Source organism: Balaenoptera ricei, chromosome 20, assembly GCF_028023285.1.
Source record: "Balaenoptera ricei isolate mBalRic1 chromosome 20, mBalRic1.hap2, whole genome shotgun sequence".
NCBI classification, from domain to species: Eukaryota; Metazoa; Chordata; class Mammalia; order Artiodactyla; family Balaenopteridae; genus Balaenoptera; species Balaenoptera ricei.
Window position 1 is genome coordinate 43,409,554 of NC_082658.1, and position 141,546 is coordinate 43,551,099.

At 45.0% G+C, this 141,546-nt stretch overlaps 4 protein-coding genes and 2 non-coding genes across 11 annotated transcripts; 3 read left to right on the plus strand and 3 right to left on the minus strand.

Moving 5' to 3' along the window:
- Positions 1 to 1,774: 1,774 nt before the first annotated feature.
- On the plus strand, positions 1,775 to 69,235 carry RFFL (ring finger and FYVE like domain containing E3 ubiquitin protein ligase). 3 transcript variants are annotated; one of them, XM_059908790.1, is made up of 7 exons: positions 1,775 to 1,968; positions 50,511 to 50,698; positions 58,037 to 58,426; positions 61,480 to 61,563; positions 62,543 to 62,753; positions 63,979 to 64,002; positions 66,666 to 69,235. In XM_059908790.1, exons 2-7 carry the CDS (start codon positions 50,519 to 50,521, stop codon positions 66,845 to 66,847), a joined length of 1,071 nt encoding a protein of 356 aa, XP_059764773.1. In that variant the 5' UTR covers positions 1,775 to 1,968; positions 50,511 to 50,518; the 3' UTR covers positions 66,848 to 69,235. The 3 variants fall into 3 exon arrangements, with proteins under 3 accessions (XP_059764773.1, XP_059764775.1, XP_059764774.1); XM_059908792.1 differs by lacking the exon at positions 1,775 to 1,968 and adding an exon at positions 2,092 to 2,181; XM_059908791.1 differs by lacking the exon at positions 1,775 to 1,968 and adding an exon at positions 22,442 to 22,560.
- Positions 15,349 to 15,421, minus strand: TRNAG-ACC (transfer RNA glycine (anticodon ACC)). Its single transcript has one exon. It is a non-coding gene; the product is annotated as a tRNA-Gly (tRNA).
- A 933-nt stretch (positions 69,236 to 70,168) lies between the features above and the next one.
- On the minus strand, positions 70,169 to 93,473 carry LIG3 (DNA ligase 3). 4 transcript variants are annotated; one of them, XM_059908788.1, is made up of 21 exons: positions 93,369 to 93,473; positions 92,406 to 92,463; positions 90,487 to 91,034; positions 88,310 to 88,453; positions 85,991 to 86,188; positions 85,171 to 85,322; positions 84,315 to 84,481; positions 84,140 to 84,217; positions 83,155 to 83,323; positions 81,442 to 81,597; positions 79,545 to 79,676; positions 79,084 to 79,163; positions 78,036 to 78,123; positions 76,958 to 77,035; positions 76,547 to 76,670; positions 75,797 to 75,939; positions 75,385 to 75,459; positions 74,779 to 74,925; positions 74,048 to 74,255; positions 73,558 to 73,646; positions 70,169 to 72,438 (listed from the first exon to the last, which is right to left on the minus strand). In XM_059908788.1, exons 3-21 carry the CDS (start codon positions 91,028 to 91,030, stop codon positions 72,205 to 72,207), a joined length of 3,006 nt encoding a protein of 1,001 aa, XP_059764771.1. In that variant the 5' UTR covers positions 91,031 to 91,034; positions 92,406 to 92,463; positions 93,369 to 93,473; the 3' UTR covers positions 70,169 to 72,204. The 4 variants fall into 4 exon arrangements, with proteins under 4 accessions (XP_059764771.1, XP_059764772.1, XP_059764769.1 ...); XM_059908789.1 differs by lacking the exon at positions 92,406 to 92,463; XM_059908786.1 differs by lacking the exon at positions 93,369 to 93,473 and having other exon boundaries at positions 92,406 to 92,673.
- Positions 93,474 to 94,674: 1,201 nt separating this feature from the next.
- Positions 94,675 to 94,778, plus strand: LOC132356322 (U6 spliceosomal RNA). The gene has a single exon (XR_009499838.1). It is a non-coding gene; the product is annotated as a U6 spliceosomal RNA (small nuclear RNA).
- An 8,814-nt stretch (positions 94,779 to 103,592) lies between these two features.
- On the minus strand, positions 103,593 to 108,310 carry ZNF830 (zinc finger protein 830). Its single transcript, XM_059907799.1, has one exon. It carries the CDS (start codon positions 108,280 to 108,282, stop codon positions 107,143 to 107,145), a length of 1,140 nt encoding a protein of 379 aa, XP_059763782.1. The 5' UTR covers positions 108,283 to 108,310; the 3' UTR covers positions 103,593 to 107,142.
- Positions 107,818 to 122,723, plus strand: CCT6B (chaperonin containing TCP1 subunit 6B). Its single transcript, XM_059907800.1, has 5 exons — positions 107,818 to 108,604; positions 110,218 to 110,278; positions 120,125 to 120,227; positions 121,904 to 121,976; positions 122,495 to 122,723. The coding sequence occupies exons 1-5, from the start codon at positions 108,468 to 108,470 to the stop codon at positions 122,565 to 122,567; spliced, it is 447 nt and encodes a 148-aa protein (XP_059763783.1). The 5' UTR covers positions 107,818 to 108,467; the 3' UTR covers positions 122,568 to 122,723.
- The last annotated feature ends 18,823 nt before the right edge of the window (positions 122,724 to 141,546 follow it).

Here is a 141,546-nt window from a genome sequence, read left to right on the forward strand (position 1 = left end):
AAGGTCCTGAGATCTCAAGAGAAAAGGAGTCAGAGAGGGGAAAAGAAGAGATAATAAATGCCTTCGTGGGGGAAAATAAACCCCTGGAGAGAAGCAGAGAGGACAGGGCATTGCATCAAGGAAAGTTACCAAAGTAGCCTGATAGGAAAAAGATGGGCACAGTTAATTCAGGTACAGGAGGCATCTAGCAGGTCAGTCCTTTCATGCATTCCTGGTGGTGGAAAGACCTAGTTTAAAGTTTGTTTTTTTTAAAAATTTATTTATTTATTTTATTTTATTTTTGGCTGTGTTGGGTCTTCGTTTCTGTGCGAGGGCTTTCTCTAGTTGCGGCGAGCGGGGGCCACTCTTCATCGCGGTGCGCGGGCCTCTCACTATCGCGGCCTCTCTCGTTGCGGAGCACAGGCTCCAGACACGCAGGCTCAGTAGTTGTGGCTCACGGGCCCAATTGCTCCGCGGCATGTGGGATCTTCCCAGATCAGGGCTCGAACCCGTGTCCCCTGCATTGGCAGGCAGATTCTCAACCATTGCGCCACCAGGGAAGCCCCAAGACCTAGTTTAAAATTCCGGTTCGGCCTTTTCCTAACTGTGGCTCTGGGTAAATTTCTGAATAGGCAGCTCTTCATCAATAACGTGGGAATAATAGTACTCAGTTTGCTGGGTTGTGAAGACTAGAAATAATACTTGTTAAGTGACGAAGTCTGCATGTATAAATGATATTTTTACTTCACTTTTCCTTGTGATATTCCTTATATTAAAATACAAATTGCTTGAGCAACTCTGGGAGGTCTCAATAGGAACCTAAGGCATAAGAAAATTAGGTGTCACTAGACGCCATCAGAAGAAGGATTTGAATTTACTATTTTCGTGACTAAGCATTTTCTTAGTCCACGCTGGCTAATGATCCCCCATGCAACCCTAGTGCTTTATAATTTACTAAGCACTTCTATACGTATTAGCTTATTTAATCCTCATACCAACCTGCCTCACACCAACCATACCAATTTCTTCAGGGATGAGGAAACCGGAGTTCAGAAATGTTAATTACCTGCTGAAAGGTACACAGCTAGCTGATGAATGGCTGGGTGGGCTCCTCCACACAGCCATCTTCATTCTACCAGGGCCTTCCTCTTAGCAGTTTCCTCACTTTCTTAAGGTGAAACTAGCTAACTCTGGGGGCTTAGACTGGGAAATGCTGGAGAGAGAGGTGCCATTGAGTGAATGGGACAAACGTGGGTTTTGATGTCCTCCAGATCTGGCTTCTAATACTTTCCAACTATGGGACCTTGAATAAGCTAGTGAACTCTAGTGGGCCTGGGCTTCTTTCATGGTAATTTTGGGGACCATCACCTGCTGATAGCCATTGTTGTGAGGAACAATGGAATATGAAAGTGAGGCAACTTTGAAACTTTTATTTTGAAACGAGTTCTGAGATGTTATGGGACTCGCTCAGTGTCACCAATCTGCACCACGGATCTGGACCCTTCAGCTCCTCGTGCAGAGTTCGGTAACCAAGGCAACGAGGAGCAGCGGACGCCCTCACACCGGGGTACCGACGCCTAGCCCGGTCTCAGGCTCGGCGGGCTCCGCCTCCCGCGGCCTGGGCTCCGCCAGGGGGCGCGCGCGGTGGCCGCGCTCTAGCCCGCCGCGCGGCTCGCCCGTCTCTATGGTGGCTCGGGAGCGGCAGGAGCGGAGGCGCGCTCCCGAGGGGGGCGGGGCCGCGCTGGGAGCGGGGCCGCGCGAGGGGCGGGAGCGACCGGGCCGGGAGGCCGGGGATGGGTGGGTGGGGGGGGGGCCAACTTCCTGGGGCCGGCTGTGAGGATGTCGCGACCGTCCCCGGGTGCCCCTCAGCCCCGGAGACGCCGCCGCGGCTCAGCCCGCAGCCCCCCTGCCTGAACCGTCCGCGGCCCGGATCCGGCCCCTCCCCACCCCTCCCTTCCCAGGTGCGGGCCGGGCAGGCGGCCGCGGCAGGTGAGGAGGCGGCGGCGGCGGCGCTGGGTTCCGCAGGGCGCCGGGCCTGGGGTGGGGTCCCGGGGGAGCCCGGAGTCGGAGGCGCTGCTCGGCCTCGGGTCTCGCCACGCTGTGGTCCGGGGGCGCCTCCTCGGTGCGGGGCGCGGCCTGAGACTCTCCCTGCCGACAGGGGATGGGGGACGCCCTGCCTCGCTGGAAGTCTGCGCATCCAAGGTAGCCCGCACCTGTCCCATTAAAAGTCCCCTCAAAGGAAGCATTTCACCTGTGGGGGCAGTAACGGGAGACGTGTGTTCTCAAATATTTCCAAACGCCCTACAGATCGGCACGTTCAGTTGGCTCGTGGGGGAAAGATGCCGCTTTACAGCATAGGAAACCGAGTCAGGTTCGCGGCGGCCTGCGTCTGCATTTTAAGGAACTAGCCTGACCCAGCTTCCTAGTGCAGGAGCCCTGCGGGCGTGTTGGAGGAAGGTGGAGGCTGGAGTTTGGAGGCTCGATGGAGAAGTTTGGGGATGTGGTTCTCCTCCCCCCCCCCCCCGCCGCCCCGCCCAGGGTCCACTGTTCTCTCTTTTGGGAGTTGTCCTCTGTTCATTTGAGGTGATGTGTGTGAGGTCGCCAGTGGCTAAGACGGAGAGGGACATGGGGCCTCTGTGCAGCTGGCTGCCCATGAAACATTTGACCAGGCTTGGGGAAGTATGCTAGACCTGGGGAACCAGAGCGTCGCAGACATCTGCTCAGAGCTTGATTTCAGGCTGGCAGAAGATAGAAACAGCAGCATATTTTCTCCTTTTTTGTTGGTCTGTCATTTGTTCTAGGAGAAAAAGCTGCTTGTGTAATCAAGGAAGAGTGTACCTTGCTCCTCCCAGTCTACCCCAGGGAAGAATTATTGTTAGCTTGGAAATAGGGCTTTACCCACAACTGCCACTTTGCACCCTGGCTAAAGGCCACTGTTAACGTAATGAACAACATCCCCAGGTGCATGTGGCCTTCTAAGAAAGTAAGTTCCTTGCCCATCCCTGTTACAGGTGGTTTGGAGGACAGAGACTTCCTGTCACCTCTGTTGGTGCAACTGTTTGGGGAGCAGTTGTGGTTTTCCCGGTGACAGTTCAACTTACTGAAGTGTGGCCAAGGCTGTCACTTATTGGAACCTTTTTCTAGGAATGGGAGTAGGCAGGGGACATGGTGCTGGGCTGAGTTTGTGTACAGAATTCTAGGGTTGGGAGCTAGTTCACGGGATTTCAGGTTTGACAACGTCTTTATCGTTTTTTCCTGATTGCATTCTTTTTCACGTTCAAGGAAATAGATGATGGAAAGCATTTCTGAAACGTCCTGGCATATTTCCTAATAATTCTGGACTTCAGAGTACAAGTCATAAACTACAGTTTATTTAGAAGTGTTATTTTCTTAGGTTTGAAAATTGTATATGACAGTTGCAGCTTGATGTGGCAGGGCTAACTAATAACTTGATTGTGCATGAAGCAAATTTCCATGTAATCTAGGACACACACACATTTTAATGTCTATTTAGTTTGGAAGATCAGCCCACTAAAAACTTTCATATTGATCAGGAAGACAGCTGTTATCCCAACTGTGTACATTGGGATCGGGGATTGTAAATCTTCTAAATTGACTTAATTTAACCAGTTGCTAAAATAACCTGCAGAAAAAGAGAGCTGTTCTCAAAGAGGTTAGAAATTAATTTGTTTTCAAAACTTTCTCACGGCCAAGCCAGTTGATAATAACTCTGCTTAGCACAGTCTAATAGGAATGCCTCTTTAAGGCCTCTTAAAATAGCAGTGGGAAAAGCATTTTCAGTAACCAGCATTTAAAAAGACAAAACAAAAGGCAACAATAACAAAAAAGGGCACAGTTTCTTCCCTAATTACATGTCCATTGTGATGTTTAATACAGTCACACCCATCTGTAAGAGTGTTGTGCCTAGAACTTTCTGAAAACACCTACATAAACCTAAGGAGTGTTAACGGGACTAATTCCACCTTAATTTTTTATTCTTAAAATAGTTTTTTATTCTTTACTACTGCTGTTGTTTTAAAGGTAGATTAGAGACTTTTATATTAAACTTGTACTAGCTATAGTGTTTATGTTTTGGGAGGAAAGATTTAACGTCTGCACCTTGAATCTCATAACCCCTGCAATACAGAGCTGAGTTATAATGTAGAGTTTAATGAGAATGCATAGTTTAAATTGCTGTTGCTGAAGTCTCACGGGGCGAGCTGCCTCATCATTACTGTTTGGTAATGTTACTGGTTATTATTTTTGTTTGGTTCCTGTTTATTGGTAGTAGTGACTTGTGTTTATGTAAGAAAGATTCTGGCTATTTGAAGGGCAGTCTTTTCATATCCAAACACACAAATTCCCATTGCTTCAATAGGGAGGTGGTGCGGTCATTTCTTGTTTTGTGACTATATTATTTGGAGTTTTAAAATCCTAAAACTAGTTGGGCTCTTAATAGGATATCCTGTTATATCTCACATGAAAGCCATCCTAGATAGGTAGGAATCATCGGCCTTATGTGTTGAAAGACCTCAGCTCTCCCAGTTTCCAGGATTTATCAGTTGCCATGGTCAGGACAGTGGTTTTATCTAATCCTATGATGCCATTCTTAGCTTAAACCCATTATCCTCATTTATCTTTGTTAAGACTGTCATGAAGTTTCTCTGCTTTCTGTAGTTCAGGTTGAATATTCCACATTTTTGATGCATTTGGGCCTGTTAACGTTCTGAATTGGAGCAGTTAAGAGAATCTGCCTGTCTTTAAACATTTTCCTTTTTCGAGGCAAGCATAAAGTCTGAGTTTCCTCTGGGGGAAACTAGCTCTTTAAAAATCTGATAGGAAAACAAAAGCTGGTTTTTCCAGCTTTTTACCAGTATGAAGTCTTCCTAACCTTTCCTTCCTTTCTGGTTTTGCCAGTACAGTGATTAGTGACTAGTAGTGAATGATGGACCAGAGGCATTGGGAGATCCTGAAGTCTCCTGAATCATAAAAAGAAGGTCACATTGTATTCAGTGCAGCTTTAGTCTTTTTAGTGAGTTTTACTGCAAGGAGTTCTCCAAAGCCAGCCACTCCTTAAAAGATTCGGTACCTAGCAGTTTCCAACTGAGTCACTGAGGGGCTCTTTAAAAATACAGATTTCCCAGTTCCACCTCCTGGAGATTTTTTTTTTTTTTTTTTTGAGTGGATAAGTGATGACTGAGAATCCACATTTTATTTTATTTTAATTAATTAATTTATTTTTGGCTGCATTGGGTCTTCATTGCTGCGTGCGGGCTTTCTCTAGTTGCGGAGAGCAGGGGCTACTCTTCGTTGCGGTGCGTGGGCTTCTCATTGCGGTGGCTTCTCTTGTTGCCGAGCACGGGCTCTAGGCGTGCGGGCGCAGTAGTTGTGGCTTGCGGGCTGTAGAGCGCAGGCTCAGTAGTTGTGGCGCATGGGCTTAGTTGCTCCATGGCATGTGGTATCTTCCCGGACCAGGGATCGAACCCACGTCCCCTGCATCGGCAGGCGGATTCTTAACCACTTGGCCACCAGGGAAGTGCCGAGAATCTACATTTTAAAAACCACTCTGGGCATCTGCTTCCAAAAAGCTCCCCAAGTGATTCTGATCTGCAGCTGGGTTTAGGAGCCACTGTTGCATTGCTTTGAAATTCTTTATAAATTGGTAGTCCCTTTAAAAGCATCATTATGTTATTCAGGATGTTTGATTTGCTAGAATAGCCCATTTCCTAGTCATGACAGATAACAAAGAGCTTTTATAACTTTTATGTAAATTACTTTACTGAGAGGCCCCCTCTGCTGTATTATCTGTCAGGAGTCATGAGGGAGGGTTGGCGAAAGTAGCTTCCTTTATTTCCTGAGTGGACAAATGAATGATAATGTGGAAACCACTGGAGGTCTGAATGGGTAGTCAAGTCTAGTTCTGATCAGTGTTGGATAGGAGAGCTGCCTGGGAATTCTCTGTATGTAGGATTTTAAAATAAAGCCAACTTGCCAGATGTTTCATTTCTACATAGCTGAAACGCTTATTGGAAATAATGGATGCTTAATAGGCAATAAAATTTAGTTGCAGGTCTTTTGCTGAGTTCATGGATGGAAGAAAAATTGCTGAAATACAGAACCCTCTGACTTAAAGCAGAATCAGGGCATTAAATATGTTAGTTAAGGATTTAAACTTGGGAAAAGTGTAACAATTTAGGAAATAGACAAACCTGTTTTGAGTCCCAGCTCCTCCACCTCCTGGCTGTGCTACTTTAGACAGGTTACTTAACCTCTGTGGGCTTCATTTTCTTCATCTGCAAGATGAAAATCATACCTGGTAGCATTGTTCTGTGGACGAAAAGAGAGGAAATCTCTTCTTTGTACATTGTACGGAACTCAGTGAATGTTCTCTTCTCCCACTTTCTCATAGGATTTTTATTCCGTAGGCTTAAGATGTCTTTTGAAATCTGGCCTTCTCTCTATCTCTTTCCAGGAATATCTACTCGGTCAGCTCTTTTAGAAAATGTATGAAAGAGTGAGGACTGAAGTTAAGAACTAGAGAATATGGGAAAGAGGAATGAGTCATAGACACTTGAAAAAAATTTTTTTAGAACAAGTGGAGTGTAGGCATATATCCAGAATTACTGTCTGCGGGAATGATGACATTATCCAAATTCTGCCTCAAGTATCTGGGCGGTAGTCTGGGAGCTCAGCTCAGGCTACCGGGCTTGGAGGGTGGCCCCACTAAGTAGCACCTGACGGCCCTTTCTTTCCTCATCTTCCTTTCCCCCCTCTCGGGCTCTTTTGTTTCTCTCTCCCTCTCTCCTCCCTTTCCCTCTTTTAAACTGCCCTTCCTCTCGACTTGCCAATCATGGCCATAGTAATCACAGACCAGGCCCCTGGAACTCGAGGCTAAAAGAGGTTGCTGGTTGCTAACACCTGTCTCCCAGCTAAATGAATAGGCTCTTTTGTGGGCAGGATGCTAAAAAAGCTGATTAGTACAATACTGGCTTAAAGGACCTATTAATGATCCAACATATGTAAATCATGGAGTGATTTAAAACCATTTTAGAGATTTGTTTCTTATACTCTACGTTAATTTTTTACATTGAATTAGGATGTTGGCTGAATTTTTCCATGTCAACCATGAATCTGTTTATTGCCCAAACGGACTAATTTTTGTCGTATTGATTTGGAATCATTTATATTCTAAAGAAGTTTCTACCCTTAAGGGCCTTTGTATTCTGCAAATGTCTAACTAGTGTGTAATACAATTAAAGTTTTGTTCACTGTGCTGCTGACATAATTAGTTTAATTTCTGCTCCTTATATATTTCTCTTGGAAGCTGGGAAATTAAAATACTAGATTTTGCACAAAACTGCTTTTTTGAGGGGGTGATTTTACTGTCAGTTGAACAGACTTAGGCCCGAGGGTACATTTTTTAACGTCTTACTTAACTTTCCTGTAATAGTCTCTTTCTCTCTATAGAATTAATGTATAATTGGCTATTTAAGCATTCAGAAGAGACAATGTTTGGCCTTTACCCCGTGATTATATTTTTTCCTATATGTCTTTTGAGGAAATGTGTGTAACTTTTGGAAACTCCTAAGTATATTACCATTATGTGAACATGAGAACTTTTGCAAAGGCTAGAGAATGGAGTGGTTTTCTGAGATAAGCTGTATTATTTAATTCCCTCCCCAAATCACTGCTGTGTTCTTTTTTAGATCATAGTGCTTGCAGACCTTGATATGAAAGTGGAAAGGCTGTGATGCCTGGCAAATCCTCTTCACAATTTTTCTGTGATGCGTTTCACAGAAATGGCTCTAGTCATAAGGAACAGAAATCACTCTCAAGGAGACTTCACATTTAATTACTCTAATCCGCACTTAATTTCCTACAGGATTCTTGGAGAGATTCTCACCAGGCTGCTGATTTCCTGGAGTTACGACCTATGAAGGTTTTTTTTATCGCAGTTAAGCCTGCTAACCTTTTTTTTTTTTTTTTAAGGGAAGGTGACCTTGGTCTGGTAATTTCTCCATTGTCCTCTCCTGTAAAAAGATAAGCAAAACCTTCTGGCTCTCTCAGCAGCCTTTTTCAGCAGCTACCACCCATGTGCTGAATTTGAACTTTACACAATTTTTGTTGAGCTAGTGTCACTTGACTTTTGAAAGCTGCCCCCTCCAATGCTATAGGTTTAGCCGGCATCTCCTAGTTTAACATTCACATGCCTTTTCTAGAATTGCATATAATTATTATATGCATTTGTAATTATTATATGCAATTTTAATGTTTCATTATCTCTGGGTTGTGGAGTGGTCAGGTCTCCTAGGGACAGCCGATCCAATCAGACTACTTGGAGCCAGTCTGATTTGCTGAAACATTTTAACTGTCTTGATCCACTTTGAAGAAATGCTGCCTAGTCATCCTGAAATTTACAGGAAGTTAGGCCAACTGGAGGCTCTGCTGGCCTCTGAATGGTTAAATGTAATTCGTTAGTAATCAGCACCATTGTTTATTTGCAACTGCTGGGTTATGTTAAAAGACTTGGAAAAAAAGCTTTTCTTAAGTAAATGGAGCGGCCTCCTCTCCCACCCCGCCCCTTCTTGTTTTACCCTTTTCATTTACTTTGAAAAATCTTTCCACTCTTCGTTCTGATCACATGCATGGAATGTGATGGAATCAATATATTTTATGCTATAGGAAAGCTTGTTTTCCCTCCAGCAATTTCTGTGAATTCCCCCCACCCCCTTTCAACTTTCATAATGATTAAGATATCTGCTTGAGAAATAACCATGCCTCATCTTCTGTTGACTTACAACCTTTTCCAGGGTCTTGAGTCAGTGGGTCCATAGCCAATGAATTATACCCCCTCTTAACCATGCTCAATTATTATCTTCATGGTGTGGAAGAAGATCCACTAGAGCATGAGCCTTTATTCCCAAATCCTGGACAAAAGGAGCGTTCTGATTTGGGGAAAGAGGGTGGAGTGTTTTCCAGGACTTTAGAGGGAGTGGGTCAGCCGAAGTTCAGCCAGTTTGAGGAATCCTTAGTCAAGGATGGTTCTCAGGAAGAGGGCGGAATTGTCTTGGAATTGATTTTGCAGACCAGTAGCCATGGTTTGGGCAATTTGGATTTTATGGAGGTGAAGAGGAACAGTTCGGTGTTAAAGTTTTGTGCCAGGGTGTGGGGTGGGAAGGAATAGCTGCAGGGCCTAGGACTTGCCCAGTCCGCAGTGGAAAATTCTTAGGCCTTCCGGTCCTCTCACTTCTATCTACCTCTCTTTTTACCTTTTGGGCATGACTAGATTCAGGTGCCATTCTTGGTCATTTGTCATATGCTGATGGAAGTACCTGCATAGTCATTCTGTGTCAGAGCTGAAGTTTACCTTAGCCAGTGTTTGCTGCAGAGCTGGTGGGGGAAGGGGTCAAATGTTCCCAGAGAGCTTGACAGAGGGCACTCCACCTTCCCTACCACCCTCACCATATGGTTGGACCCAGCACTCCGGGTGATTCTGAGTCATCACCCCCACGCCCATTGTTCTAGTTCAGTGTTTCCCAACTGTTTGGGCTGTTGACATATTTGCAGACCGGCTGCTTGAGGAATAGTGACAGTGAACCAGCCAATTAATGGGGGACATAAATATGATAGTTTTGCAGCTTCACCTCCAGATGATCTTCATCAGATTCGTAAATTTTATTTATTTGATTAAACTTTTTTATACAGCTTATCACCATGTCTCTTGTACTACCAAAACTAATATTAAAAGTGAAAATATGTTGACAGTTACATCTAATTTGGTTTTTGAGGTACTGGCTATCCACACCTGCACTGTTATTTGTGGAAACGCTCACAAATAGCCGCCTGAAATCTTTCTGCTCAGCTCATCTTTTCAGAAACAGCACAAACGTAAAAATAAGCCACTAGTTTTGTTTGGGAGGGACTGGTACAAAATTCAAGAGTTCTGAATATCGTGTCAAGAAAGCAGTTCTTGGACTTCCCCTGGTGGCGCAGTAGTTAAGAATCCGCCTGCCAATGCAGGGGACACGGGTTCAAGCCCTGGTCCAGGAAGATCCCACATGCCGCGGAGCAACAAAGCCCGTCACCACAACTACTGAGCCTGCGATCTAGAGCCCACGAGCCACAACTACTGAGCCTGTGTGCCACAACTACTGAAGCCCACGTGCCTAGAGCCGGTGCTCCGCAACAAGAGAAGCCACCGCAATGAGAAGCCTGCGCACTGCAACGAAGAGTAGCCCCCTCTGGCCGCAACTAGAGAAAGCCCATGCGCAGCAACAAAAACCCAATGCAGCCAAAAATAAATAAATAAATAAATTTAAAAAAAAAGCAGTTCTTGATGCCATAGCATGTAAATGTTTACACGCATTTTAATACACATTTGGTCTTCCCAACGAAACATCATTTTTTTATTTTTATTTTTTATTTTATTTATTTATTTTTTTTTTAATAAATTTATTTATTTATTTATTTATTTATTTATTTATAGCTGTGTTGGGTCTTCGTTTCTGTGAGAGGGCTTTCTCTAGTTGCGGCAAGCGGGGGCCACTCTTCATCGCGGTGCGCGGGCCTCTCACTATCGCGGCCTCTCTTGTTGCGGAGCACAGGCTCCAGACGCGCAGGCTCAGTAGTTGTGGCTCACGGGCCTAGTTGCTCCGCGGCATGTGGGATCTTCCCAGACCAGGGCTCGAACCTGTGTCCCCTGCATTGGCAGGCAGATTCTCAACCACTGCGCCACCAGGGAAGTCCCGAAACATCATTTTTTTTTAAATGGGGAAAAATTGAAATTTTTTGTTACATATTACTGATATTATAAAAGTGTATTAAAGTGTTTTCCGTAAGTTTTAATATACTGATTTAAAAATACTTTTTACCTAAAATAATTTCTTTATTGGGGTTTACACACAAATTGTGACCTTTTTTTTTTAATCCCTAGAGGCATTACTAAGATTATTGCAGTAGATCTCAAATTTTCATGTGTATCAGAGTCTCCCGGGTGCTTGTAAGAACTGCAGTTTCCTGGTTGCTAGCCCAGACCTATAGAATCTGGGTGTTTGGGAATGAAGCTGGGGATTCTAATGTAGCTTATCTGCAGACCACACTTGGAGAAAGTAATACTGTCAGAAGGAACCACACATTAAAAAAAAATGATAATGTTGAGAAATGCTGATGTTAGGGGGATGCTTTTATTCTGCAGAGGAGGAATTCAAGGCTCAGGGAAGTAAAAAGTCTCCAATTCACCCAGCGTCTCCAAGTTAGTTGGATCTTGAAGACCAGCAGTGAGGTCTTTTGAGTCTAATTGGGTACTCTTTCCATGAGGTTACACCGTGGTGTACCTCCTTATTGGTTTCTTTAATTGCCCTCAAATCAGAAGCTGTAGGATAGGGCAAGGGTGCTTTGATTACTTCAGAACAATAAGTGACACAATTGGCATTCAACTGTGTGAAAAGTTAGTGCTTCTGAAACTGGTGAAGGACCAGCTTTGTAAAGTGCTTTTTCAGTCTGTTGCCAACTAATATTTTTGTAAAGTACAAGAAAAATGAATTACCAGGAAGTCATGCACTTGGATACACAGCAGTTCATACCTACTATGAATTGTTTTGTGTTTACCTTGACACGGATGTCCATGGAGGGTGTGCGTCTGCACACTGTGAATAGCTTTGTTCTATTATAGGTGGTTCTGAGGACGTCTTAGGAACTTGGTATCAGAGGTCCTTGATTTTCTTCCTTAGGCTACCTGTAATTGAGGCAACCAACTGAGAACTCCCTACCTGGAGAGAGAAGTTCTATCACTTGGTGATTTGCTAGATCAGAACCACGATTTTAATACTTGAGGATGAGGTGAGGATACTTGCCTTTAATATATTTAAGAATATATTGATAGACCTTGCATTTTGTGCCTGTATTAGGAGGGTATTTACCTCCTTTGACTAAATATTAGAAGGGAGTTTCCAACTTATTGGCCTGTAACTTTACTTACAGTTAATAAAGATGCTTAAAGGTGGGAGACAAAATAAAATTTGACGGTGTGCCGTTTCTTTGAGGCACTTCAGTGTGTTTGGTGTTTAGAAACCTTTTGTAAGTAGTCTAGGAACAAGCATTACTAGTTTGTGTGGCTATAATGTCAAAATGAGTGTTGATTTGGAGCAGGGGAAAAAAATCTCTCCATGCATGCGTTGTGTCCTGGTTTAATTGCTTGGTTGGATGAAATGTCAAACTTGATAGATTATTGGAGCTGTTATTTTTATTTTGGTGGTTAAACAATCATGAAACTGTTTGGATGTTTGTGGGGAACACTGCTCCCTGTGTCTGGACTTTGCTCTGGAGAAAGTTTCAATTGTTCAGAAGCAATACTAGTTAGAAAATGCAGCTTCTGTGGCTCCTAGCACAGCTGTCTAAACTATTAGCTGTATTGGGGCCTTTGGACAAGCATTGTTTAACACTTTTGGACACAATTTGTGTTTCTGATTCCAAAATGTCTGGTTGTTGCTGAATAGTTGGGAAACCTAGAAATGGGAGAGAGGTGTCTAGCTTAAGTCAAGCCTTTTTTCTTTAAGCATCTCTAGAACAAACTCCATCTTTCTAACTGGGGTGGGGAGGCTGTGTGATGAGGCTGGGCCTTGCTTTCCTAGTTACTGTTCAGTAGAATAGCATGTGTGCCAGCCTACAGAGAACTTTGGTCATTATAACCTTATGGTACTTCTCTTTATACCCTATTTTACCTGTATAAAAATTATCGGTAGCTATTGTGTGCTTTTTGTGTGCCAAGGACTTTGCTATATGAACTCATTTAACCCCTCCCAACAATTCTCCAAAGTGTAGGCACCAATATCTGTGTTCCGCAGATCAGGAAATGCGGCACAGAGAAGTTGAAAATGTGCCTAAGACCACACAGTGTTTGAACCCAAGTAGTCTGGCTGGAAAGGTCCGCTCCCAACCACCAGGCCCCAGCTGCCTCTCACTCCATCAGCTCATCTAATTATGATTACTTATCAGAATAAGTCTTCAGAAATAGGTTCTATTTCATAGAATGTGGGCTTAAAATTATCCTTTTATACATGGGCCTCCTTGTGTGGAAAGTGATTTTAGAATGTTATTAGCAGTATTTGTTATTCCTTTACTAGTTTTAATTCCATTAGCACTGAAGGATTTTTTTTTTTTGGTCTTTTTTTTTTTAATTTTTGGCTGCGTTGGGTCTTTCTTGCTGCGTGTGGGCTTTCTCTAGTTGTGGCCAGCGGGGGCTACTCTTCGTTGCGGTTCGCGGGCTTCTCATTGCGGTGGCTTCTCTTGTTGCAGAGCACAGGCTCTAGGTGCGTGGGCTCAGTAGTTGCAGCACACGGGCTTAGTTGCTTTGCAGCATATGGGATCTTCCCGGACCAGGGATGGAACCTGTGTCCCCTGCCTTGGCAGGTGGATTCTTAACCACTGCACCACCAGCGAAGTCCTGAGGATTGTTTTATAGTTTATTCTTTGTTCTAAAATTGTAATTGTATTTGATATATCAGCCAGTCACCCTCAAAAGCACATTTGGCTAAACAGCTGAAGCATTGGGTTAGAGGAGAATTTATTGGTGGGTTTTCTTTAAAAAAAAAATTTTTTTTTTTGCAGTGTCTTTCTGTTTTTCAATAGGCCTTCCCAATAAATTGACCCCTGTATAGGATACTGTAGATGTTGGTGGCGCAAGGGTCCTCGTGTTGTAAGTGATAGTGGAATAAACAGTGGTAGACCACTTTCAGTAAGAAGCCCGGATGAGTATAGAAACTAAAACTTTGTGCCTGAGACATGTGACCTGCTTTCAGTACATGTGAGCCCTGGCTGGGAGAATCACAGAGGAAGCATCATTTAAATTTTTTCCACTAACCTTTCCCTCACATTTGGAGACTGCTACTGAGACTTTTGTAGGAAAAACTGTTTGTAGTAGGAAGCCTGTCACATGTGAGGTGCCCCACCCCGGTAACCACGTCTTTCACAATTTATGTGTCTGATCGCTGCAGTTTTCAGATGCTTTTGATTTCAAGCGGGACACTTTGGGCTGAATGCTGAGCTTAAATTGCAGTGAGAGTTCACTCTGCATGGGTTACTTCCGCTGCCTCCTGGCTCATCGCTCATGGCCCTGGGGAAGCTCAGATAAAAACACCGGTAGAGATGGGGCACAGGTAATGCCTGAAATGTATTTTAGGTGGTTGAGCCAGCAACGGAGTCATGCTTAAACAATCTTTTTTTTTTTTTTTTCTGGCATAGTAGGGACGGCAGAATAATATGAAATGTGCTTTGCCTTACAAACAATTCACCTTCCTTAATTCTCCATAGTGGTTGGACAGTTGAATGAGTAATTGTAATTGCACATTGATTGTCACGTACATCCCTTTTCCCCCAACCAATCCTTGGCAACCAGTAATCTGTTCTCTATCTCTATAATTTTGTCCTTTTTGAAATGTTATGGAAATAGAATCATAACAACATGTGGCCTTCTGAGGTTGGCATTTTTCACTTAGCATGATGCCCTCCATCCAAGTTGTATTTAGTAATGTATTTAATAATGCTTTTTATTGCTAAATAGCATGAATAGTATGGATGGATGTATCACAGTTGTTTTTTTTAATTGAAGTATAGTTGATTTACAATGTTGTGTTAGTTCCTAGTGTACAGCAAAGTGATTCGTATGTATACTTTTTCATAGTCTTTTCCGTTATTGTTCATGAGAAGATATTGAATATAGTTTCTTTTTTAAAAAATTAATTAATTAATTTATTTTTGACTGCATTGGGTCTTCATTGCTGCGGGCAGGCTTTCTCTAGTTGCAGCGAGCGGGGGCTACTCTTCGTTGCGGTGCTCAGGCTTCTCATTGCAGTGGCTTCTCTTGTTGCAGAGCACGGGCTCTAGGTGCGCGGGCTTCAGTAGTTGTGACACGCAGGCTCAGTAGTTGTGGCTCGAGGACTCTAGAGCACAGGCTCAGTACTTGTGGTGCACACGCTTAGTTGCTCCACGGCCTGTGGGATCTTCCCGGACCAGGACTTGAACCTGTGTCCCTTGCATTGGCAGGCGGATTCTTAACCACTGCACCACCAGGGAAATCTTGAATATAGTTTCTTGTACTATACAGTAGGACCTGTTGTTTATCTGTTTTATATATTGTAGTTTGTATCTGCTAGTCCCAAACTCCTAATTTATCTCTCACCTATCGCCTTTCCCCTTTGGTAACTATAAGTTTGTTTTCTATGCCTTGGATGTATCACAGGTTTTTTAAAATTTAATTAATTAATTAGGTTGTGCTGGGTCTTCGTTGCGGTAGGCAGGCTCCTTAGTTGCAGCTCACGGGCTCCTTAGTTGTGGCATGTGAACTCTTAGTTGTGGCATGCATGTGGGATCTAGTTTCCTGACCAGGGATCGAACCCAGGCCCCCTGCATTGGTAGTGCAGAGTCTTAACCACTGTGCCACCAGGAAAGTCCCTGTATCACAGTTTTTTAACCATTTACCTATTGTAGGGCATTTTGGTTGTTTCCAGTTTGGGGCTGTTACAGATAAAGCCATTATGAACATTTATGTACAGGTATTTGTGTAGATACAAGTTTTAATTTCTCTGGGTTAAATGCCCAGGAATGCAATTGCTCAGTCTTACAGTAAGTGTATCTTTGGTCTCTTAAAGAAGCTACCAAACTATTTTCCTAAGCCCTGTACCATTTTACAGTCTGATCCACCAGCAGTGTATGAGATCCAGTTTCTCTGCATCCTCATCAGCATTTCATATTGTCCCCCTTTTTTAACTTTTCTAATAAGTAGCATATCTGTTTTTTAAGTTCGTCAGACTATTTGTAAAACTGACTTGACAAAGAGCAAAGATTTTTGAGTCGTGGTTAGCCCTTCATGTGGCTCTTTCTCTATACAGTGTTCAGTGGTCTGTTGACCTGCTTTTTAATCCCCTGCCCTGGTGTCCCTGAGAGGAGAAGACTAACCGGGACTAACCTGGGGGAAGTGAGGACATGAGCACGAGACTCAGTCTCCCCCTAACCTGGCAGGACATAGCACAGTACTGCTTCTGGCTCAGAATGACGACAAATGAACCAACAATGCTGTCCCAACACTATGAATTCTGGTTGATTCTTATGTTTGCCTCAGTGAATATAGCCTTAAATATGCTGAAAATTTGGCTCAGAATGGCCCTAAGAACTTGTTCAAATTGTTCTGTTTCATTTTCTTCGTCAAGTGATCTTAGGTACTTTATTTCTGGTAATGTTAATTAGCTTATACTCCTCATTTAAATACTAAAATAGCACAAAAGTATATGTATAAAGCAGAAAGTAAACCTCCACCCGTACCAAAAGTAACACTGTTAAGTGGTTCTAGACTTTCTGACTATATGTTTTGTATCTCTCTCTCTGTATATATACATATGTATGTATACTGTGTGTGCTGTGTGTGTGTGTGTGTGTGTGTGTGTGTGTGTTCTCCACCTGCTGTTCTGTACTGCTTTTTTTTTTTTTTAATGGATAATATATTGTGGACATTTTCCCCTGTGATTCTTTTTTAAGTGTTTAATGCCTGTGACAAAACTTTGGGTTCTATTGTAAAAGGGATGAGAGAGATACCATTGAAAGACCCAAACAATATGTACTTTATTCCTTGTTACATGGGTTTGGGTTGAAATAAGGTTATGGTTTTATTTGTAGGTAAATCCTTAGAATTCTGGGTGTTGGCATCTCTCTGTCCACTCTATTATGAATAATGCAAGTCTAACTTTTTGATGTGATCTCTTGCAGAACCGTGAGGGAAGCAAGAACTGTGAGCACGGTAGTCCTTAGAGAATGTATAGTCCTGTGGGTATTTGTCTACTCATTGGCTGCTTAGTCAGATGGAGTGTTTTCTTAAGTGCTCCTGAAATGCACAGCGCAGTTTTTATTTTGAAATCTCTCCTTCTGTCTTCTCTGCCTCTTCCTTTACTTTGATTACCTTGATGGGACATTCGAGCTGTGCAGTCTTATTACCCTTTTATTTCCATAGCCTACAAAAGCCAGTTTGAAGATTAACTGTAGGTGAACAGGTAATTTATCTGCATGGCTAGAAATCACCCATCAAGATGAAACGCATGTCAACAAAGACCCCCTAGACTTGGGGACCTGAAGGAAGGTAACTTAATCTTGTGGCATTTGGAAACCAGGGTGAAAATTTAGGAAGTTTGACTTATTGGAGGCAGAGCATGAGTATGAGGGTGGAGAGACAGAGAAAGAGAAGGGGGCGGGGAGGGGGGAGGGAGAGAGAGAGAATGTGTGTGTATATTTGGGGAAGAGAAAAATCCAGAGCTCTAGAGTAAATAAGAATTATGAATTAAGGTAATCTTCAAAGTTGAATTACAGAATCTTTGTTCTGAGAGGGTGGCTACTGGGGAATAGAACATGAGCTTACCAATTACTTCATTATGAAGCTCTTGGAGTTGTTTAGGTGATGGAGTTTGATGACAAGGGCCTTTTCCCTGCCCTTCTTCTGTATTAGCAGCACAGGGGAAAAAATGAAGACATAGCTTTGTATAGAAAATTACACCCGTCGAATGGTTCCAAGATTTCCGTTACCAGGTTTCTAAAGTGAACTGCCCAAGATAGCAGTTTAGTCACGTCGCTGACTTCCTTTTTACCAATCTTGTCATCAGGTCATCAGGCTGTGTCCTGTCAGCTTTGGAGTCTTCCTTTTCCTTCAAAGTGGGCTTGCTACTTTTTCAGTTCCTGACATTTACTAATCTAGTATTTCATTGTGCCTGAGGTAGGCAGTTGCTGTACCCTTGATGTTGGCTACCTTTCTTCTTTTTTTTTTGTTTTTGTTTTTGTTTTTAATTAATTTTACTTTTTATTTTTTGGCTGCTTTGGGTCTTTGTTGCTGCGCGTGGGCTTTCTCTACTTGCGGCAAGTGGGGGCTACTCTTCGTTGCAGTACGCGGGCTTCTCACTGCGATGGCTTCTCTTGTTGCGGAGCACGCGCTCTAGGCACGCGGGCTTCAGCAGTTGTGGCTCACGGGCTCAGTAGTTGTGGCTCGCGGGCTCTAGAGTGCAGGCTCAGTAGTTGTGGCGCATGGGCTTAGTTGCTCCGCGGCATGTGGGATCTTCCTGGACCAGGGTTCAAACCCTTGTCTCCTGCATTGGCAGGCGGATTCTTAACCATCTGCGCCACCAGGGAAGTCCGATATTGGATACCCTTTAGCACTATGAAGTATTATGCCACAGTGGATAATAAAGTGCCCAAATTACATTATAGAACAGATTCTGGTAACTGCAGCCCCGGGGACCGGCGTGGCTGGCGTGCCCTCCTGCAGCTCGGGGGTGGTTTTGCCACAAAGTGCTGTGAAGCAGGTTGAGCCTCATTCAGTGCCGGTTCCTATATCTGAACACTAAAGTGGCTCGTTAAAGATTAAAGGGACTGCCCGGTTCTTCTGGCCCCAAGACGGAATGATCCCCGCCATGGCGACAGCCGCTGTCTCCCAGGAGAGGCCATCTTATCCAGCAGGGCTGTGCTTCCAAATGTTACAGTAAGCCTGCGGTGGACGATGCTGGGGTGATAAGTTGCCATTTAGGTGCTCTCGACACATGAGCTATATAGCATCCCATGGTTTGAATGTCTGGGCAAAGCTGCCTCATCAGGAAGTCAGAAGCCTCCACTTGCAAGCCGTGCCTTTGGGGAGGTTTTTCTCCTTTGTTCTATTTGACTGTTCTGTTGAGTCAAATGAACTTTAATTTTCACAGTCATAAAAATTCCATTAAGCCCCTTGTACTGCATCCCAGGTGTGAAAATGTCTCAGTCTAACAGGACTGTGGGTGACAGCGAAAATCCTTAAGATAAGTAGTTAGGATAATTGCCTCTGGAGGCTTGAAGAAAATAATGGTCCAGTCAACAAAATAAATACAGTTCAATTGTTATGTTCTTGATGGTTCTTGTGGGTGAGGGGACTAATGTCTAAGACCTGCTCTGTGAGACTACTGTTCAGTTTGGTGGTCTTTGGGGGAAAAAAAACCCCAGCTTTTCATTTTGGACTTCCCTGATGGCGCAGTGGTTAAGAATCCACCTACCAATGCAGGGGACACGGGTTTGATCCCTGGTCTGGGAAGCTCCCACATGCCACGGAGCAACTAAGCCCGCGCCACAACTACTGAGCCTGCCCTCTAGGGCCTGCGAGCCACAACTACTGAGCCCATGCGCTACAACTACTGAAGCCCGCGTGCCTAGAGCCCGTGCTCTGCAACAAGAGAAGCCACCGCAGTGAGAAGCCCGCGCACCACAACGAAGAGTAGCCCCCACTCGACGCAACTAGAGAAACTCCGCGTGCAGCAACGAAGACCCAACGCAGCCAAAAAACAAACAAACAAACAAAAACTTCATTTTACAGTGCCTAGGGAACAGAGCTATGACCTGTCTCCCAAAACACGATCCAAGGCCTCTCTGTGTCAGAATCACTTGGGAGAGGGAGATGCTTATTAAAAATTCCAATTCTAGGGGCTCCTTCCACTTCTGCTAATTCAGAGTGTCTTAGAGACTGGGTTGGGAAGTGATCCTTTTCAATAAGCACCACTGTTGATTCTTAAGTACCTCTAGAGTTGATTCTCGAGTATCCTAAAGTTTACTTCATTTTTCATGCCTAATTTCTGTGATTTATTAGATGATAGCTAGTTGGTTGACATTCATTGTCTTTTTTGAAGAGTAGGTACTCTAGTTTAAAAAAAAAAAAAAAGGTTATAAGATCCCTGAACATCCAAGATTAGAATTTAGCAGTGTCTCTAATTATCAACAAAGTGAGAAAGCCACTGGTTCTTGGAAATTTGGGTTTATCAATTCACTGTCTTCTCAATCAGAAAAAGGACTTGGGGGGAAAGAAAAAGGATATGGACATAAGTAAGATTAATTTTGTTAAGAGGAAATGTACAGTATTATTTAAGATGCTAGGAATGGGGAAGCAGGTAAAAGGAGGCTGTTGAGAGGAAAGAGTGAGAAGGGGAAAAGATTAAAGTAGGTATAAACAGTAGAACATTTAAAACTTTAACTGAATTTTAAATTACTAAGTAATATTTGAATATATGCTTGTTGTAAAATGTATTCAAATACTGGTAAAGCTAAAATACCTCCTTGATCTGCTCCCATTGCACTTCCCTCCCATATCTCTTTCTATGTATTTGGTAATTTTCTATGGATTTGGAAGACTACAGAATCCTAAGAAATGACTATTTTAATTTCTTTTGACACCTGCTTGTTGTTTAAAATGTTAAGAAGTATCAGAAAACGAACCAAATGTAGGCTATAAACGGCATTACATATTTCTGTTGAAGTAAAACAGTGGGTATGGTGTTTGCAAGGTGTGTGTGTATATATACATACATACATACTCGTACACAAAAGCCTACATGCACACATACCCGTGTTAAATATCGCTTGTGACCACACATAAAAAGTAAGTCTGTATAGCTTTGGGTGTGAATTAACTTTGTCTGAGTTTTAAAATAATATATTAAAAATATATATATATATATATTGAAGGAACTTAAGCACAAAGCCACAATTATTTTGTTTATTTCTCATACAGTCTCATATTCTTGGAGTTTTCACATAACCTTATAAAAGCTCAAGTGCCTGAAGCCATTAGGTCAAGTTTAGCATCTTTTTAGAGCTCTACATGTGTAATCCTCAGCCTTTCCCGGCTAAAAGAAGGAACTCAGGTGGAGTATGGTTATATTCGGGGGAAACTGATGGAAACTGTACAGAAGCCCACAGAGGGAAGCGATAATCTGAGACAGCCGCCCTCACCTGCTGAGTGGTGCTTATCTCAGCAGAATTAGGAAGTTCTGATGCTTCTGTTGCTCTTCGCATCATTTACATTTACTTCCTGGGCACAGAACCATCTGGATTTTCTCTTCCTCATTTAAAGTCTACTAATATAGAATGAGTCAGAAGCTTTTAACAGTATTCTATTTTTGTTTCCGTATTTGTCTCTACTGTATGTACCTTGAGAGTTGCTCCATATTAGGATGTTTGTGACTTATCATCAACTACAGAAATATTTTTTAAAGTGTGGTCTGTGAGATAATGGTTGTCAACTGCTCTAAAGATGCTTTTATCATTTGAAAAAGACTAATTAACACATACTGTAGGAAAACTTCTTTAAACACAGCTATTTTCTGGAAAGGAAAACACTGAATGGGAGGAAGTAAACGAGGGAACATTTTTAAAACCTTCTAAAAGGCCAGTGTGGTTATCCTGTTGGAATAATGTAATTAAGGGGCATTGAGTTGGTTAAATAACATTTTTTTTTTTAAACTAGCCCCGTGAAAAGGAATAGAATTAAATAGCATAGTTTTTAAACCCGAATTCTGACACTCTGCATGTACATTTTAACGAATCCTAACATTTATTGAATTACAGGCTGGATTGGCAGCTACATCCAGAGGTGATGCCTTGAAAGACCTACCTGACAGGATGAACAAGGCTAGGTGTGGTGGCCTTGAATGCCCGTGCTAAGGAATACCTGATGACCGTGGGAAATTTTGAGCAGGGAACAGAAGGATCTGATATGAACTTTAGTTTCGTTCTTGTCGAATGAAAACACGGAGGAAGCAAGGACTTAATCTTTTGTTTTCTTTGTCTAGCACCATTGTCAGTTCTAGCCTGTCAGGGCAACTTCAATGATAATTAATAGCTGTTGATGAGCCAGTCATTCTAGAATCGATTTTTTAATAAGCTGGCCAATAAATGAGAATTGACATAAGTTTAAGGATTTTTCTTTTAAAAGTAAGTGTTAATGTGTTTTTCACAGACTCCTGTGTTCCTTAAACATCTAGTAGGTGTGATGGTGGATAACTTAGCTGTAGCATAGAGAATGTGGCAGCTGATTAAACAAACGAAGAAAACCCTCCTGTGTATCTGTGTTAATTAGAGAACATGAGTTGTCTAAGGAAACAGAAAGGTCGGAGAAAGCCTGGTGGGGAGAAAGAACAGTGAGCCTTGTCAGAGCTGACAGAATTCACCCTAATGATTTGACCAGCTAGCCATGACTGGGCACCTCCCCCCATGACTGGGCATCCTCTCACCCAGATGTTCTAGTTTGTAAATGCGAAGTGACTTCTTTATCAGCCTCTTGGGGAAATCTCCAGAGCTCGTGGACCTGCTACCTTCAGTAATCGTGCTGTCCTGAGCCCCAGGCTGTTTTCAGGTGATATTTCAGAAGGTGACTGACCACTGGAGCTTTTCTGGGAGACCAGCAGCCGGGGAATGAGGTTCACCTCCCCCTAGTAATCAGCTTTCGATTTAAAAGAAAAATCAGTGGGGCGCCTCTTCTTTTCTAGGTTGCAGTTGATTGCGGTTGGCTCAGGCTGAGTTGTTTGGGAAATGAGTTTTGCCTGGCATGAGTCAGCACTGCCCTGGGTAAACCGCCTGCTCTGTTGCAATCTTGCTTACCAAAGATACGTCCCCAGGCAGCACCATTCACTGCCTGAAAGCCGCTGCTGTTGGTTCCTGAGATGATCTCATCTGAACCCGGCTCCAAGGACCTCAGCAGCGGCAGCAACGAGAGGCAGCTTGCTTTCTGCCCTGGCCATGTTTTGAAACAGGCAAAATCAGGTAACCCCAGACTGTTTTCTTTTAGTGTCTTGAGCTAGACTGAGCTGATGCAGAAACTGGGAAGAGCCTTAGTCTTTAGAAGTGAGTCAACACGTTATCAATTTGGATATCTGAAAGTCCTTCAGCTCTTTGGAGGGGATGTTATGGGAAAAGTTTCATTTCCTTTGGGATCTGGATGTGGTTTTGGACCTAATAAGACCGTTTATTATATAAACCTTAGAGAAATCAAACAGGTTTACGGCTTTATCCATCTTTTGCTGTTGTAGTCTCTATTCTTTCTGTGTCTTGTGAGAAATAGTTTAGTCAAACTAAACCATTGTTAAAGGAAGAGAGAGGGGCAAACATATTTGCTTTTCTGCTTAATAATTGTGACTCCTGAATTGTAGAAAGCACTGTCTTACCAGTGAGTTTCTGAGGTGTTAGGAAGACCCTCCCCTCATCCCTCATTCTGTTCAGACTGCTGCCCTATCTCCTTCCTGCTCTTCACCTCTAAACTTCTGAAATCTTCAGCCTCAGCACCAGGCAGTAACCCTCCTTAAAGTTTGCTCCTGTTCCTTACAATTACCCCCAGATGGTCCATGTTCACTCTCTACTTCAGGCCTTTGCACAGGCAAGCCTTCTCTGAGACACCCTGCCCCAGCTTAAGCTGGCCAACTGGCTTAACTGGCTGGAGCCTGAAAATCACTTCTTCCATGAAATCTCTTCTTACTCACCAAGACTGGATGAGTACTCTGGAGCATCCTGTGTCTCCTCGATCGTAGACTGTATTGAGAAGCAGCACCTGTTTTGTTAGAATTATATCCGTGGTACTTGGCACATAGTAGGTCCTTAGTAAGGGTAGAATGAGCTCGAGCCTCCATTGTACTTCCTCAATTCTGATCCTCTTAGCAGCTCTTTGTTATTTTGTTATTTTGGCTTCTACCCCCATTACCCTATTCCTGTTTTCCTGAAGATTACAAGTAAACTCCTAATTTCCAGACCCAGTGTTCTGGTCCTGATTTCAGCCTCCATCTTACTTAATCTCTGCCTAGCATTTGGCACTATTGAACCATTCTCTTTTTTTCCCCAGCAGCCTTCTTCCTGTGGCTTTGTGGCTACCTTGTCTCTTCTGAGTTTCCAGAGTATCCTTCCATTATTTATTCTTATTTTCTTTTGATTATCCCATAAGTGTCGAGATGCTCCAGGGCTTTGTCTTGGGTTTCTTTTCACTCTTTTCCCACCCCCTTCCTCTAAGGATCTCAAATATGTCCATGAATTCAGCCATCCTCAGTATGTCTTACCAGCCCAGCTGTCTCTCCCAAACTTCACATCCTTATTTCCAACTTGACAAATCTTGACAAGCTTTGTCCAACTTGACAAACCTACCAGGTTTGTCTTAAGTTCAACACATACATAACAAGTCATTATCTCCCCTACCCAGTATCTGTTATCTGCTTGTATTGCTGTATGTTTGAACTCTGTTAATTATATCTACCAAATCTTCCTCTTCATTCTTTTTATGCCTCACATCTCTAAATATGATAAATCTATGGTTGCTAAACCCTCTTGATTATATTGGCGTACTGTTTGATGTGTGTCTTTTCTTCATTCCCACTGTATTGCTTTAATTTATCATAGGTTAAAAACTAGATATTTTGTTTAACCAGCCCAATGGCTTAAAATTTTATGTGTGAAGACTTTTAGGCGGGGCCTGCATTCTTCCAAGATCACAGATAATCACCATTCTCCCAGATGTTACACAACGAAGATGTCACATTTGACCTACTTTGCCTCCAGGAATTTGAGTTTGTAACTTCTTCTTTTTTTTTTTTTTTCTGTTTTATAGCTACTTTATTTATTTATTTATTTATTTTTGGCTGTGTTGGGTCTTCGGTTCGTGCGAGGGCTTTCTCTAGTTACGGCAAGTGGGGGCCACTCTTCATCGCGGTGCGCGGGCCTTTCACTATCGCGGCCCCTCCCGTTGCGGGGCACAGGCTCCAGACGCGCAGGCTCAGTAGTTGTGGCTCACGGGCCCAGCTGCTCCGTGGCATGTGGGATCTTCCCAGACCAGGGCTCGAACCCGTGTCCCCTGCATTAGCAGGCAGATTCTCAACCACTGCGCCACCAGGGAAGCCCCTTGAGTTTGTAACTTCTTATTCAAAGCCTTATCAAATCTTGACTGTGCTTTTGTCACTGCACCATAGATCCTTCTCTGCTCCAATCTTTCATTCTTGTTGCCAAAGTTATGTTCCTAAAGGCCAAATCTAATCTTTTCATTCATGCCTTTCAGAGTGCCATTTGTTCTCTGTTTCCCACTTAGCTGGATTGGGAAAGTCCTTCACAATTTGACCCTATCCTACCTGTTACTCATTTTATCTCCCTCTCCTTTTCCCAGCCATTTCTCTCCTCTCCAACCTCACTGAACTCTTCATTTTTCCAGTCCCTGGTTATACCACATCCTTTTAGGACACTGTGCCGTTTCCTGGTGGTTCCGCCTCCTCTCTGACAGGCAAAGTGCTCATCCCCAGGAGACTTAGTTCATATGTGAATCCTTCCCTGACTTCCTCCGGTAGTTATTCTTCCTTATTTGGACTTCCACAGCAGTGTCTGTCTCTTCCACTAGACTGTTGAATTCCTTCACTGAACCTGGTCCTTGACCTAGAGCTCAGCACCATTAGACAGTGGCTGAAGTGGGTCCCCAGGATGAAACCACTAGTCTAAACATCTTTATTAGTCTTGGCAGTATTAGAAAATCCATAAGCTTTCTAGTTAGATGGCATGTTCTTTGTTCTTGTTTGATGAACTTGAGCCCATGGTGCCTATTCCATATATGTCACCTGAAACCATCAGGTAACATCCAAAGTTAATTTGAAGATTTATAGGACTTTCTGAAACCTAGTTCTAGACCATCACCTAACGTAGTATAATACCTTGCAAAATTATCCCCTTGTATCATTGTTTTTAAAAAATTAATTAATTAATTTTTTAAATTTATGGCTGTGTTGGGTCTTCATTTCTGTGCGAGGGCTTTCTCTAGTTGCGGCAAGCGGGGGCCGCTCTTCATCGTGGTGCGCGGGCCTCTCACTATCGCGGCCTCTCTTGTTGCGGAGCACAGGCTCCAGACGCGCAGGCTCAGTAGTTGTGGCTCATGGGCCCAGTTGCTCCGCGGCATGTGGGATCTTCCCAGACCAGGGCTCGAACCCATGTCCTCTGCATTGGCAGGTGGATTCTCAACCACTGCGCCACCAGGGAGGTCCCAAGGAAGAGTTTCTTGATGATCAAAGTTGGGAAACATTTGAATGACTGCTAAAAGAGTGTTGCATTTCTGACTGTGTCAGTTATCTGTTACTGTGTAACAGATCACCCTAAAACTTTTAGTGTCTTCAAATGATAGTCATTTTATTGCTGTGATTCAGTGGATTAGTAATTCAGGGGTGAGGGCCATATTGCTTTGTTCCACGTGATGTGGATTGGATTGGAGGATCCAACATGGCTTAACTCACGTATCTGGGGGCTTGGTGCTAACTGTTGGCTGGGACATTTTGGTTCTCCTCCATGAGGTCCAGCTCTCTCATGGAGAGGTGGCCTCTCATCACTCATTAATCTAGACTGGGCTTCTTTACATGGTGGTTGGCTTCCAAGGGGGCCACAAAGCAGCTGCAGGGCCTCTTAAAGCCTAGGCCTGGGAGTCATATATACACTTCTGCCCCATTCTTTTGATTAAAGTAAGTCATGTGTGTAGCCCATATCCAAGAGGAGGGGATATGGACTCCACCTCTTACAGGGTAGAGTGTCAAAGTCACACTGCAAAAGGACATGCAGCATGGTTGGGATTATCGTGGCCAATTTTGAAAACAATTTACCACACACATTTAGAGATTTTAAATGAGATAATAATCAATATATATTTATTGAGCAGGTAGTTTGGGCATATAGTTTACAAACTTGGCTGCATATCAGAGTCATCTGGGAGCTTTTTACAGGCATAGACTCCTTAGGTACTAGACCTGTGAATCAGTATCTCCTGGGGATGTTGACACATTCTGTGTCCTTTCAGGTAACTATCAGTAAAATGAGGCTGTGGTGAGAGGCAGAACAAGACAGATCCAGCTGGTATATATGAGGCAGAATGGTAGGTGCCTTAAGATAGGCCTGCTGGGGGGACTTCCCTGGTGGTCCAGTGGTTAACACTGCACTCCCAATGCAGAGGGCATGGGTTCGATCCCTGGTGGGGGAATTAAGATCCCACGTGCCACATGGCATGGCCCAAAAAAAAAAAAAAAAAAGATAGGCCTGCTGGTCTCCTCCTGCTTCCAGGACTTGGCGAAGCCTCTGCCTGGCATGTTGCACCTTCCAGGCTGCCTCGTGTAAGTTACATCTCATCCAGTCAGCACATCACCAAAGGGGTGTTTCTTGATTCCTCGCTTATGTTTTCTCAAAGTTTCTAGCACTTATTCCTTCATAGCAATTTTTAGTTTATAATTAAATATTTGTGTGATCATTTGACTGATATATAATAGACAGAAATACGTCTGCTTTGCTTTCCAGTATCTTAACATAGTGCCTGCCTCATAAAAGGTACTCAGTAACTGTTGAATGAATAAGTGGTTGACTGAAAGCATGAATGAATGAAGTGATATTTGAATTCGGGTTGTTTTTAAACATATTTTAAAAATTAGTTAATTTATTTTTGGCTGCGTTGGGTCTTCGTTGCTGCGCACGGGCTTTCTCTAGTTGCGGCGAGCAGGGGCTACTCTTTGTTGCGGTGCGCGGGCTTCTCATTGTGGTGGCTTCTCTTGGTGCGGAGCATGGGCTCTAGGTGCGTAGGCTTCCGTAGTTGTGGCACGCGGGCTTAGTTGCTCCGTGGTATGTGAGATGTTCCCGGACCAGGGCTCGAACCCGTGTCCCCTGCATTGGCAGGTGGATTCTTAACCACTGTGCCACCAGGGAAGTCCTGAATTCGGTTTTAATGGATGATTAGAATTTTGGGCAGGTGGAGCAAACGAATGGGAAATTCATACTTCTGAAGCAGGAAGTGTGGGTTATATTGCTCATATAATTTCAGAAGATTGGAGGAAACTACTTTGGGGAAAGATGAAGGGTTTGGTTTTGAGTGTCTTTGGTATGCTAGATTTGAAGTCTGGATATCTAGCAGGAATTTGGAAATGACTACTAAAACTGAAGCCTGAGATTGATTCCAAAGACTGAGGAATCTATTCATTCAATGGATACTTACCAAGCTTCCACTGTGTGCCAGACAGCTGCACTGTAGGAAAGGTGGGCTGCAGTCTGATGGGTAGGGAGCTGGCTTTGTGAGAGCTGTGGAGGATGTTCCTGGCAGGAAAGGAGCCACAAGTGTGCAGGCCTTGGGGGCAATAGATGATTTTTATTTTTGAGGAAGTCAAAATAAAAGGAGACCACCAAGGGCCTCGAGTGAGGTGAATGGGGGGTGGAGGGTGATGGGGGGGGTGGCATGAGGTAAAGTAGGAGAGGTGGGCAGGGCCCACATCACATGGGGCCTTTGTGGGCCATGTAGTGAGTCTCGGCTTTACAAAAGGGCATGGTGGGAAACCACTGAAGGCTTTAAAGCAGGAGAGTAACAGGCATGCGTGTGTGTGTGTGTGTGTGTGTGTGTGTGTGTGTATTTCTTTTTTTTTTGGGGCCATGCTACATGGCTTGCGTGATCTCAGTTCTCCCACCAAGTATTGAACCCAGGCCACAGCAGTGAAAGCCTGGAATCCTAACCACTGGACCGCCAGGGAACTCAGGCAGAGTATAGTTTTTAAAAGAGAAGTTTACCCTGACTACGGTGTGGAGAAAAGAGTGGCAAAGAGGGGGCCAGTGAGGAGGTGTTTGCTCTAGTTTTTGAGAAAGATAATGGCGTATAAGTCAGGGTGTGGCCGTGGACATAGGAGGGATGTTTGCAGGATATATTTTAAAAGTAAAACCAATAGAATTCACTAGAGAAGGAAAGGAAGAATGGTTAGTCCAGTGCCCTAGGAGATATTTAAGGGGCAAAAGGAGGAGCCAGGGAAGGACAGGGAGGAAAATATGTCTTTAAAGGAGAGTCAAGCTATTGCACTTTCAGTGGGAACCAAAGGGAAGAAGATAGGTAGGTCATCGGTATATGGGAGGTCGTCAAGGTTTGATTTGGGAGGTCGTCAAGGTTTGATGTAGGAAAAAGCCATGCATTTAGCCATCACAGGATCATTGGTGACCTTGGAGAAAGGGCTTTCAGTAGATAGGAGCACAGTTCATGAACAAGTGTGTGACATGGAAGTGAAGCAGAGCTCCAGCTATTCTATGGGGGGATTGAAGAGAAAGGGAGACTGAGCTGAGAGCTCACTTTGTGCAAACTTGTACAGAGACGTATGTGTGTAGAGGCAGGTTTTCTAAAAACTGTAATGGACCAGTATTCACTGAGCATGTCCTCTGTGCCAATCACTGTGCTAGGAGCTATACCAACTCTATTCTATTTATCTTTGTCTTGAAATAATTTCCATAAAAGTGTAGTGACCTCCAAAATGAATTTCCAAATTCTAGGGACATATGGGACCTTTCTTTGGGGTATGGGAAGGAATTATTAGAGCTAAGTTTTTCTATATTTTTATCTTACCCTTTGAAATTTCTTTTTAGTGTTCTGCTTTAGATAGAACACAGTATATTTGTGTAGTAGTACTTGTCTAATTTGCTGTTAAATATAGATACATTGGAGATGTACTAATTTTTTTTTTAACTAATGGTCAAAAATGGTGGATTCTACTGGTCCTGTGAATAAAGGGGAGGTTTTGAGATGGAAAGAAAAGAAGAGGTAGAGAGAAGGGTGGGAAATTAACATGCCAATTAGTCTGCACATTGTTTTAAACCTCTTAAGAACCCTGTGAAGTTATTTTCCCCCATTTTACAGATAAACTGAGGTCTGGAGAAATTAACTTGTCTGAGGTCACACAACCAGTTAAGTGATGGAACTGGAATTTGAAACTGGGTCTGTTTTACTTGAAAGCCTTATCACCTCGCTTATTCTTCCCCCTCTTCTGCTTACTGCTCTTTCATATTTTTCCATTTAATTCTCACTGTGATTCTACAAGGAACAGATTAAAATACCTGTTTTGCAGTTGAGGACTCTGAGGCACAAATGAACAATCAGCGCATGGTCACATATCTGGTCTGTGGCACCAGCTGGACTCCTGACCCCAGTGTTCCCCACTGTACCACCATTGCCTCTCAAGTGGACAGGACCCAGTTGAATTGTTTTGGTAAAGTAGGAGAGGAGGTTTCTAATTATCTGACAAAGAAGGAGTGGAAGAGGGGATAGGGTTTGGAAGATTACTTAAGAGTAACAGTTCCCATTTTTTTGAGCTCTTACTCTGTTGTTAATTACCTCATTTAGGTACTGCATTTTACAGATTTGGAAGATGAAGTTTAAGGAAGTTAAGTACCTCAAGTACCTCGACTGAGGTCACACAGGAAGACTTTGAGTTCTGTCTAACTCCAGGCCCTATGTCCTAAATCCTGCACAACACTGCTCCTTGGAAAGTTGCTATGAGACATCAACTAGAGATGAATAAAAGATTTCTTTTTATTTTTTTAAATTAATTTATTTTTTGGCTGTGTTGGGTCTTCGTTTCTGTGCGAGGGCTTTCTCTAGTTGCGGCAAGCGAGGGCCACTCTTCTTCGCGGTGTGCGGGCCTCTCACTGTCGCGGCCTCTCTTGTTGCGGAGCACAGGCTCCAGACACGCAGGCTCAGTAGTTGTGGCTCACGGGCCTAGTTGCTCTGCGGCATGTGGGATCTTCCCAGACCAGGGCTCAAACCCGTGTCCCCTGCCTTGGCAGGCAGATTCTCAACCACTGCGCCACCAGGGAAGCCCGAATAAAAGATTTCTGAGCCCATTGATGGCTTGGTCCCAGTTGTATGAATTTGTTGGGAACCCAGTAAATAAAGACTTCTGACTTTTCTGTAATACTTGGTAGCTCAGGTATGGAGAGGTTGAGGAAAGGAGGGGAAGAAAAGTGTAGAATAAGAATTCAGTAAATCAGAAGAGGGCCTCAGGGTGCAGCAATGGCAGATCGCAATGGATTGTGTTATAAGAAAAGTCGTGTTTGAAATTCATTCTTATGATAAATATTTATTGTGGTTCTGTTTGATGAAAGGCATTTTGGGATGTGGCAAAAAAAGAATGCAAAGATGGACAAGATGGGCTCTTTGAACTCTAGAAGATTAGAGAGGGAGATAAAGTGTTTCACCACAGTGCATGATTGGAGGGTATGAGAGAGGTGGAAGGTAAGGAGAAGTATGGAAAAGTATCATCCAGGTTGGCTTATTGTAGATTGAGGGTGGCATCAGGTAGGACTGGTCTGCTGGGTGCCATCTAGCTTCTCCGGAAGACCTCTGACGATTTTGGTCACTATGTTTCAGGTCTGGTTCTTCTAAATGGATTTTGTTTTGTACCTGGAAATGATCAGTCTTTTGGAGACAGGATTGTGTTCAGACTTGAATGACTGTGCTCAGAATGGAACGCCAATTTTTATTTTAGAGTGGATTTCTTTCCTGTTGACTGGATCCTGGATTTTGCTAGGACATTGCTGTTAAATATCCAGAGATCTGAAAAATGAAATTTAATAATATCAAGCTTGCTTTCGTGAGCATGGAATAATGTGACAGGATAGTTGGTAGGAGAGAACACGGTTACAAAAAGGCTAAGATTATTGATTGCTCGCTGTATGCCAGGTATTGCACTAAGTGCTTTGCATACAGTAGGACATTTAATTCTCCCAGTGGTCCTCCTGCAAAGTAGGCACAATTATCCTCAATTTTCAAATGAGGAAACCAAGGCTCTGTCCAAGCTGGTAGGAGGCTGAACTGAGATTGGAACCAAGTCCCTCTGACTCCAAGAACCCATATACCCCTAACTGCTACTATATGCTGTTCCCATTTAAACTTCATGAAGGAACCTTGTCCCATCACAGAGAAGATGGTGTGTCACCTCGCTGCAGTGTTTCTCTGCCTTGGGTGATTCTGGAGTCGATGTGGCCCCCTCTATTTTTTCTACATTTTTCTAAGTTTCTTTGTTGACAACACTTTGATGTGGTCATATTCTTTGTTTAAATATATTAATGCCATCATCCAAGCCTTTTTGTCCTCTTCTCTTCTTGCTTTTGGTTTGGAAGACATTGTATCTCTTTGGAGGGACTCTGTGTATCTTCACACATTGATTTTGTGTTGATTTTATTACTTTAATTTTATGGGTTAAGTTATGAGATTCCTCCAGCTCCTAACTTGTCAACCTCCCTCCCCACTGCCCCGCTCCCCTTCCTTCCCCACTGGATTTAAGTTCAAATTCTGAGTCTGATTTTGGAATACTCAGTCTGGCTCCAATCCAGCTATCCAATTTAGCCATGGCTCTCTGGATCGTTAGCTATTATTATTACCATCTCTCCCTTCATGCTCACTTATGTCTCAAATTAAATCTAGTTACTTACTGAAACGGTATGTCCTTGATTTCCTACTTGTGTGCCCTTGTTTCTGTTGTGTTTTTGGCTTGAAATGTCATTCTTCCTATGAAGCCTTCTCTGATCCCTTACTGGGAGTAATCATTTCCTCCTCTGAGTCTCACAGTGGAGGATTCTTTTATGTCTCCTTTATGGCACAGCACACTTTCTGCCATATATTTCAACTGTTTGTGTACATGACTTTATCTCTCCTTCTAGACCATAAACTCATTGAGCAGAGCTATCTGCTTGACCTTTGTATCTCCTCTAGAGTCTAGTTCTGTTCCCTGCACATAGTAGACATTGGATAGCTGTTGGATGAATGGATAAGAGAATTTCAGATTTAAGTTTCTACTCACTGGTTTAGATATTTTTCCCTCTTGTTTGCTTCTCTTCTTCCTTTTCCATTTCCTTTTCTTTTCTTATTTCTTTTTTTGCACTGACTCATCGAACTTGTCTTCGACACTCCCTTTTCTTACCCAGATTTGCCTCATTCTTTTCCCCTTAGCAGTCACTGTGTGGGAGGGAGTGCCACATGTTGCTGGTCAATTTTCTCCATCCTTTGTGGCTCTGTTCTCTCCAGGAATCATATGACCAGCATGGGAACCAAGTGGTGGATTACATTACGATCTTAATAAAAAGACCATGTGTAAAGAAGAGTCTTCAAGGTTTGTTAGTATATTGCTTTCAAGTGGGAAACTTTCTGATCCACATTTCAAGGGAAAGGGAAAAAAAATCCTTGGGTGCTTGGGAAGTAGATCAAGGTAGATTCACACTGCGGGATGTGGGATGTTAGAGGCATCTTATTTGAGCGAAGGATACAGGAAGCCATAGCACCTTCTGCTAACTGTTACTGTTGGATCCCTGCATTTCTTCTACAGCTGGAAGAAACATTAGTGATTAGGGTAGTGCAGTCCTTCTGTTTTCCAGATGAGAAAGCAGACCCAAAGAGGCTAAACAACTTGTCCATAAAAACTGGGATATTCGTTGCCCAGCGTTTATTCCCAACACTGAATGTGGCTTGGAAGAACCACTAGCTCTTTGAAAACAATGGAAGTTTGGCTTGAAGTGGAGGCTTCAGGTCTCTAAACTGAAGGCTTTTGCAGTGCTGAAAAGTAGACTGAGGTTGGTAGCAGGTTGGATTGGGGGCAGTGCTCACCAGAAGGGCCCTGTTAGCTGCTGTGACCGCTCTGCGTGGTTCCCTTCTGGGGATCTGCTCACTGGGGACTGGCTGACAGAGATCTGTTCCTTCTACATTTGAAAGGAGGCCAACATTTAATAATAAAAACATTTCCAATTTTTCTTGCTCTTTTTCCCAGCCCTCATATTCCAAATTTTGTTCCAGGCTTAATTTTCTTATCTCAGCACTATTTGTGTTAAGTTTTTATTGTTTACTCTAGGTCAGATGTCAGTATGAAGCATGGGAAATCCAGAAAGTGTCTTAGAGGCTCATGATTGGTTTTTGGTCCTTTTTAGGTGCATCTTTTTACCTGACTCGTGGAACTGTGTATTTTGTTGTCACTGAAATACTGTCCAGTGAACCAGTGGTTGGCAGATGTGAAAGGTTACCTATTTGTGGCTAGGGAGCAGCCCTCTAAAGAGATCAGACAGCCCAGAACAGGCAGTCAAGTGCAAACAGGATGTGCTTGTCTTTACTGTAACTTGTATGCCTGTGTTTTGAAACTTGGTGTGCTTAATAAGTCAAGACTTCTAATACTTGAGCTTGGCTGAAGACGTGTCTGCTTCTGGTTTGAAAAGGAGATAAGGCAACAAGACCTTTACTGCCCTTGCCTTTATACAGGTGCAGACCTTTCTTCTGGGGATCAGGTCATTCTTTCTTCCTGGTGCATGGTGGTTTTCCTAGTTTACACCATATTGCATCTAGTATATTTTATAAAATGAGACCCCTGAATTGACTGCTAATCTGTTCTCTTCGGTAGATGCGGGATTCAAGCTGTGCTTGTTTATTTATTTTTTAATAATGATAGGAAATTTTAGCCTCTAATTCACTAGCCTTTTAAATTACGGTTTCCTTTTATTGAATTCCAGGATTTCTAGCCCACCTTTTGAGTGTTTCCTGAGCAAGGTAGTTCACAAGTGACCACGGGGTCTTTTTAGCCTTTGAAAGTTTCCTCTGGTGTGGAGGCTGGATCTAATGGCAACTACTGAACTGTTTTGTACCTAGGCGAGTTTCTGGAGAAGAGATTAAGTAATTTGCTTGGGGTGGGGGGGTCACCCAGCGGGTAAACGATCTTCGGAACCCCTGTTTTCTGAACCCCACCCCTACCCCCCGCCATTCCTTCTTGCTTGCCACTGTGAAATCTGCTTTATTATGTCTATTAGGGAGTAATCTTGGGGTCTTTGTGGATTATTATAACTGCCTGAGTTATTTCATAACAATGATGGTCTCAAACCATAAACTAATGAGTACGGGGCTGGTAAAGGTTTGGGTAATGTTTTTTTGTGCATCTCGTATCCCTGCCCCATTGCAAAGAAGACTCTCCTGCCACTTTATAGTTCCAGGAGCAAATGGGTGAAGTAGCAGCACATCACAACATCCCTGAAAACAGCAGTTCTTCTGGGTATCAGCACAGGTGGCTTTTTTCTTGGATCTGTCAAGGAGTGGTGAATACGAGGCAGTTTGCACTGTGTTGTGGGATATATAGGCAAAGAATAAAACCTGAAGACCTGGTAAGCATAGGTGTTCTTCACGAGGAGATAATATGGTGCGAATACAAAGGTTTTCTTTGTGGTACTGGGTGAACTAGAAATTTCCATTTCTGCTTCTTGGGATAGATACTGGGCATATCATATCCTGGCAGGAGCAGAAAACATTTCAGAAAGTCAGCATAATTTTCAGATTGAGGTCAAACATCAAACCAAGCCCAAAGGTCTTGGGGAGGAAGGGGTTAGTCTGGATTCATCCTGGATTTATCCCCAAATCCCATCTGACTTCAGTACAGTGCAAATAGTTACGGAGCACCAGGTAGGGCCTAGAATGTTCCATTCTCTGAATTTGGTGAACAAGAGGGGTTGAGGAGCTAAGGGACAGTCTAAGCTGTCTGGGCTGCAGGAAAAGTGACAAATTTATTAGCAATGGAGTAGAATTGGAAAGAAACAGCCTAGGGCTGCATTGTGGAGAAACCACTTCTGACCACCTCAGAGAAAAGTTCTTCAGGCATTATAAAATTAAGAGCTGGTGGGAGGGGCCTGGAGTCTTTTAGTTCTTGGAGGATCTTTGGAAAACTAGATGGAGCCTGGTTAAAGGTATCAGGTTAAAGGTTTTTTGTTTGTTTATTTTTTGTTTTGTTTTTTAAAGTAGAGGATAGAGCAGATAAATTGTCACATTAAAGAACCTTGAAAAAGATTTTCTTAAAATTATTTCTAGCCAACTTTTATTGAGCACCTATTATGTGCTAAGCTCTAGAAATGCTTGTTATTTTAATTCTTTCAGTTACCAGTTTCAGTGAAGCAGGCAGGTTCTATTGTTTTTGAGGAAATTACGGTTTAAAGGGATTAAATAGCACCAAAATCTAGAGTCTTTGTTCCTTCCACACCCAGTACATTTGCCTACGTAAAGAACATCATTTAGATCCTGGGCAGAATTCCCGTCCTGAAGCACTGCCTTTTCCTAGGGCAAGGAGTACCACAAACCCTCTTACCTAGTTCCTGTCTCCTTGAAGTTTTTTTTTTTTATCATGGTTACCCATTAGTCAGTCACTGTCATAGTATCTAGTGAAAGCAGCTTCTTCAATCAGAAGGTCCAGACAAGCTTATCTGGTAAATCCTGTTCCCTGCAGAAGAGTACAAGGAGGATCAGAGTCTTTTTATTCTTGATGGGCTTTGTCATCAGTTTTGATGGAAGAAGGATCCCGGGGTAATTAAACTGCAGGTCCGTTTATTCTGTTTTCAGCGTTGTTAGAAGACTTCACTCTGCACTGCTTTCTTCCCTGATTGACTCGCCCTTTGGGGCAGAATGCCTGGGCTGCAATTAAATGTGTAGGTTTCTCTGCTGCACTGTTCAATCTGTCAGCTCTCCTAAACGCCACACAAAGAAGCAGCCATTTAATTGGTCAGACCCCGAGGGTGATACTTTGGCACACCCCCATTGGTTAGAATTACTTTCCCCTGAACTTCAGAGCAGATGCTGAGGTTCCTCTGCAGATATTTGTCATGGACTAGTTGGAACCAGGGAATTTCCAGGAACATTTATAATTTGTGATTATTAAGTATGTTTTTCAGTTGTTTACAGCAGTTACCACTGCAGGAAAAAAGAGCTCATTTGTTACTGGGGCAAAGTAGAAATCTCTCTCCTTTTCCCCTTCTTCATGTTGTCTTTGTAACACTCTTATGCCCTGAGACCCTCTGCTGTTCTGGTTCTCACAGCCTTTGTCCTGTTTCTCTCCCACCTGGCTTGGGGCTGTGCCCTCAGTAGCCACAGGCAAAGCTCTGCTTGGACCTGGCTGTCTGGTCGAGGTCTGTCTCTTTGATTTCCAGCATTTCTTTTCTCTGTTCTCTTGCTTCTCCATTTGCTGTTTTCATCTTTATTTGTATTCTTTGCAGTTTCGTCGCAGCACCATTTCAAACCACAGCCTCCAGGAGGGCCCTGATGCCTTCTGTGCCTTTTGATGCAGGGGAGGGATGGAAGTGACTGACGATCTTGTACATCTTTGAGGCTCTCCCTTTCTGGCTTTCTAATGCTGTAAGAACCGACAATCGTAACATTTTTCTATTACTTTTAGAAGGTCGGTCTGTTCCTGTTCTTTCCTTCTTTTTCAAGCAATCTTAGCAGACGTTTAAATTATCTTCAGCATGTGTGAGGTAGGCAGCGTTACTATGACATCTTTCCTTAAAAGGATTGCTGTGGTTCTGTGGGTTTAAAACCCATAATTTGCTCATCACCCTGGAATCACGGTTGTGGAGTTTTCAAGAATGAATGTCTGTCCCTCCCCCCAGTTTTTAAAGCTCTAATGCCGTTATCATTAGTAAGATTTCAACAAATACCTGGTGATCACATTTGCCTGGCACTGAGGTTGGAAATAAAGCTGTAAAGTGACTTGCTTTTGTTTTCTGTTTCACCTTCTGCTCCCTAATCACTGGAGAAGAATACTTTAGAAAGAATCATACAGGTTGTTAAATGGTTGCTTAAATGCGGTGCTGCCAGAGCGCTCATCCCCTTAGAATGCACTCGCCGTGCCACGCCGCGCGGGGACCTTGCCTGGTTTTGTTCCTTTTGCAATCGCCAGTGGCTGGAAGAGGGCTGAGCAGATGAATGAATGACGGTTGTCCGGAGGTGTTCAAGATGCTATGAGAGCACAGACGGGGCCCAGAAGGTTTCGCTGAGGAAGTAAGTGCCACATGAGGGAGGTGGGGTGGGAGCAGGGGTCGAGGCTGAGAGAGGAACTGGAGGGAGGTTCCTGAGGCCACAGTAAGCTTGGCATTTGGGGACTGAAAGCACAGCAGGGTAGCTGGAGCCGAGAGCAAGGAGGGTGGGGCTCTGAGATCTGATGATTGACTGTCATTATTATTATTATTATTATTTTTATATCTTTATTGGAGTATAATTGCTTTACGGTGGTGTGTTAGTTTCTGTGTACAACAAAGTGAATCAGCTATATGTATACATATATCCCCATATCCCCTCCCTCTTGAGCCTCCCTCCCACCCTCCCTATCCCACCCCTCTAGGTGGTCACAAAGCACCGAGCTGATCTCCCTGTGCTATGCAGCTGCTTCCCACTAGCCATCCATTTTACATTTGGTAGTGTATATATGTCCATGCCACTCTCTCACTTCGTCGCAGCTTCCCCTTCCCCCCGTGTGTCCTCAAGTCCCTTCTCTACATTTGCGTCTTTATTCTTGTCCTGCCACTAGGTTCATCAGTACCATTTTTTTAGATTCCATATATGTGTGTTAGCATACAGTATTTGTTTTTCTGACTTACTTCACTCTGTATGACAGACTCTAGGGCCATCCACCTCATTACAAATAACTCAATTTCATTCCTTTTTATGGCTGAGTAACAGTCCATTGTATATATGTGCCACATCTTCTTTATCCATTTATCTGTCGATGGACATTTAGGACTTTCATTATTACTTAATGGTTACCAGTGAAAACACTTCTTAAAAGGGGGCTAATAGAGCATTAGTTGTACTTGAGACAGTTAAGTCAGAAACCCCCTCTCTCCTCCACTGGACCAACACAGGTGGGCAAGAATAGAAACTGAAACGGATCCCAAATATCGAGGAAGGGCTTTACCCTTTAGGAAGTGGGCATCTGTCTGGAGCACTGGTGCCCTGAGGTTGTAGGAAGTAGGAAATGCAGATGCCTTTCTGGATGTGTAAACTAAACTTCTGGATTCCCAGGAATGGCTTTTCTGTCTATGGTGCCTTTCACAAGGTCCTCAAGTGTTGAAGGTTGGCTTGGCGGGTAGGTACCCCTTTGGGTGTCCCTAGAATGGAGCAGGAACTGGTGCGAAGCACTCCCCCCGCCGCTGGCCACTTCAGGCGCTTTCCCTGGTCTTCTCCCAGTCGGTCTGTTAACCTCGCTCTCCCAGCGCACAGGCCCTTGAAGCACTGGTGCTGACGGTGGGGCATGTGGATGCTGAAAGCAGCCGCCTCTTTCTGGAGGACCACAAATGACTCCAAGAACCTGGACTTACATCCCATCGCCCTCTAGTTGTGTGACCCTGCTCCAGTTACCCAACCCTCTTGAGGTCCAGCCTCTTCATTTACAAAATAACCATTTAAATTCTGAGTTTTGGGGCAGCATCACTGTATTAAACGAGACAGTAGATGGACATGTAACAACTCACTTGGCACATGTTAGGTGTTTTGTAGTGTTTTTGCTTTTTCCTTAAAAAATAAAAATTTCTAGGATCATCTGAGAAAGGGCTTCAGGACCCCAGAGTCTGAATAACTCCCCCAGTTTTCCCCTTGCCTGCGCCTGAAATACCAGCACAGGAGATCCTCTCTCTCACTCGAAGCTTTGATCATTTGTACAGAAGTGTAACGCGGGGATGGGAGGAGAGAGGAGCCAGGCCCCAGTGTCTCTGAAGTCTTCCCACACGTCTCTGTGAATGGGGCTCTGGAGAGAGGCAAACACTCGATCCTCATTGGTCCCATGCCTTAGTCTAGTGCCTACTGTTTACTGAACGTCTAGTACTGCCTTCCACCCCTTATGTAAAACTGGAAAGCCCAGTAAGGCCTGCTCCCTCCATACTGAGCACCTACTCTGTGTCCAGCCCGGGGGACGCAGGTAAGTGTCTTCCTGTTACAGTGAAGCTCAGAGAGGCAACTTTCTCAAGCTCCTTCAGTGACTCACTGTTAGGGCCAGGCTTTAAGGTCAAGTCTGACTGAATCGAAAACCAAAGTATAACATATTTGGGAACTTTATTTTTTTAATATATATATTTTTACTGTTCTGTTTTCTAAAAATTTAGCCCTAAAAGAAAATTCTTATCTAGGAACGATACATTATCCATTACCCACATCTAAAGGACTGCCTTGGAGGATGGAAAACATCCATTAGGCTTTAAAGCCTTTGGGAATGCTCCAGCCTTGAGAAAGCTCCCCTGTTTATGTCCAGCCTATACACTACCCCAGCAGGGCTGTTGTTCTAATTCAGGCCTTGGGGTTCTAAAGTTTTCTAAAGTTCCACAATATACTTGTCTCCTCTGTGACTTAGGTGTTCTGAGTTCTTCATTCTAAAATAAATATCTCAGAAATAATCTCAGTACCACAGAGAACATGCTTCCTTGTCCCACACCTGGCAAGGGAGACCCGTCTGTAGTATGGTTGACTCTGCCAGTTGCCTTACTTAGAAATGCCACAGTCACCCTATTTTATGCTCATTGTGTTGTCACCGGCATTTTAAATCTTCCCCCTCTGAGGTAGACCCCTCAGGCAGGTTTCTTGGAAGATTCCAGTTGCGACTCTGAGATTCTGTTTTACATTAAAGAGTTTTGAGGGAGTTCGAGTTTCTTTCCAGACTAACTTCTTTTAAAAAATAAGCAACCTTCCAAGTTGAAAGATGATTTTAAACTTCAGGTGAGTTCTTCAGATAATGATTGTGTCTTTATTGCGTGGGTGATGTGACCGGCTGTGTCATAGGCCCCATCCAGCCCGGTCCCTCGGGCGGTGGGAAACTCGGGCTTTGCGCGACCAGAGGGAGAGAGGGACGTTGGGCTTGCCAGTCAGTAGTTGCTATTGAACAGCTGAGCTGTTGCCAGTTTAGACTTGTAACGTATAGTTTAACGATCATTGATTTTGATTTGCTGTTTATGGAGCACTTACTGTAGGTTAGGCACTTTGTTATTTCTCATCCCTACAGTTAGTTACCTTCCAACAGGGGAGGTGTTACCCTCTTATACAGGTGAGGAAACGGACTCAGAAAGCTTAAGTAGCCTGCCCAAGGTTAGCTACCTTTTTTTAAAAAAATAAATTTATTTATTTATGGCTGCGTTGGGTCTTTGTTGCTGCGCGCGGGCTTTCACTAGTTGCCGCGAGCGGGGGCTACTCTTCGTTGTGGTGCGCGGGCTTCTCATTGCGGTGGCTTCTCTTGTTGCGGAACATGGGCTCTAGGTGCGCTGGCTTCAGTAGTTGTGGCTCACAGGCTTAGTTGCTCCGCGGCATGTGGGATCTTCCCAGACCAGAGCTTGAACCTGTGTCCCCTGCATTGGCAGGCAGATTCTTAACCACTGGACCACCAGGGAAGTCCCGCTACCTTTGTTTTAGATAAAGAACTTTTTCGTAGTCACTTTATGTCACTGTAAATATTGGCAAAATGCTTTGGGCCCTAAGCAGAGATAACTAGTACTTGCCTCATGGGCTGTATTGATACAATATGGACTGTTTCTCTGATCTCGGCTTGTTCATTCCACAAGTTATTTGGGTGCCTGCTATGAAGCGGCCCTGTGCTAGATGATGCGGATAGAAAAGTGAAGACAGATGAGATTCCTGCCCTTAGAGTTTATGCTGTAAACAGACAGATATAATTACAGATTATGATCGTTTTCCCAAAGGAAACTGAAAGGGCAGTGAGCGAGTGTGTGACTGGGGAGGACTCCTCTAAACAGGTGACACGTGAGCAGAGACCTGAGGATGAGAGGAGCAGTAGCAGCAGGGGAGCAAGTGCAGGGACCCCGCTGCGGCAGGGAGCCTGGCGTCCTCGAAGAACTGAAAGGTCACAAGGCGTGAAGCTTAGTAAGCTATCAGGAAAGTAGCAGGATGTGAATTGGGGAAGTGGGCCGGCGCTGGCGGCATACGTGGGGTCTTTTAACCGTGTAAGGAGTGGGAATTTTTTTTTTTTAACATCTTTATTGGAATATAATTGCTTTACAATGGTGTGTTAGTTTCTGCTTTATAACAAAGTGAATCAGCTATACATATACATATATCCCCGTATCTCCTCCCTCTTGCGTCTCCCTTCCACCCTCCCTTATCCCACCCCTCTAGGTGGTCACAAAGCACCCAGCTGATCTCCCTGTGCCATGCGGCTGCTTCCCACTAGCTATCTATTATACATTTGGTGGTATATATAAGTCCATGCCACTCTCTCACTTCGGCCCAGCTTACCCTTCCTCCTCCCCAAGGAGTGGGAATTTTTAATTCTCAAATGTAATGGGAGTCCATGAAAGAGCTTTAAGTGTTTTTGTCCGGGAAGGAAGAAAGAATTGTGGAGAAAGAACTGGAGAGAGGCAAGAACTGAAGCTGGGAAACTAGTTAGGAAGCCGTTCTCTTGTCCAAGAAGCTATGATAGACCCTGGAAATGCAATAGTACACAAAGTCCCTGCCCTTATGGATTTTAAAATTCTAGTTAGGGAAGGCAGTTAACAAGTAAGCAAGTAACACCAGCTAGTACTAAGTGTTAGGCATGAGATTAGAAAGTGACATTTAAACTGAAGGTGAATGACGAGAAGGAGCCAAGCATGTGATATTCTGGGGAGAAGAGTGCAGGCGGAAGGAACAAACAGCAAATTCAAAGGGCCTAAGGAGGGAAATGTGAGTAATAGATGAGAGATGCGATCTAGACCACTGTCCGGGGCAAGGGAGATGGAGATGGGCACTGACGAATCTTCAGCTTGAGAATGGTGTTTAAAGCCATCTGACTGGGGTCTCCTCGGGAGAGAGAGTGTGGATGGAGAGGACATGGAAGACAACCTAGGCACTGGCAAAACTTAAGAACAGAGGGAGGGGGGCAGCACGGAGGCTTTGAGGCAGGAGGAAAACCAAGGGTGCAGAGTTCTGGAAGCTAAGAGATGCCTAGAGAGGAGAGCTTTTCCAGGAGGAAGGATGGGTTGCCTGTGTCCAGCCCTGCTGGGAGTTTGAGGGAAGATGAAGCTAGAGAGTGTCACTCGGACCTGGCCACTTGGAAGTCCCGGTGACCTTACAAAGAAGAGATTAGGCGGAGTGATTGAGTCAGGCTAGACTGGAGAAGGTTGAAGAGTGAATTAGAGGTTGAGGAAGTGCAGTCGAATATTTGGAGAAATTTTGATGTAGAGAGCAGAGAAAAGGACCTTTACTGAGGAGTGGTGGGTGTGGAGTCAACATGTTGTGGGTTTTTTTGTTATTTGTTATTTTTATTTTTTTTTTTACAAATTACAAATATTAGATGCTTTAAAAACTCTTTCTATAAACTTTAAAATATAACTAGAGAGGGACTTCCCTGGTGGTGCAGTGGTTAAGAATCCGCCTGCCAATGCAGGGGACACAGGTTCAAGCCCTGGTCTGGGAAGATCCCACATGCCTTGGAGCAACTAAGCCCGTGAGCCACAACTACTGAAGCCCACGTGCCTAGAGCCCGTGCTCCACAACAAGAGAAGCCACCGCAATGAGAAGCCCGTGCACTGCAACGAAGTGTAGTCCCCGCTCTCCACAACTAGAGAAAGGCCGCGCGTGGCAACAAAGACCAATGCAGCCAAAAAAAAAAAAAAATATATATATATATATAACTAGAGAAGTGTACAAATTCTAAGTGTACAGTTTGATGAATTTTCACAAAGTAAACATCTATATAGCCAGCACTCAGATTAAGCAACAGAACATTACCAGAAGCCCCCTTGTGCCCCCTTCCATCTACTGTCGGAGGATAACCCCTGTGCGATTTCTAGCACCATATAGTAATCTGCCTGTGTTGGAATTTTATATAAATGGAATCATTTAATATGTATTCTTTTGTGCCTATCTTCTTTCACTCAGCATTATAAGATTCATCTTTACCGTTGCATGGAGCAGTAGTTTGTTTATTCTCATTGCTGTATGAATATACCTTTATTTCTCCATTCTACTGTGGATCGACATTTGGATCTTTTCCACCTTGAGGCTATTACAATAGAACTGCTGCAAACATTCTTGTATACTTCTTTTGGTAGACATGTTTCTGTTGGGTATGTACCTGGAAGTGGAATTGCAAAGCCCTGGGGTGTGTGTGTGTGTGTGTGTGTTTACAAAGTGGTTGTGCCAGTTCATATTTTTGGCCAGCAAAAAATCCTTGTCAATACTTGCTAGTATCTGTCTTTTCCATTTTAGCCATTCCAGTGGGTGTTTGGTGGCAATACATTGTGATTGTAATTCGTACTTGCATTATGACAAGGAAGAGTTTTCTAAGTCTGGGAGGTCCTGGAAAGTGTCTGTGTGCTGATGGGAAAGCTCCAGTAGAGGTGGAAAGCAGACGCTCAGAGGGTAATAGGCTGCAAGGCAGACAGACTGATTTTTTTTTTTTTTTGGTGGAATCGGGAACACTTCTGTTGTGGCCTACGGAGTGTAGGCTTCAGGGTCTAAGCGACTTAGGTTCAAATTCTGGCTTCACTGCCCTCTAGCTATGACCTTTAGCGAGTTACTTAACTTCTCTGAACTTTGGTTTTCTTACCTGAAAATGGGAAGAACTAATCTGCCTTGCCAGATCGTTGTGAGAATCACATGAGATAACATTAGGTAGTACCTAGCTCAGTGCCTGGCAGATAAGAAGCATTCTTCCAGCAGAGTATGGCTACTTTCTTCTCTACTTCTCAGAATATGTCATTACTTGTACAATTATTTCAAAGAGACATGGCTAAGCCATATTGATAGGTTTTTCATAGCATTTCCTTTCAAAGCCATTGCATTGCAGTTCCTTTCAAAGTCATCCTTTAATTGCTTTTTAAGGATGATATACAAGATGAAGCAAAGCCCATTCTGTATTAATGATCCAGAACGTGGAACACTTTCCTTTCTGCACTTACCAGCATAGATGCTTTTGATAATTCCAGCAATACAGTGGTGACAGTAGGCAAACCACCCTCAATAAACTGGAGATGATTCTGCAAGGCTTGCAACTAGCCATTTTCTGATTTGTCATGTCATAAAGGTACTTCTTTGAGGATTGCGGGCATTTTAATGAGGTATTTTCCAAAGGATTTTTGTAATGTCTTATACGGTGGGTTCCCCATAGTATGTTAATTCCAAGATGTTGCTGTCTCTGCATCCGGGTAAAGCCTGTAGCTTGGCACACAGGGCAGTTAACTAAAATCAGAACAGTTTGGATGAGAATCTTGGGGGCCTCAACTTTAGTGCCTTAGATTTTGGTGGTTAGCAAGGTGGTTTTGGAGTTGCATTGCAAACTCAGAGATTTTACTAAGATGCTGACATTCTGACGTTTTTACTCTGTGAGTCCATTCTGACCCTTCTTCTCTCTTCCATGGGAAAGTCTGTGACAACCACTGATGCACTTAAAATCATTTGTCTTGAGCAGGCAGACAAGTAGAGAAGTGATTGTTTTAAAATTACTTAGTATTCTAGGACTTAATAGGGAGAAATCACAGCATCTGCCCTCTTGCCTCTAACTATGGCTGTACTCAGCCTACCTGGAATAGGTCACTTATCTTGTCCTGTTCTTAGCACTATAATTTTCCTGTTCAACAGGGTTCAGTTTCCCAAGAAATACCAGCTTACTTATCAAGCTGACAAAACCCCACGTGCAAGCTAGCCGTTCTTGCCTCATACCACTGGGTCCTTCCACAGGGAATAGTACATTTTCTTGTTCACCCCAGCCCTACATCTCCCATCTTCTTTACCCTTTAGGCAAATTGGAAGAGGAGAGCCTGGCAGGTTTCAAACAAACGCAGTAGGAGAGCAGTCAGATTGTATTTGAAAATTAGATCACCAAGTCCCATCTTCTCTGAAGAGGGTGAGGGAAATTGGCGAAGGAATTTTCAAGCCCTCGGGGAAGATTTGGTGATAATTTTCTTTGCAGATCAGAAAGAGGTTTGCAGATCAGAGAGGGAAGTTTTTCAAAGTTGTCAACCTAGGGAGAATTCTTCATACATCCCACAGTTGGTTGCACTTTCAGTCCTTAAGTAATAGATGCCGCACGTGTGTCTCTGTTTAGGGCTGATGGATGCAGTATCCTCCCCAAAGAAGAGTGTTATTTGTACGGCAGCGTTAAAATGACGAACTCTTTGCTTTCACTCCCTGAAATAACCCTGAATATAGTTCTCATTTAGGCTTAGGGCTTTCCAGTTTGGCAAGACCACATTAAGAAATGTGTCTTTTGGTAGTTAAATACATGTCACAAAGAGTAGAAGCCTAGTCTGCTGACTTCGGTGGGCCTGTTCTGTTAGGGTGGGCAGGTCTAAGGTATTTTTAGCACTGGAGACTCTTCCCCAGTGACCCCTGGCCACACACCCACATCCCCAGGAGGAGGCTGCATTCTCCACCCATACATGGGGCCGGTGGAATAACGAAGGGGCACATTTCAAGTCTTTCCACACAGCCAGGTCCTTGTAAGAGTAGCCAAATACTCCCAACAGGCTGACGGTGTTTCTTTCAGAGCTGTTCAGAGGAGGCAGGCAATTAAGTTTAGAGCCAAAGTTAGAAGTTGAAAATAGTGCTGAGGAAGACAGGTCCTCTTGATTCCCAGCTAAGGAAAAGCTTTCTTAGCTTCTGTACCAGGAGGGCCGAGTTGAGCTGTATATATCGTGCCTGACTGGGCCCAGAGTCCCCGGGGGCAAGGACCTTGTGGAATTCACTTTTGGTCTCCCCGGTGCCCAGCACATCTGGTGCTTCCCAAGTGCTTGTAAAAGCACATGAAATGAAACAAGGTGCAGGTGGCCGGCTTTCCAGAGTTCCCGACTGATGGTGCCTTACCGAGTGGGTCTGCCCATTCCGTGACAAAGTCCTTACCTCTTAGGGAAAAGAATTGCAACACGTGGATTCCCCTTGTGGGAAGAAAAGTCTGTTTTCTTCTTGTGGTTAAATATTCCATTCTTCCATCTCTCTCTGCTAATGCCGTCAGGCTGTCTTTGGTTCCATCTGTCTTCACCTCTGTTCCACCCTCTGGTGAAGGAGGTCTTAGTCCATCCCCATGTCTCGTCACCTGGTCACTTTTCTTCCCACTCCTGGTCGTCGCTCCCATCATTCATTGCCAGCTTCCCTTCTTTCAGCTCTTAGTCTTGGGGGGTTTCCTCTGCGGTCTATGAATACGTCTACATTTCTCTTATCTCATGACCTCTGTTGCCTTCTCTCTTCCCTTCGCTGTCAAAAGTTTCTAGAAGGAATAATTTATCCTTAAAGTCTGGCAGGTCCTCACTTCTCATTCACTTCCCAACCTGTGGTTACCGGTCAGCTTGTCTCTTGCTAAACTGCTCGGGCATGGAGCACACAGTTTCCTAAAACTAGGTCCATCTCATTCTTCCGCGTGTTCTCCTCTCTGGGTCATTAGACAATGTTGAAAATTTCTTTTTGAAATTCAAGACGCTGTTCCTGTTCTCCCACCTCTGAGCATGCTTCGTTCCTTCCCCTGTGCTGGTTGGTTCCCCTCTGCTTGCTCTTCAGATCACACGTTCCCGAGGGCTCTCCCAGGCTGGCTTCTCTTCTGCCCCAGAGTGTCTAACCAGCCTTCTGGCTCTCTCTGGCTGTACATACTTTCCAGTAGGCGAGGATCCGCAAACCTTTATCTTCAGCCGACACGGTGCTGAAGGTCAGGAGGTCCCACAGGTACAAAACTCAACTCAGAATCTTAACCTGCCCCCGCTCCCCATTTCACACACAGACACATGCTCTTCCCGAGGGCTTTATCCCAGTCAGCCATTCCACTCTCTCCTGTTGTGTAACTCAGAGAGCCAGCGTCTTCTCTCCCCTCCCCCCCGCCTCTTCAGTTCATTGCCACATCGTGCTAAATTTGTCGCAGATCTAGCTGTCCCTTTCTCTTTTGCCTATATCCTCATATCTTTCTTCCAACCTGCCCCTCTCGGATTTGTCCTCCATACCGCTTACTGCTGTAAGTGGCCACTCTAAAATGCAAATAAGATAACAAAACCTGCTTGCCTGAACCCTTCATTGTGTCCCACTACCTACAGGATAAAGTCCAGACCCCTTACCATGGAATACAAGTTTTTTTTGTTTTTAAATGGCTGCTTGTTTACTTGCTGTGCTCTCCGCCACCCCTACCCTTACCTTTGACCCAACCAAGCATTTTGTAGTTTCTTTAATGCCCTGGTGCATGCTCTTGGTTTGTTCTTGAAAAGTCTTTTTGCTCTTGACTTTCTGGTCCGTAATAGTGTTACCGACCAGGGTTCTCGGCCTCCTTTATCAATAGAAATCGATAAGAGGCCAGATGGGAAATTCAGGCAAGGCTTGACTGGGGCCCCTGCTGCAGCAGGGGGGAGTGAGAACAAGCCGCAGGTGCCCTTGCTTGCTCGCTTGCTGAGCAGGGGTGCGAGCTGTCTCCTTATATGGGGTGAGGGTAGGAGCAGGTCCAGGGGTCGGACTGGAGGGGTGGCTGAGGTGGTCTGCCCAGCCCTCTGGTGGTGGTGTGTGCAGGGGGCATGTGCAGTGCCCTGCTTGTGCTCCCTGCCTTTGCTCCGGGCTCTTTAGAAGTGGCAGTTGGGTTTTTGGTCTTTTTGTATCTCGTTGTCCATAATTTGCCCCAGTGCATGCACATAGTTATTTTTAGTACCTTATAGTTTATTTGTATTTTGTTGCTCCAGGAGACGTTTGTCCAGGTGAAGCATGGCAGCAAAGGGTCCCCGGGGTCCCAGCCTGTCTCAATAGGATATGTCTTCCCTGGTCACTCCTCCACCCCGAGGAGCTGATCATTGTTCCCATCTTTGTAACCCCCCTTACACTGCACAAACCTCCGTTAAAGCACTGATCACCCTGAAATTTCAATTTTTGGTTTTACATTTCTAGTTCTCCTACTAGACCATGAACTTAGGTAATCGACCATACTCACCTAGCACTGGAGACAGCAAGGCATTGGCTCCTCTAAGGGCTGCACGCATGAATGAGTGGAGGATTTGACAAGTTAGTGAACCACCCACAGCTTTGTCTCAAGGCTGCTCTGCTATTCCCCTTCCCCTGACCTCACTTAGTTAATTGACACATCCTGCTGATTCTGTCAAAGATTTGTCCACGTTCGGGACAAGCCCAGAAAGGCAAATGGTAATTGTGAAATCTCTAGGTTTACTTTTTACCTGTGCTGTCTCAGAGAAATTGCAGTGAAAGCATTGTTATAATGCTAGTAGCAACAACTCAGGTTTATTTAGTGCTTTACAGCTTGGAGAATGTCAGATGAGAAAAATGAAGTACAGAAAGGCTGTGACTTGTTAGAGGTAGGTAACAGCCCAGGTCTTCAGATTCCAGATCCTCTGATCTTTGTATTATTACACACTGTTTCAGATGCTTCCATCAACAGGTGATTTAAAGAGTTACAAACTTCCTCTTTCGGAGGGTTACTACTCTGCTGTTGCCTGCAGTCTCTTGCCAGCAAATAACTCAGTTCTTTAACTGCTCTGGGCTTCATTATTCCGTGTGAATTCGTAAGGCAGATTAAGTCCCTGTTTTCTGGGAATTGAGAGTCTTCAGACAAGTCATAGTGAGTCAGAGAGACATGTTTTTTTTTTTGTTTTTTTTTTTTTTTTTAAGAGACATGTTTTTGATGTGAAGGAAATGGAACGAATGTGTGGTTAGTTAATCTTTAAATATTGTATGTGATTCATTCATTCAGTAGTACTTGTTGAGCCACCCTTCTGCTGGGCACTGTATGACTGTCATGGTCCCTGCTCTCATGGGGGTCATAGGCCACCGGGTGAGACAGGTATTAATCAGACATGCCTGCAAAAGTGAATGCATGTATTATTGGAGGCAGTGTTGGGAAGCTGGAAAGGCCCTGGAGTAATCACGAGGCCAAAGGTTGTAGCTGGGTGAACCAGGAAGTTCTTTCCTCCTGCTGGGCCTCTTTCTTTTCCTCTAAAAAATAACCAAGGTGGAACCCATTGACGTCTTAGTTCCTTCCAGCTTACCTCGTCTTTGAACTCTGATCTAACAAAGGCACTTTCAGCGAGTCAGGAGGCAGAGCAGAAAGTACCATTCTTTTGTGTGAACTGATTGTTAATACACAACATGTTTCATTCGTTATCTCTGTAAGCAGAGTTCAGGCTCACAGTGTCCATCCTGACTACCTTAGTCTACTGAGAAAAGCACATTTTACTTTATTACAGCAGCGACTGGCATTTTAGTGGACCCCCTTGCAATGTTTAGTTTATTCTGACATTTGAGAGATTGGATCCTCTTTGTTCTGTGATCTCAAAAAATCATCAACCCCCCAGCCCCTAATTCCTGTATTTGATATGTAAAATGGAAGTAATAACCCAAAACTTCTTCATAAGCCCGCAGAGGCACTGATTCAGCAAGGAAGCAAACATTGTGGAGCATCTGCTGTGTGCACGGCACTGCTGAGTACAGAACAGACATGAATACGAAGTGGTCCCTGCCCTCAAGGAGCGTATGGTTTAGTGGTAGAAAAAAAGCATAACTATTACAGGTGCCGTGGTAGACGTTGACGTAGGGCCGGACGTACAAATGTGAGAGCTGTACGTAAGTTCTGCTGGCTGGTGGGAGGGGAAACCAGGGGGCAACGTAGTATAGGGAAGAGAACGTTAGGTTTAGAGTCCGAAGAGCTGGGTTTTCAGAATCTCCGTTCTCTATATATTAGTTGTGTGACCTTGATTCCTTTGAGCCTGGGTTGCCTCATCTAAATAAAGGAAGTAATGATCCTTCCGCCCCATGGTCAATATGAGTGTGGAACTGTACACGTGTGTATGATAGAGCTCTATCTGTCTGAGCTCTAGGGGCAAGGTCATGTTCCTGAATAAAATGGCTCTTAGGCCACTTGTCATTGCTAAGACAAAAGATTTTATTTGAAGTAAAGCTCTCAGACTAAACCCAAACAGGCATCGGCAACCTTTCAAAGGTAGCGTGCCGGCTCTGCTGCCTGTGCCGGCCTGGCCTGCAGGTCAGGCGCCTGTGCGCACCTTTCCTGTAACGGCAGCGGGCGTGGTGCAGGAGGCGGTAGGAAGTCGGTGGCCCCCGAAAGTCCATCCTCACCTTGACGGTGATGGGAGGTGGGAGGTGTGGACCGATGTCGCTGCTCACCTGTGCCCTCAGGGGACGCCGTCAAGGTGTGTCTTAACTCTGACCTTTCCCCCTTTCTCCCTCGTGCCAGATTTTATCATGTGGGCAACCTGCTGCAACTGGTTCTGCCTGGATGGACAGCCTGAGGAGGCCCCACCGCCCCAGGGAGCCAGGACGCAGGCCTATTCCAACCCTGGGTACAGCTCCTTCCCTTCCCCCACGGGCTCGGAACCAAACTGCAAGGCCTGCGGGGCCCACTTCGCAAGCATGGCCAGGAAGGTGAGTGTCGACCTCTCGGCCTGCTCGGCCGCTGTAGCCTCAGGCCCTCAGGCAGGTCTGCTGACCCTTCCATGGTGCCTGTGCAAAGCTGGCAACCCAGAGCTGTCCTTTCACAAAAGTATTAAAACTAACCAAGCAAAAGCAACACATCTTGGCATAGATTTGGAGCCAGCTAGATCTGAATTCTGATAGCAGCTCAGCCACTTCCTAGCTGTATGACTTAACCTGTCTTGAGATTCATTTTCTCCGTCTATAAAGTAGGGGTATAATAATTGTACCCAAGTCAACAACTCGCAGTGTTGTGGGAATAAAATGCGCTGAGCTGCGAAGGGTGCCCGGCGCGATGCTTGGGGTGCAGCAGGCACTTGCTGTTGTTTCCTTCATTAGCTGCCGTTGTAGAAAGCCTGGCTGCAGGTGAACTTGTTCTTTTTATTGAAAACAGTGTCAAGGACATCTCAGGTACATCAGGACCCTAACAAGATGAAGAATGGAGCTTATTTACTGTTGCCATTTCATTTGAAATGCATGGTAGCCCTGTTTTCCAGATTAGTGAGCAGGAGGTCAAATCACTGGCTGGGCCATGGTGTACGGGTGTGGGCCATCCCTCTGTCTGTGGTAAGCACGCCTGGGGCCGAAGGTGAGCCCCGACCCGGAGAAGAGAACTGCTGCATTTGTCTTCTTCTGCAGAATGAGAGGTTTGCAGCCTAGAATGTGATGTTAAAATGATGATAATGAGAAATTTGAGAGGAAAAAAATACTTTCTAAACCACCTGCTGTATGCCAGGGACTATTTTAAGCAATTTATAGAGTTTTTGTTTCATTTAATCCTCACAGTAACTCTATGATGTAGGTTTTAGGGTCCCTACACTCCCACTTTACATATGAGAAACTAAGGCTTAAAGTTTAGCAAGTAAAAAGGAAACTGTCAAGTTCCTGACAGCACTGGAGACATTAAAATACTCATTCTTTCCCCTCTACTTAAGTAGCGCCCCAAGATCACCTGGTTATTAAATGGCAGAGCCAGGATTCAAACATAGGTCTTTGACTCTCAAGCTTTCTCCCAGAAGACAGTCAGCATGTCAGAATTTCTGCAGCTCAAAATGTTGACCAGCCACCCCTTTGTAACTGTAAGACGATGGAGGATTGGCATTTTGCCTTGTAGGTTGTATTTTGCCTACACCTCACTGCAGTGCGGGGAAGGTGGGCATGTAGCCAAGCTTTGTTGTGGTTTGCTTGGCTGCCCCAGTCACTGAGAGCTCAACCAGAGAGGCTCCTGCAGGCCAGGGGGCTGTGGCTTGGTGGGCAGGGGTACCTCTCCTTTTATACGTAGGCTGAAAGGTTCAGTCCATGATGGAGACTGAAGTGGCGAGTAGCAGGAACTCGGGGCCACGTGGCCTCAGTGCTGTCGGTGGTGGAGACGGTGGGGTGGAGTTAGGGTCTGAGATGAGATGGAAGGAGGGCTGTCGGGTCCTGGTCATGTGCCTGGTACTGAGCCTGGCATTTCATATGTGTTGTCTCACTGAAACCTTACAACAGCCTATGATGTGTGTACTACTATCATTTGTTCCCATTTTACAGATGAAGAAATTGCTCCCTTTATCTAAGGTAGTAGTTTCAAGGACTCCTCAAGTACATCAAGAGTCTGTTGGACGTCAAAGCTCGTGTTGTTTTCATTGTTACATTGTGAGAAATGCTAGGAACAACCAGCTGAAGTGGCAGAGTAATTGGCAAGAAAGGAATAGGGAAAACCCTCATTTAAATGAGGCAGCATGGAGAATTCCCTGGCGGTCCAGTGGTTAGGACTCGTCGCTTTCACTGCTGAGGGCGTGGGTTCAATCTCTGGTCAGGGAACTAAGATCCTGCAAGCCGTGCGGAGTGGCCCCCCCAAAAAAATTAATTAAAAAATAAACAAATAAAGGAAGCAGCATGAATTTGCAATAGGTTTGTTTGAAACCACCCCCCCACCCCCCCTTTTTTAAAAAAAGGCAGTTATCCTCTGGAGTGGAGATGGAGAGAAAGCACAGAGAGGATGATGGTGGTGATCCAGGCTCAGGATAAGCATGTCGAGCACATTGGAAACTTGAGAGAGCCAGGGGATCGAGCGAGTTCTTGACATTGCTCAGCCTGAAGAGAGAACGTGAATGAACAAGGAAACCACCCCCAGAGAAAGGAGAACGATGGTTGGGTCAGGGTGGGAAGATGCTTTATTGTCTTTATAGTGGTTATCACCACCCAGCATACATGTGTTTGTGGATTGCCTGTCTTCTCAGGTGATACATAGGAGAAGGGATTTTGTCAATTTTGTTCACAACTTTTCCCCAGTGTCTAGAACAGTGACTGACACGTGGTAGGTAGGCAATAAAATTTTAAAAATAAATGAATGAATGAACAAATGGACTGCTGAGTTGAGAGCAGTTTGAAAAAGAGGAAGTAGACCAGAGAGTTTCTATTTTCATCACTTTATGGCTGACATTTCCATGCTGAAGATTTTCACTGAGGGCCCGGTTCTGTCCCAGCAGCATGCTAGTAGCTGGAGGTTACAGTTTTGTGGAGAGAATACTAAGACGTAAGTCTTTCCCTTAGGGAGCTTACTGTCTGGTCGAGGAGGCCCACCTTTACAAAGAACTAATAATAGTCAGTTGCATAAGTTAAGTTCTAGGGCATCAGGCATTGTTGGTAAATTGATAATTCTAGCCGGATGAAGGAAAGTTTGTTGATTTGCAAAGCAGTGGCTGAGGTAAAAGCACCAGATGTGGAGCAAGTTCAAGGTGGACTTGGGAACTGTGAGTGGCCTGTTTGGCCAGAGTGCAGGGTACCAGGGAAGTTAGGGCAGCAAGGTTGGGATCAGGTGGTAAAGGGCCATGACTGCCATGGTAAGGAGCCTATCGCCATCAGACAACAAGGAAGCATCAGAAAGATTTTGAACAAGGCAACAACCTGATCGATCCCATTTCAGGGAGCAGACGTGGCTTCATGAGGAGGGTAATTTGATGGAGCCATAGGAGTAGCACTTAGGAAGCTCCTGCAAACCTGGCGGGAAGTTCCCAGAGCCTGGTGTAGGGTGGAGGCCGAGATTGATCGAAGTAGCTTCCATTTAGTGAGCAACTCTTTGTGCCAGACCTTGTGAAGAAGTGGTTGTTAACCCATTTTACAGATGAAAAATTTGAGACTCATACAACAGGTACTTTAGCTACTAAGATACAAGGGCACGCAGCTGATGAAGACAGATGAAACGGAGGAGGAGGAGGAGGTCAAACTAAAGAAGGCAGAGAATCGGTCTGGATGCCTAAGACCTGACAGTGATTAAAATAAGGAATTTTTTTCCTTTTCAGTGGTTCAGTGGAAAATACATTATTCAGTATCTACTGTGTGTCAGACATTGCGTGGGCTAGGCAGGCAGAGGTGAAGAAAGTCATCCCTCCTTAGTAGGGAGCTTGTAGTCTGACAGGAAGATGGGGGCAAATACGCAGCCACACAAGGAGACAAAAAGAAAGCTTCTGTAGCAAGAAGAGCTTTTGTGGGGGGAAAGAAAGTTCCAGTCTGGAAGGTAAAAGATGGTTATCGGTACAATATTTTCTTGCCACAAAGGGATGGATTAATTTTGTGTAATTCACAGTGAATTTTGTGGATATTAAGGATATTTTCTCCTATGAGAATTTTGCACTTGTAATTTCATGCTTAAGTGGATCAGCATCTTATCTTAAGGGTTTGGCATTTAACAGCTGCAAGCTTTTAAAATGTCTTTTCTAGAAGTGTTTGAACTGGCGTGATTACATGGATCCTACTGTCTCTTTTTCCTTTCTTCATCGTGGTCAGTATTTTCCGACTGCTCATTGGGTACAAAGTCCAGAGAGCACTAAGGACTTTGTAGAGAGGACGTACTAAGAAAGATGGAGCCCTGCCTTCCCAGAGTTTCCAGTCTCAGAGAGAAATGGCAGGCTGGGATTTGCCACAAGCCTCGTATCCCATCTGTACTGGTAACACCTACATATGGTCTAGCAGCAGCCCTGACGGTTTTGGAGGGAGTTTGGCGCCCAGCCTCTTGAGCTGACCAGGCTGAGGAGGAGGCGGGGGAGGTGGCCTGGCAGGGAGGTTGTACTTGGAAACGTGGAAGAGATACTCAAGTCTCAGAGTAGAAAGGGGGTGGCTCCTAGGGACCGGCCCGCGCTCGGAGATGAGGCACGGGGGAAAGGGAAAAGGGGGTGACGGTGTCACCTTTAAGTGCGTTGCGCGCCCACCGCATGCTGAGGTTTGCTGTGCCTTAGCTCATGTAGTACTTGAGTAGTCCTTCGAGGTAGGCTGAGCGTCCGACTTTACAGGTGAGAATCTGATGCTCTGGGAAGTTATCTGTTTTGCACAAGTTCCCTTAGCTGGGACGTGACCAGCTAGGACTTAATCCTAGTGTGTCACGCCTCGGGCTGCCCCTTTCCTCCCGGTGGGCTGCAGGAGGGGATGCTTATGGGCAGGATGGCTAGGAGGAGGGGCTGGTGGGCTGAGAAAGTGGGCCCGCCCTGTGCCAGGGAACGCGGCTGGGGAGAGGGTGGAACAAGGAAGGGTGGATTGGCAAAGGCGGGTGCCGCTGCCAGCCTCCCGATGCTGGTGTTTGCCTGTGTTCCTGGCATTTGTGCAGGCTCGTCGGCTCCCCTAGGTCATCTTTCATGCGACCTCGTGAGTCAGTTTGCACCATTTGCTAGAATGTATACATATGTGTTTCCCTTGCTCATTCTGCCCACATTTGTCGACAGCTGCTTTTTCCTTCTCCTTTGTTCTCTCCTGCCTCTGCGAACTGGGGTTTTAGTCTCAAGAGAGCGCTGTCTTACTCTTTCCTGTAGGGTGTGTTTCAGATGCCGATGCCGGGACTTGAGAGTCCCTGGCGAGCCGGGGGTACGGAGAAGCTGGGTTGGTTGCTGCCTTTGCATTCTGATCTTGCATCCAATACGCTGCACATCTTTGAAGAAGAGAGTTGTTTAGATCTGGCTGATTGAGCAACTCGGGGCTTTTTAATTGTGTCAAGCTAGGTCTTATCAAACTGCATTGACTTAAGTAATGTTCCACGTCAGGACCTACAGCTTTATTACACTGAAGCCTCGTCATTTCACTGTCATCCTAAGCACATCTCATTGCCCAACAGAAAAGCTTTAGATATGACTGAACCCCGCGTACCCGGAAACATCCAGTTTCCACCTGAGTGGCTGCTGGTCCCAGACCTTATGAAGCAAGTGCAGCCATGCGTCCTTTCCAGTCAGTCGCTGAACGTTTTATTGTCTGGTTATAACTGTGTAGAGAATAAGGGAGCTTGATGCGTGTCCTTCCCCAGCTTCTAAGTATCACTAGTCAAAACGATGGTAAGCATTATGCTTGTTTTCCTTTACTGCACGAATGACACTTAGAGAAAACTAACTATAAATGACGTCAGCTATGCAGACTTTTACTTCAGTGCCACACAAGAGTATCTGTGATTTCGACTCTGGGAATGTCAGTCTCCTGGGCATTCTTTTTTTTTTTTTTTAATTAATTAGTTTATTTTTGGCTGTGTTGGGTCTTCGTTGCTGTGCTTTCTCTAGTTGCAGTGAGCGGGGGCTACTCTTCGTTGTGGTGCACGGGCTTCTCATTGCAGTGGCTTCTCTTGTTGCGGAGCACGGGCTCTAGGCGTGCGGGCTTCAGTAGCTGTGGCACGCAACCTCAGTAGTTGTGGCTCGCAGGCTCTAGAGCGCAGGCTCAGTAGTTGTGGCTCACGGGCTTAGTTGCTCCGTGGCATGTGGGGTCTTCCCGGAGCAGGGCTCGAACCTGTGTCCCCTGCATTGGCAGGTGGATTCTTAACCACTGCGCCACCAGGGAAGTCCCTCTCCTGGGCATTCTTGTTAGCTTGAATAGCTTTCTATACTTAGAAAAGAGGGAGCAGAAATCTTTAGGTTAATACTTAAGTCACCACAGGATGAAAAGTTTTTAATTTCTCTAAAGGATGGGTGAGGGCGCCCTCCGGGACCAGCCCTGTGGGCCCAGGGATTACCCCTCTGGTGGCGTGTGGCCTGCTAGTGGCTGGAACAGGCCTCGGTCAGATGTCGCCGGGCTCTGTCAGCCTGTGGGGCGAGAGGCTGAGGATTTGCTTCCTGTGAGCTGAGCAAGCCTTCACGAGTCGTGTTCTCTGCGATCCTGGGAGGAGCTGCTGCCTGGTGGTACCAGCTTGCCTGCCGGCTGCTCTTGTCGCCTGTCTGAGACACCCTGTACTTTCACAGACCAGAGCTCCCTAATCACGTCCAGAGGGCCTCCTGTAGCTGACTAAATATTTGTCCTGGGTAGGCTCTCAGGCACCACTGCGTTCCCAGCACTCTGAGTGGGCCTTCCTGGGGTCGGGGGGGCCTGGGCCCCAGCCTCTGCAGACAGGGCGCTGGGTTGGCAGTTGGGAGATGGAGAGCCAGGCCCTTTACTCAGCCCAGCTGTAGGCTCGCCTCGGGCTGAGTTAGGCAACGTGAGCATGACTGTGGGCACGAAACTCAGACAGACCTCGAGTGTGAATCCCAGCTCCACTCTTTACTGCCTGCCCTTTAGGATGGGACTTAAATCTCTCTAGGCCTCAGATGCTTGGTCTGTAAAACAGGGAGGTACGCGAATACCTACTTTGCGGGCTTGCTTTGAGAATTAAATGACAAGCCAAGCCTAGCTCTAGCACATAGTGGCCCCTCAATAATTTAATTAATAACGTTAGTAGTAACAACAGTCACCACCATAACCTTTATGCATTTGCTTTCTTATCTCAGCAATAAAGTAGAAAGAATCATAGTTCAGGATTTGAATCTTGACTCTTATCATTGGCTTGTATTTCCTAGCAAGAATAATTAAAACACTGAACACTTATTGAAGACTCATGTGTCAGATATACTAAATGCATTATCTCTTAACTTTACAACAATCCTATGAGGCAGTTGCTGTTATCGCCTTGCTTTACAGTTGAGGAAACTGAGGGCCAGAGAGGCTAAGTTACACCCCCAAGGTGACGCCACAAGAAATGGAGGAGGGAGACAATAAAAATGCGGGGCTTTTTTATCCTGAAGCTGGTAGTCTTAATTAATAGCCTCCATTTCTCTATCAGTAAAGTGAATAAAGTAAGCCTCCGACGGAACACTCCACGTAGTGTCCTGTATCTGGATACATGATGCCCACAGGGGCTGCGCCACCTCCGAGTGGCTTTTACCTGAAATCTGCAAGGTCGCCTGCACCCGCAGGGGGAGGAGGAGCTCAGTAAAAGTAAGAGTGATGGGGGAGGTCTCGCGCAGCTCCCATCGCATTGTCTTGTTCTCGCTGTCTGACGTGGTTTCCTCTGCCTCTTGCTCTAAGCAGCAGACCTGCTTGGACTGTAAGAAGAATTTCTGCGTGGCCTGTTCGAGCCAAGTGGGGAGCGGGCCCCGCCTCTGCCTTCTCTGCCAGCGCTTCCGAGCTACAGCCTTTCAGCGGGAGGAGCTCATGAAGATGAAGGTGAAGGACCTGAGGGACTATCTCAGCCTGCATGACATCTCTACCGAAACGTGCCGGGAGAAGGAGGAGCTGGTGTTCTTGGTGCTTGGCCAGCAGCCTGTAATCTCCCAGGAGGGCAGGACTCACGCCCCCAACCTGTCCCCGGACTCCCCCGAGCAGCAGGCCTTCCTGACCCAGCCTCACACCAGCACAGTACCTCCCACCTCACCCGGCCTCCCTTCCTCAGCCCCGGCCCAGGCTCGGGACCGGCAGCAGGTACGGCCCGTTGGCAGCCACACCGCCTCTGCCGGGTGGAGGGCTCGCCTTCCTCTCCCGCCTGCACCGTGGGAGCGGGGCAAGGTTAAGTGTCTGGATCATGTGACGCCTTTCTGCTTACTGATGAGGGATGATGTTTTCTGGACATCAGACTCACGTGTTGGCTTTTTTCAGGGATATTGATGCACGCTACTGGGTGTTTGTGTTTTTTGTTTGTTTTTAATACGTACATATCCCAGTTAGAGAGTTCTAAAAAATGCATTTTTCCAGAAATATTTTGAGAAAACTCACTGGTAGTCTTTGCATGTAGTTCTGTTCAAATTGCCCTCCTACTTACTCACCTTTGTTGTGGTCTTCCTTTGTTGTGGCCGGATGGGGAACTCCGTTCCTCAGTGACCGTCACAAGGCACAAAGGAAGAAAAGGAACATGTAGAGGGAAGGGAGAGTGGGGAAACACTGTGACTAAGGCAAGGGCGCTGCTTCTCTTGCCAGCCTCTGTCTGGGCGGGGCAGTGGTTGGCGGGCTATTGAACAGTAAGCAGCCTTACCAGCATCCTAGTGGGGCCTGGGAATGGTAAGCTCAGAGCAGCACATCGACTGAAATATGAACCAGGCATGGAAAGTACAGAAATGAGTAACACATTGCTTCTGCGCTGAGAAAGCCCCTCCAAGGGGGAAGGTAGACGCAGAAACCAACTATTGGGTTAGAGTGACGCGGGCGGACCTCACCGTTGTGTAAGGCATGGTGGCGTCCCGTAGATATACGTTAAGTGCCTTAGTGAGCCTTTTACTTACATGGCTTGGGCAATAGTGGGAGGATTAGGACCTAAGAAATCCGGTTTCCACATCCGGTTTGTCACTGACTCTTGGGTCAGTTCGGGTGAGGTTTGAGCCTAGGACAATGAAATGGGGTTAGCAATCCGGACCACTTTTGCTCTTGCCAGGATGTTGGGAGGATTGCCTAGCGTGATCTCACGTCTAAAGGGCTGTGAGCCGCCTCGAGCAGGCATGTGCCAGTGTTGTCAGTTCCCACACAGGATGTGGATGGCTGCTGCCTCTTGTTTATGATCACCTCCTTTGCCAGGATGGGGCCCCTGATTCAGCTCTGACGAGCACTGAGGCATAAAGGCCACTGTGATCGCATGCTTTACCTTCAGGAAACTCGGCAGCTCCCTTGTTGGCTTGAGCCTGCTTTCTCCCCAGCGCGCTCTGGAGTTTAACTCTTCCCTCAGCTCTGGCTCTGTCTGCTGGACAGGTTTGGGCTCCTGCTTTGACTTCCTCCCTTTGCTTGGTTAAGTGCTTTCTCTCTGTTTATGTGGAGCCAGGAGAGTGCCTTGAGGGATTTTTTTTTTTTTTCCCTCAAGAACCTTCAGGTGGCTTTTCCAATGAAAGGAGTCGGTTTTAAGCTTCCTTTCATTAATCAGAAGTTTCCAGACTGCACCCACAGGTGACACTGTGTACCGGATCTCATTGGGTACTTCTCTGATGTTTTCAGAGGGCCTTCAGGTCAGCTCACATCCCCTGTTCTGGTGAGGTCTGCATTTTGTCATCCAGAAAAACAGGGGAAGCGAAGTAACTTGTGCGCGGCTGCCCGACGATTCTACAGCGAGCTGCACCCAGGATGCAAATCTGCTTGTACCACTCGCCCTACCAGGGCCCTTTCCTGTACCTTTAATGTCCTGGCAGTAGTTGCTGGTGAAGGAAGTGTGTGGAATAAGCACAACTGTGGACACATATTCATTGTAGATTTTGGTTTAGCCAGTGGGCAAACTCAAAAGACAGGAGCATACTTTGCAGCATGAGATCTAGTTTCTCTTTCCTGGAAAAGAAAGGATATACAAGAAGCTGTCTACTTAGGACGAGGTTAGGCTCTGAAAGACTTTTTGTAACTCCAAGGTGACACCAGGAGGCCAGTGTGTACCACACCGACGTAAATCTAAGAGAAAGCTAGACATTGTTTTGGATGCATCTCCGTACATGTGTGCTATATGTGGGAGCGTATCGTCACTTGGCATTTTTGGTGGTGGTGGTTATTTGTACTCTTCATTGCCACTGTAGTTGCTTGCCTGTTCTTAATTAGCTCCGTATTATGCATCCTAATCTGAGATGAGCGGCTAGAGGCAGTGAGTGACTTGTTTCCCAGGTTGTCCCTTTACTGAGACCAGTGGAAAAGGCCTGTGAGCTCAGACACCTCTTTGCTCTGGGCTCACACCAGGCCCTTTGCCTCTTGGGAGCAGTGGGTGAAGAGGATCTGGTTAAGGGATTTGTGGCTTCAATGGTGATGGGATTAGGAGGCTCACAGTTCTGACTACTCTGTGGCAAAACCTGAAGGAGTATCTAGGAGGAACCTTTTGAGAAGTTAGAATTCTAAGCAGAATGAAACTTCTTAAGGACAGGCGTTTGTCTTATATAGTCTCAGGCTAATAATAATTTCTGACCAGGTTTCAAGACAGCTCTCAGTAATAGTGTGCCCTGCTGGTTGGAGCATATTTCTAGAATGTGAGAGCAGCAACTAGCCAGAAGAGAGGGGTAGGGTGGTGAGGGTCTGGAAACTTTGTCTCATCCGGGCCAGATGAGGAAGTGGGGGAGATTTTGTGTGGAGGAAGGGAAGATATGATATGAACAGCTGGGAAGAAAATAGTTGGCATTGGTCTGGGGGCAGAACCAGGGACGGTGGGCAGAAGTTGTCGGGAGGGTAGTTTGGGGTCAGTATCAGGAAAAAACTTGACAGCGGTCCAGCACAGGAGTGGACGTGTGATCTTCCTTTGACTCGGAGTGTTCAAGCTGAGACTGAATTGACGGTGAGTGGCGGTTAATGCCTTCCTGGTGGTGGGCAGAATTAATGCATCTTGTTCTAGAGTTGAAATCTATTTCTAATGCTTCCCTGCCTGACAGAGTCAGTGTTGAAGAGCAGGCTTTGTAATGCTGTTATGCGAGACTCCAGATTTCCGGGGGAGATGGGAATGCATTCTGGATATGGTGTGAGCTGGCAAGAGGCCCATGCTATCCCTGGGACATCTCTGTGGATGTGATGGCACCTTTCTCTTCCCACAGGCCAATGGCCATGTGTCTCAGGACCAAGAGGAACCCGTCTACCTGGAGAGCACAGCCAGAGCACCTGCTGAGGATGAGACCCAGGTGGGGCCCCTGCTTGGGTCTGTGCCTTTGCCTTTGCTCTTTCACTGGCATTCTTAGGCTGTTATTAGGAACCTCTTGGCAGACTCAAAGTGGAGAGAGGAGAATCAGTGTGTGATGATAGTCCTTCTGAAATTCTGTTTTCAGGGGTGGAGTTTAGTGTTAGCATTCCAGGTTAACCTTTGTGGCTGTAAGTGTGTTAGTGTGGAGTTGTGAGTCACAGTGGAGACGGGGGAGCCACATGGCCCATTAGTTTCCAGTCTCTTGACTTTCTAAGAGCTGCCAGAGGGCAGGCTCCCGGTGCCGCTGTGCAAATCTTGTTCTTTTCTTCTGCTTCTAGCACACAGTAGCCATTGTTAGGGGAAGGAAGTCAGATAATCAGGAGGAAAGATGGGAGGGAGTTCAGGCCTCAGCCGTGGCGGGCCCAGTGCCCAGGGCACAGCCATCGGGGCCGTGGAGCTATTGTCGCGGGTGCGTAGAGAGGATGCTCGCCCGGGAGGTGGGCTCCTTCGTGGGAAAGCAGAACTGTCTCCAGGGGGAGAAGGACCGACACCATTCTCGGTGGTTTCTGGCGCTGCCGCGTTTAGTCGTCACAGCAACCCTGTGGGGGCAGGACTGCCGCCTCTTCTTCATGGAGGGGCAGTTGGGCTCCGAGAGGTGAGCCACTTGCCTGATGCTATTCAGTACTAATCAGCGGAGGAATCAGGATTCAAAGCCAGGGCCACCTGCCTCAGACTGCTGCTCCTTCTACCGGGTCGTGCTGCTGGGCGGGTCAGGCCGCTGCGCCTGAGCTTGGGGCTCGGGTCAGGAAGAGACCGTGGTCTCTCTCGCGATGCAGGGCACCATGCCGGCTACTGCTCCTGTGCCTACTCCTCTTGAGGCCAGTCACCCAAAGCATGGGGTGATTAGTGCTCTGGGGTCCTGGGAGGGAGGGCCTGGGTTGGGGGAGCTGAGCCCACCGATCTCATCTTTGCCTTTGCAGTCTGTTGACTCAGAGGACAGCTTCGTCCCGGGCCGGAGGGCCTCTCTGTCTGACCTGACCGACCTGGAGGACATTGAAGGTCTAACCGTGCGGCAGCTCAAAGAGATCCTGGCTCGCAACTTCGTCAACTACAAGGGCTGCTGTGAGAAGTGGGAGCTGATGGAGAGGGTGACGCGGCTGTACAAGGATCAGAAGGGACTCCAGCACCTGGGTGAGGGTCCGCCTGGGTGACAGCTGCACGGAGTTCCAGAGTGCTTGCTGTCTCGCTTGAGAGTCGACATCGACCTGACTAAATTTCCCTGCTTTTAGCCCAGGAAGGAGTCACCTTACACATCTGCAGCCTCTAATAATAGCTGTCATTTGGAGTTGAGGGCTGGGATTGGGTTAGGCATCATGTACATGTATTTAATCTTCAGGGCAGCCTGTGAAATAGGCGTTATTAGTGTCTTCCTTTTATTGTAGAGCCCAGGTTTGAACTGAGGATTTCCTGGTCCAAGTCCATGGCCTTTCCCCCCACACGTCGCCCCTGCCATACTGACTACTGCCTCTACCAGTACTCCTTCTTTGCACACGCGGTGCAAGAACACTGTGTCCTGCCTGCACTTGGGCTGTTCATTTCCCAAAGCATGGTATCATTTTCAGCGATGCCCAGTAAAATATCAAGGTCTGTGCTCAGATGAGTTTGGGAAAAAAAAAAAAGAAACTTTATGTCCCTGCTGCTGATTCCTGGTGGATGAATAATGGAACAGTAAAGGCAGAGAAGTCCTGCAGAAGAGAGAGGAGTTGAGCCGTGTGGAACTCTGCATTTCCTGAAGTGACTTCACCCAGAACCTACCCCCGCCCCCCGCCCCCCAACACCCCCTCCCCAGCTGATTTGGTCCTGCAGGTCGTTCTGACTCCTTGCCTGCTCACAGTTGAGGTCGGATTTGGGGCTCTCCTCTCCCAGAAGTTCAGATTCATCAGAGTTAGGGGACATCTGACTGGTCACCTGATCACAGACTCTCCCCTTTGGGATCATCCCCAGAACCTCCCTAGAGTGGCGAGGACCTGGGACTAGGAGATGGCTCCGCGGGGGGGCTGCATCCCGACTCCCTGGCCGACTGGAGCAGACTGTCCCTCCTTTCTTGACTTGAGTGCTGGCTTCAGAAGCAACAGAAAAGGACCTTGTGCTTATGCAGTAGCCTTCCTGCTTGGCAGTTTTGTTCATGGCAAAGCAGTGGAATCTTTCTAAGACTAGACCAGACACCCCGGCAGGAGCTGTGTGTGAGTCCTCCGCACGTAGGGGGAGTGAGGAGGGCGGGTGTTCTGTCTGGGCTCTTGGCCGGCCTGGTTCCCAGCAGGCGAGCAGTCAAGAGTTCGGAAGTGAAGGCAGGGTGGCTGGAGACTTTCCTCGTGCCGTCACATATTCAGATGCCTTCTTTCTCTTTCCTTTCCAGTGTGTGGTGCTGAAGACCAGAACGGTATGTAGTTGTTCCTGTTTGGGAACAGGCTTAGGCTCTTAGCTCTTCTGTCCTTCCCCTCCTTCAGCCCTGATTCCTGTTAACAGTCTAAGAATTCTGAGCATGTCAGCGTCCATAGAGGGTGTGGGGGAATTCACTGGGAACCAAGGCTTCTCAGCATCTCTAGAAATTCTCATCCCCGTCCCCGTGAAGGGACAAGAGTGGCAGGACACCTAGGGGCAGCCTGATCTGCACGCCTCTGGGTTGTCAGAGCTCAGAAGCCAGCATCTGTAAAATATTCAGCAAAGCAAGTGGTGGCATGTGGCACATCCGGTGCATTTCCCACACTCCTGGGGCTAAGGCACTCCCTCCCCTATAGTTTTCACTCCCTCTTGGTCTGAGTGGGGAGGGTTTCTGTGTACACCTTCAGGGAAATCACTTGGGATGTTTATCAGCTTCTGGTACCAACTAAAAAGAAAGGGTGGTGGGGACTTCCCTGGTGGTCCAGTGGTTAGGACTCTGCCCTTCCACTGCAGGGGGCGCAGGTTCGATCCTGGGTCGGGGAACGAAGATCCCACATGCCTCACGGTGTGGCCCAAAAAAAAAAAAAAAAAAAAAAGAAAAGGGTGGTGACCTGAGAGCCTTGTTTGTACAGGGCTGGGTAGTGGTTAGAACTGCTCTGGGGATAGATCGGGAAAGGTGTTACGTATGGTGCTCATTGTGGCGCTCAGCTGCCATAAACTCACCCGTGTGTTAAAGACCACCACTGGGCCTTTGGGCACCTCCAGAACACACTGCAGGAATCTTGACTGCAGATCCAAATCATTCTAAAACATGCTAGACCTTCTTGAAAGCCTAAAGGCTACATGGCTGTTTTACTAAATAACAAATTTGGAGAGCCTTCTGAAAAAGTTTTAAAGTGCTTTGCAGGCCCCTACACTTCTGAGGACATCCTTTCTTGGGGAAGAGCTCACAATCATATAGCTCAGAATGGGGCACAGTCTTCTGGCTGATAAATTCTCAAGAGTTGAACTCCCCCAAATCATTTGGAGTTCTAGACCCACTCCCTCATCTGATACCAAGATCGGGCCAATCCACTTGGTGTCTTTCTTTTTCTGATTCCCCGGAAGAATGCTGGCAACTGAGTTGATGAATTTGTTAATCCTGATAGAAGCAATCAGTAATGAAATTCTATAAATTACTCCAGCTCATCTTAGGTATTTATATAGTTCAGTTGTTTCCAAACCTTCCCTGTTAGGGCCAACAGCTCCGCAAAGAGGTAAATAGGTTTCACTGCCTCTTACAGCCAGCCCTCCTCAAGTGTTTCTTGACTTTTTGAATAGTCTAGGGAACAGGAAAAGAAAGTGCAGAAGCAATGGAGTGTGAGAGAATTCCCTGTGGAACCGTAGAGGTGGCTGGTATGAGGCCAGTTGCCTGTTTATGGCTACCTGGTTCAGGCTACCATTTAAAACATGCTGGGGATGGTTGGGTTTGGGGAAGTGAAGGTTTTTCTCTTCCTGCAGCTAGCCTAGGATGCTGGTCATGCCCCCTGTATCTTACCACTTGCACAAGCCAGTTAGCCTTGTTGAGAACTGTGCACTGAGCAGTTAATACTATCTTGGCAGTCCCTGCCTTCAGGCCCCTTGCCCAGAAGCCCGCCTGCCTGGATTTGAATCCTTGGGCGAGCCACTTAACCCTTTGGTCTCAGTTGCCTCATCTATAAAATGAGTAACAAGAGTACCTCCTTCATAGTTTTTGTGAGGATCCAATGAGTTAAAACATGCAAAGCGTTTAGGACCCTGCTAGCACCTGTAAGCTTGCAATAATGTGAGCTGTTATCATTCCCTTGGGAGATGTTCATTTGTCAGACATGTAGAGAGCACCTACCATGTGACTGGTTGCAGGGATTCAAAGATGAATATCAGACCTCAGAGCACATAGCAGTTGCTTAGTACATTATTATAGAAATTGATTGCATTTGTTGAATTTAGGGGCCCATAGTGTAGTGGGGAGACAAGTAGGCAAACTCAAAAAAATTCTCATGCAGTGTGATGAGCAGTCATGAGGGTGTGAATAAAGCCGTGTGTGGGGAGCAGAGAAGAGGGGGCCATAATCTCTGCCGGGTTCTTGCAGCATGACGTCTCCTCAGAGGAAGCCTGGCAGTAGTCTGTGGCATGGCCCAGGGGCTCCCGTGATCCTTGGCTTTATTAAATTGGGGATATGTTTACATATAAGCCTCATGATCCTTAGTGAGCCATTCATTACAGCTCCATTTATATCTAAACTTTTCTGAACCAGTTTTATCTTTTCATCATGTTCTGCCTCAGAGAATATTGAGTCCCTAAGTGCCACTCACTGGCTGTATTACAGCCTCAATTGTCTGAAAATTATTTCTTTTAAGCTTTGAGGACTTTGCCTTATTTAGTTCTCATGTTCTGGGGACGTCTTTGATCTACAAGTACTTGACTCTTCAAATCTATAGCCTGACCTGTAGAGGTGCAGATTAAACAAGCAAGTGGAATTAACTACTGGGGAAAAGTTTTTTTGGAATTCTGTTTGAGTGAAGTATGTGGATTTGGGGGGGCTGTTCCCAGTGTGCCTGTTCTCCCCCTGTCCCCCAACCCCGTACACTTAGACAGTCTTCTTACTTTCCCCTCTACCCCCTTTCTGCTGTGTGTGTCCAGGGGGAGCAGTGCCATCCAGCCTGGAGGAGAACCTGTGTCGGATCTGCATGGACTCGCCCATCGACTGTGTTCTGCTGGAGTGCGGCCACATGGTCACCTGTACCAAGTGTGGCAAGCGCATGAACGAGTGTCCCATCTGCCGGCAGTACGTGATCCGAGCCGTGCACGTCTTCCGATCCTGAGGGCTTGTACCGGCTTCTTCAGTGCCTTACAGGGACATAGCTCGAGGTGTCTGGGCCCACAGTTGGCCAGCTTGCAGAGGGGCAGCCTAACAAGAAAATCTGCAGTGTTCCCAAGACCAGGGCAAGCGAGATGCTGTGTCACCTCTGGGCATGCACAGATCGCACAGGCGAGTCCCTGTTTCAGCGATCTTGGGGTGATGATGGTAACTGATGAAGAGAGGACTTTCTGGAATTTGGACCGTATCTTCTTCCCTTCCTCTGAGAACCTAAACAGTTTCACCCTTCCTCCTGTAGCCCACCCATCCCCCTGAGCTGCGTGCCTCTCTTCCACCCATCGGAAGTCCTGGTAGAAATGGCTCTCTTCTTCCCCAGCACATCTGGATTCATTTCTGGTCTCTCTGGCTTTCTGTGCTTTAACTGACCTTTGCTGAAATCTCTTGCTACATTACCTAAAATCCCATGTGTTTCTTCAGACCAAAAAGATGTTAGCTTCCCAGACCAATAGTGATCCTCCTTAGGACAGAATTTGGCCCAGTAAACTCATTTCTGGCGAGAAATGAAACACAAATGCTATTGAAAAAATTTGAAGTCGTTAAGAGTTGCTTCCTTAAGTGCTGGGATTGGAAGCTATCAGTCTCCTGACCTGACCTTGGCAGTCAACAAAGCATCTGGCTTTCAAACTGCTGGGAAATTCCAGCCTCTGTGCGCGAGATGGTGCGTGGATCATCTCTGCGTCTTCTCTTGGGGCGTGACTTTGTGCCATCCTTAATTTTAGTTTATGAGAAAAGGGAAAGCGTTGGGTGGAAGCAGTGGCTTTCTGCTTGGCTTTGCCTTCTCCAACAGACAGCCTTAAACCACTTTCCCCTGAGCATGAGGTCCCTCTTTCCCATGGAGGTTTTAAACATGGCCTCACTGAAGGCACAGAGACTTAGGCAGAGAGCCTCACGCTTCTCTAGCCAGACTTCTCATGAAGCTCCCGGAGACTGAGCACGTAAGACAGAGCACCTAAGAGGTATCAGAAGGTACTGAACGAGGCTGGATTCAGCCCTTGAGCAGACAGCTGGAAGTCTTAGTTCCCCAGGTTGGTGGGGACTCCCTACTCCCATTTCCTTTCTCAGCCTGCTGATTTAGGGGCAGGTCAGGAAGAAGCATTCTCTAGGCCCTTTAGGAAGGGCCGTGCAACGAACAGGTGATGTTCTCGAGCCCTCTTAGGGGCTTTTCACCCCTGGAAGAGCTTAAGTTTGCCGGAGAAGCTTAGCCAAGCACAAACGTACGTACTGTGTACTATCAGAAGAGCGGTGTGTGCTGCCGTCACCACTGGGCGAGCTATGCAAACCCTTGAACACCCGAAGGCCCTGGCAGTCCCCCCACCCCCACCCCATGCAGCCAAGATCTCTCAGACTGGAAGAACCAGTCATGACTTTGAAAGCAGTGGGAAACCTCTAAGGGGACCTGTTTATTGGTACAGACATGTTTAATGCTGTCAACCACTAATCAATCTCTTTTGGGGGAGTGAAATAATTTTAAAGTGGTTGTCAGCTGAACACTGGACCGCTTACCTTGACATTATACCAAGTCCTGGGTGATTTGATTCTGGGCTACAGCCTTTGTAGGAACTGGGGGAATCAAGAAATTTCCCTATAAAGACATCGTCTTTCACCTTTCTGCTGGACAGTAAATACTATAGTTTACAGTGCCTACCAGTTTAACAAAGGATTCAGCTACTCCTCAATTCCACTATGAAACAGGTCTACATGTATGCAGCTCAGTTACAACCTAGCAATAACTTCAGGGCAGAAGCTGGCTGTCTCCCTACTTAAAACTTGCTTTCTCTGCTGCGGCCTTACCTCTCCCTACCTCCCAACTTCCCTCTTAAGACATGAGTTAATAATATCCTGATGGTTGGTTTGTAACCTCAGTAAGAATTAGAACTGATGTCATTTACTCATTTTGGAGAAAGAACTTGCCTTGAAGTCTTCTAACTTCTTTTGGTGAAGGTTTCCATTTAGGAAAAAAAGGTGGCAAACACCCCCCCCCCGCCCCCGCTTTTTTGTATCTTCTTTATTCCTACACCAAGTAAAAGTTGGGAATTCTAAGATCCCATTTCAGTTACTATCTAACCTAGGTAGAAAACTTGAATTTTATCCTTGAATATTCTCTCCTGCTCCTCATAGGTCCTTGGTCTTAATTATCATGGAAATGTCTAATTCTTCCATTATTCCATGGCTTTTGCTGTGACTGTTCTGAGGTTTCAGTTGAGACTTGTTTTAAAAGACACAGACAGCTGACTGGTTCATAATACATTGGAATAGCTGGATCCAAACTAGTAAGAATAAGCTGTACAGGGATTAGCGCTCAATATAAAATGTATAAATTTGTTGAAATCTTTTGGATGTGAATGTGTTATTTCAAGTGGCTTATATTAAGATTTTCTCAGACTTACTTGGGTGTTAAGAGCAAACCCAAATGTGTATTTTTTGTTACAGAGCTCTGCTTTATAACTTTGTAATAAAGTTTCAATATAGATGCCTGTCTGATCTGGTGTGAGGATACCAGAGGTCTGACAGTTAAGACTGACATGAGTTGACAAACCACAGGCTAATCCCAGACACACAGGCATGCTCTTGAGAGACTGCATTATTTTTGGAGATGCTTGGGCCATGTGGCCTTGGGCATGGAAGAGCCTAGAAGAGGATGGGACCTGGGTAGGAACAAGGACCAATCCTAAGTCCAAATAGGAAAAAGCATCAAGTGAGTTCAGACATGGGACACTGATTTGGTAGAGGCAGACCTTAAAGATGTGGGTAGAAAGGAATCTGAGGACAGCCAGGGTGCCTAGTTAAGTCTTCAGGTGACCCTGGGAGATGGACAGTAGCTTGTGGATACAGCTGTGGTGGCTGGAGTGTGCCTCAGAGGTTGGCCCAGCCTCGAGGGCAGAGTGCCCTGTCTGTGCAGGTCTGTACCCCTGCCTGACCAGGTGCCCAGGGGAGGGGACTCCTGAGTAGGCAGGCTTTGGGAGAGCTGGATTAGTGCAGATCTGCCCTGTGACTGAGGAAAGAAGAAATCTTGCCAAAAGGGCATAAAGGCTCGAGGCTGAGCCACAGCACTTTGTCCTCATTGTTCTGGGCAGCTGACCTGTTCAGCACCCTGGATGACCTCTTGTCTGCTGCCAACCAGCAGCAAGTAAACAAAGGCTCAAAGGAGGGCAGGCCTCCAGCACTCTGCTGGGGAGGTTGAAGATGATGTTTACGGTCTGTGGAAATACATGGACACAAAATCACATCTAATCTCAGCAGCAAAGAAAAATTGTGTCAGAAAGACTGGAAGGAAATAAACACCTTGTACAGTGAACCGAAGACAACACACCCAGCGGGGCAGGGAGGGGCCGAGGGGCTGAGCTCATGACTGAGATGCCCCCCTCTGCTGTGCGAGCGCACCCTGAGAGACCAGCCAGGCGAAAGGGCAGCGTCTGTGTCCGTTGGCAAAATCCTGAGGGGAGAGCCTTGTTCTGCTGCTCTGTCCAGTTGCTTGGCCTGAGGAGGCTGGCGAGGGGGATGAAAATTTATGTAGGTCAGTGCTCAGAGGAGGAGCAGCTTTTGTCTCTGCAGAGGACAGAATAAAAAGAGTGTCTTCTTCTCAGCAGTGAAGCCAGACTGAATGGTGCCTATTCAGAAACACCAAACGTCCTGGCCTAGAGTCAGGGCGCCTCCCCCTCCTGCCCTTCCTGCCAACACATTTTCAGCAGCAGGTGGAAACCCCGGTCCATCAGGTTGAAGTTGGCCTCCCAGCGGAGTGTGACCTTGGCCGAGCACACTGGAGGAGGGCCGGGGCGAGGCGGTGGCCCAGACTCAGACGCAGACTCGGGTATGCTCCAGAGATGATTGAGTCACATTAACCTCACTCACAGGGGCTGGACAAACAAGCCTGCCAATCTGTTGATAAGAAAACGCAGAATGGACCCTCAGAAGTCAGCAGAACTAGCTGGAAGTCAGTTCAAAACCAGATGGTGACATGATGAACTGCACACAGACCAGAGGGAGCTGTGTCGCACAGGTGCGAGGCTGTGGAGGTGGGCTGACAGGGCTCTGAAGTCAGAGGCCAGGCCCCAGTCTCCTGGGCAGGCTCTGGACATGCACACCAGTGCTGATCCTCCCGACTCTAGACCGCTGTGTGCCAGGCTCTGTGCTAAGTGCTTTACCGAAGGCCTCCTGAGGTCACTTACTCTTCACAGCAACCCTGTGATGTAGGTGCAGTTCCTGTCCCCATTCCTGGAGGGTTAGGGCTGTTAAATTTCAGGGCTTGATTCAAACTACGTCTGTCTACACCTGCACTGCCCAAGGTGATAGTCACTAGCACTAGCCTCACGTGACTACTTGAACGAAGATGAAAAGTTCACTTCCTCAGTTTCGTTAGCACATTTCACATGCTCAGAATATGGCTGGTTCATGTTGGCCAGTGGAGATTTACAGGGTGCTTCCAATGCCATAAAAAGTTCTGTTGAACTGCACTCGTCCATGCTAAATTGTTTTCCTTTTATTCAAATAAATCAGCCTCAGGCGGTGCAGGAGCCATTCTTTGTAAGCAGGCTGTGTAGGTTTGTCCTCAGGTGGGTTTTTAAAGAGCAGTCTTGTTTCCAGATTTGGGGGAGGCAGATCCTCCTGGAGCCCTGTATCCCCCCGAGGAGCAGCCCAAACAACCTCCCTTTCCTTCCTACCTGATCATGGTTCCCTCCCTTCACACCGGACCCACACGCTGTAATAGGAGAGCACAAAGACAGAAAACCCATTTTGTTTTCTTTCAAGTGAGACTTCATTCCTGGCGGCCAGGCTGCAACCAAGTTTTGCCAAATATAAGCATTTCTGGGGACAGTCTTTCTTTTAAATACAACTTTAAAATGAGCCTGGAAGTAGAAGAGGCAGGTAAGGGAGAAAAGACTGCCGCCAGGACGGGCTCTGTGGACAGAGCTTCAACAGCCGGCCTTCCCTTCTTCACTCCTTAATCACTAGGAGAATTATAGAGGGTGTGGGGGGAAGGACATAACTCCAAGATAGTTCCTGGTTTTTTTTGTTTTTTGTTTTTTTAAAAGCTTCTTTTTAAAGAAGAAAAAAAAGAGGTCAAAACCAGCACCCAGATCTGAAAGACCTATGTAAACTGGCAGGAGAAACTAACTTCACTGGTGGTACCCACAGCAACTAACTCCAGTCTGGAAGAGACCGTGCGTGGTTGGTGGGTTCTGGAAGATGCACAGCTTGGAGAAGAAAGCCCGTTCCCCCAGGTTCTGTCCTGTGCCTGCCTGCCCTGTCCAGGAGTAGTGCAGTGGGGAGAGCACAGCCAGAGGGCGAGGGCAGGCAGCAGTCCTAGCAGGGAGCTACCAGTCTCCGTTTCCGGATGCAGGCCCAGATCCACTCCGGGGAAACCTGCTGGGCCTCAGGGTTCTTGTCTCTGCTACCCAGCACATGTGTGGCTGAGGCCACGTCAAATTCCTGCGCCAGGTCCCCATCGAATGCCACAAAGTAGCGTCGGAGACGGCTGAAGTCTGGCGTGGAGGGCGGCAGGTAGAGCCGCACCCCGGTGAAGATGTCCGGCAGCACCTGCAAATGCACAGTGGTCAGGGCAGGCCCGGAGCAGGGCTGGACCGTGCTGGGGCAGGTGGCTCTCCGCCCAGGGAGCGGAGACCAGTGAGGAGGGAGGTTAGAACAAAAGCCAGAGAGAGGGAGCCTAGTGGTCAGGACACGAGGGGAAGGAGTTTACTGGAGAAAAGGTAAAGGCATCAAAACCCCGACCCTCCAGCCACTCCAGATTACATAGGACTGACACGCCCTTCCATCCTTGCCTAGAGGAAGCGAAGGGAGAGGAGACGGCTCCCTACACTGGGGACTTGGAAAGGGAAAGTACATGTCTCCGAGAACCACCCAGGGGCTGGTGGGCAGGGCCAGTGGCGCTCAGACACAGCGAGGCTGCTCGATCGAGCAGTCCACTGTGTGCACTAGCTGCCCAAGGGGCCGGGAGCCGGCTCGTGACTGCGCGCGGATTCCAGGCTTCGGGTAGGGAAAAGACGGAAAGGTCGTATAGGTGCTCTGGGCACTGGGTTCAGGGCCTGAGCTCCCAGACCTCCGTGCTGACTCCTGGGCTGGGGTGGCACAATCACCGTGTTGTGACCAGATGTCGAGTTCTTTATCTGCCCTTTGGGGCATCAGCTCCCCCAGGGCTGAACCGAGTCACTGGCCTCAGGAGGCGCTCGATAGCTGCCGTCAAACCAGAGACTAGCAAGGGAGTACGAGAGGGAAAAAGACAGTCACCAAGCCAGTGCCCTCTCCCGCTCCTCGCTGGCTGGCCCTGTTCACAAACTCACACTGCTGCACTCCCACACCCAGACTGGGCTTTCTCCCCTTTAATGTCAACTGTGACTTGGGACCGGCAGCCAGGTGGGTCCCTGCAGCCTCTCGGCTGGGCCGGCTGCTCTACTGCCTGCCTGCTGGCACAGCGCTCCTTCCTCTCTGCTCGCTGGCCGGCCGCCTCTGCAAGGCAACAAGAGGGCACGGGGTGGAGCCGCAGCACTGCCAGCCCAGCCCGCGGCCAGGGGCAGCTGCAGGAGGGCAGGGGGTTGCAGTTAGTCCTGGCAACACCTTCGCTTGTCTCTCAGAGTCCAAGTGCAGAGGGTTGGGCACACGAGGCCCCCCGACCCCCCAACAGGGCACTGCTCTTCTTACCCTCACCTTTGCTTGGCATGGGGTCTCATCAGGAGCCTTCCGCTTCTCTCCCACTTTCACAGGGGAAGGCTTTGCAGCCAGCTTGTTGCCTGCAGGAGAGAGCTCAGGATGAGAACTAAGAAGAGGGCAGGGGAGCGGATAATGGTCCCTGAAGTCAGGAGAGTACAGAGAAGGGCTGGGCCCTTCCTCTGCTGTGAGCGTGGGTGAGACAGGAGGTAAGGGCTGTACGCTGAGCCTTTAGCTCAGAGGTGGCTTATCCCCGCCTCCGAGGGGCTCTCCCGGGGTCCTGTCATTCAGATTTACAGAGCAGGAGGATGCCAGAACAGCTTCTGGCCCATGGGTGGACACACAGCAGGAATGCAGCCAACGTCAGCTGCAGTGGACAGAGAATCACATGACCTCAGGGCTGGAGTGTGAGACTGGGTCCTTGTCCTTGGTCTCTGCCCTCGTATCCATTCTTCATCACCCCAGCCCCTACCCTTTTCCTTACCGCCTTTGCCGTTGGAGCTACTCAGCTTCCCTCCTGCCTTCTTGGCACTGGCGGAGGGCTGCTTGGGGGAGTTTCTCGGGGCCTCGTGAGACACAGCTGGCCCCGAGGTGCCCTCGTTCTCTCCGCTGCTGCCCCCTGTAGTGGAGCTCCCCTCATCTCCGGCCACTATGGCGAAAGCCGCCCGCTCCTTGGAGAGCTGGTACAGTTCCTGAGGAGGGGGGAGAATGTTGGTGTATCACTCCCTTCCCAGCCACCGGCTTCAGGCAGTCTGTGGTACGTTTTAGGTGACTGAGGAACAGTGAGGGGAAAGAGACACATAGGGAAAAGCGGCTGGCTTCCTTGGTACTTTTCTAGCTCTGGCCCTGTTTCTGGAGTAATCAGCACAGATCACTGTTCTGTCCCCCAGTTCTTTTCCGCAGCATAGAGACTGCAGCCTGGGGCCAGGTCCTCCACAGGAAGCCGTGAGACAGGAGCGCTCCCGCACCAGGACCCAGGGCTGCCCACAGGGCCCGGCGAAGGTAGGGCTCTCTACCGGGAGCTGTGGGCGGAGGCCCAGTGCTGCTGGGCCCGGCCCTGCCACGGCTTGGTCCCCCTTTCTGACAACTGCCCTCCTTGCCCATCTCAGTGCAGCGGGGAAAGGAGAAGGCAGAGGACGCAGGAGGCCAGGTGCCCTCGGTTCCAAGGCTGGGACAGTGGGGTACAGGACACACACGCAGCCCAGGAGACGGCACCTTGAGTTGGGGGAGGTTAGTGGCAGACTTCCAGTCCTTATCATCACGGATTCGGGTGCAGCGAGGGAAACGGATGGAGATCCCATCGGCTGTGTGAGCCTCAGATTTCGAGAATTCAGCCCCTGTGATCTCCCACACGGCAGCTTTCTGTCAGGAGTAAGTCAGGTCACTCCCTGGTTAAGTAGAAAACACCTCCCAACCAGCTAAAAGCAATACAGAACAAGTTAAAATAAAAAAAGCAGTGGCTAACAGGAAGGAGACGAATTCAAGTCCCACTGTTGCTGCTGATGCTGTGTGACCTTAGGGAAGTCTCGTTTCTTCTCTGGGCCTCAGTTTCTCTGTCAGTGCAGGAAGGGATTGGCCCAGGTCACTTCTAGAGCAGACCCTCTGAGACTAGAGGATGGGCAGTCCCTTTCTCTCTCTATTGAGGACGACTCCTCACTGTTGACTGGTCATCCCCGTGCCTGTCACTTGGCTAAACAGCCCAGAGCCCCACCCTGGGTGGACTGTCATTGAGGCTGAGGTGACGACGTCTCTGTGGCACTAGAGAATGTAATGTACAAACTCAGTTTTTGGGCTGGAGGACCCCAGGCCCTGGGCTAATACCTTTGGGTCTGGAACGATGAAGTCAGGATAGTAGATCTTATTGATTTTCAGCCAGCTGGGTATCTTGCTGGGATCCTAGAGGAGAAAAGATGCAGTCCTGGGCTGTTGCCAAATGAGACTTAAACCCCTTCTTGGTCACGGGCTTGTGAGAACAGGTGACTTATCACAAAAGGCTAACCCTCACCCCTTGGGATCCTCCCTGACCAGAGAGGGTGTGGCCTGGAGGGCATGCAGGCCAGTTTCCACAAGGTAGGTACTCAGAGAACTTGAGGGCCTAATACTGCTCCTATGGCCAAGCAGCAGCTCTCTTTTCTGTGGAAACAGATAAATGATACCTGCAGCCCCCATAACACTGCCTGTCTCAGGAATGATTGCCAGTCCAGAGGGCAGGGCCCCCAGGTCCCCTCCTCACCTTGCTAATCTTCACCATGTCCAGTTCCTTCTGTAGGCGGGCGAGCGTCGCGTCGTCGTGGCCTCCTGCACACTTGGTGACTGTGCACCACTTCTGGCTGCTCGGGTCATAGCAGCCCATGAGGAAGATGGACATCATGCCACCTGGGGGGAGGCGGGGCTAAATAAACTGGGGGGGGGCATCTCTGCCACCCCCTCGTGCCCTGTGAGGGGCAGCCTGCTGGAGGAAAGGGCCCAGGCCTTGGCATCAGAGTGCCAGAGATCACCTCCTGGATCTACCCCTTACTAGCTGTGTAAGTTTAACCTTTTTGAGTCTCAATTTCCTCTTCAGTGAATTAGGGATAATCACACCTGACGCTGGGCTCTGGTGGAGTAAAAGGAATTGAATAGAGCCTGGCACACAGAAAGATGCCTACCAGTACTAGTTCCTCAGACCCCAGCTTCCTCTCCAGTCAGGAAATGGAGATTTCCCCTGAGGAGAAAGCTGCCAGTCCCTGCAGAAACAGTTGGTGGTGAGCTTCTTTGTGCCAGGCTAGCACAGGGTACTCCTGCCTGATCTCTCCCTTTCCAGGTCCGCAGCTCTCAATGTCCCTGCCTGACGTAGCATGGGTGAGGTTGGGGCCCCTAATCCCAGAGCTTTGGAAGTCATGACTGGCCACGCTAGCAGACCAAGCCAGGAAAAAGGCCTGCCTATTCCTTGAGTGGTACCTTTCAAAGAAGTACCCTCCCAGGGGCCAGAGGCCACCCTGACCTTTGCTCCCTTGCCCATAGAAGGCCCCAAGCACCACCAGGTCAGCTGTGTCAGCCATGGCCCCCTCGTTCAAATAGTCCTTCTTCACTTTCAGCCAATGACGCTTTCCAGGCTCATATGTACCCTGAGGGGAAGCAAGAGAGAGACCACAAACTAGAATGGACACTCTACGAGGGTGGGCCTTTTACCTCTTCACACGACATACAGATCTGTCACAGTGCCCAACCCGCTCTGCTCCAGGCACTACGGGAAACATACACAAACCCATCGTCTGGGATCCAGAACTCTGGAAAGACACCCCCCAGCACTCACCCCCAAACACCTCAGACCACCACCGCCACCTCCTGGCCATGGCTGGAAAGGCTCAGGGGAGGGCTTTGCAGGAGAAATCAAAGGATGCGACCATCTTACCTTCACGTCCTTCAGCACCAGCCCTTCCAACCCCTCTTGGATCACCCGGTTGATCATGTCAGCCAAGTCGGAGGCTTTCTGAGGGATAACAGGAGAGACGCTGAGGTTGGTATGAGAACAGAGAAGGGCTCTGGGAGCAAGGTAGAGGGGGGTTTCTTTTCACACACTAGCAAAGCGCCTGCTGGAAACACCCTGACTTGAATAGAAGGAACAAAAGCGCTAGCAGAGCAGCGACCAACCAGAGAGCTGCTTCAGCTCTGAGACACTGGGAGCCCACCTGGGAAGGATGCTTCATGCCCTGCCCTCCCAGGTGGAGACTGGTAGACGAACACAGGCAGACTTTGTCTTCCTGTGCTTTGCTTTGTTGCACTCTGCGGATACTGTGTTTTTTACAGACTGAAGGTTGTGGCAACCCTGTGTTGTCAGATGATGGTGAGCATTTTTTAGTATTTTTTTTTTTTTTTAATTTATTAATTTATTTATTTATTTTTGGCTGTGTTGGGTATTCGTTTCTGTGCGAGGGCTTTCTCTAGTTGTGGCGAGCGGGGGCCACTCTTCATCGCGGTGCGCGGGCCTCTCGCTATCACGGCCTCTCTTGTTGCAGAGCACAGGCTCCAGACGCGCAGGCTCAGTAGTTGTGGCTCACGGGCCTAGTTGCTCTGTGGCATGTGGGATCTTCCCAGACCAGGGCTTGAACCCGTGTCCCCTGCATTGGCAAGCAGATTCTCAACCACTGCGCCACCAGGGAAGCCCTTTTTAGTATTTTTAATTAAGGTATGCACATTGTTTTTTTAGACATAATGCTATTACACACTAAATAGACTACAGTATAGTATTAACATAACTTTTCTATGCACTGGGAAACCAAAAAATTCATATGACTTATTTTATTGTGATATTGCTTTATTGTCATGGTCTAGAACCAAACCCACAGTATCTCCAAGGTCTGCCTGTATACACACCAGCTTCCCTCATAAGAAAATAATTAAGACTCATTCTCCCAGTCACATCTGACCCAAGGGGCTCTCTGCCCTGCTTTCAAACCACTAGGACACTGCCTAGGGTTGGATTCACTCACTGCGACTTGCTTCATTTCTGAGAACAGGATCCGGTTGGGAATTTCAACCATGTTATCGTGAAGAAACTTCCGCCGCTCATACAGAGGCCTGAGGGGGACAGGAGAACTGAGGTCAGGCCAGGATCCTCCCACCCCCTTGAGGAGTTCCGAAGAGGGAAGGAGCACAGCAATGAACTTCGGCTTCAGGGCTTGCCATGGCTTAGGGCCCTCATGTCTAACAGTTCTGCCTGCCCAGGGTGACAAGGGCTCCACTGGGACCAAAGACAGACAGTTATAAGCCACAGCACAGAGCCACTTCATTGCTGTAATTCCTGTCTCTACCTCATCAGCCCAAACAGACTGTATAAATCCCGGTCTCATTTGAAAAATAACTCCGACTCTCATTTTCTGGACCCTGCTTCACCCCAGGCCCCAGGCGGGCTGGTGCTTGGGTGAGCAGGCTGACAGGCGTCAGGACCTGAAGCCCAAACCCCAACTCCTACCCCCGCAGTTCTTTCTCCCTCTGTCTCCTTCCCCTTCCACACTCAAGGCTGGTGTGCAGGGTGGGGGCTGGGATGCCTCTCTAAGGGAGGAAGGGGCCAAAACGGTTTCTCAGGCTCAAGAACTGGATGCAGCTAAGTCACGACTGCTAGTTATCCCTAAGAAGGCCCCAGCCACAGAACACCGACAATCACAAGCTTCCTGTTGTCGGCCTCTTCCAAAAACAAAACCTCTGAGCTGAAAACTATCTGCCTTATGCACCCGTAGGTGCTGTTGAAGATAAACTGAAGCCCTACTGTGCTCATAGTCTGTATCTCGTCAACAATCCATTTTGCTGTGGGTGGTTGAGTTTCCTCTGTGACTTAAGCATTCAGAGCCGAGACCTAGTCAACACATCGGCTCTTCCTAACATTGAATGGGGAGCTGTGTAGCAACTGTGCTGGCTCTCAGCTCCCTCCTGCTGCAGCTCCTGGGCACAAAGAGGCACCAGCTCCAGCCACTTCTCCTCCCTCCTTTCCAGTCTGAAGCCCTCACCTCCCCACCCAGGATTCAAAAATAGATTCCTCACCTATCCATCAAGCTGACATCATTGAAGTAGATACAATCAAAAACAAACAGGCAGACATTAGCATCCTGGAAGGCAGCTTTCTGTAAGGGAAAATGAGGTAGTAGGTACATAAGGGACAAAAATAAGAGGGCATGAAAAATGGGAAGTACCAGTCCACTTCCAGAGACCCTCTGAAGCATCTGATACAAAAGGCCTATTTGTGCTGTTAAGTCCCTGGGCCATAAGGGCACTTGACAGATGGTTCTGAATAGAGACTGACCCAATTATAAGTTAGTTGCCACTACTAGCTCTTTTTTTATGCAAAACACAAAAACACATTTAAACTCAGGGCTAAATTCAGAACCAGTTCAGAGATGAAGATAAGCTTGACCCTAAGTAAGTGATACATTCCTCTCCATTCAGACTGACAGCACACACACATGCACACACTCACTCTTGCACATCTGGCCCTGAGCCAGTACCTTGTGCACTCCCAGAGTCCCAAAGGGCAGTGGTTTGCCTTTCTTGTTGTCGATCAGGAGCACCTCAGAGTCCAAGATCATGCTGTGGCCCCCAGGGAAAGCTTGGGGGATGTAGTCCTTAAAGTGGGCCACCTGGAGGCAGAAGGGTCACTCAGGGGAGGGAGTCAGGCCCCAGAAGGAACACAGAACACCAGCATGTGCAAGCCCAGCTAATGTGCAGAACAGACCTAGGCCTCGGCAGCCACCTAGACAAGAAGAATCAGCTATGTTTCGGGACCTCTGCCCAGACCCAGGAAGAGGTCAGCCCATGTTGAGGTCATTTTCTATTGGCTGCAGAGGAGAACTTGCAGGAAAAAGGAAGAAACTGAGAGTGAAAATGAGGGGGGGGGGGCAGACAAACATGGAATGGAGGGAGGGAAGGTGGGCAGGCAGAGATTTGTGCAGGAGAACAGACCAGTTGGAAAAAAGATGGAAGGGAAGAAATGAATCCCCTTAGGAGGAGCAAGGAAATATGAGAAGCTTCTTCTCTGAGTGGGAGCTCTGAACCCATAGCCATCTTCAGAATGAGGAAGAAAAGGATGTTTGGAATTGGATTTTTTTCCTGTGGAAGGCAGAGCCTTAGTGTTTACAGTCCTACAAGAAGATGTCCCACTGTAACCCATGGTGGCCCCTGCCGAGTAAGGCCATGAAGGCAGTCCAGAGAGCACTACTGTGGTCCAATCCTCCCCTGGCAGGGCACTTAGGCCATCACTGCCTCAGAAGCTTGGAGGGGGTACAGGAAAGGCCTGCACATCCATCCCACTCTGCTTCCATCCCGGACCCAGCCCTTCATGAACCAAAGCAAAGCGGAGAGAGGGATGAATGAAACTTTCGTAAGGGAGAGCAGGGAAATGGCTCTCAGTCTGGAAAGCTGTGCCCAAATGCCTTCCTAAGGAGCAGGAGGTGGCCCCAGAACAAGCTCACCAGGAGCTAGCTGTTCCTCAGCAGTTTGACTGTGAGCCCTCCCTACGGAGCAAGTGAGCCCACACTAATGCTCACAGGGAGGTTGTGCTCAGCTCTCCAGAACACCCGAACCAAAGGGTCTGATTGCCCAGTGCTCTAGCAGGCAGGGGAGGCTGAGGTAAGGATGAGAGCCCCATACCACATCCCCTCTCCCGGGGCTCTGAGAAGCGGAGTCTGAGCTAAGACAGAAGGGGGAACAAGGACAAGAAGTCTACCTACCCTCCAGCTACTGGAGCCAGATGTTCCCGCTGCTTTTCCCTGGACACACCCCCAAAAGCTCCCAGAGGCTTCGGGAGCTAAGAAGGGCTCAGGGGCGAGGTTCTCAATGCCCTCTGATTGAGGGCAGGATTCTGGGCTCCCAGAAATCCTTGTGGGATTGTGTTTACATCTGAATATAAGCTTCTGGAGGGGCAGAACTTCCACCCATTTTTTTTTTTTTTTTTAATGCTGGATGCCCACTACCTAAACAGTGCCCAGAATATACTGAACACTTGATAAACATTTGTTGAACAAATTAATGAATGACAGCCCATTGGCCCTTTGTACCTGAGCCATGACTTAGCTCAGGGGGAGCACACAGGACCTGGAAACGCAGAAGACAAGCACTGCACGTGGCTCACCAGCTGAGCTCTCGCTGTCCCAGCATCACGGCCGGCATCACTGCCCCCGGGCTCTGTGCTGACTGACCCCTGTCTGCGCTCTTTGGCTGTCCCTACTGAGCAGCCCCTCATTATTGGAAGACTCCAAAACTGAATAAATGAATTCATTCTTTCATTCAACAAATACAAAATAGACCCTATTTTACACCAGAGCTGGAATGGCTATGGAACATTGGCTTTGAGATTCTTAGAGGCAGGAAGTGAAAGAGTCCCAGCGGAAAGGAAGGGACCTGTACCTTGTGCGGCAGGACTGGCTTGAGACTGCGGCTGAAGTAGCTGAAGTGGTCCCCGTTCTTATGTACCTGGACTCGCTCCCCATCATACTTGATCTCAGAGAACATGCCATTCGGACACTTCTTCATCGCGTACTCGATGGACTTGCAGGCCTCGGCCTTGGGGTAGGGAAAGAAAAGCCTGGAGACTTAACAGGTGCTCTTCCAAGAGGGGCTGCTCAGCAAGGACAGCCCAGAGCCCAGGTCCCAGGGACCAACAGCCAGAGCATACCCCCAGGGCAGGCTGCCGAAGAGGTGATGGGAATGGAAAAGGCTGGGCAGTGTCGTATTCCAACTATAAAAGCACCACCGAAATTGACACAGGAGCTTGCATTTTGAGGACTATATGAATGCAGTTCACTGTAGAGCAAATACAATTCCACTGAAACAGCATTTGATTTTTTTCTCAATAATAATTTAGGGTCTTGCAGGGCCTCTGGCTTATTACTGAACACATCCGTTATCTCAGCACAGGGGGTACGCAGAGGTAAGATTAAAGCGTGCAGGTGACAGTGAGGCTGGCAGGATGGCAGTGATCAGGGATCCCTAGGAAAGGACATGACACAGGAGCGCTTATTCACATACCTGTGCTGTCCTGACCCAAACAACAATGACTATCATCTTGGAGGTATTTCTATGTGTCAGATCATACACAAAATTTCATTTCATCCTCAATGTAGTATCTTATGCCGTAAATATTGTTGTTTTCGCTTTATGAATGAGAAAGCTGAAGTTCACAGAGGTTAAATGCCCACTTTCGGTTACATAGCTAGTAAAGGGCAGAAATGAGATGTGAGTCTAGGCCCAACTCCAGAGCCTGGGTGGTTAACCAGTAAGCTGTATAACCCATGCCACTCTTCAAATGACAGGCTGTAGGACAGACTCCAGAAAGAATTCTTATAAAAGTCAGAAAGGCCACTAATGGAGGGGACCGGTCCCTCAAGTGGAGATCTCACTATTTTGGTGCTGGCTGTCCCACAGAATACTTCTCCGTCCCTAACACAGAAACCTAGACCAAGACTTCAGTAAAACTCACAAGACCGTCTCATACAAAGCAGCGCACCCCACTGAAACAATGCAGAGGCTCTCCCGGCAGGCCTGGCAGCGGGTGTGGACAGTCGTGTCGCATAGGAACCCGCCAGAAAGGAAATCTCATTTCTCATGAAATGAGCAGAGGCCCAAGAAGAGCTGGTCTTCATTCCTTAAGCTTCCTCTCTTTCCAGAAAAAAAGGAGACCCAAGTCACCCTGTCATAGGAAGCCTGGCTCTGTCACCAACTCTCAGAGCTACCTTGGGGCAGGTCACAGAAACAGGAGTTACTTCATACATCTACCTGACTTCAGGAAAGATGACAGGCGAACCGCTCTAGGTAGACGCTTCAGACTTCATTCCCATAAGAAAACTAAGGACCAAGAGAGGCTAAGGAACTCACCTAAGATTCTACAGCCTGCTGATGGCCGAGCCGGGCCTAGATCTCAGGCCTTTCCACCAGGTCACTCCGTCTCCTCCTCTGCCTTTACTCCTCCATGAGAAACAACCTCTGCATCTCTACTCTTCCTTCCCCAAACTCCTCCAGCCAACTTGCACAGGCTGTCAACATCGTACCCTATCAGATCTCACGGGGAAGGATAGTAACCTTGGATAGGAGTGGAAAGCAGGGCCAGAGCAGCGTCCTTACCAGCATGGGTTGCACCGGGGTCATCAGTGAGGCCTGGACACTCAGAGCTCGTTTCCGGCCTGGCTCCTTCTTCACCTCCTGCTCGTTGCGGAGGACCCGCTCCACCACATCGTGCAGGTTGCGTGAGGCTTTGAAGGCTTCATAGGCATTGGGGTCTAGGGCATCTAACCTGCCAAGGCCGACAGGAGCAAGGAAACAAAAACCACTGCCTTTGACCTTAATGCTTTGGATAACAGTCTGTCCTCAGAGAGAGGAGGGCTCCCAATATACGGGGAAGGGGTTATGTTCTATTGTCTAAAGACTTTCACAGGAGAAAAAGCTCTTGGAAAACTCAGCTCTTTTGAGATACTGTGCTACATGGATGCTGCCCCAGCAAAGAGGGGGCTGGAATGGGCAAGCAACTCATACCATAATTACTGAACATATTCCATACGTTTGACTGTAATAACTCTGTGAAAAGGTACTGTTATCTCCATTTAACGTCTGAGAAAATGGAGGCTGAGCTAGGTCAAGTGATGGGTCCCACAGGAAGGAAGAAGGGAGAATCAGGATTCAAAACCAAATCAGGGGCTTCCCTGGTGGTGCAGTGGTTGAGAATCTGCCTGCTATTGCAGGGGACACGGGTTCGAGCCCTGGTCTGGGAGGATCCCACGTGCCACGGAGCAACTGGGCCCGTGAGCCACAACTACTGAGCCTGAGCGTCTGGAGCCTCTGCTCCGCAACAAGAGAGGCCGCGATAGTGAGAGGCCCGTGCACCGCGATGAAGAGTGGCCCCCGCTTGCCGCAACTAGAGGAAACCCTCGCACAGAAACGAAGACCCAACACAGCCAAAAAATAAATAAATAAATAAATAATAATTAAAGGTGCTAATAATTAAAAAAAACAAACAAACAAAAAACAAACCAAATCAGGGCTCCAAAGTCCTGACACCAGCTGACAACAAAGAAAGTGGGCAGCTTCAACTATCAGAGCACCGGGTACTTACACATGTTTTGCACCTGAGTTCATCTTCAGATCATGTTTGATCAACCTGATGATGCACTTAAGGTCATTGGCTGTACACCTAGAGGGACGAGGCACATTCAGCTTGGTCTTTGAAAAGCTCTGCACTCCCAAACCTTCCTTCCCTAGTGATTCCATCCCCCCGGGCCCATCCCCACCTGGAGGCGATGTCCTGCAGGGCCTGTTGCTGCTCGTCCTCCTTGGTGAGCTTGGAGAGCCGCAGGAGGAATTCATCCACCTCCTGGATGGTAAGAAGGCTCTTGGCAGCTGGGGGGAAAGACTTGCTCTGCTCAAAGAAGACTCTGATTGTCTCTGACACGTCACCCTGTCTCCAAAAACCAAAATGCCACTGCAGCAACCCCAGAGTGGCCAAGTGTAACCCCTGAGTCCCCAGGACTAAAGGTGAATCAGAGATTTCAATCACCGCTCCTATCCCCAACTCACACATATTGACCTCACGTCTTAAGAATCTGTCCCACCCACAGCTCATGGAAAGGGTACCTCCATCCACCACAGGATCTGGCCACCTGCCTTAGCTGAGAAGTGATGCAAGAACTAATCCAGGGCCAAGCCAATTTGAGGCCTGTCAGAATCTGAACTAAGAGACAGATGTGGTCATCAGATAATGGGGATGTTTGGAGAGAAACTTTCCATTGTGCCAAGGCTGGAGTCATGAACAAACCAAAACTGAATGGTAAGCCCAAGTTATAGGGGAAAAAAAGCCAGAAAAAGCCAGGGTCTAGAATAAGAGCCCCTGGAGAGATAGTGGGAAGTCTCAGATCCAGCCCCTCGAGGTCTAGGCCTCTCAGGTGCAGCAGTAGTATAAGTTCAGTCCTCAGAACCTTGTGAAACTAACAGCTGTAGCCTCCCATTCAGCTCCTCTCATAATGAAAGCTTGCTCAAGTGGGTTTCAGTTTCCTAAAACAGTATGAGCTCCACCAGAAAAAAGAGGGTACAGGTGCTTGGCTAGGCAGAACCCCACCTGGAATCCACCTTCCCTCCCCTTCCTCTGACCTGCTCTAGGTCTCGTGCCATATCATCTGAGTTGCAGTTAAAAATGCGGCTGAAAAGCTTCACAATCTGCTTATCATTCAAGTTGTAAACACTCTTAATAACACCCGGCAGCAGCAGCTTCACTGTTAGGTACACGTCACCGTGGAAACCATCTGGAGGAGACAGAAGAAAGAAACCCTTCTTGAGAAATGAAGCTTAAACAAATAAATACATAACCTCAAGGAACCAAAAGAGATGTCTACACTGCTGCCCTTGCCGTGATGGGACCACAGGGTAGGGTGTGCATTTCACTACGGCAGCAAAGGCCGTGGCGTTGGGTGGCTGGTGGTGTGCCTCCCTTCTAGCCCCTGGATGAACTCCTGCATGGCAGAACCATGACTTTCACTGTAGTGTCCCCAGTGATGAGCACATTACAGATGCTCAATGATCATTTGTTAGATGAATGAAAGAAACACAGGTGGAAGATTCTATTCCCAAGCTGTGCAAGTGGTTCACAAAAAACTAATCAAACAAGCAGGATAGTGAATTTTCCTCTTGGTCAAATGGGATAGGTTCTTCTGGCTTCCTGGGGGGCAGAGTAAGGGAGGAAGAAAGATGTCAACATGTTTTGAGCAACACTGGCTACACACTTCGTGGGGCCCAGTACAAAATGAAAACGTGGGCTCTTTGTTCAAAAGTGTTAAGAATTTCAAGATGGCAATAGCAGAGCATTAAACCAAGCGCGAGGCCCCGTGCAACTGTACAGTTCACATGTCCATGAAGCGGCCACGACTCTGAGCTCTTTAGAGGAGAAGCCCATCCAGGATGCTCGAGGCCCCACCTCCTGCTGTGCCTTTCTGAAGGAAGTCCTGGATGATCTGGGTCTTCGTGTTGTAGCTAGGATTTTCAGCCACCATGGCACACAACTTCCGAAACTCGCGTAGCAGACAATCCTTGTGCTTAGGGTCACATTTGCTTGAGGACAGACTTGTCTTAGGGGTAGGGCTTGAGTGGGCTTCCCCAGAGTTGTTGGGCTTCGCTGTTGGGAAGAGAAATAGAGAGACAGCATAGATGATTCATTCTGCCTTGCTGAAAAGGAATAAAGGGAAACTAACAGACACTCTGCTCGTGCTCTATACATATGTAGCTTCACTTAATTCCCTAAAACGAGCCCTTTGGGGGTAGATATTATACCCATTTTATGGGTAAAAAAATGGAAGTCAAGTGATCTCCCCAAATCTCACAGCTGTTAATAGTAAAGAAATGACGGCCTCACACTGAAGCAGAAGACCAGCTGATGTGTATCTCTTTATATGATTGCTTCACAGAAGAATAAGGGCCATTTTCAGGCCAAGAGTGGTCAGGACGATCTCAGAGCACTTGCAAAGCTGAACCCAGAAAAGTTGGGATCAGGAAGGGGGAAGAAATCAGGGGACTCGGTCAATCTGAAACCATTGCTACTGCAGATTGTTGGAACTGGAAGAAGCCTTAAAAATTATCTAGTTCAATCTCTTCTTATTGATGAGGAGACCAAGGCCAGAGGAGAGAAGACATTCCCAGCTCCTTGCCACTCCCACCCACCCCCATCACCACTTTCTTTTCTTTCTTATTGTAAAAAGAAAAAGTAGGCAACAAGTAGGGCTTTCCTCCAGACACCCCAAATAACTGTACAACTCTTTTGAGTTGATACTCTTTTACCTCCTTGTGACCATTTACAAAGTAAATTTCATTCTGCAAGCTTGCAGCAAAGCCATTAGCAAGCTGTCTGCTGATTTAAGTGTCTTCTTGCCTGGGCTTTGTAAATTATAAATCTATCCTCATCTCTAACCCGGAGTCTAAAGAGGATTTTAGGGGACAAAATCTCCAAAGTGTCACTGTTCAAAAGCTTGTAAGAACTAGAACACCCCGTTTCTCCCAAATTCGCTCCCTAGAACCAGGGCCCTTCCAGAAACACACTGCCCTTACTGTCACCTGGACTCTTCCGTATTTCTATCTTTGGCCTACCATTAGACAAAAACCAAGCAAACCTCGGAGTTTTAAAATAATAAAAAATCCCAGAGAGTCAGGCACTGATGTTGCAACTTTATCTCCTTTATTCCTTGTGAGACACTGTGGGATCAACAAAGCAGGTGTTGCCATTCCCACTTCACAGATGACGCCACAGAGGCTCAGACCAGGACCCAGGTCTTCTGACCTCAAGTCCGGGCTTCTTTCACTCATTATAGCAGCAACCTCCTCAAACAACTTCTGAGCCCATGTGTTCTGACTTTATTTTCTTTAGCTGAGGCAGTCACAAGAATGTCTCCATATAAAAGAAGTAACAGGTTGTAGGGTAAAAGACCACAGGTGCTGGAGTTAGACAGACTTCAGTGTAAATACTAACTCCAAAACGATGCGGAGCATTGGCTTTCTTTCATAAAATGGGCCTAATACAAGTACTTCCCAACGTTTAACGAAGAACAAATGAAACCAAGTATGTAAAAGCCCCCAGCCCAACGCTATCTGCTACACAAGGCCATGCAGGACATCCCCCTTTTTCTCTACTTTCATCTCCAGTTTGGGCAAGTTTAGGCATGCAATTTCTCAAGATTCTTCCATTATCAAAAAACAAGGAAGTAAAGGGCAGGTTATAATAATGTCTGATCCAGGTAAACTACTTCGAGGGGAAAAAGTCTTGACAAAACAAACATCTTTTTGCTGCAACAGAGATTAAAATATACTAAGAAATGCTATACAAGTGGGGCACTGAGAATTAGCCATTACCTCCCTGCTCAGATGGAAGCAAATTACAGTTGACCCTTCAACAACACAGGTTTGAAATGCATGGGCCCACTTACACACATTTTTTTCAATAGCAAATAAGTACTATACAATCTGCAGTTGATTGAATCCATGGATGCAAACTGAGGGTATGGTAGAACCATGGATATGGAGGAACACGGGATAAGGAGGGTAGACTATAAATTTTCAACTGTGCAGAGGGTTTGGAGCCCCTAATGCCCATGTTGTTCAAGGTTTACCTGTATTAAGGAGGCTAGATAGCACAGAATGTTCACTTTTTTTTTTCTTTCAGAATGTTCACTCTTAACCAGAGTCCCAAATAGGATACCAAATTAAAAGGAGGACTGTTAACAGCTCAGGTAACCCTGACCTATCTTACCTGAAAAGCCAGAAAATTTCCGGGGATTGGTATTGGTGACAAATGAGGCACCTTTCACTGGAGATGTCACCTGGCCAGTGGCTGTCAACTTAGCCTGGACAACAGCTTTCTTCTTTGGTGTGTTTGCTGCCTTGGAAGACAGATCTGTAGGATCCCAAAAGAAGGGAAAATATCCTTCAGTGAAAGATCCCTGAGAAAGCTTCCAAAGAATCTATCAACTGCTCTTATAGCCTGGCTAGGTAATTTACTACCATGGTATTAACCCAATGCTGACTACTGGCTGGCTGGTCTTCTTGAGTGGAGGTAGTGAGTAATAGGTTATTAGGGAGAGGGTGTCCTGGGGACAAAAGACTGTTACTCTTTTTCATTAGTAACTTAAATTTTCATCAACACTCTCCACCCCTTAGCCCACATATAATAATCTCCAGATTATTTGGAGGAAATCAGAAATCATGTCTCAACAGATGAAATGTGGCGAACTCAGCTTATGGAATTAGCCCCAATTTACAGATAACCAAGAAAGTAAAATGAAGATGGATAAACAGAGCATGTTGATTTGGTATAAGTAGGAAAAAACTTCCAGCTGCTGAGTTATTTGAGCTATCTGACAGTTTACTTCTACCTCATGTTTTTCTTCCTCTGAATGAGATGGGTCAAGAAGTAACAAAGGCTGAGGCCAATGGCTAAGGCCAGGCAGGGCAGGAGGGGAGCTTGAGAAAAAAATGGATGAGTAGTTTTCTCTCCCAGAAATCTCTTTTCCTCTCAAAGAACAAAGATAGATGCCCATTTTAGAGTACTCCTACAGTGACCAGAACTAAACTTAATTGAAGATATGAATATTACTTTATAGATGAAGACAGTGAAGGTCAGAAAGTACTAATTGGATTTGTAAATATCAGTATAAGATTTCTAAAATATGCATACATGTGAATATGCACATATGTGCACATATATATGTATCTGTGTACGTATATGTGTTTTTGTATACATACGAACATATATTTTCTAGTTCTGTCTGCTGAAAGGGCTTAAAAGCAAGGACACCTCATGGCACCCAGGACATGGAACATCTAGATTTTGGTCTCTTACGCCATGTTCCCACTAACAGGAATAAGGACTCCAGAGAAATGGCTGATTCCAGGGATGAGATAGGATACATACAAGGTAAGCCTAAGGGCAAGCATACTGTTATGCCAGAGAGTAAGGAAGTACTTTAGAACATTTTTAAAAAAGTGATTTGGGCATTGAGGACAGAAACTAGCTCAAAGGGGCTCCCAACTGGCCAAATATGGGACAATTTAGTACCAAATTAATACAGTACAATTATAAACCACCAGGAAAAAGTAGTAATCTCTGAGTTCATACAGATAATAAATTGATAGATAAAAGGGTGTAGTGGTAGGTACTCTATTCTTCAAAAATGTCAATGTCATAAAAGAAAAAGAAAGACCATGGCAATGTTCCAGATTAAAGGAGGCCAGAAATGACAACTAAATGAAATACCCGACCTTAGATTAGGATTCCATACTGAAAGGAGAGAAAAGCTGTAAATTATCTGATCAACTGACAAAACTAGAATACAGATGGTGGATTAAAGTATTATATCATGATAAATTTACTGGTTGATAGGTGTATTATAGTCAAGATATCCTTATTCTTAAGATATACACATTGAAGTATTTAAAGGCAAAGAGCCATAATGTATGCTCAAATGGTTCAGGAAAAAAAAACTGTGTGTGTGTGGAAGGAGAGAGTAAGAGAGAGAGAGAGAGAGAGAGAGAGAGAGCGAGAGCGCGAGCGCACACACGTGAACACAAATGATAAAGCAAAGAGAGCAAGATGTTAATAATAGGTAAATATGAGGGAATTCCCCAGCGGTCCAGTGGTTAGGATTCTTTCTGCGCTCTCACTGCTGAGGACCCGGGTTCAATCTGTGGTTGGAGAACTAAAATCCCACAAGCTACGTGGTGTGGCCAAAAAAAAAAAAAAAAAAAGGTGAATATGAGCATTCTTTGTATTATTTTTATTCTTGCAACTCTTCTGTGAGTTTTAAGTTATTTCTGAACCAAAACTTAAAGACAGAAAGACAAACAGGAAGAAAGAAATTGGGTTCTACTCTCATCCCTTTTCTTCTCAGCACCAATAATAAGATGAGAAAGCAGTATTCTCCATCCCACCTGCAATGTGCTGGCTTATCTGTTCTTTTTCATTATCTTCCAGCTCTTCCCAGCCTTCCAGCTCTGTGAGGTCCTCAATTTTTTTTGTGGTGGCCCGGGCCCGCTCCAGTTTCTCAAACATGCATTTAATGTGGTACCACTCTTTCATATCGCCCCCTGACTCTGAAAAGGGATTGGGCACCACCTTGCCGATTCGGCACACGCCCTTTACAATCTTTTCCTTGCATTTTTTGCAGCCGGCTGTGCCACGCTTGGCATAGTCCACACAGAACCGTTGCTCTGCCATCTCACAGGGGCCACTGCAGAGTCCCACATGCGACCCTGGCAAGAAAACAAGGCGGGTGGCACGTGGTCTTAGATTGCTTTCCTGGAATGACACAACAGGCTTTCTTCTCTGGAGGAGGCGGTGTCCACGAAGAACTGTTTCTGACCACCGGCTGAACTGTCTTATGTCAGGCCAGTGATGTTCTCGGAATAGGCACAGTTCTTTCTGGCTGAGCGCACGGAGAGTTGGTGGTAAGAGGATCTTAAAAGCCAAAGTCATACAGCTGCATGAAAGGGTGAGAGGCAGAAAAGTGAGTTATAAACGAGGAGGTAGGCTTCTAATTTCCTCAAAGGCAGACATCCTAACACAATCCATGCTGACCAATCAAACATTTCCCACAGTATGAAAGATTTTTTTTTTTTTTTTCCGGCTGTGCAGCACAGCACGTGGGATCTTAGTTCCCCCATCCAGGATCGGACCTGCGCCCCCTGAAGTGGAAGCTCAAAGTCTTAACCACTGGACCACCAGGGAAGACCAAGTATGAAAGATTTATTGCCTACAGGATGAAGAGTTCCAATACAGGAAAATTCAGTTTGCAAAAGGATGTTCAATTATCTAATGTATACATGTGTATCTAGTAAATCACAATCAAGAGACTCCAAATAACATAAAACCTTCTCTCAGGCCACCAGCAGCCCCTAATCCTTAAAATGGATGGTGAGCCTTAAGTATAATAAGATCCTAAAGTTTCTTTTTAATCATCAAGTAAAATTACATTGGGAGTTCCCTGGTGGTCTAGTGGTTAGGACTCTGTGCTTTCACTGCAGTGGCCGGGGTTCAAACCCTGGATGAGGAACTGAGATCCCACAAGTTGTGTGGTGCGGCAAACAAAACAAAAAAACCCCACTACATTATGTTCATGAAGTTTTTAATGTGAAATATAAAATATATGCCGTCCTCAGAAAATAATTAAGCCACTATATAGATGTGTGATTTAATCAGAAGCCCTATTTTGAGAGGCAATTAAATGGAGCCTAAAACCAGACTGCTTGGTTTCAAATCCTAGCTCATTGGCTGTATGACCTTGGTAGGTTACTTCACCTCTCAGTTCCTCAATTTCCTCAACTGTAAAATGTGGATAATAATAGTACCTAACTCAAAGGGTTGTCACTCTAAGAATAAAGCCCTCAAAATCAATGAAGCGGTTATCCTTTAAGCAGAAGCTCCCTATGTGAAACTAGCCTGGTTATAATTCAGCAGCTTGAATTGGGAAATGCTGAAGTAGCTGGAACAGCAAGAATCAAAGGAACTGATCAATCACCCCAAATGGAAACAGGTATCATATCCACATGGCATCCCCCACCTTCTTATATCCATATTTTCTGAAGTATCCTCGCAGTTCCAACTTTAAACAGACTGGACGTTATTTTCAGCCTGCACCCACCTTCGTAGTGAAATTGCTATTGGGTGATAATGGAAAGCAGGCTTTACTTACTGTAGCGCAACATGATGCAGAGGACAGCACGTAACTGGGAATCAGAGACGGGAGCACAAGTGTGACCATACAGTTTAAGGACTATGTTATCTTTGAGAATTTCCTTTAACTCCCCTGAGTCTGTTTTCTTATTTCTAAGACAGAGAAAATAATACCTACCTCACGGGATGGCTGGGAACATTAAAATAAGTCCATGGGGGGCGGGGGGGGGTAGGCTCTGAAAATGTATACAAAAAGGTGCACATTCAGCATTGTACATTTTGCGGGGGAGAGACGGTCATGATTTTCAGGCAACTCACAAAGGTCTCTATAACCCCCAGAAGTTGAGGAACCACAGAGGTGAGGTACGGGAAAGCACGGCAGGCCCGTAAGAGGCGCTCAGAACAAGGTTCACCACCTTCCTTGGGGGGCGAGTAACGAAACCCTCCCCCTCCCGTCCCCCCTCCCCCCCTCCCCCCACGCCGGGACCACAGGAGCCGACAGGAGAGGACCTCGCAGCGCCCGACCCTCCGCAGGGCCCAGGAGGCGCTGGGCCACGAGGAGGCACAAAGCCGCTGTGAGAAACCCCGCCTGGCTCACAGCCCACAGAGCCGCCGCTCAGCATTTCATCAAAGGGAGCCGAAAAGGAAACCACTGAGGCCTGAACGCAGCCGGGCCGGGAAGTGAAAGCTCCGCGACCGTTTTTCCCAGAGGGCCTCCCCGCGACGCTTTCGGGAGTGGGCACGGGCTACTACTGCCCGGGGCGGACAGCGGGGACACCGGGAGGGGGCGGGGAAGCGAGTCCCTCGATTCGGGCAGGAGGGGCCTCCAGGACACAGCCCGGGGCTGGGCTGAAGGGGACGCGGCGGGTAGAGAAAGGCTCCCGAGGTCCCTCCGGAGCCCATCGACTTCAGCGCGGCGGGTGGGCAGATCCGGCCAGAGCAGCCCCGCGGAAGCCGGGGGCACCCTGCCTCGGCGCAGGCCGGTGGGGCTCCCCGGGGGCCTTCACGTCACAGAGGGTGTGCCCTGGGGCTCCGCGGGCGGGCGGAGGAGGAGGTCAGGAGGCTGGCTCCCAGCCGCCCCAGCCTCGGAACCCGGGCTGCCTCTCTCCCCCCTGCCCGGCCCGGCCGCGCCATCCCTCACCTGCCTTCCCGGCTCCGGCTCCACCTCAGGCCTAGGGCCAGGCACCCACAGGCCGCGCGCAGCCACCAAGGTTGTAACGCCTGTCTCTTTAAATCCGGGTCCTTGTGCTGGCCGCAGCGCGCAGGCGCAGAGGTCCAGGCCCCAGCGGCGCCTCAAGTCCCCGCCCTGCGCCTGCCACGTGGGCGGTGGTCAGGTTTCCCCGGAGAGGCCCAGGAGTCTGTATTGGGGCGTGGCGGGCGTGTTTACCCATCAGGAGAAAGCCCAGATGCTGGGATGAGGCGGCGCCTGAAGGAACGCCGGGGACCCCCTGATTTGCTCTTATTTTTAAAAATTTATTAATTTTGGCCGTGTTAGGTTGTTGCTGCACGTGGGCGTTGTCTAGTTGCGGTGAGTGGGGGCTACTCTTAGTTGCCGTGCTCGGGCTTCTCATTGCGGTGGCTTCTCTTGTTGCGGAGCATGGGTTCTAGGCGCGTGGGCTTCAGTAGTTGTGGCACGTGGGCTCAGTTGTGGCTCACAGGCTCTAGAGCGCAGGCTCAGTAGTTGTGGTGCACAGGCTTAGTTGCTCCCCGGCATGTGGGATCTTCCTGGACCAGGGCTTGAACCCGTATCCCCTGCATTGGCAGGCGGATTCTTAACCACTGCGCCACCAGGGAAGTGCCCCCGTGATTTGCTCTTAACTTTAGAGATTATCTAGTCATTAAAGGTACTGGTTGAGAAACTATATTGTGATGAGCTTGGGGAAGGCAAAGGTCGCGTTATTCAATCTATTTTTCTGTATTTCAATTGTCTTGTGTCCCGCAAAGTGCCTAGCACATAGTATTCAATAAATGTTATTTAATTGGAAAGGGGCACTAGATACATATATAAAGGAGTAATGGATACAGAAAACCCTTGATTGTGTATTGTTGAAAGTATATTTCTTTTAAACCTCAGGTCAACTTTTTGAGAGATTAGGATGGCTGTTTTTACACCTGGCGATCCAGTGGTTAGGACTGGGCGCTTTCAGTGGTGGGGCCGGTTCAGTCCCTGATGGGGGAATTAAGATCCCCCAAGCCTTGGGGCCCGGCCAAAAAAACCAACCAACCAACCAAAGTACAAAAGAATAGCAGGCTCAGAGGAGGTGAGAGAGCTTGTTCAGGGTCTAGGAAAGGTAAACAGCTGGGCATTGTTAGAGAGAGAAGCAAAGCTCACACCCTGGAGGGAATTCTGTGCTATGTGAAAAAGATCATGGGCTTTGTTATGTAGGGGATGGAGAGCCTTGAAGGGCCTTATGAAATAGTAAGGGAACCAATTAAAAGGTTTTCAGTGCTGGCTTGGGCAGAACTTTAACTAAAATGGACCCATACAGAGATTAGCATGGCTCTCCTGCACAAGGATGACATGCAAATTCGTGAAGAGGTTCATATTTTTAAGGAAATTTTTTCTTTTTTGCTTTTTATTGTATCTATATCAAACCATTATGCCGTACACCTTAAACTTACACAGTGCTGTATGTCAATTATATCTCAATAAAACTGGGTAAGAGAAAGGTTCTTGTGACGCCCCATGTGAGAGATGAAAGTGGCCTGAACAAGCTCGGTTAGTTGGGGTGGAGAGGAAGGTGCATTTTTGGATAAGCATTTAGATTTTTTATAAGTTTATTTTATTTTATAAATTTATTTATTTATTTATTTATTTATTTTTGGCTGCTTTGGGTCTTTGTTGCTGCGCAGGGGCTTTCTCTGGTTGCGGCGAGCGGGGGCTACTCTTTGTTGCGGTGCGCAGGCTTCTCATTGTGGTGGCTTCTTGTTGCAGAGCACGGGCTTTAGGTGCCCAGGCTCAGTATTGTGGCGCATGGGCTTAGTTGCTCTGTGGCATATGGGATCTTCCCGGACCAGGGCTCGAACCCGTGTCCCCTGCACTGGCAGGCGGATTCTTAACCACTGTGCCACCAGGGAAGTCCCAGCATTTAGATTTTAAATTATCTTTTAGAGAAAGTAATCTTTTGTCTAAAGATGTAATGAAGATGACTTGAGTGAACAGATAGATAATAGTGCCATCAGCTGAAATAGAAAATGAGGGAGCGGGAGGAGGTATTTGAGGTAAGAGGATGAATTTTATTTTGGATATATTAAGTTTGGTTGGTCGGGGCCAGCAATGAGGCCACTGTTTGAAGTGGGCAAAGTCTTTTATGTGCGGCAGCATGAACAGGTCTGGGGTTGGAAGGTCACTGGAGGCTCAAATCCGAACTCCCTCGGTTGAGTGATCCTGAACATAATCTCTGTCACTGCATTTACTATGGTGATTTGAAAGTCCCCTTGACTGCATCTGTCTTTTTTCCCCAGCCCTGTGCTGTCAGTTGCTGTCATTTAGCCACATGTGGCTATTGAGCTCTTGAAATGTGGCCAGTCCAAATTGAGATGTGCTGGGGGGAGGGATAAATTAGGAGTTTGGGGTTAACATATACACACTACTATATATAAAATAGATAAGCAAGAAGGACCTACTGTATAGCACGGGGAACTATATTCAATATCTCGTAATAACCTATAATGGAAAAGAACATGAAAAAAAGAATATATGCTCATGTATAACTGAATCACTTTGCTGTACACCTAAAACTAACACAACATTGTAAATCAACTACACTTCAATTTAAAAAAAAAAATCCAAATTAAGATGTGCTGTAAGTGTAAAGTACAAACTGATTTTGAAGATGTTATCAAACAAAAAAAGACTGTAAGATATCTCTTTAATAATATTTTTATGTTGAATGCATGTTGAAGTGATATTTTGGATATGTTGGGTTCAATAAAAATATATTATTCAAATAAATTTTAACTGTTTACTTTTTTCAAAATGTGGTGACAGGAGAATATACAACTGCAAATGGCCCGTGTTATACTTCTGTTGGACAGCACCACCTGAGGCTTCAAACCTGTTTGTGAAGGGTGACATCTGTGCCTTGTGCATCTTTTTATCCTCAGTGCCTAGAACAGTAGCGGGTGCATAGTAGGCACTAGGCAAGTATTTATGAATACATGAATGAAACCCATGAGTGAATGGAATGAATGAATGAATGACTCTCTAAAAGTAATAAACTTCCCTCAGAAGGATGTTCATTACATTGTATCTTTGACAATGTTGGATGTAAATGTGCAAAAAGACTCAGGCTCTAAGTGTTTTGCTTGATTAGAACTCCAAGGAACCCCTAATGATCTTTGACTCAGACCCCAGCTGTAAAGTGGAAGGAGGTGTGAAAGCTGGCAGTTGCATTTCCTTAGGGAAGTGGGAACTGCCACCAAGAGGAAGGAGGTGATGTGTGGTGGGAATAGCAGGGCTTTGGAGTCACACAGACTTAGTTTTGAATTATGTTCCACCACTGGCTGTGTAACCTCTCTTTATTTTCTTAATTTTGCTGGGGCTCAGTTTTCATGGTGAAATGGGGATAAAAATACCCCTTAGGATTGTGTGTGACAATTAAATGAGATGACATATATTAACTTGCAAACCGCTTGTCACTTGGAGGTATTTCAGTAAATGTACATTCCCGCCTGCTCGCCGCCTGGATACATTCATGGCACTGCAGAGTTTAAGCTAGTCATCAATCAGTCAAGTGTTTATTGAGTGCCTACTCTGGGTTAGACACTATTCCAGGAACTGGAGTACAGCAATGAGGCAAAACAGACGGAAATACCTGCTCTCCTGCAGCTAACAGGTTAGCATGGGAGAAATAATAAACAGTAAGGAAAATGCATACTATGTGAAATGATGATGGGTGTTATGGAGAAAAAGAAGAGGCGGACAGGAGGTGTCAGGGAGGGCAGAATGGGGGTTGCAGTTTTCAATACAGTGGTCAGGAAGGCCTCGCTGACAAAGTGACAGTTGAATACACTTGAAGGAATGAAGGAGAGAGCCAGGTGGAGAGGGAGCAGCAAGAAAAGGCCGCACAGGACAGAGTAGCAGGTGTGTGTCCTGTTGAGGGATCACACGGAGATGGGTGTGTCTAGAGCAGCAGGAGTTAAGGCTGAGAAGAACTGGAGATGAGCTCAGCAGGGGATCTGGAGATAGATCATGTCTTGTAAACCACTGTAAAGATGTTGGGTTTTATTGCAGGTGAAATGGGAAGCTAGTGGGTTATATTGAGCAGAGAAGTAACATGATCTGATTAGGTTTTAACAGGATTGCTGTCACTCTGCCTGCTGTGTAGAGAGAGTGGGAGATGAGTTAGTTGGCTACTGTTAAAAGGGGAGAAATGAGGGCAGCTTGAGTGGTAACAGTGAAAGTAGTAATAACTGAAGGCTCATGGACCCCTAGGAGATCTGTGGATAGGCTCAGGGGTGTCCTTGAACCCCCTGAAATTTTATATAAATATTTGTGTGTAAGTGCATTTTTGGAGGGAGGGCTTCTACTGGAGTCTCAAAGCAGTTCCATGGTCCAAATCAAGAAGGACCTTGGTAGCAAATATGCAGGATACCTCCTGGCTCTTCGAAGTCCCATGATTAAGTCCTTCCCTCAGACCTTGATCCTAAATCTTCCAGGGCACCGATCCTGTTTGAGAGTCTCTCAGAGCTTCTGCCACCCCCTTTAGGACTGTAGCATCCCTGACATCCGGTTTTCACCCATCAGGATTGTTAAGAAGAAAAAAAAAATCACAGGGAAATGGGTACATTCTGTTTTTTTTTTACGCTACACACTGTGGAAGCTTGGAAGCCACAGGCAGTAATAGCGAAAAGGCTTCACACCTGCCTAGAGATGGTGTGGGGCACTCATGAGGCTAGTTTGCACTTGGTGCATTTCTTTTTAATAAGCTCTGGTCTATGAATCATGTAAATTTCAGCACTGAGAGCTGATTTTATGGTTTGGTTTGCTTAATAGTCACACAATTAAAATAAGTTGTAAAAAACAGTGGTGGTGTTTGCCAGGATAAATATTTAAAAGGGAACAGCTGTAGGAAGATGTAATAATTCATATCAGCCCATGGCTCTTCATTCTCAATAAAGCCTATGGAGGTTGGCTTTTTTTTTTTTTTTTTTTGGCTGTGCTGTGCGGCATGGGGGATCTCAGTTCCCTGACCAGGGATCAAACCCATGCCCCCTGCAGTGGAAGGGTGGAGTCTTAACCAGTGAACCACTATGGAAGTCCCTGGAGGTTGGTTTAACCAGAGGGTTGTTTTTTTTTTTTTTTTTTTTCCTCTCCTTTGAACATCTTTGTGCTGCAGCTGCCAGGTTGAAGTAGGACAGCTGAGAGGAGTCAGGTGTGCCTTTGGGAGTAGTTAATCCATGACACAGAGACGGGGCTTCTGGGGCAGGGTTGAGGTCACAGATACAGAGTGACCTTCACAGAGTGAGGGAGACTCAAAGTTACTACCATCCTCCTTGAACTTTTGGTTGGGTTTTCTAGTGTGAAGTCCTGGTGGTCATGTTTTTTAGGAGGTAAGTTAATAATTTTCAAAGGGAAAATTAATTTTACCAAGAGAGCCTATTTGGGAAGCAAACTTAAGTTTTGTGTCCTTAAACTTAAGTTTTGTGTCCTCCACGGGACTGAGGGCCGGTCAATAGGTAGCACTGATGACCGCTGGTTTTCCAGCTCTGGTGTGCAGCAGAGGTTGAAGACTGGGTTGAACACTTCCTCTCTTGTTCCTCGTGCCATTTCCTTTATACCAGGAGAGCCCCAAGCCCTCTTCTCTCCTTTTCTGGGAGGTTCCACTTCCTACTGAAGCCTTCCGACCAGCAGCCCACTATGGTTTCCCTCTCCTGCCTTCAGCTCCTGTCTCGGTCTTGGTGATTGTAAAGGAAAAAACTGTATTGTTTCCGTTTACATTATACACAATACTCTCTGAATATTACTTAACTCTGACACCAGATATATGGGTTTTCCAAACATCAAGCAATTCTGTGACACCAGCTGGGTGTCCTGCCATTTAATTCAATTCTGACGCTATCTACCTGGAGCTAGTGTCAGACCCCATCGGTTAAGTGCTCAGTCTAATGAGACTGCCCCCTCCCACCACTTCGGATGCCAGCCACAAATCCAGGTTGTTACCTGTGCTTCTGACTGACTTTAGATCAGAATTTCCCACCACCCCGTCCTCAGGTTTCGATTAATTTGCTAGAGCAGCTGACAGAACTCAGGAAAACAATTTACTTACTGGATTCCTGGTTTATCATGAAAGGCTGTAACTCAGGAACAGACAGAAGAGACGCATAGGGCAAGGTATGTGGGAAGGGGTGCCGAGCTTCCATGCCCTCTGAGCACACCATGCTCCAAGCACCTCCCTGTGTTCCCCAGCCCGGAAGCTCTCTAATGCCATCCTTTTTGGTTTTGATAGAGGCTTCATCACATAGGCATGATCCATTAAATCATGGTCCATTGGTGATTGAACTCAGTCTCCAGTTCCCTCCCCTCCCTGGAGGTGTGGGGGTGAGACTGAAAGTTCTAACCCTCTAATCAGTGGGTGGTTCCCCACGTAAACAGCACCCATTCTTAGGGGCTTTCCGAAAGTCACCTCATTAACATAAACTCAGGTGTGGTTGAAAGGGGCTTGTTTTGAATAACAAATGATGCCATTATCACTCTTCTCTCTAATCACTTAGTAAATTCCAAGGGTTTTAGGAACTCTGTGCCAGAAACGGGGACAAAGGCCAAAATATATATTTCTTATTATAAATCACAATATCACAGTGATAGAGGTGAGAGGGTTCTTAGGGAATACCCAGACAACACAATACCCAGAGAAGGCTGGAGGAGTAAACTGACTAGGTAGATACCACATAGCTAGTGAGTGGGAGAAATCCGACCCTAGACTTTTGATCAAGGTCCTGATTTTTTTTTTTTAATTTTTATTGGAATATAGTTGATTTAAAATGTTGTGTTAGTTTCTGCTGTATAGCAAAGTGAACGAGTCATACATATATTATACGTATATCCACTTTTAAAAAAAATTTATTTATTTTTATGGCTGTATTGGGTCTTCGTTTCTGTGCGAGGGCTTTCTCTAGTTGTGGCAAGCGGGGGCCACTCTTCATTGCAGTGCGCGGGCCTCTCACTATCGCAGCCTCTCTTGTCGTGGAGCACAGGCTCCAGACACGCAGGCTCAGTAATTGTGGCTCACGGGCCCAGTTGCTCCGCGGCATGTGGGATCTTCCCAGACCCGGGCTCGAACCCATGTCCCCTGCATTGGCAGGCAGATTCTCAACCACTGCGCCACCAGGGAAGCCCTATCCACTCTTTTTTAGATTCTTTTCCCGTATAGGCCATTACAGAATATTGAGTTCCCTGTGCTATACAGTAGGCCCTTATTAGTTATCTATTTTATATATATAGTAGTGTGTATATGTCAATCCCAATTTCCTAATTTATCCCTCCCCCCGCCCCCATTGGTAACCATAAGTTTTGTTTTTTAATTGGAGTATAATTGCTTTAAAATGTTGTGTTAGTTTCTACTGTAGAACAGAGAATCAGCTATATGTATACATATATCCCCTCCCTGTTGAGCCTCCCTCCCCTCTCCCCATCCCACCCCTCTAGGTCATCACAGAGCACTGAGCTGATCTCCCTGTGCTTTACACACACACATCTTCCCACTAGCTATCTATTTTACACATGGTAGTGTATATATGTCAATGCTACTCTCTCAGTTTGTCCCACCCTCCCCTTCCCCCCGTGTCCACAAGTCCGTTCTCTATGTCTACGTCTCTTTTCCTGCCTTGCAAATAGGTTCATCTGTACCATTTTTCTAGATGCCATATATATGCATTAATATATATTTATTTTTCTCTTTCTGACTTACTTCACTCTGTATACTTCGTTCTGGGTGATATTTATTTTATTTAAAAAATTTTTATTGGAGTATAGTTTTTAAAATATTTATTATTTATTTATGCTGCACTGTGTCTTAGTTGCGGCACATGGGGTCTTCATTGAGGCATGCGGACTCCTACTTGCGGCATGCATGCAGGATCTAGTTCGCTGACCAGGGATCGAACCCAGGCCCCCTGCATTGGGAGCGTGAAGTCTTACCCACTAGATCACCAGGGAAGTCCCTTATTGGAGTATAGTTGATTCACAATGTTGTGTTAGTTTCTGCTGTACAGCAAAGTGAATCATTTATACATATACATCTATCCACTCTTTTTTAGATTCTTTTCTCATATAGGTCATTGCAGAGTATTGAGTAGAGTTCCCTGTGCTATACAGTTAGATAACTTATTAGTTATCTACTTTATATATAGTAGTGTGTCTATGTCAATCCCAATCTCCCAATTTATCCCTTCCCCCCCGCTTCCTCCCCCTCCCCGTAACCATAAGTTTGTTTTCTACATCTGTGACTGTATTTGTTTTGTAAATAAGTTCATTTGTATTATTTTTTAAGATTCCACATATAAGCGATATCATATATTTGTCTATCTGACTTACTTCACTTAGTATGATAATATGATATTTGTCTTTCTCTGTCTGACTTACTTCACTTAGTATGATAATCTCTAGGTCCATTCATTTGCTGCAGTATGGGTGATATTTAAACCCATGGGAATGGGTGAGGTCGCTGAGAGAGGAAATGTAGATAGAAAATAGAACACAGGGTTACAGGAATTTTTTTTCCTGTTCAAATTTAAAGCATCTAAATTTCTGGTATCATACAGGCTACTAGACTCTCAGTATTAAAAAGCAACCTAAGGGGGGACTTCCGTGGTGGTGCAGAGGTTAAGAATCTGCCTGCCAATGCAGGGAACACGGGTTCGAGCCCTGGTCCAGGTAGATCCCACATGCTGTGGAGCAACTAAGCCCGTGCTCCACAACTACTGAGCCTGTGCTCTAGAGCCCGTGAGCCACAACTACTGAGCCCGCTCGCTGAGAGCCCATGCTCCGCAACAAGAGAAGCCACAGCAGTGAGAAGCCCGCGTGCAGCAACGAAGACCCAACACAGCAAAAAAAAAAAACAAAAACCAACCTAAGGTCATTTATCTAGCCACAGTTCCTACCTACATATGTATTTACTCAAATCCCCCAACACATCATCCAGCCAAGTAGCTAGCCAATGGGTGCATCATTAACAGGAAACATACTATTTCCATTAAGACCTTCCATTCATTAGAAAGTGGTTTTTCCTCATATCAAACTTCTAGGTAGGTGAGTATATACCTGTATCTGTATCTCCAAAAAGGAACAGTGTTGAAAGTGAAAGGGGACACCATTCCTAATTACACCAAGACAGCTGGGACTATCCTGGGCAAATCTTGCAAGTAAAAGTAACAATACTTTGGCCATCTCTGTCTCCAGATAGTCAACTGAATGACTTTTAAAATCTTTAAAAGGTGAGACGCCACTTGTCTCATGGCAAAATTAAGTATTTGGAGTTAAAAGAAATCTCAAAAAAAAAAAAAGAAAAATCATCTGCTCTAATTCCCTCATTTTAAAGAGGGAATTAAGGGACATTAAATTATTAGCCTAAGATCAAGCTAGCAAGTTAGTAGTAGCATGGGGCAGAGTTAGACCAGATTCTACTAGTAGAAACACTTTTATTGCTTTATTTATAAACTTCAGTTTATAAACTCCTTTCACATGCATGTATTACTAGACTCTCACTACAGCCTGTGGGGTATCATCATCATTTTATAGTAGAGCAAACTTAAGTTTCAGAGAGGCGACTTGCCCAAGATCACTAGACATTAAAAAGTAGAGTAGGGGGAACTATATTAAAGATCCTGTGATAAACCATAATGGAAAATAATATGAAAAAGAATATATATAACTGAATCACTTTGCTGTACAGCAGAAATTAACACAATATTGTAAATCAATTATACTTCATTAAAATTAAAAAAAAAAAGAGTGGGAACTTGAACCTGTCTTTTCTCGTGCCAATTCCCTTGTTCTTTCCATTACTCCATACTAATCTAGTGAGTGTTACATTAAAAGTGTTAGGTCTAAGTTATACTCTTTTCCCTGCAATTTTAATTCCATAGCGTCTTATTTTGTTCCCTGGTGTGTAAAAAGTAGTCATTACTCCCATCATTAAATGAGATCTATGTGAAAGCATTTTGTAAATTGTAAGGCACTGGACAAATGAACATATGAAGGCTAGTTATGAGATCAGCATTTTTTTTTTTCCTCCAAGTTAGGGGAACTGTATTCAATTGGGTGAGACGTAGTATTGACAATAATTACTTTTTGTAGTATTTACAATAATTCTAACACATAGGCATACTTCATGCCTTTGTAGTATTTACAATAATTCGAACACACAGGCATACCTCATTTTATTGTACTTCATAGTGCTACATTTGTTTTTACAAACTGAAGGTTTGTGGCAACTCTGCATTGAGCTAGTCTATTGGTGCCATTTTTCCAACAGCATTTGTTCACTTCGTGTCTCTGTCACATTTTTATAATTTTCACAATATTTCAAACTTTTCCCCTATTATTTGTTATGGTCATCTATGATCAGTGATCTTTGACGTTACTACTGTGATCACTGAAGGCTCAGATGATGGTTAGCATTTTCTATACAAGAATTTTTAAATTAAGGTATGTACTTTTTTCAAGACATAATGCTATTACACACTTAATAGACAACAGTATAGTGTAAACATAAGTTTTTTATGCACTGGGAAACCAAAAAATTTGTGTGGCTTGCTTTATTGCGATATTCACTTTATTGTGGTGGTCTGGAATGGAACCTGCAATATCTTTGAGGTATGCCTGTAAATGTTGGCTGAATTGGGGGGGGGGTGGTCTCTAAAAAGAGAACAAGTGACAGGAAGAAATCCCTGGGACCACTTCTTACAATTTGGAAACATTGGTGGTACTCGCAGTCTAATGCCAAAACCTATTTCCCACAGCTCTAAGAGGTACAAAGGAGCTCTCTAAGGCATGGAGGAACAAGAAGGATTCAACAACCAGTGTAATTATCTACATCAATCTCAGATACAACAAGGATTCACTTGATTTTGATCAGGGACCCATCACTCATGCTCTGGGATACAGAGCATTGGGAGATTTTGAGAGCTTTTGGGTCCTCCTAAAAACCCACTGGGGGTTTATATGCCTGGCGTTCCTTAAGCTCATCCTTTAACTGTGTTACAGTAAAGGACTCAACAACCTCAAGGTACTCAACTCTTAACTTAGTGAAAGTTCCGACCCCTTACAGCATGGCATTCAAGGCCCTCCACAATGGTTTGTAACCTGCCTTTTCAGTGATAACTCCCACTGTTGTCAGGAATAAACACTCTGCTCCAGTTAAACTGGGCTGCTCACTACCTCCTGAGCATGTTGTATTTTTCCACCTGGATACCTTTCTCTTTATTTTTTTGGCTGTGTCGTGCAGCATGCGGGATTTTAGTTCCTCGACCAGGGATCGAACCCATGTCCCCTGCATCGGGAGCGTGGAGTCTTAACCACTGGACCACCAGAGAAGTCCTGATACCTTTCTCTTTAAACCAGCGCTGTCCTTTATGGTAGCTGTTAGTCACATATGGCTAGTGAGTACTTGAAATACGGCCAGTCCAAATTGAGATGTGCTATTAGATACACCCAGATTTCAAAATACATTTCTACAGGAACGCCCAAAATGTAAAATATTTCATTAATAATACTTAGATATTGATTACATATTGAAATTTAACGGAATATTTTGGATATATTGGATTAAATAAAACTAATTTCACATTCTTTTTACTTTTTCATGTGGCTACTAGAAAATTTAATATATGTATGTGGTTTGAATTATATTTTTAATATACAGTGCTCCTCTAGATCATTAGCTTAGCCTCTTAGGCCCATATAGAAGTTGGCCCACCATTCAAGACCCCCCTTGTACTTTCTCACATCCTGAAATAATAAGATGATAAACGACAGAAAACTCTAAGTGTGGGTTCATACATTTGATGCAGACATGCCTTTTACATTATCAAACTGAAGTTGCTATCACAGATCCACTGGACAGCTCAGGAAAGCAAAGCCTTTCTGCCAAAGGCCTCAGGACAATTAATATGCTCCATAAGTGTTAGATAACTTCCTTTAGGCACCCACACTAGAAAAACCCAAAACCCCTGAATTCCACCTATATATCTGTTTTTCTTCACTTCTAGTCAGTGTTAGCCCTTTCTGTTAAATTCTTTCAATACTATTACTTTTCTCTCAATACATACCTAATTACAGTCTTAGCTGCCTTGCTTTTAAAATCTAGTTTCCAAGTAGTCTCCCAGCTTCCTAGCCCCTACCCATGTTCATTCCGTTCTATATACTGCAACTGAAATAATCTTCCATAATATTTCTTGCAGATATGACTCTCTGCTCAAAAACTTCCATTTTGCCCACATTGCCTACAGGAAGAATTCTTTTGTTCAATACTCAAGGCTTTTTTATACCTTATCCCTGGGCTTAAAACCTGGGCTTTAGGGAAACTAGACTGAGCTTATGTAAAGCACTTAGAACTCTGCCTGGCTTATAAGAAAGTCTTAGTTATTATTATTACTACTCACTTTTATTTGAATGTGCTGTATGCATTTCTATCCCCGGAACACTGCTAATTCCTTTTTCCTATTTGAATACCTCTATCTCCAAAGGGAGAAGGATTGATTTAAATTATTGATGATCAGCACAGGCTAATTGTTACTGCTGGAGAAACAACTTATACCTCCTTCCTACAATTGATAGAACCTGTTAACTCTGACCCCTAATTTATAATATGTAACAATAAAATTTAAGATTAGATAGGATATAAATAAAAGGTAGCATTTCTTTTATGCAATAGACAGTAAACTTACGGAATGTGTCATTTAAAGAAAAAACAAAGCCTGGAAAAATATAAATAGGTTCTGGATTTAGGGCAGTGGTGCTCCAATTTTGGCCTTACTAGAATAACCTGGGAAGCTTTCTTTTTTTGGCCGCGCCTCGTGGCTTGCGGGAATCTTAGTTCGACCAGGGGTAGAACCCGTGCCACCTGCAATGGAAGCGCGGAGTCCCAACCACTGGACCACCAGGGCATTCCCACAGAATAACCTGGGAAGCCATCAAAACTACTACAGGTGTCTGAGCCCCACTCCAGATTTACTGAATCTCTCCAATGGTAGGGCACGGGCACATGAATTTTTTAAAAGGCTTCCTAGATGATCCACAAACACTTTAAAAAAATCTTTGTATGAGATCTTCCTGTGTACCTACATCCAAGAACCACCGGTTTAATCAAGAGAAACTTTGGATTAAGGAGGTTGGTCATACTTGGCATATATTTTTCACCATATTCTCCTGGAACACCGTTTTGAAACAGAGACCTGATTAGCCCTGAATGACTTATATGTTTATGAGTAGTGTTCTTAAAAACAACAACAAAACAACCCCCCGCCCGGCCACAACCCTCTTGAGTTTGATTTAGGGAGTCAGAAAAGAAAAAGCCATATACATTCTAAATGCCACACTTGGTTTTCATCTAAAAGCTTGTCTGTTGGTCTGACTTCTATTAACTTATAAATTTCAAAATATAATTCTTAAGTAAATATATATTTAATATGTACAATATTTACAGCTTACAGCTTCTACAACTCAAACTTTAGATCTATAAGTGTGTGAAAAAGTGGGCATTTGAGTGTAATACTTCGAAAACTTCAAAAACACCTTTACCTCAAAAATATTTTACACCAATTTTCCAAAGCGGTATCGTCACAGGCTCATTGTATCTCGACAACCCAGTCAAGTTACCAAATCTCCAGGCATGGAGTAAACGATATCGTATTGAGAGGCGGCACTTTTTATACAGTCGTAGAGGATGTAGAACTCTTGGGTCTTTGAAACTCTATAACAAAGTCCCTTTCACCCTCCAATCCTGAGACAACAAATCCTGTAGTTCTACCTCATCATCGCTGTCAACATTCTCCTCTTCCTTTTTCTGCAGTTCTTTTATGGTCAGAACCTCTTTAAGCTTATTTTTTATCTCATCCTGGCGATTCCGCAGCTTTTCCACCCGACGGTAACACTCTATCTGCTCATCGATCTCCCCAATCTGCCGGTCCAACCGTCCCTCCTCATCCTCTTCGGCAACTATGGCTTCGGAAATAGTGTTGACCTGTCTCATGGCTTTTTGAAATTCGTCCCATTCTTTGTCCATCTGATCCTTTGGGGCATCGACCTTTCGTACCCTCGCATCTATCTCAGGGTCGTCAAAAAACCCTTCCGGTAATGCTTCCGCGGTGTTTTCTCTCCTTTCCACCACTTTTTCATGTATTTCTGCTTTCTCAATTGACCCTGAATGAGGAATTAAAGGGGCCTTGGGAGGATTTGTGTCCGAGAAATCGTTTGGCAGCCTACTACCGGTTGCCTCCCGCGCGGAGGAAAGTGAGTGTTCCTTGCCCTGCGCGTTGGCCGGATGCTTACAGACATCCCCTCTTTTCCCTTCTCCTCCTCCCTCCTCTTTCTCCTCCTCCTCTTCCTCATCTTCATAATCAGGGAGTAAACCGAGTCCCGAAGCCTTACTGAGGGTCGCCCTAGTGGACTCCTTTCCGGCTTTGTCAACGTTGGTGGGCAAAGCGGAAGTGGAGGGCTGTACTTGAGACACCAGGGAGGCCTTCGCTCTTTTGGCATCTTGGCTCTCTGCGTCCGGCGCCTTCCTCTTGGTGGACTGAGGCACTGCGCTGGCGGACTGAGGAACTGCGCTGGCGGACGGTCCCTGGGCGGCTTCCTTCACGCCTTTCAGCTCGGCCACTTTCTCTCGGTGCTGCTTTCCCAGGACGTGAGTCTGCCACAGGAGCTCGCTCTTAACCGCGGTGTTACACAGGGCACAACTCAGCTGACCCAAGCGGTTGTACTTCGCGAATGGAGATTCTATCCGTTTGCGGTTGGTGCTCAGACGCTGCTTCTCCTTCATCAACCGCCGCAGTTCGTCCTGATTAACCACTCGCTTCCCCGCCTCAGGCCGAGCGGAGGCGGAGGACGCCATCTTTGCGACCGGACCCGAAGCGATTCTGGCTTCCGTCCCGCCGACGCCTGATGACGTCACTTCCTGTCCGGGCGCGGATTGGTTGAGACTCAGGAGCGTGAGCCGTGGCGGCAGGGTTTCCCTCAGAATAGCAGCTGAGGCCGCTTTAGGCGGAGGCGGCGGGGCTCTCTTTCTACTGTCTGGCCATGGCTGCGATTAAAGCCATAAACTCCAAGGCTGAGGTGGCCCGGGCCCAGGCGGCCTTGTCAGTCAATATATGCGCCACCCGAGGGCTGCAGGATGTGCTGCGGACCAACTTGGGTCCCAAGGGAACCATGAAAATGTGAGACGGCGGTTGGAGCGGCGGTTAGGGCGTCGGGGTTCGTTGGGTGTCGGGGCGCGCTGTGAGGCAGACGTTCCACAAAGAGTTGGGAGCGACGTGGACGCACTTGTGGGCCTGGTTTCCCTCGTTCTCATTCCTGCCCTGAGCTCATTTCTAGCCTGGTGGGAGAGGAGGAGAAATGCTACCCGAAGAAAGGGCCGACTGTGACCCCCTCCCTGGCCCCCGACTTCTTGTTAAGGTTCATATGCAAGTAGAAAGTCAGTTCATTTAGTGTCGTATATGAAACATAAGCCATCTAGCTGTCCTGCTGTTTAAGAGTTTGGGTTTTGCTTGGCAGTGTGTTGTACTGGAGACGGCACGGGCTTTGGAACCTGGCAGGCTTGGGTTCAAATCCAAGGTCCGCTTCAGCTATGCGTCCCTAGGCAAGTTGAACGCTCTTTCAGCATATATTTACTTAGGACCATTATTTTCTTTAGAAGAGAGGGAAAGAGACTAGTGAGGGCAAAGAGGTGTAAGAGGAGAGAGGTACAGTCTCAGAGGAATGAGCAAAGTAATTAATATTAACAGTAAAAGAGGGCACTGAGTATGTACTAACTGGGATGCTGGGAACTCAGAGATGACCAAGATACAGTTTCTATTCTTAAGGAGTTCTGGTAGAGATGAATGTGCTAATTATATATATACCATTATACTGAGGAAAGGGACTAATAACTGATGGCAGAAGGGAGAAGGGAAAGCTTCTCAATAACAGAGGATTCTTCATCAGTCTTGAAAAACGAATTAGAGTTCTCCATTTGGAGAAGGGAGTAAAGGCCTTCTAGATAGGGTAACTTCAGGAACAAGAGAAGCTCAGTGGTGTAAATCCAACAGAAACAAAACGAAACATGATGTAGTAAGGGAACCACAAGGTTTGCCCACAGGATCTCATTTGGTAGAAGAGGTAGAAAAAATAGACATTACCCAGCTTGGGAAAGGTAAACTATGTCATTGCTATATAGTTTGGATTTTATCTTGAAGGTGATGGAGAACATGAAAATCATGGAAGGATTTTTGGTGAGGGAACTGACTGAATCACATTGCCTTTTAAAAAGATAAATGCAGTGTGGAGGGTAAGTTCAAATTCAGAGATACCAAGATGCTAAGTAGTCCAGACTAGAGATGATGATGACAGTGGAGATGGAGAGGAGGGGGTAGATTCAAGAGACATTTAGGTTGTAGCGTTGACAGAACTTGATCTAATAAACGTGAGGGGTGAGGGAAAAAATTAGTTGAGTGAATGAATGGTAACATTTCACAAAGTAAGAAACCTGCAGAAAGTTCACAAATTTGTGGTTTGTAGACTTCCAAGTACTCTTCCAGGTACCAAACCACTGTTCATAACTCACGGACTGCTCTTGTCCTTAAACTTGTAAATGTGCTGTTTGGAATGAAATCACCATGGCAGTCCATCTGGGGAGAAGTGATTCCGTGGTAGTTACTGTGGTATCCCCCATGGTATAATGGAAGTTTTCCACACCCAGTTACTTATATTAAGGATAGTGGAGTGGCTAACACTGGGAGTGTCTTGTTTGGCTCTTGCTATGTGAAGTTTATAACCACTTTTTTCTGAACAGGCTTTCTGGTGCAGGAGACATCAAACTCACCAAAGATGGCAACGTACTGCTCCATGAGATGGTGAGCTAATGTTGCTGACTTAATAAACCTTTAATAAGCCTTAACTGAGAACATAGTACACTTTGTATATCCTTAAACCAAGGCCGTCAGCTAAATACTGCAGTCATGAGATATGCTTGTTGGATTAAACCTTAGGAAAAAAAAAAGTCTATTGGCTGTTTTCAAATCTTTGTGTAGTGCAAATAATAGCTTAGGGATACTTCCAAATTAGTTACATCTTTTAAAGGCAATGCATTATGTCCTTTGTAATCATGGGAAAAAAAATCCTTTGCAAGTTTAGTACATATATTCATCTTCAAGATTGAAGGATTTAATCTTATTTTGGAAATGTCATTGCATTCGAAGCAGAGACTCTTTTATAAAATGTTCAAACCTCATTAGTTCTCAGTTTTTAACTTTTCGTTTTGACATTTATTATGTATGATAATATAAAACTTGTGAACTTATAGAATGAAGCTTATTTCATTTCTTAATTTTACTGTTGACCCTTAGGTTATCTTGTTTTTGGTGGACCATTTCTTTATCTCATTCTCTCTCTTTTTTAATCTGTTGCTTGCTTTTTCCAGCAAATTCAACACCCAACAGCTTCCTTGATAGCAAAAGTAGCAACAGCCCAGGATGACATTACAGGAGATGGTACTACTTCAAATGTTCTAATTATCAGAGAGTTACTAAAACAAGCTGATCTTTACATTTCTGAGGTATTAGAATTTCATAGAATGCACATTCATGTGGTACTTCATTTTGAATAAAAAGTTATTTATTTTTTTGCTAGTAAAATGGTTTAATTTTAGAGGGCAAAAGTTAATTTTTATCAAGATACTTTTGGACAATTATAAATGGAAATAATAATGAAATTTTTAGTCAAAATAATGCCTTTTATTGAAATTATATACCTTTTTAAAAAATGAAATATTTGAGATATATATAAAAGTTGAAAAAATTAGCCATGTACCCATGACTAATGGCCTAAGAAAGAAAACATCACTGAGAAAGTTGAAACCAAATTATGCACCTTTTAAAAAATAACTAGAGAAGAATTATTGAAGATTTTCCACATTGTGAATTTACCTACTTTTCTAGTTTTATTTCTCTTTATAAACAGTCTCCTCTAGCCAGACTCCTTCATTCACTGGCCTCTGAAATCATTACATACATTTCTACCTCCATGCCTTTGTTCAATTTGTATTGTTTTCTTTGTGTTACTTATCTGTCTTTTCTAATTAAGCAGTTGAATTTTTGCTCTTTCAAGGACCTTTTTAGCAAAGCATAACCTGTCCTTTCAAAGTGCTAAAAGGATCACTGTGTTTCATTTAGTATTGGGATCTGTCTATTAATTCAGTACCTGCAACTTATCTCAAGATGCTTTTAGCTGTAAGCAGTAGAAACTTGACTAAAAGTCACTTAAACAATAAAAAAATTATCTCCCGTAACAGGAAATATAGCAATAAAGCAGGCTTCTAGGGTTAGTTGATTAAAAAATTCATTCAGTCATCAAGTACCCAGATCCTTTCTGTCTCTTAGCTCTTCCACTTGTAATGCTGTTTCATCATGGGCTTATTCCCATCCTGGATGAAAGACTGTCAGAAGAAATCAGGGCTACCTGTTCTCCTTACTAACACTCAGCAGGAGAGGGCAAGAGAAAACCATTCACCCAGCCATAGAATAAAAGTCCTTCCTTTATATGATTGGGCCAACATTGGTCTTATGTCCATCCCAAACCAGTGACACTTTTTCGGGAAATTGACTGAATCTAATTAGTATCTGCCCCTTGAGCTAGGGATAGGGTCAGCTTCCTCTGAAGCACTGAGGAAGAGAGATACCCAAACAAAATTAAGGTTGGGCTAGGAAGCTTCCTAGCTTCCTAGGGAAGGGGAGATGCTGACAGACATTGACATAGTTATGAAACTGTGTGACAGTGCAGTGACAGAGCTAGGCACAGGATGGGATAGAAACACTGAGGAGGGAGGGGTATCCTAAACTAGCCTGAGGTAGTCAGGAAGCACTTCCTGGAGGAAATAGGCCTGCGCTGAATCTTTAGGATTAGAAGGAGTGAGCCTGATGAAAGAGTGAGGGGTGAGGAGTGAACCTGATGAAAGAGTGAAGGGTGCAGAGAATGGCATTCCAGGCAGAAGGAACAACATGAGCAAAGGCACAGAGAAAAGAAGCAAACTGGTGTGTGTGCAGAGCTACAAGCAGTCTGGTGTTGGTGGAGTTTAAAGTGATGTGGACAGTAGTGAACAGTCATGTAATATACTAACCAAGAAGAATGTTCATACTGACATATGAATGAGTGATATGGTCAGATTGGCATTTTAAATATTTGGGGGACAGTTTTAAGGGAGTCAAGACTGAAGGTTTTCCCAGTAGTCTAGGTGAGAAGTTGTGAGGTCCTAGGCTGAGGAAATGTTTTGAAGATGGTTAATAACACAGGCTCTGGCGTCAGGCCTTGTGGGTTTAAATCCTGGCTCTGGCTCTTACTAGCCTGGTGATCTAAGCCTTTAAGCCTAAATTTCCTCATCTGTGAAACAGGAATGATAAAAACACCCACTTCATAGTGTTGAGAAGACTAAAATAATACATGTAAATCCCTTAGAATAGTGCCTGGCACAAATGCTCAATAAATGTCAACTTTTGAAAGTTATTATAGGACTGACATAAAGGACTGGAGGAAGGGAATAAATTAGAACTAGTTTCAGCTTTCAATAAGTTTATGTATTATTTTTCAGAATAAACAATAGTGTTTTTTCAAAAAACTTTTTGTTATAATGTCAGACCTACAGAAAAGTTGCAAGAATATTCTAAAGAATAACATTTCTCTCTCTTTCATGAATATATATATATATATATATATATATATGGAATGTGTATATATATAGTAATATACATATATTTTTCTAATGGTATAAGTTGCAGACATGATGATCTAAGTATTTCAGTATATGTTTCTTAAACCAGGGAATTCTCATATATAACCACAGTATAGTGATCAAAACAGGAAATTAATATTAACACATTGATAAGGACTTTTATCTAATTTGCAGGTTTTATTCAAATTTCATCACTTGTCCCATTCAGTTGTCATACCCCTTTAGTCTTCTTTAAGCTGGAATAGTTCCCGAGCCATATTTTGTGTTTCATGACATTGCTGACATTGCTACTTTTAGAGAATAGGCTGTTTTTTTTTTTTTTTTTTAAGAAAGTCCCTCAGTTTGGATTTGTCTGTTTCCTCATGATCAGACTCAGGTTATGAACCTTTGGCAGGAGTGCCATGGAAATGCTGTATTGGTCTTAATGCAGCATATATGGAGGCACATGGTGTGTGTTTGTCCCGTTCTATGATGTTAACTTTGAACATTTGGTGAAGGTGCTGCCTATCTGTCGTTTTTCTCCAAACAATGCTGGTTCTTTTCCTCTACACTACAGGGAGTCTTTTCTGCTGTGCTCATTCAGAAGAGCACTACACGACAGTGTGTTATAGTTTTCAGACATAAAAAGAACTTTTGTAGTTTTTTTGTACTGTTGTAAATTGTAAACAATATTTCTGTAATTTTGAGATTGTTTGAAATATGAAGCGCTGAAAGATTACAAATTACATACATACATTTATATTTAGTGGCATTGGTATAGGTAATTAATTTTTTTGGACATACCTATTAGTAGGAAAGGATGGTTACTTTTACTTTGGATAACTTACTTTATAATTTATAGTTTTATGTTGATGTATTAGGGCCTGCACCCTAGAATAATAGCTGAAGGATTTGAAGTTGCAAAAATAAAGGCACTTGAAGTTTTGGAACAAGTTAAAATTAAAAAAGAGATGAAAAGAGAGATCCTCTTAGATGTGGCTAGAACACCTCTACAAACTAAAGTTCATCCTCAGCTGGCTGATGTGTTAACAGAGGTATGTGGTTAAACTCTTGCAGAATGAGTACAGCCTAACACATGGTGGTATTTTTCTTTTTCCTATAAGATAATCAGCTATGGCATGTGGTTCTTTTGAACATACAACAAAATATAGAAGACAGACATTTATAGGCTTATTTACAGATTTGATTGGTCAGAACAGTATGTGTAATTTTTCAAAAGTGTCATATTAAGCCTTCTTTTAAGTTAACTTGAAAGTTGGGAGGGACTTGGCTGCCTATGGATCACCCCTTTGGAAGCTGTTGGGGTGATGCACACTGGTCTCCCAAACCTAGAGGTCCATATTTATTATGTGAGGTTGGGGACGTTGTTTTGGCAGTGTGCCTTGTAGTTAAGGTTACCACTTTAATGAGCATGATTGATCTGATAGATAATATTCACATCTGGGAAGTGTATACTTGTTTACTTCTAAAGGTAGAATATATATATAATATCAGGACAAAGTTGGGTATTTTGGGAAGGCTTTTATCAGGTAGCTGTAGTTTGATGATATCATCATTGTTCCTCAGCTGTGCATTTTTTGAAACTTGAGTATATTAGTTTATCGGGAATGATGAGTTCATAACAACCAAATTCACAAGACATTGACATAGAAATCAGAATTCTATCTTACTAATTTACCTTGAGAAATATAAATACTGAAACACCTGAGTTGTTTCTGGTCAATTCTTACCAATAGGAAAACCTACTTGGGAAATGAGATTAAGATTAAGAAATTAAGACATTTTCTTGCTGAGCAGTCTAAATAAAGACTCTTCTGTGTTTTCTGCTGTTAAAGTACATATATCACGTGGCCCAGAATCTTCAAGCTATCTGATTAGGGCCTCCATTCTCTTTTGGAGTTATAGAAACACTAATACTCTCATTTTCCAAAGGTTTGTCGTTATTCCCCATTAGTCATCAAAACCAAAAATCATGTTACCTCAGTAAACTTTTCTAAGGTATAGTTTTTTTGCTTTTATTTTATTTGAGGATGGTTATACTATAGCATTTAATTTCTGTAGTCAGTTATTTTCATATTACTTTCTGAGCTAAGCAATAGGCTGTGTGGTGCTGTGCTTCTCAAATTGCATATCCCTGGGGATATTTGGCAGAATAAATGAGACATGTCTTTCTGGAGTGTCAATTTTACTTTACGATGGAGGAAAAGCATTATTTTCACATTAAAACAAACATGTATAACAGAACACTGTAAATCAACTGTACCCCAGTGAAAATTAAAAAACAACAAAAAACAAACATGTATATATTATGGCATGATGTGGAAAAGTTTCATGGTAAAACATAAGACTTAAAAATTTAATGTTGTTAGAGCCAGCAAATTTGAACTCTTTCCTTAGATTTCATTTCCTTCTTTTCCATTAAGGTGTCCTTTGGTGGAAAAGTTTGAGTAGTGTTTGTATAGTAGGCTTGGCAGTTAAAGAGACTTGATTTCTAGTCCTGACTCTGCTACTACCTGTTAGACCTTGTTTTAAGACCATAACTTCTTAAAGTCTTACCTTAGTTTCCTTCTCTGTAAAATAAGGGGTTTGGACCTGATAATCTCTGAAGTCCCTGTAGGCTCTAAAGTATCCACTGGCATTGGTTATCATTCGTGTCCATGACAAAGTGACAGTTTCTGACCTTGCCCTGTGTTTTGGAGCCTGAAACACTTTATCTGCTTAGTCTGGTGATAGATTACTAGGGCCAGTGGTTTCTTTTAGTAGACCAAATAATTTACTGTTCTCATTCATTTCTCTTCCAGGCTGTGGTGGATTCTGTTTTGGCTATTAGAAGACCGGGTTATCCTATTGATCTCTTCATGGTAGAAATCATGGAGATGAAGCATAAATCAGAAACAGATACAAAGTAAATGATATAAACTTTAACAGTGCATAGATTCTAGAATACTTGGTTATCTTCAGATATTCTTTCACTGATTTCATTAGTTACTTCTATTCATTATCAGTCTATTCATTCAGCATATATTAATTGCATACTTACCAGGAGCCATTCACTGTTTTAGGTGCCAGGAATGAAGAGTAAACAAAACAGAATTTCTTTTTTTAAGAATCTTACATTTCTGGTTAAAAGAGATGGTGGACAAATAATGCTAATAAGTGCTGTGAAGAGGCTAGAGCAGCTGTATATGTGAGCATGTGCATGATTTTAGGGTAGTCAGGGAAGATCATTGTGATGAGAAAGTAAACTAGAGAGCTAAAGGGGTCTCTAGTGCTAGCCATGTGCATATCTAGAAGAAGAGTGTTCTAAGCAGAGGGAATAACAGTGGAAGAAGCCCCGAGGCAGAAGTGTGCTGGGGTGTTCCAGTATGCCTGGAGCAGAGGAAGAGGAAAAAGTAGTAGAAGGTGAGGTCAGAGAGGTAAGACAATTATAACATTGTCTGAGTATGTATGTACTCAGAGTGAGTAGCACCTTGTTGACTTTGGACTTAACTCATTTTAAACATTCTATTATGGGAAACTCTAAACATATATAAGAGTAGAATAGAATAGTGAATGAGCTCCCACGTATCTGTCACTCATCTTTATCAATAATCAGTATATGGCCAGTCTTACATCCCCCGGATATACTCCTCTTTCCTTCCCCCTGCCCAAACCTGGATTATTTTGAAGCCAATTCAGATGTTATATTTCATCTATAAATACTTTATTTATTTTTAATATATGTGTGTGTATGTGTAGGTGTCTTTACTTATTTATAGAAGTTCTATTTGGTTCGTTCTTAAATCTGCCTTGTCACTTTTTATGGTTTCCTGTTCCCTGCAGATCTTTTCAAACTTACCTTTCATTTCTTTAAACATATAGTTCAGTTTGATAATTACAATATTTAAAGTTTTGTCTTGTCTACTTCTGGTGTTTATTTATTTATTTTGAAAATTAAGTAATTTATTTATTTTTGGCTGTGTTGGATCTTTGTTGCTGCGTGCGGGCTTTCTCTAGTTGTGGCGAGCGGGGGCTACTCTTCATTGCGGTGCATGGGCTTCTCATTGTGGTGGCTTCTCTTGTTGTGGAGCACGGGCTCTAGGCACGCGGGCTTCAGTTGTTGTGGCACACGGGTTCAGTAGTTGTGGCTCATGGGCCCTAGAGCACAGGCTCAGTAGTTGTGGCACACGGGCTTAGTTGCTCTGCGGCATGTGGGATCTTCCCAGACCAGGGCTTGAACCCGTGTCTCCTGCATTGCCAGGCGGATTCTTAACCACTGTGCCACCAGGGAAGCCCCGCCCAGGGATGACTTTAAACTAAATCCACAGCTTGAGGGTTTTTTTGAATAACCAGTTATGAATTCTAACTGCAAGTCCATGTGAGGGCTGCTGGTTTGTACCCTGAGTATGTAGCCTTTGAGGTTCTAGTTTAATGTGAAGAGGGTCTTACTGTTATACTCTGTACTTTGGATGAGCCTTGAACTTTTAAAATTCTGTCCCCCTCTCATTATGAGGTCAAAATTCAGATTTGCCTGAATTGTCAGATGACTTTAGGGTGAGTGGTTGCAGTTATCTACTTACCTCTTGGAGTTCCTGTTTTGTTTTCAGTTTTGAAAAGAAAACTTTTGTAGCTCTTTACTGTTTTATGGCTCTGCAGAGTTTTTAAGGTTTTTTTGTTTTGTTTTTAATCCAGCATTTTTAGTTGCTTTTGGTAGTAGGGCTGGTCCAAATTACCTTACCATTGCTGAGGGCAACAAGTACTTGGTTTATGTTTCAGAAGGATCTCCGTGGTTGTTGTGTGGGGAGTACACTGTGGAGCAGGGTGGGAGGTTCAAGGGCAGAAGCAGGGGACCGGTTAGGAATCTGTTGTAATATAGGTGAGAAAAGAAAAAAAGGTTTGGATCAGGGTATACTTAGAAAGAAGGAGCAGTAGGGTTTGTTGATGTTCCACATAGAATGTGACAGAAACAGAGGATTCAAGGATGTCTCTTGGGTTTTTGCATGAGCAGCTGGAAAAGCAGAGATGCCATTTCTTGGGATGGAGAAGACTGGGAAGAGCAGGTTTGGGGAAATAAATCAAGAGTTTAGCTTGGGGAATGTTATGTTTTTGATGCCTGTTAGATGTCCACGTGGAGATGTTGCGTAAGAATTTGGAGAGAGGTGTCAGGAGTTCAGGATCGAGGTCTGGACTGGAAATATTTATTTGGGAGTCATCAGTGTGTGGATGACTTAAAGCTATGAGAGTTTTAAATTTAGTTTTTAATTTTTTTGGCTGCGCCGTACAGCATGTGGAATCTTAGTTCCCTGACCAGGGATTGAACCCATGCACCCTGCACTGGGAGCACAGAGTCTTAACCACTGGATTTCCAGGGAAGTCCCTATGAGAGTTAATAAGATCATCTGGGAAGTGATATAGATAGAGAGAAGAGGAAGTTTAAAGACTGAGCCCTGAAAACTCCAATGTTTAGAAATTGAGAAGGTAAGGAGGACTGAGCAGAGAAGACTGAAAAGGGGTGGTCAGTGAGATAGGAGGAAAGCCAAAGGAGAATAGTGTCCCAGAAGGTAAGAGAAGAAAGTGTTTCAAGAAGGAGAGAATAATCTGCTATGTCATATGCGGTTGACAGTTTGATGAGCAAGTTGTGAACTGAGAATTGACCATTAGATTTGGAGAACGTTTAGTTTTTGGTGGCTTTAATGAAAGTTGATTCAATAAAGGGGTGAGTGTGAAAGTCAGATTGAAGGTGGGGTCAAGAGAGAATGGTTAGGAAAGAAGTGAGGATGCAAATGTAGACAACTCAGAGGAGTTTAGCTCTAAAGGGGAGCAGGTAAGTGGGGCAGTAGCTAGAAGGGAATATGGGAATGGGGTTGAAGGAGAATTTTTTGTTTTAAAGATGGGAATTACTATGACAAGTTTGTTCCCTGATGAGGATGCTCCTGTAGGCAGGAACAGTTGATGTGAGGGAAGAGGGGACAGTTGCAGGAGCAGAGAGGGGAAATGGGATACAGTACACAAGCAGAGGGGTTAACCTTAGAGAGGAGCATGGGCAATTCATTCCTAGTCATAGGAGGTTCAGGTTCAAGTGCAGGTGGATTGGTAGAGGTAGTGATGGGACAGTGTTTTTATTTTCTCAAAGAAGCAAAATCATTTGCTGAGAGTGAGAAGAAGGGGAAGAGTGAAGGAGACTTGAAGAGTGAAGAATATTGAACATATAGTTTGTTTTGTTCTTCCTAAATAAAGTATCTTCACATTCAGTTAGGAGTTGGAGTAATCTAGTTAGATGAAAATTTTGAAAAATTCCCTATAATTATGCTTAACTATTTTAAAAATTATTTCTTTACATGAATGTGTAACAAATATTGGTTATAAAAGATTCATAAGTAGAAATGCATTTCCTAATTGGGTATAAATGAATTTTTAAAAGTTATAAAAATATTTTCTCTTGAAAGATCACTTGGAAAATAGGAAAAAAGCCTCCCCCCCCCCCCCCAGTTATCTCTATTCCTACCACCCAAGCATAACCCTAGTCTTAGTTTTCTTCCATTTTTCCTTTTCAATGCCAAGGTGCTTTTTAAAAATAATTAATTAATTAATTAAGTTTTGGCTGCGTTGGTCTTCGTTGCTGTGCATAGGATTTCTCTAGTTGCGGCAAGTACTCTTCGTTGCAGTGGGCGGGCTTCTCATTGTGGTGGCTTCTCTTGTTGCAGAGCACAGGCTCTAGGTGTGCAGGCTTCAGTAGTTGTGGCATGCAGGCTCAGTAGTTGTGGCTCGTGGGCTCTAGAGCACAGGCTCAGTAGTTGTGGCACACAGGCTTAGTTGCTCCACGGCATGTGGGATCTTCCTGGGCCAGGGATCAAACCCATGTTCCCTGCATTGGCAGGCGTATTCTCAACCACTGCGCCGCCAGGGAAGCCCGAGTGCCTTATTTTTTATATCTGATATTCAAATATATATGAAGGAATTCCATACATACATTTATTATTATTTTTTATTCCTAAAGGTTCTTGCTCAGAATTCTGGTTATGACCTGCAGGAAACACTAGTAAAAGTTCAGGTTGAGCATTCAGAATCAAAACAACCTGTTGGCATAGATTTGAATACAGGTAAGAAAGTAAAGAAAAATCAGCTGCTTAATAAAAAAAGAGGTTATACTACAGTGACCCAAAACTTAAGTAAGGGGGTGGAGGTTTGGATGACTTTTATATTTAAATTTTGGGTGCCTTTGTTTTACTTTTGAACTTCTTAAAAGCAAATATTCATTCACTTAAGAAATAGTTATTGAGTGCTTGTTATTTGACTCGGGATTCACACAGAACAAAACAAAGACCCTTCCCTTGTGAGCTTAGGTTGTAGCAGGGAAAGATAGGCAGTAAATAATAACCTTAATAAATAAGTTCGTTTAACATTTTTTTTTTTTTTAAATTTATTTATTTATTTATTTATTTTTATTTATTTATGGCTGTGTCGGGTCTTCGTTTCTGTGCGAGGGCTTTCTCTAGTTGCGGCAAGTGGGGGCCACTCTTCATCGCGGTGTGCGGGCCTCTCATTATCGCGGCCTCTCTTGTTGCGGAGCACAGGCTCCAGATGCGCAGGCTCAGTAGTTGTGGCTCACGGGCCTAGTTGCTTCGCGGCATGTGGGATCTTCCCAGACAGGGCTCGAACCCGTGTCCCCTGCATTGGCAGGCAGATTCTCAACCACTGCGCCACCAGGGAAGCCCTCGTTTAACATTTTTAAAGGTAATAAATTTTGTGAAAAAAATTAAAGGAACAGTGTAAGGATGATTGTGAATGCTAGCACAGTAGTGTGGGGAGGGGGTTTCAATGGGGAGAGGGTGGTCAGGATAGGCCTCACTGAGAATGTCTGTTGAACAAAATCAAAGAAAGTTAGGAAGTTCCACGTGGGAACTAGGGAAAGAATGTCCTAGGCAGAGGGAACAGCTAGTGGAAAAGCCACTGTCTGGTGTTTTCGAGGAGGAGGGAGATGAGAGAGGTAATAGAAGGTCAGATCACGTGAGGGCGTGTGGGCCAGTGTATAGAGTTTGACTTTTTCTGTGGTGGAATAGGGAGCAATTTTGAACAGAGGTGTGACATGGTCTAAATATGTTTAAAAGGATCACTCTTGCTACTCTGTGGAGAGGAGTCAACTGAACAACTGGAAGGAATTGTCATTGGAATTGCCATTAACTGCATTGGAGAAGACTGTGGGTAGAGAATGTTTTGGTGGCCGGAGGTCAGCATTGAGTTTTGGCAAAGTTAAGTTTGAAGTATCTGGAGACTTTAAAATAGACAGTTGGATGTACAAGTCTGAAGCTCAGGAAAGTGGTCCGGCTTGGAGATAAAAACTTGAGAGTCGTCAGAGTGTATATGCTTTAAATCTAGAAGATTGGATGAGATCATCTAGGGAGTGAGTGTAGAGAGAGAAGAATACAGGACTGAGCCTTTGGGTACTCTGACATTAAGAGCTCAGGAAGAAGAGGAAGAACCAGCAAAGTAGACAGAAAAGGAGCCACTAGTACAAAAGAAAAAAACCAGGCAAGTGTGATGTCCTGGAAGACAAGTGAAGAAAGAGTGGTTGGGAGGGTATGATCAGCTGTGTTAGTTAAGTGCTGCTGATAGATGAGGTCTGAGAATTGACCTTTGGATTTGACACCATGGAGGTCGTTGGTGACCTTGATAATAGTAATTTTGGTGGTATATTAAATATTGTTAGAATATACAGCCAATATTAACAGAATATATCAAGATTGTAGATTTGAAATAGTTTGTTTTTCCTTTGCAGGTGAGCCAATGGTAGCAGCAGATGCAGGAGTTTGGGATAATTATTGTGTGAAAAAACAACTTCTTCACTCTTGGTAAGTTTGTATTAATAAAAAGAGAAAGACTTTTAAGGACATAATTGATAACATTAAGATTTTTCTATTATTTTTGCCTGCTACAGTGGAAAATGGCTAAGTGTATGAAAAGGCATGGTATCCAGTTATTAACACTAGCTGCTGTCATTTTACAGTCCCTTTTAGATTTTAGTTCTATCAGTGTAAGTTATGGGAAATGTTAATCTTACTGTTTATTTGAGAGAGAAGGGAAAGAAGGACATTTACTGAAATAGTACCACATGCATAGCGGGAAAAAGATCAAATGATGTGCTAAAAATGAGCTCAGTTTTGCTGGAATATAAAATTAGGCTTCTACTTTATCAGCAAATGAGTTGGAATTATAATGCAAGGGGTGATGTTTGTATTTATAATAGCTTTGTCTTATCTCACACCAACATCATTGCAGAACAAAGTGTCATTAGTAGCTGAAGATTTCTGGGGGGGAAAGATAAGAGTGGATTGGTAAGCTTTACTCACCCTGTCATCTTTTCCCTCAGCACAGTGATTGCCACCAACATTCTCCTGGCTGATGAAATTATGCGAGCTGGTATGTCTTCTCTCAAAGGGTGATTGAGTTCAAAATCAACTCTTCTAGAAGCTGAGACTTAGCACATCTTACATCCAACTACCATTATAGAGCCTGAGCCATTCTTAATTTTTACACAATAAATGCAGTTTATATTTGGTGGTCTTATAAGTCTCGAAAGTATTTCATCAAGGTATAAAGAACACAAGAAATACTTTCACAGTAAATAATATTAATGAAAATATTTTTCCCTCGAAGTTCTAACTCCCTACCCTTTATTGTATGTGTGATATTATGATATAATAAGAAATATATATTTGGCCTATTTTATTTTATTTTATTATTTTTGGCTGCGTTGGGTCTTTGTTGCTGCTCGTGCACTTTCTCTAGTTGCGGCAAGTGGGGACTACTCTTCGTTGCAGTGCACAGGCTTCTCATTGCGATGGCTTCTCTTGTTGCGGAGCATGGGCTCTAGGGCGCGCGGGCTTCAGTAGTTATGGTGCGTGGGCTCAGTAGTTGTGGCACATAGGCTCAGTTGCTCCATGGTATGGGGGATATTCCTGGACCAGGGATCGTATCTGTGTCCCCTGAACTGGCAGGTGGACTCTTAACCTCTGCGCCGCTAGGGAAGTCCTATATTTGGTCTTTATCCCCAGTTCCTGGCACAAGATCTGCTAAAACCTTTGTAATTTCCTGAGCAATAGGGGTGATAGGAACATTTTTTATTATAATATTTAGTCTTGGTTCCTGGTTCCTGACATAAGATCTTTTAAGACCCTTGAAATCTCTGGAATTAATAAGAGTGTCTTTTTGTATGCTCATGAGGTAACTCTTGATGGGCCGCTAGATAGCTTCAGGTTGGAGGAACCAACCGTGTGATTAGAGGGTTAGAACTTTAAGCCTCCCCACCCTGGGAGGGAAGGAAAAGGGGATGGAGACTGAGTTACTAATCAGTTATACCTACATGATGAAACCTCCATAAAAAAATCCCTAAACTATGGGGTTTGGAGAGCCTCCAGGTTGGTGAACATACCCATGTGCCAGGAGGGTGGTGGACTCCAACTCCATGGAGACAGAAGCTCCTGTACTCAGGGCTCTTATGGACCTTGCCCTATATACCTCTGCATCTGGCTGTTTATTTATATTCTTTATAATATCCTTTATAATAAACTGGTAAATGTAAGTAAGTGTTTGCCTGAGTTCTGTGAGCTGGTATAGCAAATTATCAAACATGAGGAGGGGGGTCATGGGAACAGAAGTTGGACAGAAGTGTGGGTAACGTGGGGACCCACCACTTGTTCATTGGTGTCTGAAGTGGAGGACAATCTTGTGGAACTGAGCCTGTGGGGCTCAGTTCTGTGGGGTCAATGCTAACTCCCAGTAGTTAATGTCAGAATTGAATTGTAGGACACCCAGTTGTGTCTGGAGAGTTGGAGAATTGGTTGGTGTGGGAAAATCCCCACACATTTGATATCAAAAGGTTGTGAGTAGAGGAAACAATTTTCCTTTAGTATGCTATTGCAGTTTTCATAAAATAGAATCTGTTGTGATTCTTAGATGTTTTGGGCAATATTTTTAAAATATTTAAAAAATATGTTTACTTATTTATTTGGTTGCCCCGGGTCTTAGCTGTGGCTCGCGGGCTCCTTAGTTGTGGCACATGGGCTCCTTAGTTGCAGCTTGCCGGTTCCTTAGTTGTGGCATGCAAACTCTTAGTTGTAGCACGCTTGTGGGATCTAGTTCCCCGACTAGGGATCGAACCCAGGCCCCCTGCATTGGGAGCTCAGAGTCTTAACCACTGTGCCACCAGGGAAGTCCCTTGGGCAACTTTTAATAAACAAAATATGGAGCACAGGTTTTAGAGTACCCAAGTCAATTTCCGATTTATCAGTGGGTATAAATGTAACAGGGCAAAATGTTGTATTCTCTCAAAATTCCTTTAGTAACTTCTTGCTGCCACTCTTCTCTCTAATAAATATGGTATCACTTTGTTAGTATAGCTTTGTTTCACTGATACCTGACAGTTTATTTTGAATATAGTTTATTATATTTTACCTGGCTCTTTCTTATATATGATCAGCAACTTACATTAGTGTGCTAACTTTGGTAGCTGTCTCACTGGATGATTAGATAGAACAGGTCTCATATGGAAAGGCTGGGATTGTTGGCACCAACACTGGGAAATAATTTTTTTTGGCTTTGAATGCAGCTATTCTATATCAGTATTACAGCAATATCTTTCTTATTCAAAACACTAGAATTAATCTATTTTACTTTTTATTATTATTAAGCTCCTTGTAGTTAACTTCTATCCATGGACGCAAGTTGATGAGATTAAAATATGGCAGGTGCATTAATAGAACCTTGGCCTGCTGATGCATGTGGGGCAAAGTTCATTTAACCATTTAATGCCTTAGTTGAAAGCCTATAGTTTTATAGTCTGTTTTTTTTCCACTTAATGTGTTGTCACCATCTTTCCAAGTTAATAACTACACTTCTGAACTATAATTTTTTCGTGGTTATGTGACATTTCATTGTGTGGCTGTTCTGCAATTTGTTTAGCTAATTCTGTTTTCAATTTTTCCCCATTATAAACAAACATCTTTTTTAGACTCTATCCTTATTTTATAGGATAGGGCTTTAAAAATGGGTATATCATGCATATTCCCAGACCTTTTCTATGTAAAATGTGTAAATTATGAAATACTTAAAATATACTGAAAGGACAGAAAAAATATAATAAACACCTTTGTACCCTCCACCTAGCTTTAAAAAATAGTAAAGTTTTGTCATGTTTGCTTCAGATTTTCTGTAAAGAAATAAGAAAGTATGGATGTTGTTAAATTGCCACTGTCCCCTACCTCCTCATCAGATGCTTTTCCCACCCTTTCTCCTTAGAAAAAGCACTACCTAGAGATATTCTTTGCTCTTTTTTTTTAATAAATTTATTTATTTACGTATTTATGTATTTATTTTTGGCTGCGTTGGGTCTTCGTTGCTGCGCGTGGGCTTTCTCTTGTTGCGGAGAGCAGGGGCTACTCTTCGCTGCGGTGCGTAGGCTTCCCATTGCAATGGCTTCTCTTATTGCAGAGCATGGGCTCTAGGCGTGCGGGCTTCAGTAGTTGTGGCACGTGGGCTCAGTAGTTGTGGCTCACGGGCTCTAGAGCGCAGGCTCAGTAGTTGTGGTGCACAGCCTCAGTTGGCTCTGCGGCACGTGGGATCTTCCCGGACCAGGGATTGAACCCGTGTCCCCTGCACTGGCAGGTGGATTCTTAATCACTGTGCCACCAGGGAAGTCCCTGAATTTTCTTTACTTGGGTTTGTTTCTGGTTTAAATATTTTGTTCCGTTGCTCTGATAATTGTTACTATATCAATACCACATTGTTTTAATTCTTAAAACTTTAAAGTCTTGATGCATGGTAGGTTGAGTTCCCCAACCCCTTCTTTATGTTCTTCAAAATTGTTTTGGCTATTCCGATATCTCTCTTCCCTCTTTTAGGATCAGCTTGTTGAGTTATATGTTTTGATTAGAATTTTAGAATTTCAATGACTTTATAGATTATTTCTGGTAGAAATAGATATATATATTCCTTCCACTCATAAATATTTTATATCACTTTATTGATATCTTAGTGCTTCAGTTTTTTTTCTTAGCAAATGTTTTCAGTGAAGTTTTAAGTGTTTCCTATAAAAATGCATTACATGTTTGATTAAATTTATTCCTATGTATTTTTTAGAAGCTATTATAAATACCATCTTTTATAAAAATTATATTTTTAATTGTTCATTGCCGTACTATAGGCCCTCTATGGGCTTTAATATATTGACTTTTGTATTTCATAACCTTGCTGAAATCTCTTATTAGTGCAATAGATTGTAGCTTATTTTGGATTATCTGGGTTGATAATAACAGGTTAGTTCTTTCTTCTTTTCCACTCCTTGTACTATCTCTACTATTTTACTGTTTTATGGAGCTGCCTAAGACCTTTTAAATTAATTAATTAATTAATTAATTTATGGCTGTGTTGGATCTCCGTTGCTGTACATGGGCTTTCTCTAGTTGTGGCGAGCGGGGGCTACTCTTCGTTGCGGTGCGCGAGCCTCTCATTGCGGTGGCTTCTCTTGTTGGTGGAGCGCGGGCTCTAGGCGCACGGGCTTCAGTAGCTGTTGCTCACAGGCTCTAGAGCGCAGGCTCAGTAGTTGTGGCGCACGGGCCCAGTTGCTCTGCGGCATGTGGGATCTTCCCAGACCGCTGCGCCACCAGGGAAGCCCCTGCCTAAGACCTTTTGTAGAATATTGGATAGAAGCAATGATGGCAGTCACGCTTATTCCTGTTCTTGCCTTTAAAGAGGATGTTTCTAGCATTTTACCATTTTTTTGTTTGTTTTTGCTGTGGAATCTTGGCAGGTAGTCAGCTGTATAAGGTTAAGTCTGTTCCTTTGTATTTCTGTTTTGCTAAGAGGTTTTTTAAAAAAAGTTATGATTGTTGAATTTTATCAAATGCTTTTCTGCATGCTTTGAGTTTTTTTCTTTAATGTGTTAATGTGGTGACCTACTTTAATAAGTGTTCTAATGTTAAACTATTCTCGTATTGCTGAAATAAATCTTCTTTGATTGTGAAATACCATGTTTGTTGATTCTGAGATGCAGATTTTTTACATTTTCACATTTCTGTAAGTAGAATATGTTTTACAGTCAATGGCTTCTTCTAATTGCTCTTGCTTGAACTTGGTTACCTGTGATTCCTTAGCATTTTAGTTAACAGCCATTTAAGAACCATTTGAGGAAGGAATAGGAGTCTTGATTGTTGCTGAAAACTTTCTGTTGTTAACTTCTGGTAAAGTAAGAAAATTTCAGCAGCAAAACTTTCCGAATATGTGTCAGTGGCTTAGAAGAAAATGCCAGAGAGAATGGTAGAAACTATTTTTTGAAATGTTACATACTACCACCTCTTGATGGCAAGAATAAATATCAAAGACTCTGAATTGAAAGGTAATTTAGAAGAGTTGGACTCCAATATGAAGATCTTAATGTTATTTATTTTGCTTATGTTTTCCTCATTTTGAATGTATAAGAATGATAAATGATAAAAATAAGTGTAACTAAGTCTGAAAACTCCTTCAGTGAGTATAAAATAAAATGTGTGAGTGATAAGAAAGCATTATGCTATGGCTGAAATGACAGGATTTTTGTTTCTTAGTATAAAAGTAATGGTGTGTCTTACAATCAGTGACATTTTTGATTTGATGAAATATTGTATTAACTCTTTTTGCTGGACTTGAGGCTAATATTTATTTAGGTTTTTGTAAGTATTCATAAGCAGGATTGGTCCATAATTTTACTTGTTCACTATCTTTATCCAATTTTGGTATCAATGACATACTAGGCTATTAAAATGAGTTGGGGAATTATTCTTCTTTTTCTTTTCTTTGGAACAGTTTGAGTCAGTAAGATGGAGGGTTATCTCTTTCTTGACAGCTTGGTCTTGGCCTAGTAGTTTTTTAAATGGGAGGGATGGATTTTTGACTACTGATAAAATTTTCTTCATTGATTTAGGTCTTGAGTTTACTATTTCCTTTTGAGTCTGTTTTCATTATTTATATTTTTATGGAAACCTTCTATAAAATGGTGCTTTTACCCTTAGAGCCTTATTTTGTTGTGTATTATTCTAGAGATGCTGTCTCTTTTTGGTATGGTGGGGCTGGGTGGGTGGGGGTTGAGAGAGGATAATATTTTTCTAGTATCCATTTACTTTCTTTGCATTTATTTAAAAATATATTTATTAAGAATATATTTATTAATTGACATATAGTTGATTTTTAAAAAAAATTTATTTATTTATTTTAATTGAAGTACTTTCTTTGTTTTTAGAAGTATGTCTCTAAAAACAGCCTATAGCTAGATTTTTATTATTTTTAAAAATTCAGTCTGACATTTCTTTTAATTGACAAGTTAATATTTTTATGATTACTGATATATTAGATTTACTTCTACCATATAATTTTGATACTTTCTGTTTATCCTTTTTTATGCTTTTTCTCCTTTACTACCTTCTATTGGATTGACCCAATTTTTAAATTTAGTTTATTACCCCTGTTTTCCCTCTGCTAGTTTGGAAATGATACATCTTATTTATTACTTTAAAAATTTTAACTTGCTCACTTAATATAGTTAATAACTCTCTGCTCCCCACCAACAATACAAAGTCCTTAAAACATTTTAAATATAGTCATCCCCTCTTGTTTTTTGTTTTAATTTATTTTATTTTACTTATTTTAAATTTTTGGCTGTGTTGGGTCTTCGTTGCTGCACGTGGGGTTTTCTCTGGTTGCAGCGAGCGGGGGCTACTCTTCGTTGTGGTGTGCAGGCTTCTCATTGCGGTGGCTTCTCTTGTTGGGAGCACAGGCTGTAGGCATGCGGGCTTCAGTAGTTGTGGCACAGGGTCTCAGTAGTTGTGGCTCGCGGGCTCTAGAGTGCAGGCTCAGTAGTTGTGGCGCACGGGCTTAGTTGTTCCATGGCATGTGGGATCTTCCCGGACCGGGGCTCAAACCCATGTCTCCTGCATTGGCAGGCGGATTCTTAACCACTGCGCCACCAGGGGAGTCTGCCTCTTGTTTTATATTTGTTCTTATTCAATATTTTAGTTCCATTTTGTCTTTTAAATCCCCTAAATTAGTCATAATCATAATTATTATTATTGTTTTATACAACAATAAAACAGTTCTTGTTTATATTTTTCATTCTTTGTTTTAAAAAATATTTATTTAGTTAGTTATTTGGCTGTGTCAGGTCTTAGTTGCAGCATGCGGGATCTTCGTTGTGGCATGGGGGTTCTTAGTTGTGGCGTGCCGGATCTAGTTCCCTGACCAGGGATTGAACCTGGGCCCCCTGCATTGGGAGTGCAGAGTCTTAACCAATGGAACACAAGGAAGTCCCTCCATTCATTTTTTTTAAAAAACATAATTTTTATTTATTTATTTATTTGGTTGCACCGGGTCTTTGGTTGCACTGGGTCTTAGCTGCAGGCTCCTTAGTTGCAGCTCGCCAGCTCCTTAGTTGTGCCACGTGAACTCTTAGTTGCAGCATGCATGTGGGATCTAGTTCCCTGACCAGGGATCGAACCCGAGCCCCCTGCATTGGGAGCGTGGAGTCTTAACCACTGTGCCACCAGCAAAGTCCCACTCCATTCGTTTTTAACTCATTGCTTTGTTTACCATTCTTTCTTGCAGCTGTACTCTTCCAACTGGGTTCACTTTCTTTCTTTCTGTTGTATATCCTAGTCCTAGTGCAAGTCTGGTAGTAATACTCTCAGTTTTGCTTCCCTCTAAAGGTCTTCATTGCCCTCTGCTATTGAGGTGTAATTTACATATAGTATAAGCCTTTGGTGTCTGGCTTATTTCACTTAGCATAATGACTTCAGGATTCATCCTATTGTGGGAAGTGTTAGAATTTCCCTCTTTTTTAATACTGAATAATATTCCATTGTGTGTGTATACCACATTTCGTTTATCTAAGTTAACCACTATTTTCTCTCAGCATTTTGAAAATATTATCCTATTGTTTTCTGCTTTGTATGTGCATTATATATGCTTTATAATTTCAACAGTATTGGCAAATTCCCCTCCTAGGGGTTATACTAATTTGCACTACTGTCAGCAATTTATAGAGCACGGGACCCGTTTTTACCTTTTTTTTTTCACTTAGGTAATATAAATTCTTCATTTGCTCCTGAGCATGGTACAGACTTTGGGCTTTAATATCTCATAGGAGCCCTGAGCAGAGCAAGTTTCTTTACTGCTTCACTTGGCAGGTGGGTAGAGTTTGTCTAGCATCAAGGCTCCTGTTTCATTTAGGGGCCTAGTGTCAACTCCTCCTTCAAGTGTGGCCCTGTTTCTGTGTGGGCATTAAAAGCTTGACACCTAGACCAGATCTTGTGTTTTTCCCAGGCTTCTACAGTTCACCTTCAGAGTTTATCACTCTGTTTTGGTTTCCTCTTGAGGAAAATCTCCCTTTCTCTCTTTTAAGTTCAACCATACAGTTTTTTTTTTTCTTCTTTTTTTTTTTCTATTTATTTTAATTGTGTAAAATATTCATGACATAAGATGTATCATTTTAACCATTTGAAGTGTACAGTTCTGTGGCATTAAGTACATTCACATTGTTGTGCAACCATCACCACCACTCATCTCCAGAACTTTATTCTTTCAAAACTGAAACTTTTTTTTTTTTTTTAAATAAATTTATTTATTTATTTATTTATTTTTGGCTGTGTTGGGTCTTAGTTTCTGTGCGAGGGCTTTCTCTAGTTGTGGCAAGCGGGGGCCACTCTTCATCGCGGTGCGCGGGCCTCTCACTGTCGCGGCCTCTCCCGTTGCGGAGCACAGGCTCCAGACGCGCAGGCTCAGTAGTTGTGGCTCACGGGCCCAGTTGCTCCGCGGCATGTGGGATCTTCCCAGACCAGGGCTCGAACCCGTGTCCCCTGCATCGACAGGCAGATTCCTAACCACTGCACCACCAGGGAAGCCCAAAACTGAAACTTTTAACCCATTAAACAATAACTTCCCATTCTTCTCTCCCCCCAGCCTCTGGCAGCTACCATCCTACTTTCTATTTCTATGAGTTTGACTACTCTAAGTACCTCATATAAGTAGAACCATATAGTATTTATCCTTTTGTGTCTGGCTTATTTCTCTTAGCACAATGACTTCAAGGTTCATCATGTTATAGTTTCTTTATTTTGTGGCAAGTGTTACAATTTCCTTATTTTTTAAGGCCAAATAATATTCCATTGTATGTGTATACCACATTTCATTTATCTAGTCATCTGTTGATGGGCACTTGTGTTGCTTCTACCTTTTTTTTTTTTTTTTAAATATGAATGGCTTTTACATTTTTTTAAAAAAAATTTTATTTATTTATGGCTGTGTTGGGTCTTCATTTCTGTGCGAGAGCTTTCTCTAGTTGTGGTAAGTGGGGGCCACTCTTCATCGCGGCCTCTCTTGTTGCGGAACACAGGCTCCAGACGCGCAGTCTCAGCAATTGTGGCTCATGGGCCTAGTTGCTCCGTGGCATGTGGGATCTTCCCAGACCAGGGCTCGAACCTGTGTCCCCTGCATTGGCAGGCAGATTCTCAACCACTGTGCCACCAGGGAAGCCCGCTTCTACCTTTTGATTATTGTGAATAATGCTTGTATAAACATGTGTATGTAAGTATCTCTTTGTGTCCCTCCTTTCATTTTTTTTTTGATGTATACCTAGAAGTGAAATTTTTGGATAATATTGTAATCTGTGTTTAACTTTTTGAGGAACTACCATAAATTTTACATACCTACCAGCAGTGTACAATGGTTTCAATTTTTCTACATCTTCACCAACACTTATCATTTTCTGTTTGTTTGTTTTAAATAATAGCCATCCTAATGAGTATGAAGTGGTCTCTCATATTGTGTAAATAGTTTTAAACATGCTTCATTTTATCTGGCAATTTTCTGTGTTTGTGAATTGAGGGTGAGGTGGAGGGTCGTCCACATTGGCTAAATCTGCTATTTGCTACAACTGCCAGACCTACATATTTTTAATGCAAGTTGTTTAACTAATTTTCTCTTTTGGAGAGTAGCCAACTTTTGAGTACATAAAAAATTCATGACACTTCCATTAAAAATAAAAAAGACTTTATCGTAAGTTTGTTTCATAAATCTCTCAGTTTCACTTAAAGAATTATGAGCCAAGAACTGCTATCCCCCATCTGCCTTTCTCCTCCTAACAGTTTGTTTCCTACCCATATATTTTTTTACAGTCCTTTCCATGACAATAACTGTTTCTTTGAGATCACTTTACTGGTGCCATCAGTATTGCTTTATGTTTTGATCCTGATAGTCATACATTACTGCCTTCCCAGCCTCATCACTGTCATTCCAGGGTTCTTGCTCTTGAACATAATTCAGTTTAATATCACTAAGTATTAAGGCCTTGTAACAATCCATTCACTCTTCCTTTACAGCTGCCCATATAATTGTCAATGAGATCTAGGGGAACAAGGGTATAATCATTAAGGATATCCCCAGCGACTCTGTAAATAGCCTTGCTTTCCTTATCCTATGCTAAATTGAGGTCTTTAAGCTTATCAACTAGGAAATCAAGTGTCTCATGAATTAGATTTAATCTTCAATCATACTTTGCCTGGCCAGATGTTTGGTCTATATAGGAGAGGGACAGAGATGGGAAACTAGAAGATCAGTGTTTTAGTATTTAGAAGATCACTGATTTAGTGCTTTTAGTGAAAAACAAACATATGCTGCTAAGCTGTCTTTACAGGTTGCCTTGCAACACGGACTTGATTGTGGATTCTTGACTATGCTGCTCTTTAGTTATTTCATGAATATTAGCCTTTCTTTATAAAGGAGACTTTGGGACCTGAGTTGGAGCCTTTACTGAGGGGCATTATGTTTGAGGACAGAGAAAGAAGGGAAGTACCAGGGTGCTGGTATTTCCCCAGAGCCCACAGATGGTAAGAATTGTTTTCCCATGACCTGACTTGCCACCTTCTCCATGCTCAGCAGAGTCCTTGACAGTACAGAACAGAGCTGATGACAGTCACAATGAGCAATGACTGCAGTCTCCTTCCTTCTGAGACTTTCTCAACATTCTCAATTGCTTAGTCCAAGAATCAGCTGGCATAGCCCTGTGTCTGCTCATCGCCTGGGCCAGGATGGAGCCAAATGTCTTGTTGGACAGATAGCCTGTGGGCCTGAATCTGGCTCCTGTCCATACCTTGGAGATAAATCTTGATGTGGAGCTTGAGGAACAGGTTTGGGCCATATGCTTGCCTGGCAGGTGCTTCACAAAAGCTCAAGATGCATAAGGTAAGGCTTCAAAAGCAATGAGCTTCAAAGGATCTTTCCCATTGTCTGTTTCTTCTGTTGCCCTGGAGCTGTATACGAGGGCCAGTTGGTTGCACCATGTTTGTTAGTGGGAGTGCTGTTGACATCTGGAAGGCACCGATTATTGTGTTGACTGTTCTATCCACTGTAGAATGTTTCACATTCCTAGCACCTGGCCACTAATGGCCGGTACACCCCCATCCCTTGTGACAGCCAAGAATGCCCCTGCATTTCCCGATGTCCTCTGGAAGGTGGTACCACTGAAGGAAACTTTAACTGTTCATGATCCACCCACTTGTGTATCATTGTATTCTTTGTCTTCACTAAACTTCAGCCTCAGTTAGTACTCTTTCTACCTCACCCCCAATCCAGGTCAGAGAATCTGATGGGCTATACTGGGGGGAGGACAGTGTTGGAAACCCCCTGGGTCATGGTGTTGTTTTGGTGAAGCAGGGTTGTGCTGGCAGCTAAGAATGCTGGCTTGGGAGCCAGAGTGCATGGGATCGTATTCCATCTCTGCCATCTATCAGCTGTGTGACCTGGGCCCAGTTACCTAACCTCAGTTTTCTCATCTTTAAAAGGGGGATAATATTTTACCTATCTTACAGGATTGTTGTGGGGATAAGTTTGTGCAAATTCCTTCACACAGTGCTTGATTCATACTTTGTGCATAACAACTGCTTAGCTATTTTTTTTGATTACCATCAGTGGTATGCATCAGAGAAGGGTTAGGGGTGCAGTTTGTGACATACACAGAGTAAAATCAGCTAGTGCAGAATAACCCTGTAAGTGTCTGACTGTAGCCAGTGGAACTCAGTGTCAACATTGCTTTGTCTGTAGGACCAGGATTTTGCTGCCTGGAGGCAGGTTGGATCTTGAGAGTGTGCCAGAGGGATGCCAAATGAGTGTTTGCTCTCCTGTTTCCCCTTTGGCTCACCTCAGTCTCTACCCTAGACTGTGACTGAAGAAACTTGGGCATTTTTGGCTGGGGTGGGGGGCTCACGTTGCTGAAAGGCCGGAAGGCCTGTAAAGCCATTTTCCCTACAGTGCTGGGCCCGAGCACTGCACAGCGTGCACTGAGAGGCCTTTTCTGTCAGTCCAGGTGGAGCTTTCTAGAGACACAGGCTTGACCTTCCACATCCATGTGGGTAAGCTGAAAGAGTGTGGTTTCAAGGCACCAAGAACATCCTGATACTCAACCCTCCCTACCTCCTGTGGCTAAAATGCCAGCATTAGCATTAAATTCCTTTATATTAAGCAGTATCTGCTTTCTGGGTTTTTGTTTTAAATGCAAGTGTGCAAAAAAGTGTTAACATGGCAGGTCTGACTCCTGTCCTTTGAAAGGCCTGCTTCCGCAGTTGGTCCTTGGTTGGCATCTGGTAACTCGGATCTCAGGAGTATTCCCACTGCCCTAACATCAAAGAGTGGCTCACTGTGCCTAAACTGTCAACAATATGGCTTATGCTGAACATTTGCTTTCTTTTGGGTGTCTGGAATTTGGGTACATGTCAGGCACAGGGTGCCCATGTGACCAGTCTCTAAGAAAAACCCTGGGTACTGAGTCCCTAATGAGCTTCCCTGGTTGGCAACATTTCACACATGTTGTCACAATTTCTTGCTGGGGGAAGAGCTTCCGGTCTGACTCCACTGAGAGGGTCCTTGAAAACTTGCCCTTGGCTTCTTCTGGACTTAATCCTATGCACCTTTTACTTTGCTGATTTTGCTTTGTATCCTCTTTCTGTAATAAATTATAGCCGTGAGTATGACTATGCTGAGTCCTTTGAGTTTTCCTAGTGAATCATTGAACCTGGGGATGCTCTTGGTGACCTCCAACACAACAATATTCCTGATATCCAAGAAAACTACAGAGCCATATCTGAGCAAAAATCCTCAATAAAATATTAGCAAGCCAAATCCAACATCATATAAAAAGGATTATACACCATGACCAAGTGGGATTTATCCCAGGAATGAAAGGTTGTTTTAATATCCCCAAATCAGTTAATGTAAGGACAAAACCCACACAGTCATCTCAGTATGCACACAAAAAATCATTTGCAAAATTCACAATGCAATTCAGTAAACTTAGAGTAGAAGGAAACCTCCTTAACTTGATAAAGGGCATCTATAAAAAAACCCACAGGAAACAACATACTTAATGCTGAAAGCCTGAATGCTTTCCACCTGAGATCAGGAACAAAGCAAAGCAAGAATGTCCAGTTTCACCTCTTTGATTCAACATAGTACTAGAGGTTTAGCTAGTGCATGTAGACAAGAAAAGGAAATAAAAGGCATCCAGATTGGAAAGGAAGCAGTAGAACTATGTTTATTGACAGACAACATTATCTGGTATCTAGGAAATTCTAAGGAATTAATATACACAAGTTGTACTTAGAGTAGAGCACATTGTCAAGTTTGCACGAGGATGAGTTTAGGGGACTTTCTTCCGGGAGTCCTGAAAAGGCCTGGCAACTTGGGTCTTGGAGGCAGAGGAGACGTTAGATGGGAAATAAAAGATCTGCCTGCTGTCTGGTATATAGTTAATTGATCTACTAGAGTGCGTAGGTAGGGAGGAAGACAGTGTGCTCTGATGTGCATCCTTAAGGCCAGAGCAGGAGACGTAGAGGTTGTTGGCTGTTTAATACTCTACTGCCATGCCCGTGCCTTCTCATGACTTACTCAGAGAGAACGAGGCTCTCACCAAAGGGACGGGAGTATGGCTTTTGAAACCAGGCAAATTCAAGTTTGAAACTTGCTTCTTTCCCTTGCCTAGCTGTGGGATTTGGGGCAAACTGCCAACCTCGGTTTCCAGATGGGATGATGGTAGTAACTACTGTATCTCTTACAAAGACATGCTCTTGACTTCCAGCAACTGAGATAAGTACTTAAGCAATATAGAAGTGTATTTCTCAGAAGCAGGGAGATCAGGGCTTGTATAGTGGTTCCTCAGTATCATCTGGGATCCAGGACCCTAATCTTTTTTGTTCCACTATTGTGTGCGCATGATTTCCATTCTTAAAGTTGCCTTTATGATCCATGATGTCTGTTGGAACTTCACCCATCATAACCGAGTTCCGGGCAGGAAACAGGAGAAAAGGAGAAAGGGTCCAAAGGGCCCACCTCAGGAGTCTGTCTTTGTTTTAAGGAGCCTTTTCAGAAGTCCCACACAGTGATTTCCTCTATATTTTGTTAGCCACGGCTTAGTCTTTTGGCTACACCTAGTTGCAATAGAGGCTTTAAAATGTAGTATTGAGTTAGGCACATCGTCACTCTAGATAAGACCAGGGTTCTCATGCTGCAGAGGTAGGGAAGCATGACACTGGGTAGGCAAAGCGGTCCCAGCCACATCTTACCCTGCTGAGCTGATGGAGGTGCTCAGTGATGTAATCCCTGAAAATAGCAAGCACAGAGCAGGAGCTCATGAGTGTTCTTTCCCTCCCTCCCACTGGCTCTCGAGTGCTTTAGCCAGGAGTAAGATGAATTGTTCTTTGTGGGGCTGAGTATAGAGTATAGGAAACAGGGTCACTAACCAAGGGATCCTTCCAAGGGCAGTGTCTTTCGCATGTCTGAATACTTGGTTCAGTGCCTACCACTTTATAATGCTCGTAAGTGCTTTTTGGATGAATGAAAGAGCGTGGGATTTGGAGTCAGGCAAACCCTGTATTTGAATTTTGTCTTTACCACTTCCTAGTAAGGTTACTTAACCTCTTGAGTCTTAGTGTCCTTATCTATAAATTGGGGATGATGATAGAACCTACTTCACAGTCATTTTGGATCAAATAGGAAAGCACTTTGTAAACTTCCCAAGTACTGAATGGATAGCATTGAATTTTATGGGGAAAAAGTAGTATGGGAGGCAAAATTTGTCCCTTGAGGTTCCCTCCCCCTTGCTCAGCCTGCTTTTCTTCAAGCCATCTTTGTCCAGTTCCTGTCTGGAGCGTCCTATATGAGCGTGGACTCTGAAGCCAGCATGCCTGGGTTAAGTCTCAGCTCTATCACTTGACTGGTTGACTCTCCGTAAGTTACTTAACTGCTCTGTGCCTCAGTTTCCTCATCTCTAAAATGGGAATCATAAAATAGTACCTAATAGGGTTGTTTGGAAGGTGAAAAGACTTTATGAAGTTTTAAGAACACAGTGGCACTTGGCACCTTACATCATACTCCTGGCACATGGCGTTAGCTACTGTTATTATCTGACATTCTCTTTCTCTCTGCCTACTTTGTCTACATTTTATGTTCTTTTTCCTTCCCCACTGAAATTCACATCCTCTGTCTCTCATGAATGATGAAGCACCTCTTCCTCAGTCCTTGTAGCTGTCCAGTCAGCCCTCCCTCACCACCCCGCTTCTCTCTGGCGATGCCCCAGTGGATGACAAATAGTTCGCCACCTCCTTGTCCTCGCAGAACCCTAAGCAGCAGCAGAGTGTGAGCTTGTGGCGGGTGGGGTGGGGGTGGGGGGATTGCTGTATTGGGAATGGGAGGAAGGCTCCTGTCCGGGAGGGTCACCTGAGTCCCCAGCCCCCACCCGTCATCACAGTGGCCTAAGGGGCCTTACATCACACCACCCCACCTCCCTCTCTTGCCTCATCTCTCACCCTCCCCGCTCCCTTCACTTCTTTCCAGCCACACTGGCCTCCTTGCTGCTCCTCCTGTCAAGCTTGTTTCTGTCTTGGGGACTTTGCTTTTTCTCAGCCTAGAACACTCCTCCCCCAGACCCTTGCCTGGCTTACTCCCTCACTTAATTATTACACTTCCTTTTTTAAGAAGTACCCTACCTCCTGCTATGTTCTGTATTGTCTGCTTTATTTTTCTTCAGACTACTACTCACCACCTTAGATTTAAATAAAATGCTTATTGGTTAATTTTTTACTTTCCCTGCACCAGAATGGAAGATGCTTTCTGTCCTCAGCTGAATCCTCAGTGCCTAGGACAGTCCTTGGCACATAGTAGGGGCTCCAGGAGCTTTTGTTGATCTAGTGATGGCTAGTTAATGCTGACCTAAGCACACTTTCTCTGACCGTTTTTCCCTTGTTGAGCCCAAGAGGCAGGGGTCTCTGGGGTGGGATAGGGTGGGGGGCTAGTTATCACCTGGTGGGCTTCAGTAGCAAGGCTTGGGATGCTGTTCTGGGACCTTGTCTTGGCTGACCCCTACTTTCTCCTCTTCTGGCCCTAGATCATCTGTTTCCATAATTAAAGACAGTTACAATCAGTTTACCCAGCAACTTCATATGCCTTGTCTCCTTCTTAATTTTCCACAATGCTCATACTTAACTCAGGGAGGCAGGTCCACCGTACTCTAAGGTAGACTTTTCTATCAGAGTTGACTGCAGGGAAAAGTGGCTTCTGTGTGGCTCTTGGAGGAAGTGAGGCCTCAGCCTTGGAGACCAGGCCACCTCTTGGTGGGAGAGTTTTGGTAGGTATTCAGGCCCTGGTGGTGGAATAGTATGGACTTTATGATCCTTTCAAGCCTGCAGGTTTGTGATTCTCCGATCCTTATCTTCCCCATGAGAATATTAAGGCTCAGAGCTGTTAAAAGCCTTGCTCAAGGTGTAGATCTGGGGAGAGGGGGCATTCAGATGAGAGAGGCATAAAATATCCTAAAGCAAGGTGTGCAGAGGCCCTTCAGGCCCATCTGATTTGTACAGGGCAGCTTGCCCTTCCACATGCCTTCCTTTCCCACCTGCTGGTGCGGAGCATAGAACCCACAGTGCAAGACTTTCTCATCCTCAGGGCTGGTCAGGGCTGGCCCGGGTGCTGCGTGCCGGGCTGGCCATGGAAAGACAGGACTAAGGGCAGGGCTCTCTTCTCCAATCTGGACAGCATCCCCTGGCTCAGAGGCTGCTCAGGGCCAGCTCTGCTCCACCCCTCCCCAGCCTCTACATTTTGCTGCAGGCTATTAAGTGTCCCCATCTGCACATCTCTCATTAATTAAAAATGCTACAAACCATCTGTTCGAGAGGAAGCCTCAGAGAGGGGCTGCTTGCCCAAGGCAGCATTCTCTCATACCTCTCAACTTTAATTGAAAACTTATTTTTAGAATAAACCCAGGCATATAAACCCTTCTTGCTGCTGATGGCAGTGATGATGGAGGGGCTGGGGGCGTGGAGAGCCCTTAGGTGCCAGAGGCTCTGGAGTCAGGGGCGCTGGTGTTGGGCAGAATTTAGGACACTTGGCGTTAGCCAGCTTGTCAGAGAGGGTAAAGACACTGACACTGTGGTACATAGGGGGAGTGAGGGGCAAAGAAGGAAGCTGGAAGCTAGAGGGACAAGGGCAGAGATACAGGGGAGGCCCAGCTTAGAGGAATACCCCTTGGGCATGGGGAGAGCCAGGAGGCCCAAGTTGTCTCCTAACTGCCCCGACTGAGTGTGGGCCAGGGCCACTTCCCCAAGTCGGTTACTTCCCCTCCCTGGGATACTGGAGTTGGGATGGTTCCTTGCTTTCTGCAGCGGGGTGGTTTAGAGATGGGGATATACTTGAGGATCCAGTTCCACCACTAAGGACCACCCACAGGGACTAGGGCAGATGCCTGGTCTTCATCCTTGTTCTGACTCTGCTTCCCTCTACCCCGGCTCCATTTTCCTATTGTCCCTGCCCTGCCTGTCTCCCTGGGAATATTTTAAAAGCTTTGCAGTCACAGTCACTCATGAGATGGGGACAGGGGTGGGTAGAGATTTCAGCCAAGGCCTTGCCCCCTGGACGCTCTGCCCCATGGCTTGATTTCTTGGAAATGGGCGGGGCAGCTCCCTGGCAACTGAATAATCCTTCTCCCCCATCCACACACAAAAGGCACTTGGGTTCACTAATGACATTCTTTTCAACCACCCCCTAGCAAGACAGAACAGGAATTATCATCTGTGTTTCCACATGGTCCAGAGAAGGAAACTTTATTTTTAAAAATTTTACTATTTATTTATTTATTGGCTGCGTTGGGTCTTCATTGCTGCGCGCAGGCTTTCTCTAGTTGCAGCGAGCGGGGACTACTCTTCGTTGCAGTGCGCGGGCTTCCCATTGCAATGGCCTCTCGTTGCGGAGCATGGGCTCTAGGTGCGCGGGCTTCAGTAGTTGTGGCACGTGGGCTCAGTAGTTGTGGCTTGCGGGGTCTAGAGCGCAGGCTCAGTAGTTGTGGCGCACAGGTTCAGTTGCTCCGCGACATGTGGGATCTTCCCGGACCAGGGATCAAACCCATGTCCCCTGCACTGGCAGGCGGATTCTTAACCACTGTGCCACCAGGGAAGTCCTGAGAAGGGAACTTCAGAAATAGGAAGTGACTTGCCCACGGTCACACAACAGTTAGAGCCAGAGCTGGTTCCAGAACCCAGGTCCCTGGCACCAAGGCCAATTCTCTTCCTGCCCCATCTCACTGCCTCTTCTGGTCACCTCCCTCCTCTGAATCTTGGAGCAGAGGGGATGATGGAGACAGGGCCAATGTACTCTGAACCTGAGGCCAAGCTGACCCAGTCCATGATGAGCACCACTTGCCTTTTGGCTTTCCTGAGGGTGACTATGCGAGCCCGAAGCAGCTAATTCATACCTGTGTCCCCAGTGTCTACGGCAGAGCCTCATATGGTCCTCAGTCATTTGTACTGAGTGAAGAGGTGAGTGTGTGCATGATGGTCGAGGGAAAGAAGGAGGGAAGGAAGCTCGTCCCCTCTAAGCTTCTGCGACTCAGAAATCAGAGCCATTCAAGCCAGGAGAATCATTGGTGAACCTAGACTAGACCAACCTGCTCATTTTAAAGAAGAGGCTCAGACAGGAAGTGACAGGGCCTAGGCCACAATCCCACTGTGGGAAAGCCAGGCCTGGAACCCAGATCTCCTGATGCCTACTCTTTCCCCTTGTCCTGGGCAGGGATCAAGGACAGGAGGATCTGAGCTGCTTAGAATGGGCTTCACGTCAAGTCACGCCAGCCTCTCTCCACCTAATCTCCCCAAATCAATTTGCAAAACTTCCATTAATACTGTCAGGAAATCTGCAAGCTGTTTAAAGCCAGGGCACGGCAGTAACTGCTGGCGTAACAGCTACCTGGGGGGAGACACACATTAACGGCATAATTAAAGATTAGCGTGGCCTTGGGCAGTTCAACAAAATTTACCTTTCTCTGCAGACGGGGGCAGAACTTCGAGTGGTGGAAGACCCTCACAG

Coding starts and splice junctions, on each gene's coding strand:
- RFFL (XM_059908791.1), top strand. CDS start 22,461: ATGATCTCATCTGAACCCGGCTCCAAGGACCTCAGCAGCGGCAGCAAC. Junction 62,754..63,978: donor GAAGGGACTCCAGCACCTGG/GTGAGGGTCCGC, acceptor TTTCCTTTCCAG/TGTGTGGTGCTGAAGACCAG. Junction 64,003..66,665: donor TGGTGCTGAAGACCAGAACG/GTATGTAGTTGT, acceptor GTGTGTGTCCAG/GGGGAGCAGTGCCATCCAGC.
- LIG3 (XM_059908786.1), bottom strand. CDS start 92,491: ATGTGCACCTTTTTGTATACATTTTCAGAGCCTACCCCCCCCCGCCCC. Junction 74,926..75,384: donor TCATCGTTCCAGACCCAAAG/GTATTAGCCCAG, acceptor TACTCCTGACAG/AAAGCTGCCGTGTGGGAGAT. Junction 73,647..74,047: donor TAGCTCCAACGGCAAAGGCG/GTAAGGAAAAGG, acceptor TCTCTCCTGCAG/GCAACAAGCTGGCTGCAAAG.
- ZNF830 (XM_059907799.1), bottom strand. CDS start 108,282: ATGGCGTCCTCCGCCTCCGCTCGGCCTGAGGCGGGGAAGCGAGTGGTT.
- CCT6B (XM_059907800.1), top strand. CDS start 108,468: ATGGCTGCGATTAAAGCCATAAACTCCAAGGCTGAGGTGGCCCGGGCC. Junction 110,279..120,124: donor ACGTACTGCTCCATGAGATG/GTGAGCTAATGT, acceptor TTATTCCTAAAG/GTTCTTGCTCAGAATTCTGG. Junction 121,977..122,494: donor AAACAACTTCTTCACTCTTG/GTAAGTTTGTAT, acceptor CTTTTCCCTCAG/CACAGTGATTGCCACCAACA.